This window comes from Periophthalmus magnuspinnatus, chromosome 16, assembly GCF_009829125.3.
Source record: "Periophthalmus magnuspinnatus isolate fPerMag1 chromosome 16, fPerMag1.2.pri, whole genome shotgun sequence".
Taxonomy (NCBI): Eukaryota; Metazoa; Chordata; class Actinopteri; order Gobiiformes; family Gobiidae; genus Periophthalmus; species Periophthalmus magnuspinnatus.
The window spans coordinates 26,425,914-26,568,165 of NC_047141.1; the positions used below are offsets into that span (position 1 = coordinate 26,425,914).

Sequence of the window (142,252 nt, forward strand, 5' to 3'; positions counted from 1 at the left end):
CACTATTCTTGCAATAAAATCAAGCTAAATGAAAATAGATGCTTTTATTTTAGTCTATTTTTTGGCTAAAAAGTTACATAATGTATCTTTAAATATTTTTATACTTCAAAAGTGTTTTGAAAAATCAGTATTGTTATTGCCACCACCATGGACAAAACAAAATAAGCAGTAGTGGCAAAACAATAATTAAATGATAAAACTGTAAAAAAAAAAAAAAAACAATATTGGAATTCCCCTTTATTCACAATGAATTTTATCATCACAGGCAACTATGAATAAAAAAATTATGCAAAATCTAGCATGAGTGTATTTGAGAGTATTATTTTTGCATAAATATGTCAAATGACCTTCTACTTGTGAACTGTCATCACTGAAGTGTGAAAGAGGGATTCCCACTCTTATAGAGTTATCAAGTTAGATCTAAAGATGACACACTGAACTTACCAATAGTAAAGTTCATGTTTGGGGCATCTCCAAGTGAACGGCCTCTGCACTCCGCCCACGTCCGTGACTCATTCGCCCAATGCATGGGCACAAATTTCACAATTACACCCGGGATTATAGGCATCCAGGCGTTTCAATTCATATGTAAAATCAGCTATACTCATGGATTCCAGTAAGTTTGATTATGCAAACAATTGCTTTTTCTTAGGAAAATTCAGGTGACCTTTAAAATATAATATCAGTTTAAAGCTGCTGATTCAGATCTGTATGAAACAAAAATTGTATAATACTGACCCTGATATTTGAGCATTAGTGTTTCCTGCACCTCACATTCAGATATGATTTGTTGTGTTTCTATTGTCTATCCTTTGAAAAGACCAGATTTTGTGCATTATTCAAAATTTTGTCCTGTTGTTGTCTGATAATTACTCTTACTTAAGCAGTAGTTTCCCCAAATTCTTTTTAGTATTTCTTGCAGCACTACTTGGTACTTCTAGGTACAAAGGTTGAGGTTACAGTATTATTACTTGAGTACAATTTTTGTCTCCTCTACCCAACTCTGAACAAAAGTACTACAATGTTTTATATCGTGGTTATATTGCTCAAATTTGTTGGACAAAATGTAGAGAAAAGTATTGACAAAAGTAGAAAATACACTCAATACAACTAATTACATTATATTCCTTATGTCCTTAAAGGTGTGGTGTGTAACAACTTATCTCCATGGAAACGTCCAACTGCATGGCATCAAACTTATCAGAGTTTATAGGTCAGATTTGTGAAGTGGCAAGCTCATTCACAATAAGATTTTTTTTTTTTTTTTTATCTGTTTTAGCAATTCAAACTTAGTACTTAAATAAATACAATGTTTAATACCATACTGGGGAACATTCCAGGAACACCTCCATGTGCAAAAGCAGCTGGCAGACCCAGATCAGTGTGTTTTTTTTTTATCCATAGGCAAAAACAGTGATAGTATATCAATAATGTAATGTAACCATAAATCTATCTTTTCATATAGCGCTGCGAGCTAAGCACATGGGAATCTTCCTGGAGGGTAAAATATTAGTAGTAAAATTCGAACTTGCTCTCGGGGTGATCTTCGTGAGCATGCCGGGTCCTGCCCACAGCCCCACACCTGCTCCTCAGACTGAGCACAGAGGTGGTCATGTGCAAATATATGAACTGTAGACTCTATCAGACTCTTCATCTGATAAAAACACAACACTAAAAGCATTGTAGCCTTTCACTTTTGACCCCTGACCTTAGTTGAAGGTCAGGGGGTTTAGTTCTATATAGGACACTAAGTGTTTTTCAGATTCTATAAAGATGTATGTCATATTCCCAGATAGACCCAACAAATTTTCACTAATAATCAAAAAGGTTCATTCACAAAAGTTATTTTTTGTAGTGATTAGATCCTAGAACTTACAACAAAGATTTGCTTTTTAACAGTATCCATTATAGCAACTCTTTTATTTGCCAATAAAAACACATTTATTCCCTTCACAAATGGCGATGGTAAATAATTCTGTAGCCATAGCTGCCCTGGGGTAGACTGACGGAGTAGAGGCTGCCAGTCTGTGCTATCGAATATGCTATTCTCCAACAATAACAAACTCACAAACCATATTTATAGACAAGGTGGTTGAAGTGTCTTGACCATGCGCACAACAACTTATCTGACCTGGGATTGAACCACTGACCTTTGAGTTGGGGGCAAACACTCTAATCAGCTAAGCCATCCATATGACATACAAGTTTTCTACAGTGTCTGAGAGCTGCATACAAGCACTAAACAGGAATAGGACAAAGTGACATCTATAAGAAATCACATTATAAGTGCACATTCTATAATTGTATAATCAAGTTGAAGTGCCTTTGTGGGATGCCAGATAAGGAGCTGCTCCACAGATTTGCTCAGAGTTTCAAAGCCGCTGTGTAAAGGTGGAGAGGATAACATCTGGTCCTGGAGAGCCGTGGTACACTCGTCCGCCCTGTGTTTGGGCAGTGGGCTGATAAGACGCAGGGGGCTCGTCTTACTGCACTTGGGCTGTCCCGCGGGGATTCCCCTCAGTGTGTGTGTGCCCACAAAGAGGAAGAATGCCACTATTGAGAGCCCTGCCATGGCGCTCCGCTCCCCCCTCCCTCACCCCGTGCCCCCTCCTCACCCGCACTCTGACGTACAGTTACAGCAGATTTGGTGACACAGAGATAAAAGCCGTCCTGTGTTTCTGGGCTTCTTTACTTTCCTGTTTCTCTAGTGTCACAGAGCTGAGTGCTGTTGCCTTGGCTGTCCACATAGAGAGCTCATTCAAAGTGACACAATCACTTTTCACTTCCACTTTGAGATAAGCCACAGATCAGTGTGTCTTAGTGCAGTATGCCCACAACATAATGTAAGTACTGCAGTGTCCACTTCAGCTGTGACGGGCAGCAACGGCCCTACGTCCTGTTAAGTACTCCCTAACCCAAAACATGCACAGTAAGTAAAATCCTCCAGCTAATGTAGTTTTGACCAAGCCTCACTCAGGATCTGGAGATAGGACCCCCAGGCACAGCTCTGTGGTGCCCATTGCTCCTGACAGGCTGTGCAAAGTGCAGAACATGGACAAGTGTTAGTTTACTTACTTTTTGGTCCAATTCAGTCCTGAGCAGTGGACTCAATCCTGTATGAGGAAACACATACACTTATCAGAAAATATATTTGTATGTTCAAAGCATAGTAACTGAGAGGTTAACACTCTCACCTCACAGCAAGAAGGTTCCAGGTTATATTCAAATGGCTCTTTACTATTTGCATATTCAGCCTGTGTCCTGAAGGTTGTTTTTTTTTTTTTTCCAGGTGCCCTAGTTTCCCAAAACATGCACAATTATGTAAACTCCTCCAGCTAGTTAGTCCTGACCCGAGCCCGGCCTAGCTCAAGATCTAGAGATGGGTCCCAGGTGTTCTGCTGTTGCTCTCTGCTCTTGACAGCTTACCTTAGCAGAATTAAAGAATGGATTAAACACTGATGTTAAATGTGTTTATTTTCATGTATTTGTGTATTTAATGTCACGAGCTCATGTCATGCACAATATTCCTTGTGGAACAATAAAGTATCCCTTAATCTTAACTGTCAAAAAGTCACATTTATAACTACGTGGCACAAATACTACAACAAGGGAGTCATTTAGCAGTTTTATGAATGGTTTGATGATTGAATACTGTGTCTAAATCAATCCACTGTAATAAAGTGATAAAAACAAATAAGGGTGTGATTGGCCTTATGTGTGTATACGTGTGTGTGTACGTGTATGTGTGTGTGGTCTGAGTCACCTGACCAGCCCGGGCGCACGTAGTGGAGTGCCCACATGCACAGTTCTATTAAAAGAACAGGCTCATAATCTCTAATCACTTCCATGTCTGTCTGAATGAAAGAGTGCTTAATCTGGATTACACGTCATAGCGCGGGGCAGTCGGTATTTGGTACATTGACCAGTCCAGGACTTGTGCAGATGACACACAAAACACAAACTATAATATTAAATTAAAACATTTAAAAAAGTTGGTACTTCTCTAAATTTTTAAAGTTACAATATGTAACTTTCTGGAGGTGGCACGTTAGCTGCATGATTCCATAGAATACTTCAGAACATTCTCCATGGAAATAGATGAGTTTTATGTCATACTGACAAACATCATAGACAACGGAACAACATTTTACAACATTTTATTAAGCATGCACAAGGAGGTCCTCTTCTAGGTAAGAGTCAGGTTTGTGGAGATGCAAGCCCACTCACAATAAGATTGCATGTTTTCATATTTTGTTCAGTTCAATAAACATAACCAAAATGAAAAAACATGCTTTTATTTTAGTATATTTTTTGTCTGAAAGATTACATACTGTAGCTTTAATGACTGTGACATTTTATCTTCAAAAATAAATGCTCTGATTATATTTTCATTAACTTTTCTCCCCAAGTGACCCTGATGCTACAAGGGGCAAAACAGCATGCCCTGTGCAGGAGCATGTGATCTATGCCTATAGGATATTTTTCCCTTAAAACAAAATCGATTTGTAAAATTATAATTTACAAAGTGATTAAGTAAAAGGAAAGTCTTCACTAAAATCAGGTCATCTTGTTCAGATGACCTTACTTTCCCCGTATCAGAGAAACACATTTAATCATCTAACATCATCTCATCTAACATTATCAAGTATGTAACTATTGGACAATATGTTAACTGTGGATGGAAATACTTGAAAAGGACAAAGCACAGACTTATAAACAAACAACAGGAATCCAACATTCAGACCCAATTGTAATATCATAATGAAGATGAGTACTACTGTGAATGTGGCTTTAAAACTAGGGATGGGCCAATGTGTGTATTTCTCTTTGTTTTGTTTTTTTAGCAGTTCCAATATTTGTCTTGCTTTTGTTGCTGATAATTACCAATGTCACAATCATTATTTTAAAATCTATAAATGCTTCAAAATGCCCACAAATTCAAATTAAGTTAAATTTGCAAATACACTTTCTGAAAACTAAATGCAAATATCTGGCACATGATATAAACTTGTTGTACTTCTTATTAGTGAATAAACAGCCAGGCAGGACTGTGGATAGATTGAGGAAGCATATCGGATAGAAACCCCCATACTTCAGACTTCAATATTGGCTCCAGTATTACCCATCCCTACTTAACTTAATGAGAGGTATTAAAAAAAACACATTTCTTTCTGCTCCTTTTCAGTCCCACTTCTAATTCAAAGTATCACTATTTGTTTTTATACTTTAAAAGAACTAAAGAGATTGGAAAAAGACCATGCAGTGCCCAGGAAGTAAACAAGTCCACTTTGTAATGTGCGTTCAGCAGGAGCAGACACTGGGCCTACGCTTGGTTCACTATACACCTGCTTGTATTACGTCTGGCTGCTGAGAGGGATTTCCCCAGCTCTGCTCTGATCACTGCGCCTGTCACACGCCTCAGCAGCAGTAGCCTACATCTTTGGAGAGCCCGAGAACACAACACAAGCGCCCCCTCCCCGTCTTGTTTGTTTCTCAGATTACGCAAAAAACTCACAAGAAAAACACATTCTCCAACACCTTCGCCTCTGCACACTCTTTCTGCTCGTCAATACGTGTCCAGAAATCCCTAACATTAACGTGAACCCAACGCGACTCAAGCTGTGTGGACAGGAAGGCTGCGCGTAAAACTACACCCATGCTGAACACCCATGGGTGCTGCTTTTGTGGCTGAGGTTCTTTTCATACTGTATCCTGAATGAAACCGGGGACACACTTTACAGCTAAAAATACCTGTCTAAGACTATATTTGGCTTGGCTGGTGCACAATCCCCGGTACAATGAATGGGTTCTCTACTATCTAACTCTGCCTCCGTCGCCCAGATGCTAAATTTAGTAACAAAGCTTGCGTCAATCACGAGCCTCAGTGCGTCAAGGCTGGCCCCGCCCCCTTGAGCACATCATTGGACAGAATTAGGACGCTGGCCGAGGTTTACGCGCCTCGTGATTGGCTGTGTTAAATTATTGCTCTACGGAGCCTTTTGGACACGTTTTATTTCTTAGTTTACTGTGTTCGCCGTGACCGCAAATTGTTCTCCTCACTTCCATTTTTATAAAAGCAGCACATTAACTAACTGTGATGCAGCCATATATTGAAAATGTAAGTGGTTTAGCTTCATGTCGTTGTAAAATAAAGTTTTTGCAATGTTTTAGCTGGAAATCAGAATGCCTGAATGGTAAAGGACTATAGTCCTGCTCATAAGAAATAAATAAGCCTTTTTTAAAAATATTGATCTTGTTGCGTGGCAAACATAAGCATAAACTACAGATTAGCCCTACTCCTAAGAGACAAAAATAAAACGTTTGTTTTTCAAACCTTTACATGAACTGCCAAGTACAAAAGCGCCCACACACAATATCTCACTGCATGTGTCCTGAAAACATCAAACCGACCAGCTCTCTCCCTCTCTCGATCTCTCTAGTTCTCTCTCCCTGTCTCTCTCTGTCTCCCTGTCTCTCTCTCTTTCTGTTTCTCCCCCCCTCTCTCTTTCTGTCTCTTTCTCCTTCTCTCTCCGTCTCTCTCTCCCCCTCTCTCTCTCGTCCTCTCTCTCTCCCTCCCTCTCTCTCCCTCTCTCTAGTTCTCTCTCCCTCTCTCTCTGGCAGGCAGAGTGGAGCGGGGCTTATGTGTCTGTACTGTACAACAGAGAGAGAGAGAGAGCTGTGCGGAGTGACGTCGTCTCTCCCATGGCGTCACATTGACGTAGCGCATACCAATCGTCTGTGAGGAGGCAGATCCCACATAAATGCAGTATTTGACTTTCTCCCCTTAGACGAGCACATAAACAAAGTCGCGTTACAAGTCCACACTTTACAAAGCACTGGCATCACTGACAGGAGCGCACGGAGCAGATACAGACTGCTGCTTACACTGCGAAGGCTTTTCATTTCTACATTTGATTTCATTTTTTCCAACTTTCTGTACTTGATGAAGACACTTTTTGACGCCGGCGCCTATACATTGCCGACAGCAATTTTATCATTTTTACAACAATTACTACTCATTTTGGTAATTTCTGGATGGGAATAGGATACTTCACGCAAGGTTATTGCCACATGTAAAGACGGAACCGCTACAGCAAAGCAGTGAGTACATTTTGAATGAATGACTCGTGTTTGGCACATGTTTGAAAGCGGCGTTTACGTGTCAGAACATTGTATTAAGTATAGACTTAAACCGCGTGTATTTACTCTCTGAAGCCTGGACTGTCAAAGTTTGCGCTCTAACCTGTTGCTTCGCGCACAGCTGCTTCTTGCAGCAGCACGAGGGTCCATTTAATCTGTGAGAGGAAGGTATCGTATCCTTTCCGGTTGTCATGGAAATGAGATGCCTCTCACTCAGAAAGAATGGAGACAGGTCTAGTAATCTTATAGATGGATCGTTTCATTCCCTGTTTATCGTGCGCGCCTGTTTCGTCCTCATACATGTTTGCACGTTTCATGAGTATCAAGACTTAACTCGCCAAAAAAAACACCTGCAGTTATCATCAGTGTTAGCTCTAATGATGAGGTGGTGCTGCCCAAACAGTCTTAATTCAGTGTCCGCCTGGAGCACTGATGAAAGATCCGTATTGTGTGTGAAGACACTGCTCCCCTCCCATTGATCACACACACAACACACTCGTCCATTCATCTTTAGCAGCCTCCAAACATTTACCGACAACATCGTGTCCTGCCCAAGAGGATGTGCTTAACTTTTATTTGGCGTTTCTTCTAGAGGCTACTCTTCCTTTTACGCACGGACGCAGGCGTGCACCACAAACTCGGGTGACACCGTGACTCTCAGTGATTTACGTCTCGGACACATATCTTTTTTTTTTCTCTCTTTTTATGTGCTCTGTGTGTTTGCTGGTGTCTCGGCTTATTGCTGCGAGAGGCTTCACCGGGGGCTACCGGCGCTGCCATCCGCGTGCTTTGCAGCGCTTATGAGCTTCTCCTGGTTACCGGTGCGCAGCGGCAGAACACCGCCGACTACTCGCCCTCGATAGACAAAACAGGAGAAAGAAAAGGCGAAGAGTGTCTTACTTTGTCCGAACTTTCTCTTATTGCTAACAAAAGTGCTGTTTATTAACACTTTTAAAAGAGCACGTGGAGGTTTTCCATCTGAACTGCTTTAACAACAGTTGAATTGCAGACACGTTTTGGGTTTACAATATTTTAAAACCAATGTAATTAACACTTTAACACTGACACATAGAGTTTGTTGTATCTCAGTTTTAAAGCGGTCTCATGTGTCGTCCTCACACCTGCTGCTTAGTGTTAAAATGCAATAGACACATCAGATAGTAGGGAATTGATATGCAGAAAGTTGAAGAAAAGTCTGGTCTTAAAGGTGGTCATGAGACAGTGAGACGCAGGTGTACAGCCAAAGCACAGGCGCTTTTATATTTCAGAAAGAAAAGAGTTTGTCGCAGAAAGGGGGCGCTCTGGGCTTTCATATCTCGCTCCAAACGCGCGTGTGGCTTCAGTGTGAGGGAGCTGAAGACGCGCGGACCACAGGACCCGCAGCTCCGCTTTGGGCCAAAGTCTTTTATGACTTTTATGGCTCTTTCGCGCCCCTGGATGAATCCCGGGCAGAGGACCACCGCGCTCATCCGAGGGACACACCACGAAGGACGGGCACTAAACCGCACCACTGTTTTCAAGCGCGCACTTTCTGTAGGTCTGTAAGAAAAACGCAATCGTGATATAACAATAATACTGAAACAGAGAGCGTTAAAGCGAAACTTTTCTTCAAGGAATAACGCCTGAAATGACTGTACTTGTTGTGATCGTATCCTTTTTATTCATTATTTGCACCACGTAGAAAACTATTAAGTGTAATATTTTATTTTACGAGTAAATGTGACAAAAACCTTTAAAGATAAAGTTTAATTTAGTCTTTGTGCTATCTTAATTTCCCAACAAGTTTGGGGCTTTCACGTGCCTTTAGACCTGAGAATGTAAAAATTAAAAAAAGAAAGAATGCAGAGTTATAATTATGTTCTGATTTGTCCTTAAATTTAATCGGCAATGCACGTGAGGATCCTGAGAAATAGCCCTGATATATTTTGGGGAAAAATGTGCTGGTGATGTAACACTATTCATTGATCTGCAAACGAAATATAATAAAGCATTAAGTCACGCTTGTCTGTGAGTGTCAGTCGGGCTTTTGCTTGGGGAACGTGTCTGTTTGTGCCACAGCTCTGACTCTGACTCTGCTCCAGACACAGGTTCGGAAGAGCGCGCCTCATCTTCCCAGCTCCACGAGCCCCTGTCCGGCCGCAGCCACGCGTCCTCTCCACCCGGGACCAGCACCATTCAGCGCGAGGCTCTTTCACCAGGTACCCACTTTGCTCCTTTACATTTTCCTCAGTTTTTTCTTTTCTTTCAGCTTAATAACAGTAACCTATAACTTAAGCCTAATTTTGGCAATTTATGTAACAAAAATTATTGTAGAAAACCATATACAGGAGGCTATTATTTCAGTTGCCAGTCTTTCCTAAATCAAAATCCAATCGTTTCGGGAGGTGCGCGTGAGAGCGTGTGAGTGACTGGAGATGGCGTTTCAATCGTTACAAACTGTCAGAAATAAGAGAGCGGGCACACCTCATTTCAGAAGCTGCGGGCGAGAGAAATGGATCCTCCAAATGAATCAACAAAGTTCGGGCTGCGGTTTTAGTTTTGTAGATTTTTTCCAAGATTAAAATTCCTTAACATGGGTGCGCATGTTGCATATTAGAGGCTGAGAGATGCTTTGATCCACTGCTTTTGAGTGTCATCTGTGTGAGAGACGCTCAATCCACCTGTGCCATAATTCATTGCAGCGCCTTATTTCCCTCCCTCCTGTGTTTCTGTTCTCATCTGTGCATCTTCATGTTTTTATTTGTTAGATCTATGGCATTCTGACAATGAACAAGCGCACTCAGATATTGGAACAGCTGCAGTATGTCCAGTTGAAATGTACACCTCGAGGTTAGACACTTTTTCGTCTTTATCGCTTCTTGGGTTGTCTGTCCTCTGCTTCCCCCCTCACACTGTGCTTTGATGCATTTATAAGTGTAATCACAGCAATCAGATGGTGGTGTTGGATAAGTTTGTATGGATGCTTAGCTCAAGAAAAAGTAGTGTTTCCGTCCTTACAAAGCAGACAAAATACTTGCGTGTCTGAGACTCAACTGTTGACAAAATGCAGCTTTAACTTTCAAAATGTTGGCATCAGCTTATAAATGTGTCTTCAATTCAAATAGTTGTGTCTGGAAACATGGCTTAACTGCTTAAAGGCATAATCAAAATTTGACAAGGAGGTGAAAAAAATGGATTAACTAAAACAATACAAAGAGCTGTCACTTGTGCTGGTGGTTGGACAGGTTTTAGCCAGGATTATTAGCAGTATACATGCAGGTCTGTTTATACGTCGAACATAGGCTGTGGCGATGTGTGTGTGCACGAAAAAGACTTCCTCACACACACATCTCAACGTCCCACAAACAGACTGTGGACACTCCCCTGTAAGTCACACAACAGACAAGATGCGTCTCACAGTAAATATTTGTGCATAATCATTACTGAATGACTAAAGAATAACTACATTTTGCCTGTTTATAATTTCAATTGCAATTCAAATTTGTTTCTTGTAAAGTCAAGATTCAGCTTAAGTGCACGTTTTAAAACGGTCCAATTGTTTGAGCATCTGGGAGAGGAGTTATTTCGCTCAGTGTATTACAAATCCTAGTTTGTTAGACGAGTATCTTCAGAATGAAAATTACTTTACGTGAATGGGAGTGGAAACTTTATTTGATTTGACAAACTGAAACCTTTTCTACATTTGTGAGAATACAAATTTTTTTACTTTTTACTCATGCAAGAATCTCTTCGCGTTTGACAGCATGTTCGTAGAGGTCTTAACAGCAGGATCAGCATTTGTTTACATTATAAAACCCATTATTTGCAGATGATGTGACTACGCGTTGTGGTTTGCTATTGTTACACTCCCTCCTGCAATTTCTTTTTTCACTTTGACTCCGGTTGCTGTTGTGATTTTGGGCTCTATAAAAACGCATTGAATTGAAACTTAGAATCACTCATCCGTATAGCTTACCTTTATTCTAAAAAGGCTTGGCCCTCTGTCACCAGCGTCACCAGCCACTCTGCCTTTGCTTCTTATACAATACATTTGTGTCACTTCTCTAATGCACGAGTGTTAGGTGTCGCCCGTAAAGTTGCCGTGACGCCTCTGTGTTTCCATGTGGGCTGGAGAGGTGGTCACTCAAAGGCATGACTCATATCCTTAATGTAATTCTGCCTTGAAATTGCCAAACACTTGTGTAAATTAATATGATCTGACCATCTATTTCATGTTTTATAAATGGTATGTGTGTATATATAATGTGTGTTTTTTGTTGCCAGTTAATTAACTTATTGAGTCATTGTGGCAGCCCCTCAGCTTTGTCCTTTAGCTATAAATTAATTGAGCAACATTGGCTCAAATTAATGCTCTGTTCTTCTATAACGCATTGCTCAGGGTGTTTTCAGACAGACAGACAGTGCTTAAGTCATTCTTCTCAAATAATGGGACAGAACAGCAGCACAAAACAGTAAATTCAGAAATCATCGGACTCTAAATTGGCGGAAAGAATAAATTGTTGGTCATAAAAACATGTTGGAATCCAAAGCGTGATTCATTTGGCATTTGCAAAAGCTGGTCTAAATATTTTGAAATATTTTAGCAATTTTTCTGATGTTATTTAAATGTTTAGTATTTTAAACAAAAGCAATGAACACTTAAAAAAACAACTAAACAAAAGTGAAAGCAAAAAAACAACAACCAAAACTATGTCACTGTGCCAACTCTGCCCTCTCACCACCACTCAACCTATTTTTCTGATCTTGAAAGTTATTTGCATAGCCGCTTCTTTATGGCTTGATTGTTGTTACGGTGATAATAGAGACATCACTTCTCCCGGAGGTCTGATAGGTCCCGTATTTGAGCAGACAGGCGTGACGTAGGGTGCAGCGGGTGCACGTATGCTGGGCGTCATGTGGGCGCAGTTCTGTGTTGACAGTTCCCTGCTCCAGAGCAACGAGCAAACAGCGCTAGCACCGGTACCATGACACTGTGACTGATTAGACTTCCATATGCCCCCTGCTATATGGGGCAGGTGGAGTGGCACTATACTACTAGTACTATTACGTAAGAAGCTTGATAAGAAACTGTAAGATTTAGTACAGTTACTTCAGAGAGAAGAATGAGGCTGAATTCAATCAAGGGAAAATCTCAAGACATACCAGCTGGCGTCTGCAGCAGTTAAAGTAAATATCTGTCTCTCTCTATCTGAGTGTGTGCATCCAACACCACCATAGGTCTCCATTATTATTTCATGTTATCTCATCGTTTTTGCCATCTGACTAACCACCGTGCCGCCCCTCACAGCAGTCTCAGCATTTGAGAGCTTGCAGCCAACTTCGCACTGCTTTTCCTCCAGGCCCTTCTGTTAAGATCATGTTGCGTGTGCCACTGAAGTAACTGTCAAGTAACCCGAGTTGTGTGTATCCTAAACTGAAGCAACAAGTGCAAGAGGTGTGAGAACTGGAAACTGAAAAATGAGGAATGGAAAGAATTGGTCAAAGTTTTATTATTAGTGGAAAAAAACATAGACTTTTGTAGTAATAATCCAAACCTTTAACACCTCGCTGAAAACTGCCTGTTCCAATGTGGCTGTTCAGGATGTCCCGCTGTGCCCCTGCATGTACTCCGCAGTCCCTCCCATGTGGGCTTCTCCTTAGACAGATTTTTCTCTTTGCATCTCTGACGACTTGCACCAACAAAGAAGACACTGAATCTCCAGCTGCTGTAACTTCACACAGGCGTTAATGTATGGCAGAGACCATTTTACTTTGACAACCCACAATGACTCCAGAGTTACCAGTTTATCAAGGACATGAATTAATTGAACCTGTAGTTTATGATGAGCACATATGATCCTGTAATTTTATGTCATATAACAAACACAAAACAAAACAAAAATCTTTATTGGTGCATCAGAAACATCTTTTACTAAAATGCAATGCTCATGAGTACTAATCTTTTGCAGAAGTTATTTATATTTGATGATTGGATGATGAGTGCTGATCTCTTGTGTGTTTCTTGGCAGACATGCCCTGTGTGCAGGCTCAGTACGGGCCAGCCCCTCCAGGCTCCGCCTACTCCGGCCAGTCCTTCGGTTACCAGGGCGACAGCTATGGCTCTGACCTCATGACCCCGGACTACACCAAGCTGGACCTGGGAGGAGGTGAGATCTCAGCAGCTGCTACTACATCCCTGCCCAGCTTCAATGTCTTTGTAGAAGGCAGTTACGAGCTGCCAAAATCGTCCTGCCTATACCAGATGCCCTCCCATCGTCCTACGATCAAGAAGGAAGAGGAGAGTTACCCCACGGCACCCCCTCTGGAGGCCATGTCCTCCTCTAACATGTACTTTAAACCGTCCCCGCCCTCCACGCCTACCACTCCCTCCATGCCCCCGCAGCCTGGCTCATCCTTCCTGTGGGAGGAGCACTCTCTGGCCCCTCCCACTCACCCACACTCCCTGGGCTCCAGTCTGGAGAGCAGCGCTCTCAAGTCCTCACGTTTTTCACACTTCTACCAGCACTCGCCGCCCCACAGTGGCAGCAGCGTGGGGGGCTATGAGGCTTTGGGTGGGGGCCTGGTTCGGACCTCCTCTTCCTCCTCCTCCTCTTCATCATCTGTGTCACACCCTCATGGCCCGGCCTTAGAGCAGCCCATGTACCAGCTCCACCGCGGCGCAGGGGCCAGCAGCCTGGCCTTTCGCTCCCTGGCTCTGGGGCCATGTGGTCCCCTTCTGGGAGACAGTCTGCCGTCGCCGCCCCCTAGAGGCCCTCAGGGGGAGGGCACCTGTGCAGTGTGTGGGGACAACGCTGCCTGTCAGCACTATGGGGTCCGCACCTGTGAGGGCTGCAAAGGCTTCTTCAAGGTAACACCCTCCACCATAACTCCACCATAACATGACAAACCACAGCTGAAGTGTCACTAGTATCTCTGTGCCCCCATCTTTATACAGGTGAAGTGAAAGGAAACATTTCAAATTGAATATTTAGATCAAGTCAGAGATATTAAGATATCTCACAATTGTGCAGGTACATGAGTTCTGCAGGCTTACTGATTGCAACATAAATAATGAGAAAAACCTGAACTCTGAAAGTCTCAGGACCAACATTAAAAATGATAAGCTCATATTTAGTGAGGCTGCAGTAATTCTCAGGCAGCTTTTAATAATGGCATTTGAGGCACACTTGTTAAGCTTTCTATTGGCTTTATGAGACAAGAGAGAGGAATTAAAAGACAAAGCAAGACGAAGGCTGCTAACACCGAGGTAATTGAATAATGCCTCTGGTTGGTGGAAATGAATTGTCCTTCTTTTCAATTAGTTTGACAATTTGTTTTTATTTAGTAATTAATGGCAGCAGAGCCTGTAGAGCAGCAGGCCGCGGGCGCTGCTCACTGCAGCTGCTTGTCAAACCTGGGTCTGTCTCTTTAAACACAAACTGACTCTACATGGGAATATTATGCACATTATTCATTCAGACACATACAGCCCTTCTCTGCTGCAGACAAACTAAATGTGTGTTTGTTTTTTTTACACAACTGCAAGGTTTTGAATCCTGTCATTATTTCATTATTGCCATGTTTTATTGTCTCCTAAAAGTATTTCCTGATTATCTTTAATTATATGTGAATAGTTAGCAGACATTCAATTGGTGGGAGCAGGGCTGTAAATGATTGTCATTTCATTAGTGTAATTTAAAAACACATTTTAATTCATTCATTTGGCTCTCAAACCAAGACTACCTGTTTCTATTTTATTTATTTTTACAGTTTACCCATTTACCCATATGCTATGCAAATTAGCAACAATATTCACTATTCATCTGGAAAATTATGACATTTATAGCTTATTACAATGCAACATTCTGTAAAATTATGTGTTTCTTAAACCGGGAGTACAATATTAAGAGCATCTCAACTTTCTCAGTTTGTTAAATATGAGTGAGTGCATACAGACAGGTTAAGGACCATTCAGTGAGCAGATAAATGAGTTTAGGTGTAAAAGAACTCAAGACCAGGCCTTTATAACAGTTATGTTTGGGCATCATCACTTCCGCCCAAAACTCCCTGAAAGGTTTCCTTAAGTTCTATTAGTTTGTTCTGCCTGGCCATGGTGAGTGGAAGAATAAGTCCAGATATTTGGATAATCCTATTGAGATAATTTGATGTGTGCTTGAGTCCACCTGCACAAAGACTGCCCCTGCCCATTGATCAGTATCACACACTTATCTGGCCGCAGTATTAGCGCTAAGTGACCGCGTCTGCGGGGAGACGGCGGCCGTGGCCCATGAAAGGATGTCACGAGAGCCGCGCTCAGACACGGAGGAGACACGGAGGAGACACGAAGGAGACACGGCGGAGACATGCGCACCGCTCATGAGAGCCTCATTTAGCACAACCCAAACTCATCCTCTCAGACAGAGTTTTCTTAGAATCAGTTATCTTCTTCTCCTTTCTCAAATCCTGGGTCAAGGGAAAAGGCTCCTTTCCTCTTTAGTTCTCCTCTCACCGCTGATCAGAAAAGTCCACTTCTTCATAACTGTCTAAACTGGAATCTTGAGTGTTTTGCCCAAGTCTTGTGGCTGCTATTTGTTGTCATGTAGGCTATCTAGAGGTTATTTCTCTTCAGCCACGTTAATGACCGTAACTTATCCCTGCTCGCACGGGTCACTGACCATTGAACGCGATCTGCGATGCCATGGCAACGGCTCTCATCCGACGCTGGCGCCCATTACGCGCCAGTTCCGCGCTCGCGCCAGAGCGTATGCAATAATTGGTGTGTTATTGGTCTCCCGGGGGCCCGGACATGTGTGGCGCGAGGGTTTCCTAATTGGATTTATTTGTTTGGATGTGTTTTAGTCGCGTTAAAGAAACGCATTGTTTCTTTAATTTACGGTACGTCCCGGCGGTGTCTGGGTGCTCCTGAACTGACAGAATCACCTCTACATTACAACCTTTATTTACACTTTACACTTGAGCCATTAGTGCAAATGGGGTAGGCCTAATTGTGTTGTGGCTGATGTTTCTCAATCCAATCGTTATGTTGTAATAGTTTGGGTCCCGAGGCAATAGCTGGAACAGGCTTTTGATCCCTCTGTCAGATGATGTTAAAGATTGGCGTCGGGCCCCACGAGGCCCATGTCTTTAACCCCAAGTCTGAGCTCTGTTTATTTAAAGCGGAATCACTGATCACAGGCAACAAGAGACTCGCTGCCTCTGCGCACTTATGAAGTTGTCATGTTCAAAAGCTTCTGTAACAGAGAACAATAGCTCAGCCAAATTTGATTTAGTGGCCTGCTCGGGCCTGCGCGTGGAGGAGTGCACGGCCACGCGCCCTCCTCAGTTTGTAAAGATGGTCCCACGTGGGTCGTTTCTGATTTCATTTTAATAAGGTCAGTAATAATCGCGCGCCAACCGAGGAGAAAACTGTTCCCGTCGGCCCCTTTGAGAGGCGTGATGCACGAGGCCCCAGAGAGTCCACGAGCTGACCCGCGAGCTTCACAAACAATCTGATCACCCTGCTCTTACGGCCACCGTGTCTCGCGGGACTCCGTCTCTGCATGCCACGCACAATCCCTATTGTCAGTGACGGCGCTAATAAAATTGTCCCTGCTTCAGGGAAGGCTTGTTGAAAATTAATTTTATCTAATTACACTGATATCACGGCCGCCTTTCAGCGCGTAATTAAAATCTGACCTGCGAGCCTCTGCTCTCATTCTTTGATGGGAAGAGAGAAACACAGAAATTGAATTAAACAAATCAAATATGAGGTCGTTGATTGTGTTTGGGTCTGATTATCTGCATGTTTCCTCTCTGCAGCGCACCGTGCAGAAAAATGCCAAGTATGTGTGCCTGGCCAGTAAAAACTGTCCTGTGGACAAGAGAAGACGCAACCGCTGTCAGTACTGCCGCTTCCAGAAGTGTCTGAGCGTCGGCATGGTCAAAGAAGGTAAGAAACCCACCTCACAGAACAAAATCACTCTTTAATCCAACTGTACTACCTGTTGCATTATCAAAAACCACACGCACACGCAAACTTGCACGTGCATGTGAATGAAGATGACAATCATGACAGAGTGATTGGTTTGCATAAAGATGTCCTCATTATAGCTCCTGCACCATTCTCACCTTGCATGTTTCTTATTTGTTTACATTTCATGGAATACCCACATTTAGGCTATATTTGTGTAAAGATATTTCAAACATGTATTGTAGCATTACTGCCATCTGCTGGTCATATCCACTTGAAAAGTATTTCATAGAGTGACTGTCAATCTGCTGGTGTGCAATAGAATAGTTTCCTCTGGTAAATAATTAACTTATTGAGTACATGCATGTCTGTTGACAGTGGTACGAACAGACAGCCTAAAGGGGCGCAGAGGGCGCCTGCCTTCCAAACCAAAGAGCCCTTTGCAGACAGAGGCATCCCCTCCCTCTCCTCCTCTGAGCCTCCTGTCTGCTCTGCTCAGGGCATACTCCCACTGCACGCCCCGCGACCTGGACTACAGCCAGGTACAGTGCCTCACCCCCTCATCTATGATCACTGTATATGTTCTATGAGAGTCTCACCTGCTCATGTTGTGTGCTCCACAGTTCAGTGCTGCAGACCCTCCTTCCTCTTCGTCAGATGCAGAGCACATCCATCTCTTCTACCGGTTGCTCACTCTGTCTATGGAGACCACGCGGTGCTGGGCAGAGCGGGTGCCCGGCTTCTCCGAGCTCCATAGAGACGACCAGAACCTGCTGATCGACTCAGCCTTCCTTGAGCTGTTTGTGTTGCGACTGGCTCACAGGTCAGTGTCAAGTGTGTGTAGAACATACATGTGCCATATATTTCAGCTGTTGTCCTGAATTATGTAAACGGCCATTACCATGACTGGTGTAGACGGCACTGTCCAGGCTGAGCGATGTTGTGTTGGTGTACTCAGTAGGAGGAGGGAGCTGAGTAATCGCCATATGAACCAAATTATGAATGGAGTCTGTAGCTATGACAGCAGTTACACCCCCAGAGTTCCGCTCAGCTCGTCTGATATCTGACGCACAGAACGCTGTGTGCGTCCGCTCAGCTAAAACTGGGCTCAAACTGAGCTCATGTTGAGAACTGTGAATTGACAGGATCTATTCCTCTAAACGCCGGTCAGCTGAGCCACTGAAAAGGGCCAGTGAATTACATATTCAATTCAGCTGACTGGAATAAAACTGAAGTCCATTTAGTCCAGTGAGGAGAATGCAGTCTTGTCCACACTAGTGTCCCTGCTCAGGCCTGGGCGGCCTGGAGGTTGCCCTGGGTTACCAGTGTGCAGTTGTAAAGCATGTGGCTACATAAATTTATGGGGAAGAGAGGAGTTGAGCTACAAGCTCATCTCTTTGTCTGTCTTTGTTGTGCAGGACAGAAAACCAACACAGCAAAGCACACTTACTCACACTGAACACACACCATGATGCCAAACACTTTGTGTCTTGTGCAGTGCGGCTCCAGGTGCAGGGTGGGCAGAGGGCGGCGATGGCATGAGTAAACTGCAGACTCACTTTATCGCACACGCACATGCCAGGACTCCCACGGCACGCAGCCTTACGCACATACACACACAGCCTTACGCACAAACACACACAGCAGTATGCATAAACCCACAAACAGAGGCCTGTGTCTCTCATGCCCTGTGCCGTGAGAGCAGAGGATGCGCTCCACACTCCCCTCTCATTGTGGCTGTGGTCCTTCTTTGACCCGGGGGTGAACTGAGCTGGCAGCCCCCTGTGTGAGTGTGACACAGTTGTATGTACATGCATGTGTGCCCAGAGTATATTTGCTAAACTCTTCGGTGTAAGCGCCGCATTATCAAACCGTTTCTGTGGTTTCGGGTTGATCGCCGTGGTGACAGTGTCGTCAGGGGTGAGAAGAATGTGTGGCTAACATCCAGAGTCTGTGGCAGTGTCTCTGAAGAGGGCTCATGTGCTACTATCCAAAATACTATCTCCAAACCCAACTACGCCTGCATTTGTGATTAACTAATGTTGATATTTTTGTACTTAGTTTACAGCTGTTTAAAATATAGTGCTACACTATATACTTATAGTGTGCTTTTTCTGGGTATTCAGTATCAAACTAACATGTATAGATTTTTTTTTTCTTCAATTTTGCCCATAGTAAACGCCCATATTCTAAAACAGCTCAATAATAGAAACAGGCCTATTGACTTTCTGTTCATAGTGGTATTTCACCATAGCAAATGGCAGATTTTCGCATACTTGCTTTTTTCCTGTTGCAAAATTGTGACATTTGTAAATCTAAATGTATGACCCAGAAAAGTATTTTTATTAAATCACCTGTAGTAAGTACTGGGCAAGGGGCGGAGATTTTTGGAACACTGAAGCTTCAAATGCAGGACAATGTAGGATTACTAAAACATACATGGATCAATTGTAAATAGAACTCTAAGCTAATATGAAAATGCAAAATATAAAATGAAGTCACACCATTATAAAATTTTTTGTTTTAAAGCGCCTAAAAACTCCTTTAATATTAGAATTTTTATGTGGTGTTACCTTTCTTCTAATAGCACTGTACTTAGATGCTCCCGTTGCATGTTAATCCAAGCTGTAGTAATGATGGCAGGAGGTGTGTGCAAAAGTCTGGGTTATGTCTGTAACGCATTGGACCCTTGGATAATTAGACACAAGTGGTGTTTAGTTTGTTCCTCGTAGCTGTTAAACTAATGTTTGCACAAGCGGTAATTTAAGGCTTCCTCTTTAACTATTTTTTCCATTTCTGTTGCATGCTTGTTCCCCCTCTGTCTTAAGACCTTCCAGATCTCTTCATTGTGCTGTACTTATCAATTGGCATAGCTGGGATTACTGCATGCATCCCGGGTTTTAATATGAAAAAGTCCTGTCTCTGTGGGTTGCTAATAAAGAACAGTTCTGGTCTCTTTCTTTATGGTTAAGAAGTGGGAGTCTTGTGTGTGCCGTGAGTAACTGATGTTTAAATACATCTGAGAAGCGTTTTCATTTCCTCGTTAAAGCTCCACTGTTTCCACTGCTCACCACAGCATGGCCATATTAAAGCTGCAGCTATTTACCTTTATCTGTAAACTATACAAACCCAGCCCTGTACCTCACCCTTCACCCCACCACAACGAAAGGAAAGGCAGGAATGTTTTAAAATCCTATAATTTGGAAAACTCAGGCTTAATCAGCTGCATGCCTCTGTTTGATGTGTGTCTCATTTGTGTGCACTTTTCTCATTGTTATTTTAATTGTTTCCCGGCCTGGTATCTACAGCTATATTTACAATACACCCGGGGAAAGTGAAGCGTTTTATAGATAAAGACATCTCGCTGTGCAGTCCCCTCATCCCATCTTCAAATCTTATGGAAGATAAGATTTGTCAGTGGGATCATGTAGGGACCAATGATATTCCTTCCCTTTTTATGACTGTACATTTTGCATTAAAATTGTTATGGTTTGACGTGTATCTTTAACTGTTTTTATAATGTCTTGCTCTGTCAATGCACTGATTCGTTACTGGTAGTGGATACTGACTCTGATACTTAAAATTTGCTTCAGTCGATATCCTCGTTCAACATATAATCTGATGACTCTTTACTGGTCGTAGTTGGCCCAGAAAGTCTCATGATATTTTAACTTTTATTTATAAGTTGTTGTTACTGAAAGATACTTAAAGCTACAGTATCGCAATTCGTATCAGGACTGAAAAAGATGGATTGGTGCATCCCTAATGTCTTTCATACTGTTTTAATGGAAAGTTCAGTATGAGTGTGTGATAACTCATGCTCCCCCTCTGTGTTTCCAGGGCGATGCTGTCAGAAGATAAGCTTGTCTTCTGTAGCGGGCTGGTGCTGCATAGGTTCCAGTGCCTTCGGGGTTTTGGGGAGTGGCTGGACTCGATCCGGGACTTTTCCTCTCGGCTCCAGAGTCTGAACCTGGACACCTCTGCCTTCGCCTGTTTGGCTGCCCTCGTACTGCTCACAGGTAACTCATCAAGAGGGGACACTGTCTAGGGCCACAAGATTAATCACAAACAAATAAAAATTGCTATTTGAATGGACACAATTAGCAAAGGCTGCTTTTTTTTAAGTACCATACATTTCTCCACAAACAACAAAATATCCTTTATTGTTCTGCATATAAGCTGCTAACCCTGCATTGTTCAGCCGTCGTGCTAACATTAAACCAGCAGTGACCAGCAGCAGCAGTCAGACATATCTAAAGAGGCATATCCTGATGATACAAAGCAGTGCACAGGCTTTCCTTCTCTACACTATTGATTGAATGTGACAGCGTTCAGATGACGTCACAGAGACACACATGTCCACTGTGTCCTGAGACACATCCGACTGAACCTGACACCCGGCAGCACCTGCTGCACCTGCCACACACCTGGCGCTCTAATCGGAGCAGTGTGAAGGTGTGAGGATGAACATAGGAACAGCACAGGAGACTAAAGTGAGTTGTCTCTGTAGAGCATTATGTATGCATTAGAAATAGCCAATTACAAATGTAGCCTAAGGTGACACTGAACAGCTGTACTCCCCTCCCCCCTCCCCTCCTCCACCTCCTCCCCCTGCCTGAGCCCCTCTGCCCCAGCGCGTCTCTCTAGGGGAGCACTTAACTCTGTGCCTGATCGACCAGCCCACTGTGGAGGTGCTCTGCCACCTCGGCACAACTCACAGCCGCTGCCACAACCGAGCGGCCGCTGCACCGGCCCATCGACCGCTGCAGAGTGGCCCCAACAGAAAGGAGAGATCGATCCCCCCCAGGAGCTCTGTGCTCGCACGGCCACAGAAAAGACAGAACCAACGCAGAGAGTGTGAGAAGTCTGAAAGGCAGACTGAAAGGCAGGCGGGAGCCACTGGAAAACACAGAACAAACAAAAGAGTCACATAAACAAACAATAAATAAGCTTCAGATAATGGACCCTCAAAGAGAGCGCGGTCTAGTGCAGCTCTATGGAGCTGTGTCTGCACTTCACACGTGGACGTGAGGGAGCGGACAACCTCTGCAAGACTAGACACACATTAGGCCTTTAAGGGAGCATTGTGTTAGTGCGTACATATATGTATGTTTACATAACAGTAATCAGATCATTGTTAAGTACTTTTGCCTGTCATTGTCTTTGATTGCTGGGCAGTATTTGTTCAACATACATGCTACATGTGGTGGTGGTTTCTACAGGGCACAATCAAGTTAAACTTATCATTGATCTGAGGCAGGTTAAAGCCTGTTAAAAACATTAGCCATACAAACTCATTAGAGGAAATCCAATACAAACAGCAAAGCTAATGTTCCTATAGCTGTTATTCTTACATGTCCTCTCTCTGTCCACAGAGCAGGTCCCAGGCCTGAAGGAGCCGAAGCGCGTGGAGGAGCTGCACACTAAAGTCATGTGCTGTCTGAGTGAACATCTGGGTTGTGGTCCGTCGTTGTCGGCGTCAAAGTCCTCGAGTCCCCTGAGCCGCGTGCTCAGTCTGAGGGCAGAGCTGCGCTCACAGCGAACGCAAGGCCTGCAGCGCATCTTCTACCTGAAACTGGAGGATCTGGTCCCACCCCCACCTTTGATTGACAGGTTTCTGGACACCCTGCCTTATTGACTTTTTGGGTAACGACGGCTTAAAGTCACATGCTTTATGGGCCTTTTCACCCCACACGGAGCACGTGCACCAAACGACTGACTCAGAGCAGAGAGAAGTCATGGACCGTGGACTCAGCATCCACTTTGTCACAAATGGACCACCACATGTATGAAACTGCACACGCTTTAATGCATTGTATCATTGTGTGTGTACGCGGGGAACAAAGGTGCTCCAGACCAGAGGAAAGGACTCTTCAGCTGGGCGGCAGCTTATTCGACAAAAGACTCAAGTCAATGGTTTATGAGTACTGTCAGTTTTACCCCCGCTCACTCGACATGGGACCTGCAAAGTAGATACAAGAAACATGCTTTACAAAATATCTCTGTCTAAAAGAAGGTGCTTTTGCTGAAATGAACTGAAATGTGAAAAAGCATGTGAAAGAAACATCACAACACAGGACACAAACATCTAGAAATGTGGTTTATAAAAGTGCAATTCCTTAAGTGCTCTGTCACAACCAGAGGAGCCATTTTATTTCAAACTCTAAATTATTTTAATAAGACCTGTCCTATTCTGTTGATAGGTAGAATAAAAAGAGCTACGTGCACTAACAACGACTTCAGACGTCAGCCAGACTTGAACCTGCTCTAGTACATTTTCAATGTTGTTCTGAAAGAATAGCATGTGTAGACGTATGGAGGAATAAATATTGCTTTCGAATTGGCCTTTGCAGCACTTAACACCCCAAAGAAGGGCTAGAGGTGCAGACACACACCCTCTGTTTTGAGAAGAGGGTGCTCGATAGATTTAAGGCCAGGGGTCAAACATTCCAGTCTTTTTCTATGTGTTTCAGTTGTGGAGGTTGAGAGCAGGTCAAATGCATGGTGTGCTAAAGCTAACATGAGCGCTCTCAGACTACAGCTCCCACACTCACGGCAGCAGTTTGAAACGAGACAAAGCAAATGACATAGATATAAATATATATAAATATATATATACACACAAAACTAATATTTTGAAGTGTTTTTAGCTTTTTCAAATATTGTGGTACAAGTTGTGCATTGTTTTTTGAAGAAGATATACAAAAATATAAAAAAAAAAAAGTTGTTGGTTTTTTCATTGTCCCTCCTTGGTTTGAGTTGTTTGATTTACTTCTTCCTCTTTGGTTCACTGGATTTTCTGTTCAGCACTTTGAAATTATAAACTAGTTCTGATTATTATGATTCACTGTGTCATGTGTTTTGATTTTTTAAATTTCACAAAACATGATTATTTAGAAGATGGAGAACTCCAGTCCTGTTTTTGGCCTATTTTTTGGCATTCGTATTTTAACTTGGGCATATGACTGAAGCCTTAAAGGTGCACTGCCTAACTTTCCTGGTGCTTTGCCTGGAATGTTCCACAGTAGGACATTAAACTAACTTTTTGCTTATTTTTATTACATTAGCTGGATTATCTCTTCATATATCTAACTTTTAACCTAGCCATGCAACCTGCCACCTACTTGTTTTCATGGAGGTGTGAAAGCTTAATGGCATAATGTAGAACACGCTGGGCAAACAAACATCTCCATGGAGACACACAGGTGATGGACCCTCCATGAGAAAGTTACTGAGTGCACATTTAATGACTATATATGCTTTATCATCATCATACCCTGTGAACACTACACACATCATACAATATAATAATTTGTAAATGTTTTATTCAACTGAGGCAGGCAGGACTTCACTATTTAGGAGAGATCTGGAGATGCAAATAACAAAAAATATCGTCATCTCTTTGTGTACCCTCGATTGTATACATACCACAGTTTGGGAACCACAGTGCATCTGCAAGTAGCGATGAAGGGTACATCTTTAGGACTCTGCCATAAATGATGCTGAATTCCTGAATGGAACTTTACTAGAACTTAACTCTTTTGGGGAATAATGACTCCACATACTTTCTTTCCCATCACAATAACAAAGCATCTACATTTAGAAAGGTTTGCGTTGTCTATTGACAGGTGAAGGGCCCTGCCATGCTCCCAGGGGCCCACAGCATCTCGTAGATTGTTGAGGGGGATTAGGGGAGTGATAGGGGGAGAGGGGGTAGAGGGAGATAGAGCTCTGTGTTAGCATGAGGTCCGGATCAGCCCCGAGCCTAGTTAAACACCATTGATCGCTACAGTGACATTTCACAGGCCCTGCTGTCTATACTGTCACTACCATCACTCACTGCTGCAGCACATCACACTCTCTCTCTTCTCTCTCTCACTTCTCTCTCTCTTCCCCTCTCTCCATCTGCCTGTCTTTCTTTCCCTCTCTCTGTATCCCTCACTCTCTATCTCAATTCTTTCTTTCTATCCCCTCTCTCTTCTGTCCCCTTCTCATTTCTTCTCTCTCAGTAGTTCTCTTTCTTTCACTCTCTTTCTCCCTCTCTTTCCCTCTCTTTCTCTCTCTCTCTCTCTCTTACACACACGCATTCTTGTCTCTCAGTAGTTCTCTTTCTTTCACTCACTTTCTCCCTCTCTTTCACTCTCTTTCTCTCTCTCTCTCTTACACACATGCATTCTTCTCTCTCAGTAGTTCTTTCTTTCTCTCTCTGTCTCTCTCTCTCTCTCTCTCTCACACACACACACACACACACACATGCATTCTTCTCTCTCAGTAGTTTTCTTTCTTTCTCTCTCTCTCGCACACACACACACTGTTCCCCTCTCCCTCCCTCTCTCTCTCTCCTCTCTCTCCCTCCCTCTTTTCCTCCTCTCTCTCTTCTCTCACTCTCTCTGTTTCCCTCTGCTTTTCCCTCTCTCTATTCTCTTTCTTCTCTCACTCCCTCTCCCTTTCTTTCTTTGTTTCTTCCTCCCCTCTGTCTCTTTTGTGTCCTTCTCTCCCTAGTTCCTTCTCTCTCTTTCTCCTTTCATTCAGTCCCCCTCTCTCTCACTCCCCCACTCGCCCTCTGTCTCCCCTTTCTCTCTTCTGTTTTCCTCTCTTTCTCTCGCTCATACTACCCCCTCTTCTCCCTCCCTCCCTCTTTCTCTCTCTCTCCTTCACTACTTCACTCACACATCAGGTGACAGGTGACTGATAGTAGCTGTGGTGGCTAATACGTGCAGGATTGTGCTCGGAGAGACTTCTGTGTGTACATGACACATTGTCATGATGTCAGTTTCCCTGTCCTCCCGTGCTCTCTCCCCCTCCCCTACCTGTGTGTCTGGAGCTGGGTGGAGTGCCTGACTCCTCCCGTGCACACCTGGGGTGCATCAGCCTAATCACCACCACCTGCTGCTGAGTACAAGAAGGCTTGGCAGTCTACACTCGGTGCCAGACCGTCCGCGTGTAAAACGTGAATGTTTCTAGCTAAGCTTTGTTATTTGGTACTTTCCGGCAAATGCTCATTTGGATTTATGCACCCTCCAGATTCCTGCCTCCACTCGCCCAGCTCCTGCCGTCACGTTCCAGTCCCGGTATCGTCTCCTGCTCGTCTCGTCTCCGGCTCGTCTCGTCTCCTGCTCGTCTCGTCTCCTGCTCGTCTCGTCTCCTGCTCGTCTCGTCTCCTGTCCGGTCCTGGTCTCTGGTTTGTCACCCGCTCCCCGCTCTGGTCTTCGTCTGCTCCGCCCGCCCTGGTACCGCACCTGCTTCTATCCCCGTCCTGGTCCTGTCCTGCCCGCCTCTACCTGCACCGCGCCCGCCTGACCCGTCTCCCGCTCCCCGGTTCCTGTACCTGCTCTTGTGACCTGTTTAAAGACTGCATTTTCACCGCTGTAAATAAACACTGTTAAAACTGCTCTGGTCTGCATCCTTTGGTCCTATCCGCACCGTTACGACAGAACGGTCTGGCCACTATGGACCAAGCAGGCTCAGATCCGGACCAGATGCGCCGCCTCACGCACTCTCACCCCGAGGCGGTGCTGGGTCAGCACGAACAATCCATTCGAACTCTATTGGAGCTAAATCAGACATTGTCCCAGCAGGTGGCACAGCTTAACCACCAGGTGGCCGCGCTCCTCGTCACCCCGCCTGCTGCAGCTGGAGCGCCACCATGCCTCCCGGAGCCGAGAGGCACGGATCCGGAGCCGTATGCTGGACAACCTCACCTCTGTCGCGGATTCCTGTTCCAGTGCGAGTTCATGTTCCAGCAATGCCCTTCTCGTTTCAGCTCGGGGGCCACCAAGATCCGATATATATGTGGATTACTCCGGGGCAGAGCTCTCCAGTGGGCAGAGGCGCGCCTAATGAAGACGTCTGTGGATAGCCTGGATTTTAATGAATTTGTGTCCACGTTTAAGCTGGTGTTTGACCACCCGCACTACCAGGACAATGCTGCCTCCCGGTTATTGACTCTCAGCCAGGGCTCCAGGACGGTAGCGGATTATTCCATTGAATTCTGGACACATGCGGCGGAGCTGGACTGGACGGACAGCGCGCTGCGGGCTGTGTTTGTGCGGGGCCTGAACGAGACTTTGAAAGATGAATTGGTTTCCCGGGACGAACCCCCCGACCTGCGGACCCTCATCTCCCTCACTCACCGTATAGACAACCGCCTACGGGCTCGTCGCCGAGAGAGACGCCGGTCACCGGTCCCGCCGGAGCCACGCGCTGCCCCGCCCCCGCCGGATGAGCCCATGCAACTCGACAGGACCCTTGTGTCGACCGAGGAGCGTCAACGGAGGCGTCGTCTGGCCGGGGCTTGCCTCTACTGCGGTGAGCGCGGACATTATGTGGTCACTTGCCCAGTTCGGCCAAAAGGGGGGGCCCACCAGTAGCACTGGGAGTACTGGTGGGCGAGCAACACATCCTGGACTCTTCTAATAGACTGCGGCTCAGCGCCACCCTGTGCGTTCGCACAGAGACCTTATGCGTTTCCGCCCTTATCGACTCCGGGGCTGAGAGGGACTTTATTGATGCCCAAGTCGCGGAGCAGCTCGGGGTCTACCTGGAGCCCCTCGAACGCCCCTTAAATGCCCAGGGGCTCAATGGACGTTTTCTGGGGCACATCACTCACATCACAGAACCTGTCACCGTGATTCTGTCCGGCAACCACCAAGAGAACCGTCAGTTTCATGTCCTGTCCTCCTCCGCTTCTCCTCTGGTCCTTGGTTACCCCTGGCTACGCGCCCACAACCCTGTTTTCGATTGGGCCAGGGGCGGAGTTTCGGGCTGGAGTCCCGATTGCCACGCCAAGTGCCTTCGGTCCGCCCTCCCTCCGGCCGGGAGGTCCGTTCCTGTCGCTGATCCGTCCCCAGACACCCCCAATCTGTCCTCGGTGCCTGCTGAATATCACGACCTGGGGGAGGTTTTTAGCAAGAGCAAGGCCCTCTCTTTACCGCCCCACCGTCCATATGACTGCGCCATTGACCTCCTGCCGGGTGCCCCACTACCATCTAGCAGGCTATATAACCTGTCTAAACCTGAACGCGAGTCAATGGAGGACTATATCCGTGGGTCCCTGGCTGCCGGAATCATCCGCCCGTCCACTTCACCCGTGGGAGCGGGGTTCTTCTTTGTGGCTAAGAAGGACAAATCCCTGCGGCCTTGCATTGATTACCGGGGTCTGAACAATATAACCGTAAAGAATAAATACCCGCTTCCCTTACTGGACTCGGCATTTACGCCCCTCCACGGTGCGACCATCTTCTCAAAGTTGGATTTGCGGAATGCGTACCACCTGGTGCGCATCAGGGAGGGAGACGAATGGAAGACGGCCTTCAAGACACCCCTGGGACATTTCGAATACTTGGTTATGCCCTTCGGTCTCACCAACGCCCCTGCCGTATTCCAAGCCCTCATCAACGATGTGCTCCGTGATTTCCTTAACCGATTCGTCTTTGTTTACTTGGATGACATCTTGATTTTCTCGCGGTCCCCCCAGGAGCATCATCAGCACGTTCGCCAGGTTCTCCAGCGCCTCCTCGAGAATAAACTGTTCGTGAAAGCTGAGAAATGCGAGTTTCACGCAGAGGAGGTCAGCTTTTTGGGCTTCATTGTGGGGCGGGGCCAAGTAAGAGCTGACCCTGAAAAGATCCAGGCTGTCACTGAGTGGCCCGTTCCTACCAGCCGGAGACAGCTCCAGAGATTTATCGGCTTTGCCAATTTTTATAGACGTTTCATCCGGGATTTTAGTAGGGTTATCTCGCCCTTAACTAAACTCACCTCTCCTGCTTTGCCGTTTGCCTGGTCTCCTGAGGCGCAGACAGCCTTCGAGAAGCTTAAGAGACTATTTACCTCCGCTCCCATCCTGCACCAGCCCGACCCTTCACGGCAATTCATCGTGGAGGTCGACGCCTCCGACTCGGGAGTGGGGGCCGTGCTTTCGCAGAGGTTCGACCCCCACAACCGCCTCTGTCCCTGCGCCTTCTTTTCCCGGCGACTGTCCTCGGCCGAGGTCAATTATGATGTGGGGGATCGGGAGCTCCTTGCCGTAAAGCTGGCCTTGGAGGAGTGGCGCCACTGGCTCGAAGGGGCGGAGCAACCATTCATCGTCTGGACCGACCATAAAAACTTGGAGTACATCCAGTCCGCCAGGCGCCTCAATCCCCGTCAAGCTCGTTGGTCCCTCTTCTTCAGCCGCTTCAACTTTCTCCTCACCTACCGCCCCGGATCTCGGAACGTCAAACCGGATGCCCTCTCCCGCCAGTTCGCCCTGGAGGATAGCCCGGTCACCGCAGAAACAATTATCCCCTCCTCGTGTGTGGTGGCCGCGGTCCATTGGGATATCGAGGACACCGTCCGAGAGGCCCAGACCAACGACCCCGACCCAGGTAACGGCCCTCCAGATAAACTGTTTGTTCCCGATTCTGTCCGGTCTCAGGTGCTCCAGTGGGTCCATGCCTCCCGTTTCGCCTGCCATCCTGGTGCCGGTCGCTCTCTCTCCCTCCTCAGGAGACGCTTCTGGTGGCCCACGATGGACACAGACACCCGGGCTTATGTCGCCGCCTGCCAGGTATGTGCTCGGGCCAAGGCCTCCCACTCACCCCCTTCTGGTCTCTTGCATCCTCTCCCAGTTCCTCGTCGCCCTTGGTCCCACATCGCCTTGGACTTCGTGACGGGCCTTCCCCCTTCCCAGGGGAACACGGTGGTTCTCACCATTGTGGACCGCTTCTCCAAGGCCGCCCATTTCGTTGCCCTGCCTAAGCTCCCCACAGCCAAAGAAACTGCCGACCAGCTGACCAGTCATGTCTTCCGACTCCACGGCATCCCGGTGGACATCGTGTCCGACAGAGGGACCCAATTCACCTCTCAGGTATGGCGGTCTTTCTGCGACAGTTTGGGGGCCACGGTTAGCCTCACGTCCGGGTTCCATCCACAATCTAATGGGCAGACGGAGCGGGCCAACCAAGACCTGGAGTCGGCCCTACGGTGCACAGCCTCCGCCAACCCCGCGACCTGGAGTACTCACCTACCCTGGATAGAGTACGCTCACAACTCCCTCGTGAGTTCCGCCACTGGTATGTCCCCCTTCGAGGCATCGCTGGGATATCAACCCCCTCTCTTTCCCACGGAGGAGAGGGACCTCGCCGTCCCGTCTGTTCAGCGCCATCTCCAGCGCTGTCGCCGGATCTGGAAGAAGGCCAGGGCGGCCCTTCTTCGGGCTGGAGCGCGCACTAAGGCGACGGCCGATCGCCACCGTGTCCCGGCGCCCGTATACCAACCTGGCCAGATGGTTTGGCTCTCCGCCAAGACGGTCCCGCTGAAGACGGACTCCCGTAAGCTGTCCCCCCGATTCCTGGGACCGTTTAAGATCATGAGGATCATAAATCCATCGGCGGTGCGCCTCCAGCTACCCCCGTCTCTCCGGATTCATCCGACCTTTCACGTCTCCCAGGTTAAACCAGTCCGGACCAGCGACCTGTGCCCTCCGGCCGATCCCCCACCGCCCGCCCGAGTCATTGACGGCCACCCGGCGTTCACCGTCCGCCGCCTGATTGACGTTCGTCGCCGTGGTAGGGGCCTCCAGTACCTCGTCGATTGGGAGGGTTACGGTCCGGAGGAGCGATCCTGGGTGCCCAGGGCACGCATTCTGGACCCCGACATGGTGAGAGACTTTCACCGCGCTCATCCTGACAAGCCTGGGGGTCCACCAGGAGGTGGACCTTAGGGGGGGGGTACTGTCATGATGTCAGTTTCCCTGTCCTCCCGTGCTCTCTCCCCCTCCCCTACCTGTGTGTCTGGAGCTGGGTGGAGTGCCTGACTCCTCCCGTGCACACCTGGGGTGCATCAGCCTAATCACCACCACCTGCTGCTGAGTACAAGAAGGCTTGGCAGTCTACACTCGGTGCCAGACCGTCCGCGTGTAAAACGTGAATGTTTCTAGCTAAGCTTTGTTATTTGGTACTTTCCGGCAAATGCTCATTTGGATTTATGCACCCTCCAGATTCCTGCCTCCACTCGCCCAGCTCCTGCCGTCACGTTCCAGTCCCGGTATCGTCTCCTGCTCGTCTCGTCTCCGGCTCGTCTCGTCTCCTGCTCGTCTCGTCTCCTGCTCGTCTCGTCTCCTGCTCGTCTCGTCTCCTGTCCGGTCCTGGTCTCTGGTTTGTCACCCGCTCCCCGCTCTGGTCTTCGTCTGCTCCGCCCGCCCTGGTACCGCACCTGCTTCTATCCCCGTCCTGGTCCTGTCCTGCCCGCCTCTACCTGCACCGCGCCCGCCTGACCCGTCTCCCGCTCCCCGGTTCCTGTACCTGCTCTTGTGACCTGTTTAAAGACTGCATTTTCACCGCTGTAAATAAACACTGTTAAAACTGCTCTGGTCTGCATCCTTTGGTCCTATCCGCACCGTTACGACACACATATATGACATATCGAACATTATCAGCAAAGAATGACCTGTGTATCTAATCTATTAAGGGAAAAGTTACATTGCGAGGACTCAGTATCAAAAAAAGACCAAGTGACATATTGATAAAAATCAAATACATATTAGTATTAGAGTATATAAAAATTCTATATAAACAATACATTAAACTAATATTCTATAGACAAAAAAGTTCCATGAAATTGCAAACTGTTATTAAATCATTCAAATGCTTTGAAAGGTTGGTGATCAGTTACTTTAATCTGAAATGCTTTTTTTTTTCAGTTTACTATATATGTTAACACATGAACAGTTGAATGTTTTGCCATCTTTGTCTGTGAATATTGTGTTTTTAGGACATGTTTATAGAACAAAAGGTCAAACTATTTTTGCCTCTTCTGTATAGTGCCAGTCACCCCCTCCTTTTTGATGCTCAGCCCTTGATTGTTGTGAGCAGGTTTATGAGTGTTTTGAGTGTAAAACTCAAGCTCCGACAGAAAACACACACATAGTGAGCTGTCAGTCCATTGGCCAATCGATCAGCGCTGACAGATCGCAGATACCCCCAGAGTCTTAATTAGCCGTCCCATTAGGACAGCCACACAGGCCAATGCTGCACTGAACACTGCTCTGCTGTGGTTTGTAATTTATTCTAATGTAATCATTTTACACCTTTCATTTGAAAATGCAGGTAAAACTACCATATACAGAGCTGCTTTTAATAAACAGATATAAAAGTAAAACCATGTTATTATGTTTTACACTCAATGTTGTCAGGTCTTCTCCTATTGTCTATTTCTAGAAGGCCTCTACATTTTAAATATGAGATCAAATGACACATGCTTATCAGTTTCACCCGCTTAAAACAACCGCTGGCTTGCTCACCTACTGACAGACTTCCTGGATTAGTCTCAAATGAATGGCCTCTCAATACTGTGATACACATACACACGTGCACTCACACGCACACACAAACACCTGCCCCAGCACAGTGGCCTAGACAACATCATGTTTATTATCAGACTTTCGCTGTCAGCTTTCTTCTGCCCACTCAGTCTGTGGCTCTGGGAGTCCCCTAGACTAGTGGACACACACGCCCACACACACACAGCATGCACTGCACTGGGGGAATGCCCCATTCTCTGGGACTGTGCCCCTCATGGAGACTGAGGTGAGTGGGTGGGGGTTGGCCTAAATGTCAAAGGTAAAAGGTGCCACAGAGAGGAAGTGGAAACAGCTCAGACTGATAAAGGAGGGGGAAGCCCTAAGGCTTTCTGACATTATATTGTCGAAACAATTAAAAAAATATTTTCATATTTGAATTGCAGTTGCCTTTGTTTTTGTTCCCAAGTATGTATAATAAGAGTTGAGGCTTCTAGACTTTTTTTTTTTTTTTTTTTAACAACATTTTAAGATAGATGCATTAAATTAAGCATTTAGTTTAGTAATTATAGAGCACATAATTTGGAGTAGACAAGGAGATACTGGACCTTGGACTAGACATGGCATGAGGACTTGCATTGTGGTTTAGGAATACTGTACCACACAAAATGATAAAATACTGCAATATAATAAATCCAATGTGTATGGACTGTGTAGTAAAAGTAAATGTCTGCTGAGTCAAAAATACAGTTTGTTTTCCCTGTGTTTTATTCCAGTCGTTTCTATTGGTGTAAATCTTGCAGGACAGTGGACACTTTAAACAGGAACTAAATGTGGCCACGGGAAGTCGGAAAGTATTCACGGGTGCACAAGTTTGTATACAAACATCAGACATCGAAGCATTTAGCAGCGCATTGTTCCTGTTTTAACGTCAGTATTGGATGATTTGGAAAGTCGATGCCTTAGTGAATGTTTTAATTTATCGGTAAGTGGCATCAAGAGTCTTTTTTATACAGAAGTACATATTTAAACAATCTTAGCATGTTTTTTCATATTGTTTCAGTGTTGCGGGATATTTGGGTTAAAGTTCTTTTAATCTAATAAAAATATGTTATATAAATGTTAATATACACTATGACTGTCACTTAAACATAATTGTAGAAATGTATCGAAACAATTACATAAACCTGACGTGTCCTGAGTAATATGACTGTGTGATGTGGAAATGTGACTGTGTGTGATGTGTTGGTGCAGATGTACTGAGCTGGGCCCTGATGGCTGCAGAAAACGACAAACTCACACTGAGGCGTCTGGAGGTGCCAATCCATAAGTTCATTAAAGTGGCAATACCCACGGACTTGGAAAGACTGCAAAAACATCATAGTAACATCTTAAAGGTTCACTGTCATGAAGAAATACACACATTCTTCGTATTATATATATTTTACATGGTTTATTTTTTCTCCACAGTATCAGCAGTTGCAGCAATGGGACAAGCTTCACGACGAGCACATAAATTCAATTCGAACAGTGCAGGTACAATGCGAAATTAGAACTGTTGTCTAAGCAAAATAAGAAAATATTATATCTTTTGAAAGGAGAAAAGTCCTCCAAATGCTGCATGTAACAGGAAGATGAAAGCCATCGATAGAGATGTGTTCATCCTGTGGCGTTTCAAAAATCCTTATCATGCCATAGCATGTTTAATATCCAAATCTTCCATCTGAATTCTCCAGTCCTAACCATAAACCTAGCTCTGGACTGACTACTCTTAACAGGTGCCCAACAACACTGAGGGTCTTTTTTTTTCTCATTAGAATTATACTGTCACATGAATAATCCCAATTATCAGTTAACCAAATAATCTCTGTTCTGTGTTCAGAAGAGGTTTCTCCTACATGAAATCCTGTTTGAATATTTAAAAATATTTCCAAAAAGCTGATTTTCATCCCCATGCTCCATTCACATAGTGGTGTGTATAAGAGGCCTTTGGGATGTGTTGTGTCCTGGAAGCCCTGGTGTCTCTGAAGGTGAAATATTTCCAAACAGGACACATCCATCCTCTCACCATTCCTCTCATGCCCGTGAGACCAGGCCAGAGTGCTTTTCTGTGTCTTCACAGTGTTAATCTAAATATGGGCGTAGTTATCCTGACCCTCTGTAGATGTGATAAGGTCTGTAGTGGATAAAGGTAGAATATTCCTGTATTGAAAATTCATAATATCACAATTTTTGTTTTTGAGATAGTACACAACATTAGAATATAGAGTAAATTAAATAATAAATCATATCAAAAAGGCTAAAAGATCTTACTGATAAGAAGTAAAAAAAAAACAAACAACAACTTGTAGTGTCATCTTCCAAACAAGGTTGTAATTGGATATATCTGCACTTTTTTGTAAATTTAGTGGTCTATTCATGTTTTATGTAATACTTGAAACTCAACTTATTTTGTGTAAAACATCTTCTGAAATGCACCTGATTCGTTCTTTTCTAATAAACACTAGTGCACTACAGTAATAACAAGATTTTAGTACTATAGACTTGTGCACTGGTCTTGTCTGTAATTATAGATTCATTTAACCCACTATCTCTACATCAACATCCAAGCAGACAAGCTAAAATCATATTCTGAGCCAATATTAATTTTTCTGCTCTGTCTTATACATTTGGTTGGGGTTGATTTGCAGTTTGACAGGTGCTAGACCCAAGTGACCAATCGTTAACTGTATATTTTTCAGTTTTATGCATTTAGTTTGAGAGTGAGGCGATGCAGAGATGTTTATTCATATAATGTGATTAGGAGAAATAGATATTGGCAGGCATCTGACCCCATGGGTTGTGGGGTGGCCTGGGGGGCTGGTGGCTGCGCTGTAATCCTCCTGTCACCCCCAGGGCACAGCAGGACCTGGGGTTTGTGCTCCCCAGAATAATACCACCCCCCACCTCCTTTCCAACCATCAGCACACGTATACTAGAGTCAGACCAAGTTGAATTGCTATTTGATAGAAAATCACACACTAGGCACCTGCTTATCTCCATGAAGATGATATTTCTTTGTTTTGAATGTTCCATTAAACTTGCCTATCTCTGTGGAGATTACAGCACAAGGTCAAGTTAGAAGTTAGATCTGCATGTCTTTATTTTATTTTTCCAGGTGTTTTTGAGAAATAAAAACACTATAACTGATTGTGCTATAATGCTCATAATGCTAGATAGATTTGTTCAGTGCTGTACCGTAGAACATTCCTGGCCAAAAGTTTGAAATTTGTGTGATTCAATAGTGCACTGTGAACTGTATCTTGATTTTTTATAAACTAATATCTAATCACAAACGTTTTAGAAAAAAAAGTAATTCAGTATTTTTTTTTTCCAAACCAATAGTATCGTCATGGAGACATGCAGGTAGTGGACCCCAAACCAGAAAAGCTACTCAGTGTCCCTTTAAGTATTAATATATGGCATAGCTATTTTTATACTTTGTTCAAATTTTTTTATCCATTCAAATGTGTTTTTTGTTCATAATACACTAACATTTTTATTTGCAACCTGATTAATTTCTGAGTAATAATTGTACTGTAAAAGTAGGTTGTTGTTTTATTTACCCTGCAGCAGTTGAGAGCAAATGTGAGAGAGATGGAGAAGTTGTGTGGTCGTGTGCGCGTGGAAGATGCCGCCTCTCTGGAGAAACTGGTGCGCCCGATCAGAGACAGAGCCTCCACCGCGGTCCAGGACTTTTTACTCCTGCACCCGGCCCCTGACCCCCGGGTGACCCATGCACCTGCCGCTTATGCACCTGCCACTCACGCACTTGCCACCCACACGTCTTGCAGCCCTCATGACGAAGACGAAGAAGAGGAGACACTATGTGAAAAGCAAATTCAGCTCCCTACCATACCTCCAGATGAGATTGCAGCAGAATCCTGGGAAAACCTAGAAGAGGTAGACACAGATTCTTATGCAATTAATTTACAATACACAAATTATGCAATATTACCACTCATAAATAATTGACATTGGCATAGATCAGGCATAGCATTATGACCAATGAGAGGTGAAGTGAATAAGCTGTTTCTCTTGGCAGTGTTTAACTGGTGAAATGGAGTGTGTTTGCGAGTGACACATATCCATAGACTTGGTTTAGCCCAAGATTGGTTTGATTCAGTTTTATATCTGGGCCTAGAGTTAGATTCAGTAGAACTTGTTAGAGCATCTATAAACTTACTAAATAAAAACACTGTAATAGATTAGATAATATTGTTCTAGAAATGTTATTTCTAATAAAGAGAAACTGCAGTATGTTGCCTATGGGCTGCACATTAGGGGCAGATGACATGTTAGACATACTGTATATAGTAGGCTCTTTGTATTCATTCTAGGTCATGTTGTCTCATATCTGCAGCAAGCTAAAGTATAATGAAAATAAGTGCCTTACAACACTAGTAGAAAAAAATGTTATTCAGGTATTAGATAGTGGACTTAAAGCACTTTTTAGTGCATATTAAGATAGTAGTTAAATGGGCCATATTACTATATTTTCTGATCTATGTTATAATGTTGTTTCCTCATCACAAACATATCTGAAGTTGTGTTTTGTTCCCTTCACACAAGTTCAGTACTCAAACTCTGCACATTTAGGCTGAGTTCTTCTAACAGAAAACACTCTGTTTCACTTTGTGATGTCATGTGGTAATACAGGAAGTGCTCCACTGAGTTTCTAAACTATATACATCTTTAATAAAATCATCTGGATGATTTAAGCCCTGGAGTTGCCCATCTATAGTGAACAAAAGGTAAAAGGTAGCTGTTTACTTGCAAACTTACTTACTACATGATATCACAAGGTGGAACAGAGCATTTTAAACTTTGGAGATGTAGACAGACTAACAATAAAGGGTTACTCAAACATGTGTCAATGAAACAAAACACAACTCCAGGTATGTTTTGGATGAGGTAACAACATTCTAACATGGCTTTAAGCTCACAAGAGTCACTTTTGCGTAATATAGGACCTTTAAGATCATGTCCAATAACATCCATATAAACATTAAGTACTTTATAAACATCAACCCTGAACTAATTGACTAGTTAGTATGCCTGTTACTAGTTAAGCATTAATATAGTGTCTGTGTGTTACAAAATAATGTTCCTGTTACAATATATCTATCTCCTGCACAGGATCTGAGAGAGCTGGGTGGTTTGGTGACAGAGTTCTCCATTCTTGTCCATGTAAGTATCCACTATCATAAATCTCACTGTGTACTTAGCGGCTGCTCCTGTGTTCACATGTTACCCCTCCATAGATTTCCCTATGTACATGAGAACAAAACAAGGTAAGCTACTTCACAGTGTAACTAGGAAGTGACTGACTCTTGTTTGTGTTGCCCGGTGAGGTCCTCGGAGAAGACTTGGGAGGGATCAGCTAGAGTCTATATGGGGCTCTAGAGGGTACTACTCACTTAGCCACAAGCAGAGAATGAAAGAAGGAGGAGAGAGGATTTGAGAAAGCATAGTCCATTGGGAAGAACCAGGAACAAGGGATACATATGAACAGGTGGAGAACAGACGCCTCAGATTATCAGTCTATCCTCAGGGATGGATAGAAAGAGAGAGGGAGGGAGTGATGTGTAAAAGATAGATGAACACAGAAAGAGGAGGGCAAAGTAGAGACAGGAGTGTTACTGGGGTAAACGAACCAAAAAGGGGCAAGATAGTGCTGGATGGGGGTAAAGAAAGTGCATAGACATGTTCTGGTGACTTCTAGAATATGCCCTTGAGGGAGTATTTCATGTTCAGAGGAAATACAAGTCTGCATTGTGTGTCTATAGTGTTGTTACGATATTGAAAGTCACACTTGATTTACTAAGAAAAATGATGTGATACTCATTTCACATTAGAACGCAATTTCAAGCACTAAATAAATAAATAAATACTAGTTGTTTAATATTACCATTTAGCCTTATACTAGTTCTGATATAGATCAAGACCGTATTAAAACTATTCAGGAAAGGTCAAACTTTGTCCTATAAGTCCTATAAAAAAATCTACTCAAGTTTTTTAAAGGAATGACTATAAGCACGAATTCAGTTTGTTTAGGATATTTCTTAAACAGTTCCTTAATCACTCATTCAACATTTGTCGATTTATCTGCACCAGTTATAATAAATAATTAAATAAAAACAGTAAAACTAAATGGGAGCAAATATGGGAGAAGGATAGTGATGAGTAAATATGCTTTGGTTGTTGTTTGGTCAGAGCCTGGCCTCACAGAGAGAGACAGCTGCCACTCTGAATATTTCATGAGAAGGACACAATGCTCCGGTCCACACACTCACAGCCAAGTGTAATCTGTGCCGTGATACGAGTGTTACTATGTCAGAGTTTACTGTCTGAATTTTGGAGAAAACAATTGAAAAAGGAGAGATTATAGATTTCATTATTGATTAATTCACCTTCATTTAAGTTCATATAGAATAGCTTTCCATACAAGACGCTATGTGTACAGCCTTATTATATTCAACGTTCAGATAAATGTGTTCAAAATGCTTTCTTTAATCTTTTATGATTCATGTTTTGTAGTGTAGTTACTTTTACAATGTTATTTAATAGGTTGTATTTGTAATATTAATTTATTTCTGACATGTTGTTGATAAACCATGGAGGGAACATCACAGTTAATCACAATGTTAAATGGAAACTGACATCTGGACAATGCCATTTATTGAATCTTAATCAGATTGTTGTGATCCAGTCATTTCAGATCATCAGTGATCAGTGTGGTGTTTTTTAATCAACAAGTCTTCAGTAAAGGCAAATAGTTTGAAGTAAATTTCAGTCTTCAAGTTTTATTCTGTTTTTTTTTTTTTTTCAAATGCCACTGGAGTGAAAAGGTTTTGTTCCTTGTTGAAGTGAGGTAAATTTTATTGAACCTATTGTAACGTTCTGGTGTAAGGAAACACGCCGGATTTCTTTTAGTTGTTTATTTCCTGAACCAAGGGCTAATGTAGGCTGTAACCCAGGCCACAACAAGAGCAAAACAACAGCAGTCTCAGCCCACTAAAGCCAGTCACCAAAACAGACCAGAACTGACGAATAAAACCTTCACATCAACTTGTCAGCATAGCAACCAGGTGTCACATACAAAAGCAGTTACATTAAAAACAACACATAAACAGTTACAAGGACAACAAAAGGTGTCAACTCTGAACTAAACACAAAATATCAGATAATTGCACTATGAAATGATTTAAGGCCTAATTATTTGTTTTTACTAATCAGACCATAGAATCAAGAATTGTGGTGTATTGCCCAGCCCGACATCTTTAATCAAAATGAATCAATTATACCTTGTTGCAGTCCACCTGTACCCTGTGCTTCCTGTGCTCTCCAGTGAGGCCTTAGACTTACCTCTGTGTTCACACTTGTGTCTTACTCATGTGGTGTGGGTGTGATGTCTCTAATGTGTGTGCGTGTGCCTAACCCTTGTGTCACAGTCCCAGCAGGAGAAGATTGACAACATCGAGGACAACGTCAACATGGCCGCCTCCAACGTGGAGGAGGGGACACGTAGTCTGGGGAAGGTATGTGTACTCTGCTAAAAATTTGTATCTCGCTGTGGTTAAAATGACTTCAATTCAGAATAACAATATGAATTTCAGTAGATTTAAAGGTGCACTATGTCACCTTTCTGTTGGAGGGTACGCCCACTGCTTGTTATTGCGTAGTCTGGAATGTTCCACAGTATGCCCTTATATATGTACAATCATTTATTTCACTGTGGGTGTTTGTATTACCCAAAAATATGTACATACAAAACATGTATTCTTCTTACTGTTGAAGGGGGTCACCTCTCCACAGATCTGACCTGGTGGCGTCACCCGCTTGACATCATGAAGATAGCTAACTTTAATGCCATACTGCATTGCTTTTGTGCCAGGGAAAGCAATGACATCTCCATAGAGACAAGTAGGTGGTGGACTCTCCTCCAGAAAAGTTGCATAGTGTATCTTTATTTGCGTATGGCTGCATTCATGCTTGTCCTGGTCTGGTCTTGGTTTGATACTGATTTTGATGTGGTGTAAATGCAGCCTGGGTGATGTAGATTTATGTTTCATAGCACTTCCAAACAGGTCCTAGATAATTTAGTTTGAAATAAGAAAATAAAATCTACTCATGCAGTGATTCGTGCATGTGAATGAAGACCAAATAAAATGTAATCAACAAATGTGATTTATCAAAAAAAAAAATCAGGATTCATATATTTTTTTTCATATTGCCCAGACCTGTTTTAATATAAATTCCTGTTTGTGTGTGTGCGTATGTGCGTGTGTGTTTAAAGTGTTTGGGAGATAAGGAGATCGATGGCACTTTGCCTCCCAGCCATTCCACAGCGTTTGTCCCTATTGATCTGTTCGAATACGGAGGAAAGCTGCAATTAAGGAAATGGAAAGAGGAGAGGGCTTGAGAGGAGCAGAGGAGTGATAGAGTGATAGAGAGGTGAGCAGAGGCGCGGTGACACCAGACAAGGGTCCCCGTGTGCACAGCATTAAGGGGGCTTTTGAGTGACTGGTTAATAGTTTTTCAGCGGATCCTATTGTCAATTCAAAACGCACGGTGCTGTTGTGAACAAACGCCCAAGTGCTAAGTCATTCTGTCGACTCTGCGGCCTTCACACATATTACACACTCAGACTCATGAACTTTTGATCTGTAAGAACAAAATGAATCAGCTGGCTTTCTCATATTACACCACACTGAGCTGGTGTTTGTGGAAACTTATTGTTGCTTTGATTTAAATATTTCATAAAATACACATGTTTAAGAAATCAGGTCTTACTAATAATACATTTGTCTTATCCGGGTGCTTTTCCAGATGTTCCAAGTGGCTTTACAATGTCAAGTCACACCTGGCGCGGGGTAGACTTAAGTGTGGCCGTAAATTAACATTTATTCAGCGCAAATTCTGATAGCGATCATAATTAGGTGCACTATGTAACAGTTTTCTGGTTGGAAGTTTGCAACCTGTTTGTTCCCATGTTATTGCTGTGCCTAGAATGTTCCACAATATGTCACATCCACAACTTGTATATCTCCATAGAGCCTGTAATTGACTAAAAATAAGATAGATCAGTTTAATGCCAGACTGTGGAACATTCCAGGTCAAGCAATAAGTCTCCATGGAGACAAGTAGCCTGTGTGGATGATGTGGGTCAGCTCCACCCCATTTATCTAATCTAGTGACTTTTATAACCGTCACTAAACATTGATAATAAGCCTAAACTTCCTCTACAGATTAACTTTAGACTGGACATTAAAGGGCCCATATTATGCTATTTTCTATTCTATGTTATAATGTTGTTTTCCTCGTCAAAAATGTACCTAGAGTTGTGTTTTATTTCATTCACACATGTTTAACACGCAAATCCTGCATATTTAGGATGATTTTTTTTTTTCTCAAATAGAACACACTCCACTTCCACCTTGTGATATCATGTGTTAATACAGGAAGTGCTCTAATGTGTCTTTAAACTCCACACACCTTCACTAGAATCACTTGGATGATTTCACCCCTGGAATTGCCAATCTCTACTAAACAAAAGGTAAAATGCAGCTGTTAATGTGAAAAATACCATTTCATGACATCACAAAGTGGAACAGAGCATTTTGAGCTTTGGAGATGTGGACAGACTAAGAATAATAATAAACTTGTTACTCAAACATGTATAAATGAAACAAACATGACTCCGGGTATGTTTTTGAGGCCTTAACAACATTCTAACGTAGCTCACAAGAGTCAGCTTTTCATAATATTGGACCTTTAAATCATCATTATCACCCAAATAATTATGATTTGATATTTTTTCCCCATAATTGAACAGCATTGAAGCAGAACAAAACATTTAAAACAGAAATACATTGTTAATTTAGATAAAACTTAAAAATAAAAAAACACCAAATACTGTAAAATAGAAATGTATTTGTTTATCGTGTTATTATGAATATTCTTGAATATTGACTGTGCTTGGCTTGTGATGTTGTAGTTGTTTTTGGTGGTAGTAGGGGGTGTGGACAGATAGCGCAGATCTGAGTCGTGTCAGATGTTTTAACATGTGAAAGCTTGTAATCTGTCATCAGGTCAAACTGAATTAAACGCACAACACCACCACCCCTTTCACTGCCCATGCCCCAGTCCTTTCAACTGTGTGCAGATGAAATTAAAATTCAACTGCCACGGGGCGGGGACCAGTGATGGATGCTTTTGAACTGCATTAAATTAATAGTAAGCGTTAATCAAGTTTTGCGTGCGTGTGTGCGTAAGGCTGGTTCAAATGTCTTAATTGCCATCGGCGCAGCCCACCTTTCACTTTGAAGATAACAGCGGTAATAACACAGGGGCTACTGATTCTGATTCCCCCAAATTAAGATAATCGTGTTACTTTGATGAACTATAGGCGTTGTGGTTTACGTTTAAATATGCAAGCGTTTGTGTACTTTTCCCCTCCCTTCTTTGCTGTAATCTTGAAAGGAAAGATACATCCTAACTGAATCAAAAGTCTTAAAAAGGTGCGTAAATTAAACTGCAGTCCTATCTCTCCTCTATGTGTCTCTCCAGGCTGTGGGTTATAAGTTAGCAGTCTTGCCCATCGCTGGAGCTCTTCTCGGGGGAGTGATAGCGGGTCCACTTGGCCTCCTGGCTGGGTTCAAGGCTGCAGGGGTGGCGGCTGCGGTCGGAGGAGGGGCGCTTGGGTTCGCTGGTGGGAACATGGTCCAAAAGCATCGCAAAGCTGGTTTAGATCTGCAGATGAAACAGCTGACGGCTCCACCATCAAAACCAGAAGAAGAATTACCGAAGGATAAATGACAATGAATTAAACTCTAACTCACGCAAGAAGCCAAGGATTTGCCTTTTAAATGATAAACTAACTGCCTTATTTAAGTGTATTTGTTACGTGTAACTGCCAATGTGAAAACTGACGATGTGGTTAAGTTAGCTTCTTTTAGGCTTACTTTTGTACGTTGGCTATGAATGTTTTTCAAAAAACTACTGACAACCTGTATGAATCCCTCCTGTTAATGTAGGCCTATACGGTTAGACTTTAAAGGGTGTACTGCGTAACATTTCTGCTGTAGGGTATGCCACCTGCTCGTCTCCATGGAGATGTTATTGCTTTGTTTGAAATAGTCCAAAGTATGACATTGAACATATATATCTGGCATTTAGTTGATTATGGGTGTCTTTTGCTCAAATCCACCTTGAAAAATATGCATTCTTATAGTGAGTGGGCTCGCTTCTCCACAGATCTGACCTCTGGCATGAGTGGGTTCGCCTGCTTGTTACTGGCAAAGCAATAACATAATTCAATGGAGACAAGCAGGTAGCATAAAAGTGATATAATGCACCTTTTATAGTCCTGCTGCAGTTGTACTAATATTGGATGGCCAGAAATGTTTTGTCATTAGTTAAATATTAAAAGGCCCATATTACTATATTTTCTGATCTGTTATTTATGCTGTTTTCTCGTCACAAACATTCCCAGACCACACAGACCCTGCATATTTAAACTGAGTTCTTCTCTCAAACAGAAAACACTCTGTCCCACCTTGTGATGTTATGTGGTAATACAGGAAGTGCTCCACCCTGTTTTTAAACTCCATGCACCTTCACTAGAATTATGTGGATGATTTCAGCCTTGGACTTGCCAATCTCTGCTGAACTTGAAAACTTCTGCTTCATGATGTCACAAGGTGGAACAGCATTTTGAGCTTTGGGGATGCAGACAGACTAATAATGCAGGGTTACTCAAACATGTGTGAATGAAACAAAACACGACTCCGGGTATGTTTTTGAGGAGGTAACAACCTTCTAATATGGCTTAAAGCTCACAAGTGTAAGCTTTAAGCCTACTGCATAATGTAGGAACTTTAAGTATTAAATGTGCTTTACAAAAACTATACTTCTATACAAACTGCAACAATGTGCCACTGAATGCAACATTTTTTCATGATAAAAATGCACTTGTTTTTGCCAAATAAAATGTTTTCATGTAAACTAAAGCATTAAATGATGTGTCCAGACAACAAACATACTGTAAAATGTTTTTAATTTAGTTTTCCATTTTCCTCTTCCCCTTTGAGATGAATGAATTAGAAATGGCATCACTCACTCTCCACCCTTCTGTTGCTCACTGGTTTTTGCTGATATGTCACTATACAAGCATCCGACCAATTCTGCAATCTGCTGCAATCCTCTGTTATTCACACATCGAAATTATGTACCAAAAATTCAGATTGTAGAAAAACATCTAAAGAAAAATATAATTACTTTTGTAAATTTGGTGAAACGTTATGGTTATGCTTTCCTCCTTAATGACAACAGCAAGTCAACAGTGAATCAACAGCCATTTCATCTAATACACAGCTAAAAACAGTTTAAGGTGTATATAACTTTTCAGGTCTGCCCTCTGCTTGTCTCCATGGAGATATTGCTTTGCCTAGAATGTTTAGCAGTATGGCATTCAACATTTTTATTGCACACAACAACCAGACAAGTTGCCGATCATATCAGTGAAAAGGTGACATCACTCTCAGTCAGAATGCGTTTTTTGCAGTTGAATAAATTAAATGTGTAATGCCATATTGTGAAACATTTCCAGGCAAAGCAGTAACATCTTCATGGAAACAAGCAGAAAACAGAAAAGTTACATAGGGCACCTTTAATGTTATTCACCTAAACCCAGTTTAATGGCAAAATGAAGGAAAGTGTGCCTGTAAAAAGTATTGAACCTGACTGAGTGTCCGTTTGAACTCACCTAAGCTTTACACGTGTCTGGAGAGGTCAGTATTTACAAAGTGACATATAGAAAATAAATATTTGGGATGAATGTTTCCCACTCATACAACGAGTGAACATAGATCAAAGGTAATCTGGTTTACAATAAGAGTACAAAAAATGTACCCGTAATTTAAACAATTCTATTTAACTACTTTTTGTAATCACCAGGCCTGTCAACGATATTTACTTCATCGGTTTGTATTTCAAAAAATTAAGAATGAATATGTTGGCCTCAATGTTTTTCTAATGTGAAACTTAACATTTTGCAGAATATTGTCAACATTTAAACTGGAGAGGGTTGATAAAAATGACTGACCAGCTGATGATACCAACTTCAGAGTGTTATTTCTTAGGGGATTAACCAGCTTTAGGGTTATTACGTCAGTGGTATAAGTCGGTTTTCATTATCATTATCTTTTATCATATTTCCTGTAAGATATTGCAGTTCAAATCTACTGTGACAGGCCTTGAAATGACTGATGCAAAAGTGAGTCTGCTTAAGACACTATGTGGGCGCTACCAAAGAGACTTATAGCCAAATACTGGCTTACATCAAATACAATATGTACATTTGTAAATGAGTAACAAAAGATTCACTCAAAATGATTCATTAGGAGTACTTTTTACAGGCACACTTAAAGGAGCACTGTGGAACTCTTCTGGTGGAGAGTACATCACCTGTGCTAGGCTTTGTCCTCAATACTCCACAGTACGGCATTAAGTCTATTCTAATCCACTTTCATGAAGGTTACCCACCAACTTACAGGCCAGATCTGTGGAGAAGCGACCCTGCCTAAAGTTAGAATGCATGTTATTCGAGGTATTTTTAGCAATAAAAACACCTGCAATTGAATAAAAGCTAAAGGTTTTATGCCATACTGTGGAACATTTTTGGCAAAGTGGAGACAAGCAGGAGACTAATCATCTACCAGAAATATTACATACTGCGCCTTTAAGTCTAGTACCAGACAAAGCAAGAGCCCGGCCTCCTCTGCATTATAAAATATCTACTTCAGAACTATGTGCACACACAAGGTGGTCAAGGAGCTTCCATAGGTGGTCATGTCATTGCTTGTGCCTTGTATAAAAATGCACTTGGCCACATAGAGACGCAGTCAACAGGCGTGGGGGACTATTTGGCGTCTCCAATAGCAACAGTACTCAGGGGTTGAACCGTAAAAGTGGAGTGACACATTTCAATCTACAAAACCAGTCATGAAAAAGCCTGCAATAAAATAAAAGAAATTAATTTAGACCAAAACAGAAACCCTATGCTGCACAAATGTATTTACAAGCTCCAAAAATGAAAATAAAAACTGTTGCTGCTTTTCTAATGCCCCAAACCCACCCCATTTCTTCATATCCCCTTTTCCGTTTCTTCCCAAATAAAAATAGTACATCAAAGTTATGAAAATAGAGGTCACTCCAATGCGTCTGTGTCATGGACTTGCACGGCTTTAGTTCTTCTTGCTTGAATCCTGATTAGGTTTTCCTCTTGTTTTCCTTGATTCTTTGCTAAGGGTTGTTGTGTGTTGCTGTGTGCAGTGGGCTTGTCCCCTCCTGTCCACTGGCACTGGGTCTCTGCCTCTGCAGGACTGTCCCTCACAGCTCATCCTTGGCCCGTGTGAGGATGGTATAACGCTTCTCGCTCGGGGCCAGCTTTTGGAAGGAGCTGTCTGGGGGTTTGCTGGCCACTTCTCCAACTATCTCCTGATAATGAAAATATACACGTTAAAAAATCATTTTGTCTCTTTTGAAGTTGTTAAGACTATAAAGATAAAATGAACTGGCCACTACTCATCAATAATGACATCAGTAATGTAAATGTATGTAAACGGTATTATATAAAACAAAAATAATGATTATAACACATCACATAACTTTGGGTTTCAGAATTGTGAAAAATTAAGATCGTTGCCATAGCAGTTAACAATTTCAAACTACTGGTAAATACCTTTTATATGTTGAAATGTCCTCAAAATGCTGCCTATAATAGGAAACTGAAACCCATGAATTGGTAAAAAATAAAATAAAATAAAAAATGTCTATGTTCTAACAATTATGCCGATTCATATCTATAACTGCCTTATTTTATGCACGCCTTTTATTTAATCATACTTTACATTTTACTATAATACTGTATTATCACCATCATGCTTTCTTTATTTTACACCATAACGCTGAAGCACTTTCTCTTTGTAAATGATGTTCACTGACAATGGCCATAGCACGAATGACACACACAAACTGAAAGTGCACACTACAACTGTAACATGCAGGGTCAGATAAATTTGAGGTGCTGTTTATTGTTCACCATCTTACCTGTCCAGTCGTGCTCTCTGTGGGGTCAGGTCCATGGTGAAACTCTCGGTGCAGTTTTCCAGAATGTAGATCCAGGACAAATTGCCTCAGTTTTCCGGGAACGCTACAGGATTAGAACACAAATTCCAACACGTTATTTGCAAAACCAGATCTGCTTATGTTTGAAAACTGGTCTGACTCCACTAATGACAAATATTATTGTTAGCAGAGTCACTGTGCAGCCTCTGGGCTAATACAGCTATACAGGCTTATGGAGATCGCTCAATTAATTTATGGCAGGTCATACTTGGCAGCAACCCACAAACAAGAAAACAAACCTAAAATTCACCTAAATCTCATTTTTAGTGATAGAGATGTTTCAGTTTTGAAATGAGTTGTCAAGAAACAACAAATACTCTATTCTCCATCAGACCAACAGCAGCTTCACTTCTCCTTATTCACCCAAAGAAACTAGGCAAGAGTTGAGATTTGATGTTACTTCACATGTATAGATTTTTACCACTTATACCGTATTTTCCGGACTACAAGTCACACTTTTTTCATAGTTTGAGCGGGGGTGCGACTTATACATGAAATTATTCAAATATATAATTTCACATCTTCATTATTGTCACTGACAACCGCGCGTGGGCACTCTAGGCTTGTGCAGCAGTATCTACAACCCCTGTACCATTGAAAATTTCAACATTACGGTAATTTAAAAGACATCTGAGAAAGACTGAACAAAAATGCACTCTAAAAGAAAATCATATTCTGCCGAGTCTGATGACAGCCACGCAGAGGAAGCAGCGCTTAATTTACTTCCGGAGTTGGGGGAGCTGTTCAGAAGCGACACCGAGGATGAAGAATTCAATGGATTTAGTGATTTGGAGTGAGATCTAGAGTAAACTTGTTAGCTTGTTTTTCATGCTTTAATTACCTGATTAACCGTTAATATCTTATGTTACATACCAGACATATATTCAGTTCTGTTTATGCTTCATGTAGCTGAATAAATATAAATGCGTTATGTTAGCGTGCTGTACTGATATTCACCCTTTTGTTTTCTATTTTATTGTTATTATTATAACTTGCCTTTAAAGATAAAATATCCGTTCTTGGTCTTGGATTTTGTAAAATAAATTTCCGCAAAAAATGCGACTTATAGTCCAGTGCGACTCGTATATGTTTTTTTCTTCATTATTATGCATTTTTTGGCTGGAGCGACTTATACTCCGGAAAATATGGTAATTAGAATAGATCAGACAACAGAGGCCAAAATCACAGAGTCTCAGCTTCACAAAGAGCCCTGCCATTTGTTAATACACCATGTAATGCACCACAAAACCCTAAGTATGCATGATAAATATTGGCGCCTAAAAATTATAGTTAATTCTATAATTTATTGAAGTCGATATAGTAATTATCAGGGCAGGCCTAGTCATACTGTTGTCATATCACCAAACCGTAGCTGGTCCCTGGTTGCAACGTGTGTCACATACATTTAAAACATACACTAATGTAATCACTGTGTGCGCCACAAGCTGCACTGATGTGATGTAATTAGGTTGTGGTCAGTCCTCGGGCCAGGCTGTGATTGGGGGCCAGGGATCGCCACGGTGACGGTGGAGGGGGGCAGAATAAATAAGATTAAATTAGATTAGACTGGATTAGTTTAGCACTTATTGCACGTGCCAAATCATGTCACATTAGCTCCGGTGTCCTGGCCCATTGGTACAGGACAGATTTTAGGAGGTTTGACATTTCTTTGGTGTTCACTTCACAGTGCAGAACAGTGGCCATGTATTTAATATTTCCTAATTACAAAAGATTCAATAATACGAATATTCATACTGGTTGAATTGCATCACTGGAAAATTTGAAAAATGACAAAGGATGAAAGTGACAAACTAACTTATCCCACAAAGCTTTTAAGCCACAACAACCAAAACATATTCTTGACCAGTGTTTTCTGTCTGTATATTGTCTTTTTCATGTGTAATGTGGAAAACAGAACTAGTTCACTTTGAAAGATTTGCCACACTCTAAAGTTATTACTCACATTACTTAACACATCCTTGCATTTTAATTATTCGCCAGAGTTATAGAGAGTTATAAGTAAGACCAAAGTTGAGTCATTGTAAAGTTTAAAACTACTAGCAGGCCAACAGTGCACTTCCTAGTTTGCAAACCAAACAAATGCTTTATAATTAGATGCAGACATTGCACAGCAGTCTCATTTTGACCCTAAGAGCGTTTTTTACAATGTATCTGTACTGGTGCAAAAATATATGCAAAAATCGAGTATAACTAAAAATGAAAATTATGTATTATTTCTATTTGAAAATCATAAAAAGATACTTACGAAATGTCTTTAAACTCAGGGAAGACATACATATGTCTAAAGGAGTCGATGGCGATGACTGGACAATCAGCCGGAGTTTTCTGAATGTGGAGAAGAGGATGACGGAACTTATCACAGTCCGCGTGTAAAAAGTTTATAGTCCCTGAGGAGAGGAGCAAAACAATTAAAGAAATGCATTTTATTGTTCTATATGAACTGGCACAGGCCAATAATCTCTATGGGCTATACACTGTTTTTTAAATGCACAGCGGAACCTTATCCCACAATTTTTTAATGCACAGCGGAACCTTATTCTTTGATGCAAGGCATGTGATCACACAACCTTCCCATAGATTAAAGTACTTTCAACCAACACCAACTACAGCTTTGTGACTAAATACAGTCATCACATTTTGAAATGATAGTGGAAAAGTAAATTCAATTCTTATTTATGCTGACAGAGAAGACATTGAACTTTGTGCCAGTTTTTTTATTACATGTTGATAGGCAGAGTAATTGCAGAGATATTAACCATAAAATATCAAAGTCAAATTTGACCATCTTTGCTGCGCTGCACCTCAGTTTTAGACTATGAGAAGTTTAGAGTGTGATAATGTATACGGTAGTATAAGAAGAAGAATGCAGAGTAAAAACAATTCAGTCATATTAGTGTTAATTTTATGATGATTATTTGTTTGTATTGTGATTTTAATGTCTTTCTTATTCTGTAAAGCACTTTGAATTACTTTGTGTATGTGTTTAAAAAAAATGTATTTAAAAAGATTTATTTTGAGACACTTACCTTTCTCACTAATAAGCTGTCTTGCTACTTCATGCTGGAACTTTTCTAAACTTTCAGTGTCTTCTTTGACGTGGAAGAGGATGAGGAATGGGAGGCCTTCTTCTGTTAGCTCCTGGTCAATGCATAAAAACAGGTTTAGACCCCAGTGTTTGAGCCAGATGGTGCCTCCTCCATCACTGCATACTATATGTACTGTACACACATCTATATTTCATCATATTACTACAAACAGCAATAAATTATGATCACACTGGCATTCGGCCATGTGTAGAAAGTAGGACACACCTAGAGCAGCTTGAATTATAATTGATATGATTTTATTTAAAGCAATTATTTATCTACTGACAAATGTAAACCTGTCATGAAACTATTATAAATATGTAATGCCATACAGTTTTTTTAATGCAAAGAGAAACTAATGAAACAAACTATTATTTGTCAGAGATTGGGTCCACTAATTTTCCTTATTATTTATTAATCCTGTGTCTTAAAACTGACCACCCTACCTTTGTGCTTGAATAATGACACTCATTTTTAAGCTATTATGAAAAATGGCACTATAATTCAATAAGATTCAAGCTGTTGAATTTTATGTCAGTTTTTGTTTCATGTTGATTGAACCAGATATTAGCCATAAACCAGAACAAAACATCAGTTACGATGTAACTTTTTGGTGAGGGAGTTTTCACGTTCTTGTCTGGAGAAGTAGCATATCCTCCACCAGAAAAGTTAAATTGTTTACCTTTAAACTGAAACCTCTACCATAAAACTCCATTCCCTTAGCACAACAATGGACAGTTAAAAAGTTAAGACATCACTTCTTCTTTCTCACTGATGGGAGCAGTAATAGTCCAGTACACACCTCTCCATTTTCAAAGGTGATCTCTCGGACCAGAGGCACACACTTGTCCTGGACCCAGGCGTATGCAAGGTCAAAGTTCGTGAGAGAGCCCAGGTACACCATGTCAGGGGCTGTCTCTCCGGTGGGCCTGTAGATGATGTTGTCCCCACTGAAGCGCTCGTGCTGAGACACAGGGCTGGAGAAAAGACAGGGAGATGTTTTAACTTTAGTTTTCATGAACATATCTAAAAAAAAAACCCAAAAAACTTACAGTTCAACGTTAAGCATTTGACCTACTACTCGGATAAATTCCTAATCATCAAAGGCTTTAACTAAGAATGGAAATATAAATTGGTGGATTGGTATGATGCTGACATTAAAAACTATCCAATATTTAGCATTTAGATTTTTTCTAGGCTGTTCAGTTCTCTGTGTGTCTTAACATACTCATCAAAAATATTTCAAATCATATCTCAAATAAATACCACTTATAATTATTTTTATGAAGTGAAATGTTAATTTGTGAACTTAACAAAAACTTGATATGTGGTCCTCTTAGATTTTACAGCATTTATATTGACAATATCGATTAGGGGATATCAGCAAGACAAATATCAGATATCACATTGGCTGAAAAACGTACATATCCAACCATCTATAGCATAAACAGTTTAAAGATATGCTATTAATGAATTGTACATGATGTACAGACATAGCGGCGCTGTTCAAGGTCTTGTTGTGACAGTTGTGCTCACCCAAACCCAGCCAGGAATGTGCAGTCATCTCGCAGGATGTTGGCCACTTTTTCATATGTGCGATAGTTGTCCGAATCCTTCTTTTCAAAATATCCTATAATGGTCCTCTTGCTCCTCTATTAGAAAAAAATACAATAGATTAAAACATAAACATGAACATATTTGTGTTACTCCCAAGTACTTCTACTTTTGAATGCTGAACTCACATCCACATTAGTGAGCTCTTCAGGGGTCAGGGCCTCTTTGATTGGGTCAACCTGCTGCGTTCTGATGAAGTCTGCGATGGCGGTCACAGATCTCTGCCCCCTGTACTCCCTTTTCATCATCATCCCATTTCGGAACAGTTTCAGGGTGGGGTATTTGGTGATGCGGTACCGCTGGGCTATGTCAGCTAAAAGAGGGAGAATACCAGTGTTTTACTTTACTTATTTTTTACATATGTCTGAACATTTATGGATATGTTCAGCCATTTTTTTCTACATTTTCCTTAAATTTCTAATGGAAATAGAAGAATAATGAAGCTAGCCATTTTAAACACTACCAGGTGCAATATCACTTGAGAGAAAACAGAAAGATGAACAGTTAATTTCACATATTTCAAAACAGTTTGTAGAGGAAAGAACTACAGGGTCAGAGGCAAGATATTTAGATGATTTAATAAAACATGAAATTAGACAAATTGAAGGTAGAGTAATGTGGCTTTTGTTATTAAATTCTATGTTTACTGTTGTCTTTTTATTTCCTTTAATTTGTAACTTTTTTTGATTGATTGTGACCAAAGCTAGACAATATGGCAAAAAATGCTTTTATTGATAGAGGAATAGATGGATGGTATGGCTGTACACCTCAACAAAAACCCAAGCTGATCATTTTCAATTTGAAACTATACAATCTTGATTACATAAAAAAAAATTCAGATTCATTTCACAGCCTTATTAGTAACATACTATATTCTAATTGCAAATCTCAAACTATACACCATCTTAAGAAGTATACATTACCCACCCCTAACTCCAAATGCACAGGAGGAGCAGAGCCAGGTTTATTTAAGCAAAGACAGAGGAATCAATTGATGAAGAGGTGGGCTGGCGACGCAGAGTAAAACACATGGGGATGGGTGAGGAAGAGGAGCAGTGACACAAATGCTGGTTAAACCCAGGACTGAAGACAGAGGCTTCAGTCGGCTCCAGGCTCTGATCTCCTACATTAAAGGCACCCCCCACCAAGAGTAAATATTGTGTACGCACAGTGCACTGGCGCGTTTGTGCCACTGTGGCAGGTGTCAATCTCTCCACAGGGAGTCTCTGAGCCCCCGGTCTTCACAGGAAGCAGCAGTTTTGTCATTAGTCTTCAAACACTTTGCAGGTCATCAATAATTCCCTTTAATTTGCTTTATCTCAAAAGGCGAAGGCAGCCGGTTTATGCGTCTGCGCTTTGGTGTGCTGGTCATCTATGTGTACATACGTGCTCCAATAGGTCCCAGTGTGCAGGGACGATACATTGCCTTTGGGCCATATAGAGCGAGGGGAGTTTGTTTGAAAGTCAAGATAACAAAATTGTGTTAACTAGGGGTGATTGATATGGTGAAAAATCATATGATTTTATTGGAGCCTATGCCACAGTTTATATTTTACCACAAGTCTTAAAATTAGTAGCATTAGCATAAGATAAAATAACTGTTATTTATCTGTGTATGTGGAAATTCCAAAGTTGCAATAACAGACTGTATATGGAATAGAAAAGGCACTCATAATCAAGATAAATAGCTAACTAACCTCTCACTCACTTAGAGCACGCTAGAGGCTGACCAATGAAAGAAATAATTGGTGAAAAGTTTTAGCAGAGAGCTGCATTAAACGGAAAAGCATTGAACCACAGTAAAATGCTCCAGATGAGCAGAGCAAGGTCACATAACTATTTTATGCCATTAGCTTTTTAACTATCTTTATTTTTATGCCTTTTCCAGATGAACAGAACTGAATTGTGTCTGTAATTATATTGCACATGATATACAAATTTTAACTTTATAAAATACATTTAATGTTTACATACATCACAAAACTAAACAGTTATACTCACAGTGCTGGTCACAATCAACACGTGCAAACACCACTTGTTTAGTGTCAGGAAACTCCTCCCGCACAATGTTTGATGCCTCCTCAAATATCGGATGAAGCATTTGACTAAACCTGCACCTGTAAAAAACAGTAAATCAAATTTGTAATGACAAAACTTTCTCAATAAGTGTTTTTATGCAAATTAGAGATGGACCAATATACACTACCAACATAACAAAACAATATAATACTAGATCTAGTAAAGTACAGTTACAGTAATAATTGAATTGAAAATCCTCACATTCAACCAAATCATTAAACTAACACAATAAAAATGGGCCTAATGGCTCTTAGTCGCACTTACCAGTCTGCATAAAAATTCACTAATGCCACCCCGGCATTATCTGCAACAAAACACGGAGTCAGTACATACACAACAGCGAGATGCATTTACCCTCTGGCAGTAATCATTTAGTTAATTAAAATAAATGTAAGAAACAAATATTCATAGCATACTTTTAAGAAGACGAAAATCAGGATGTTTATTAACTGTAACCAACCTATTTTAAATAGGAGGTGCATTCAAAAGTGGTTTGGCAGCAATTTAGTAACCACTTTTAGCTGTATCAGGCAACTGCTTATCTGTTTTATCTTTACATCTATACTGTGATGAAGGACATTTCGAAACAAGGAAAAACTGAACTATGCAGATGAGTTATGAGGCAAACTGTTCAGAAACAGCAGTAGAAAATAAAAAGGATCTTACTTAGGACATCATCAATATTGCCCGAGTCCAAACTGGTAATTTCTGCCTGACCAGGAGTAGAGAGGCCCATTACCTATGAATCATGAAAACATCAAGAAAACAGATTACACAAATCAAGGAAAGTGACAAGGGCAGAAGAGAGATTGTTTGGTCTAAGTATATTAGAATCCTACTAAAATATACATTCATTTTAAGTGTCTTAAGCACAGTTTAAAAAGAAATAATTGGTGTACAGACAAACCCCCAGTCACTATCGGGATGGTGGGAAAAGATGCCATAAACTGCTACACGGGGGACCCTCTTGAGGTCATCTCTGTAAACCAAACTTTATTGTAGGTGGGTTTTAGTGTTTATTCAAACAGATATTGCTCCTCCCAAACTGGTTTGTCCAAATGATATTTGCGATATTTGACGTAGGTTGGTTTGGATGGTTTGCCTTAAGTGTTTCCTACACAATTTATGTTTCATTTGTTTATTTTGCCTATTACATGGATGGGACAGGGCCCCATGAAGACAGCTCAGCTCATGAAAATCTTAAAAAACTAAAGTGATACAGTTGTGTTATTATAATAAAAAAAGAAACTACAACAACAAACTAAAGTATAAAAGCCTCATCTGAGCAAGTAGGTACAATATTATGAATCAACATCCTCCCAAAGCAGGATGTTTGTACATGCACAGACTACAGCAGACGCTTAAAGAGAGACTTTTAGCTGTTTGACAGCAAATCTCATCACAGAGTATGGAATTGCTGAACCAACTATAACTCTCCACCTCAAAAAAATATGTATGGTATTTAAACTATGACAAACACTTTCCACTAAATAATGATTATGCTGCAGTGACGGTGTGTCGACCTGGTTAGACTTCAGAAAGTTATGAAAAATGCAGGCTTTTTCAGGACAATGAAATTAAAAGTGTTTTTTTTAAACTCCAAAACTGAGATCAACCAAAGCAGCTACGCTTTGCTGCTGTGTCGAGTTCCGGGTTTTTAGCCAATCAGAATGAGCCACAACAGAGGAATTCACCAACCATCGAGCATCATCCAGAAGCAAAGAAAAATTACCAAATTTATCACTAAGTTTGTCTAAATAGCATTTACTACAGCAGATTCTAAAAGAAAATTACAGTATATCATTCAATAGATTAACACTTATGCCCAACCACGACAGCTTTTACATGTATAAGTAATGTTGTAATTAAGTGCACAAGAAATACCTGTTATTCAACACTTTTTGTCAAATCTACAAGGTTTGGTCAACAACGGGAAGCATTATAGAAGATTTGCCATCACTTTAGTGCACGGTTATTCAATGGTCCCCCTGTAAGTTGACATTGCAGCTAGACGTCCCAAAACGATGAAAATGCGTTGCTAAATCATACTGTGATGATCCGGTTTCAAGATCTGTTGCTAGATTCCAGTTGTTTCTGTGATTTTAACGACACATCGCTCACCATAACATATTTTAAGAACAGTCATACCTGAATATTCAAATCGATTAGCTTGTAGCCGGGGTAAAGCTAGCCTGCTCTAAACAAATCAAAGACAATTTTCTAAGCATTAAACATACCAGCAATATCACCGGAATGAAGCGGACGTCTAGAGAGAGAGATTTTGATTGCAGTTTCATTGTACGCGATGAAATTTGGTGATGTTGAGGAGTTTTTGCCTCTCTAGTGTCGTCGCCGCTCTTCTCTCTGCTGCAGGAAACCGTCGGCGAGCAATTCTCACGGTGACCACGGAAGTCACAGCGGCACTTCCTTAAATTCGCGCTGTATTTTGGGTAATGTAGTTTATAAACAGCGTAAATAGCTGTTGAAATTTGTCATACAAACTACAAATATGGCTGGTATTAACACATCTCACTAAAACTCACGGGAGATGTAGTATTTTTGTTTGGTCGCTAAACGGGACTCTTGAAGAAAACTGTAACTTAAGAAGTTTAAAGAAAGGGTAAGTAAAACATCAACAACACAATGGACATTGCAAACTTCATAGAAATGAGAGCAACTTGACGTTTTAGTCTGTTTTCAAAACTTTCGCATGCGATTACATGTAAAAAGATGGAGTTGCATCACTTTTTTCCTCTTTTTGCACTGATTCACTTCCAACTCATGTAGTCTGTGTTTTTGTTTTAAGATAAAGCAAAAGACGAGTCAATGTATTAGTAAAGAAAAGGTGCTTTATTTTGTTGCTCCTATTATGTTGATGGCCTATTATGAAGGAGCTAGAAAATACTATCTAAACTTTTAAACTAATAACTATACTAACTAACTACTATCTTAAAGACTGGCTTGCATGTATGTCATCCATTGTCTGTATAATAGAAGAAGTGTCACTGTTAAGCTGGCACTTATTCGTGTGAACAGGTGGAGATGGACGCAGTGTGAGAGTGATCCTCTTCTCTGTCCCATCAGGAACCAGGATCAGACAGGTAGGGGAGCTGGATCTAAAATAACATGCACAAATGATGCGCTGAACTGGGGAACATCTGCTGAAGCGACACCCTGAATGCAGCTATGGTAAGAATCTGGCACTCACACAAACACACACAACTTTGCATTTGTGATTGAACTATGAAGCAAAGTTTTCTGAAGTTATTGGACAAAGCTGTTATTTACATTGATAACATTCATGGCTTTATTGGAGTCTCGGGATTTTAATACCTTTGAGACTAACACAATTCTAAATGTGTGAGCTTTAGACACCTAATTGTTAAGGAGATTAGGGAGAATGTTGAATTGAATCCCAGCATTAATATTTGATGGGCTAAAGCTGTCTATAGGGGTTCACAGTGTGCAGGCAATTCACAGATGGAGTCAGAGGAAGATTTTCTCTCTGCTCCTTCTGTCTCAATATTAGAAGAGTCTGATAGAGTTTTAGTTGAAAATAAACCACCTATCTACACAGTCACACATGTATCACTTTTGTAATCGAGATCTAATTATTTTCTATCCACAATATAGCTTTATAAAATCACATCTATACTAACTGCCTTGATTTCTTACATACTAAAATACTACTACTAATAATGCATTAGTCTTATATAGTGGCACTCAAAGTTGCTTTGCAATTTTTTAAGTTATTCATTCATACTTGGTGGAGGTAAGCTATTGTAGCCACACTTACCGTTGGGTAGACTGATAAAACCGAGGCTGCCAACCTGTGTCATCAGACACTCAAACATGCCATGTTATAAATTGGCAAGGTGGTTGAAGTGCCTTACCCAAGAATACAATGACAGGATGAACGGTGCAAATGGTTACACACACTAACCAGCCTCTGCTATGCCTAAAATTTAGTTTGACTTTTAGTTGCTCATTTATTGAGAGGTGTTAACGATGAAACATAAATAAGACCTTAATAGATGTGTGCCTTAATTGTAACCACGCTGTTGATGCTTTTATTCAAATATCACCAACTTCACTGCATTCCATTCCTTAAGATATTTTTACATTTTACTCTATTAATCTCATATCGCTTTATTTGTCATGTCTTCACCTGCTCTGCCCTCACCTCCCTTCTCATTTAGCTTCTTCTTCTTCCATTTTCCATTGGTCCCATTGATTTTTTGTTTGTTTTTCTCGCTGATTATGTCCCTGTACTCTGATTCGCCACTGGGCACATTGCTCTCTGCACTTTAATTGGACATTTAATTAGATCACAGTTTTAGTCCAATTAGACGTAGAGGGGAGGGAGGTTGGGAGGAAGAAAAACTCCCCAAGCTGATCTGCTTTTCTGTCTCTCCTCTCTCTCTCTCTCTCTCTCTCTCTCTCTCTCCTTCCTTGCTCTTTTCTCCCCTTGTTCTCTCCTCTCTCTTCCCCTCTCTCCTTTCTTTTCTCTCTCTCATCTCTGTCCCATTCCTTTCTCCCATCTTCTCTTTTCTCTCTCTCTTTGCTCTCTGTCCTCTTTCCCCTTTTGCCTCTCTCTCCCCTCTTCTCTCTACCATCTTCTCTTTCCTCTTTCCCTCTCTCTTTCCTCTCACCAATGTCTCTCCTCTCTCTTTCCTCTCTTCTCTCACACCTCTCTTGTATCTCTGTCCTGCTTCTCTACCCTCTCCTGTTCCTCTCTGTCTCTCTCCCCCTTTCAATCTCTGTCTCTCTCCCCCTTTCAATCTCTGTTTCTCTCTCCCCCTTTCAATCTCTGTTTCTCTCTCCCCCTTTCAATCTCTGTTTCTCTCTCTCATTCTCTCTCTCTCTGTCTCTCTCTCTCTCTCTCTGTCTGTGTCTCCCTAAACCTCAACCCCTCTCAGGCCTTCTCCTTTTCCTAGCTTGTGCTGTCTGCGTTGCCGTCTTATTGCTCTCCCCCTGAGGCTGGCTCATTAGTGATATAATGGGATGACACAAACCGCTTCTCTATCTCCATCTCTGTTATCGGGCAATGTCTGGTTTCTTGGTTTCTCAGTCTTCCTGGGTTTATATACTTTTATTCTTCCTTCGTCCTGGGGTGTCCAAACTTTTTTTCATTGTACTTAAAAATGATATGAACATTTTATAAAGTTGAGGGATAGTTATAAGTCAAATAAGGTGAATGCAGCCAGTGAGTCATTGAAATGGGTGTGTTTAGACTTAGACAAAGGGAAACTACTTAGTCACAGATAGTACCTCAGTAGTACAATAAAAACTATATTTAAAAATCCTTGTGAAAAGCAATTAGAATAGTGACAAACTTATATGGTCAAAATATGTAGAAACAATTCTGCAAGGTTTTACAATAGTTTTTTTTTTTGCCCCACACCTTAATGCCAACTTAGATGTCTGTCTCACACCATCTGTTAAAAGCCTTTTTGGTAATGGTTAATGGTATTTTTTTAAACTTGCTATTTTAAAGTGGTTAGTCATATTTAGCCCCTGGGCTCTAGTTTGGACACTCCAGTTATATGAAGAAAATGGTCAAGGTGCCTTCAATTTCTATAATTAATCTAAATGGCCCGAGCATCTGCCAGTCACAAGTAGATCGACCACTAACATTAACTCCGTGCTGGGCAGAACCTATCGACTCAGCGGAGTGCACCGGTATGATATCACCACACCTAATGGGACTAAGATAAGCCTCATTACCAGCAGCGCTCACTTACATGCCACTCAAACACTAAGCTATTCTCCACCAATTTTAGTTCCCTGTGGCTACACCCGCTTCCCACTTTGTGTCATCTTGGCACAGAGCGCACACCACAAACATAAACAGCCCTGAGTCCCGGTGGGTCAGAATGCGTGTGTAAATGTAAACACACACAGATGTATGTGGTTATGCACACGCTAAGCACCAGGTGACAGTCCTCAGAGAGCCGCAGTCAGTCTCTGTGTCCCTGAAGCAGGCACATAGCAGCCCCTCTCTATCGCCCCCAGGAGGTAGATAGCAGCCTCAGTCTGCCCTCTCTGAACAGACCCTCAGCTCTCTGCTCCACTGATGTGACTGTGATCCCTGTGTAGCACCAGATACCAGTCTCCAAGTGGCTGTGAACGACGGGAAATGAGCCGCGTTTTAGCCACAGGCCTGACCCCTGCAGCTGCTGATTGACAGCTGTGGTCCCGCCTAATTGCATTACTTTCCCAGGTGATTGGCTGAGGCCCTGGGGGCTCATTTGTCACGATGCATTGTGGTAATGATGTAAATGAGCCCATCTTGGTGTCACTCAGCCTTTTGGCCACACACTGATTGGCCCTGCTGCGCCCCAGGCCTCAGCCCCCAGCCGAGGGAGCGCCACCATTGGTCCGTGGGGAACCAAGAAGTCTCCAAGAAATAGGGCTTTACAGATCACACATCCCTACGGATGGATATTCTTTTCATCACTTGTTTTATAGCTGCCATTCAAAAAACTGAAACTAATAATTTTAAACCTATCCAATTCTCTGTTTCTACTATAATTTATTGTATATGCCTACATACATTCACCATGTACTTCACATTTATCCGTGGACTTAGCCTCATCACAACTTGCCTAGTTTCAGTGCAAGCTGTTGGTCTTTACGTCTCCTGGTTCTCCTGTCGAGTTGCTAAAAGGTTTTATGGAAGGGTCTTTGTTAAAGTAACTGTGCTTATATGAGACAGAATATGAAAAAAATACCAAATAATGTCAGCATCAGCATGGATCAATACTTATACAGATGCACAATCACTTGGTCTGGACCTCAGCCCGTGATCAATAGTTTACTCTGAGTTATTGTCTTCATATTAACAAGTGAAGTGCTCCCTGAGGAACACGTATGAATGGCTAAATGAGAGCACTCCAAACCTCTCGCGGGGCCCGGCATTGTTTTTTACTCCCTCCTTTGTTTGTTTTCAGACACTGCTTCTCAAAAGGCTTTTTAGCCAAATTTGGATGCGCTGTAGGTGTTTCCAAAACACTCAGGTCCTCGTGCAACTCTAATTGCTTTCTCTTGTTGATGTGAATGTCCCTTACATCAATTGAGGTATCGACATGAGTCCCTCATCTCAGCATTCGGCCAAAATACACATTTTGTGCATCTAAAATTATTCAGAAATCAATTCATTTTTTATTGCAGCAGCTGGGGAGCTTGATATTGAAAGGGAAACAGAATAAAGGAAAAGTTCACCAAAATCTCAACTGAGTTTAGCCCAGACTTCTGTAAGACACAAGGATCCTCATTTTATGGCATCTGTTTAGTTGTGCATGTGTTAGATATTATTATGTAGACGGTGTGTTACTAACTGAGTAATGAGTGTAAATTAGAGATGTTTGTGGCTGATTTTGGTAAAGCCCCTGTAAAAACTCTCTCTCACGGAACATCACTTCCCATGACGTGGCCCATATGCCCAGCACACACTACTCACCTATAACCACCTATAACCACCTATACCCACCGCCTCCTAGCACCTTCTGTGTGTGCGCAGACCTACTGAGTGTAAATGAACAAACTAACCTGTGTTCAATCTCCACCACTTCTTGGCAGAGCGTGAGAAAGCAGTAAGGATGATCTGTAATTGCAATTCTGCACGCAGTGTCTCCAGGAGCACTGTTTATGAGTTCAGAGGAGAATGAGGGACACATGCCTATTTGAATGTATGGTTCGTAGTGTTTTTGTTTAATATTACAACTGTGAATGATAGGGGTGGTCAGTTACTAAAAATGTAATTGAGATCAAGATTCAATCGTTATAATCAGCCATGTTTCAGTTTGGGTCTTTTTAAATGAGAGGTCTACATCCAATTTTGTCAGTAAAAAAACATGTGGTTTGGAGCAGAGTTCCGTACTATTATTTTTGTTCAGTGGCAATGATTAAAAGTTTGTGTTGTTCAGAAAATGTATAACTGAAAGCCATTTTGCTTGTTTTTATTAAGACCAAATAAAAATAAATAGAAAATTGCAGTTGACCAGTAAGAGAAAAAAATAATGTTATTATTTAGTTTTGTCAAATCGCCCAGTACTAACATTACAACTGTGTCTGAGTTAATAAAAATGTCTCAGAGATATTTGAGATTGGGCTATGACTTTGTGCCTCTAGCATTTGTGTGTTTAGGGGCAATAATTGATTTCTGTGTTTTGCCCCGCAGGGCTTGTCCCACATCCTTTAACACACACATACACACAGCCAGCTCTCTGCAGTATTAATGAGACATGAATAAGACATGAAGAGGGACCCCCTTCGTACATGCTCACACAGGGCCTCCCCTCCCCAGCTGCTTCCTGTCTGCAGCTTACCCAGAGTTCACTGGGCTCTGGTTAAGTGGGGCCAGGAAGAGATTTAACACCTCAGCAGCAGGGGCACACACTCCCAACTGTCAGGATACTTCTGTTCTATTATCCTATATTATTTTAAGTTGTACGAATTTTACATAATTTTAAATGCTTTAGGAAAATGTGGTGTAATAAATGTGCATACTAGCATAATTAAACACAGCTAAATAACACATACCAGCTGTTGTTGTGATTCAATTAAAGGCCACGTTCACACTTTATACACATTACTACGTGCATGTGGGATTTCCAGTTTTATAGGGACATTACATTGACTTGCATTCATTTCCTGGAGACTGATCCTAACCATAACCATAATCACTACTTGTCTAACCTTAACCTAAACATTAACTGTAACTAAATCAACCCTATAGGGCTGGGCATGTAATCAAATTTTAATGAGACTCAGATTTCAAATTGTAAATGAGCAACTTTGGTCCACATCAAATCCTCTCTCTGTAAAAGCATGTGGTTTGGAGCAGAGTTTAGAGTTTAGGGGAACAGATTTGACTTTTGTGTAAAAATGGCCTTGGTTGAAAGTGTGTGTTGTTGTCAAGGAAGCTGATACTGAAAGATAATTCTATTTGTTTTTAATAAGGCAAAATTAAGGAAAAAATAAATAAGAAATCAAGATCAATCTTATGAGAAAAAAAAGTAATTATTTTTGTCAAATTGCTCAGCCCAGCAATTAACTTACATTTTAACTTAAAACCTCACCGTCAAATCTAATATTGAAGGATTTACCTCATGAGGACCTGATTTTTGGCCCCCACAATATGATGAAAACCTTGCCTGACCAGCCAGTCTTTAAGTATTGCCAAAGCATGTGGTTTTGGCCTGCCAGGCAAATGAAAGCCCACCAATTAATGTAAATCCATAACTAAACCAGGATAGGGCCTAAAATGAGGACTAAACCGGCATAGGGCCAGTGTAAATTAGCTTCACCTGCGTTGTGTGTGATCCTTTGTGTTTTAGGCCGCCTGCAGCCTGGGAAACTCTTTGGGGTCTCAGGTTCACGCTGCTGCCGTCAACGGAGACAAGAACTCACTGCTCAAACTCGTCACAGGTACGACACTGGACAAGCAGACCTTTTTGACTTGTTTAGTATATTAATGCATTGTCAGGTTATAGCAGGGCAACCAGATCTGATCCCTGTGGCAGTATGAATGACAGGTAAATTTAACCAATCATAGTGAGGAGTGAACTCTCGGAAGTAGATAGCACCATATGCCACCTCATGGGCACCTCATGTTTATGTGGTTGTATGTTTTTTGGACTATTGTTGTATTATAGGCTTATGAATGAGTGGCATTTACTATCAGGTTCAGGATCCGTACTCATAGGTGTAGTTGCCAGTGGTCAGATACCTTTAGATATCTTTAGAAAATGATAATATAAATGTATATCACTCAGCCCTAGTTTTGTTTATGGAGTAGATAGGACATGACTTTATTGAGCTGTAGTTAAGTCTTCATATTTCCTTTGCCTGTCTGCTCATGTGCTTAGCTGAGCCCTCTCTACGGGACCATGAGGACCAGTTTGGCCGGACCCCTCTGATGTACTGTGTGCTGGCCGACCGCCTGGACTGTGCCGAGATCCTCCTGAAGACTGGAGCCTCTGTGAACAAGGCCGACCACAGCCACCGCACAGCTCTGCACCTCGCTGCACAAAAGGTATCAAACCATTAAAAATACACTTTACATTAAATACACCTCATTCATTCATTATACTAGGGGACAGTAGAATAATCAAATCACAACCTCTGCAGTTATTTAAGCAATAGAATGTCTGCTGCAAACTAAATATTCTATGAAAAACAGCATGTTATCCCTGTATTTTATACCTCTATAAACATGTTCTAATGAAATGTATTATTATTGTTATTAAATGTGACTGTGTATTGGTTTATCAGTTCATATTCCATGAAAGCTTCTCTCAAATGTTGTAGCTCTTGGACTTGACTAGTGGCCAAATTAAACTTCAATTAGATTTTTCTCACAACTGTGCAGCTCTACTGTGGGATATCATATTTAGACATATTAGCCCATAAAGCATGGAATTGTTAAATTTTTAGATCTGCATATTAATGATGCAGATGCAAAAAAGGTCCAATGAAAAATCTCACAAGAAGATTACAAAGTTGTATTTTATAAGGTCCTGACCAAGAGTGACAAATGACCATGCGATATCACTATAACATTGTCATATCATGTAACTAGTATTGCAGTCCTTAAACAGAGCGATTGTTCAGTTTAGGAGGTAGTAGAGATAATAAGCTGTAGTCAGTGACAGATCTTGTGTGTGTGTGTGTGTGTGTGAATGGGAGTGATGGGGAGCGCTGTCTCTCTGACATCTGATCAATAAGTGGCTGAGACAGGCAGAGAGGCCAGGGATTACTGATCTAATTGGACTGGGAATAGGGAGGACAGGACGCACTCACACTCAGAGTCTGGATGCATGCTCACACTCCAGATAGATCTATCAGACTGCAGTCACAGCACCGCAAATACACAAAACAGACAGTGTGCAGCTCAGATATGTGTGTGTGTGTGTGTGTGTGTGTGTGTGTGCAGACAGGCCCCAATGTCTGGCATGGGCTGATTCATAAAGGCTGCGGTCACTCTACTGGTTTGGCCCTGGATTGATCCTGGTTTAGTCCTGGTTTAGTCCTGGTTTGGAGCAGGTTTAAAATGACTACCGTATTTAGTTTTCATACTAGTTTTAGTTACGATTAGTTAGTGAACACATCCTCATGGTTCAGTAAAGCCTGTCCCAGCAGCTCACTGTTAGAGCCCAAGTCCAAGTCTGACGAGGCTGATGATGAGGATGATGAAGAACAGGGGACATCAGGACCACAGCTGTTTACTGTTTAACCGCTCGTCACAAACACTAAAGAGACATGCCACCGAGGGAACGTAGATGGATGACCTGTGGATTGGAGCGGACAGCGCTGAAGCTCCGCGAGTGAGGGAGTGTTTTTTGTCAAAGCTCCTGCCTCTATGTTAATATTGATAAAACTGGTTATTGTGAACTCCTTATTCATGGGTTTCAGAATTATGAAAACTAGGACTGTTACCATGGTGATCAACAATTAAAAACAAAATATTGTATCGTTTGAATGCGAAAAAGTCTGAAATCCATAAATGCTTTGAGGTAAGCATGGACAAAAATAATCTCAGTAATTAGTTTGATTCTATATGATAATCAAATCTTATTTCTGAAATGTGCTAAAACGCGTCTGTAATGTTTTGGTTGAGGTTTAAGTTTTGTAAAAGGAAAAAAAAGTGAAGGGACTATAAAACTAAACATTTCACCACTTTGGTTTGATTACATTGCAAGTTTCTGTTAGTTTAGAGGTTTTCTTGTTAATATTTTTATCAACTCTTTGCAGGTTTTGGACTTGATATATTACCAGTGTTTCACATTATTAAATGAGACTCTGGTGGCCTCCTATAGTTTTTGTCCCAGTCTAAAAGCAAACAAATAAGATGGCAAAACAAATTAAAAGTATGCCACCATAGTCTCAGTTGTATAGTTGTATTATCATAAATGATATACTCAACATTCTAATTTCACATAACAAAGATTTCCCCATAAACTGACATGTACATGTTTGTTTATATTTAAGGGGAATGTGCGCTTCCTGAAGCTGCTGTTGTCCAGACGCGCAAACTGGCTCCAGAAAGATTTGGAGGAGATGACCCCACTGCACTTGGCCACGCGGCACCCCTCTCCCAAAGCTCTGGCTCTGTTACTCAAATACATCGGACCAGGGGAAGTGGACACACAGGACAAGAACAAGGTACTGCATGGAACTCCAAAATACTATTCTAGGATAATTAATCTATTCAAAGATTTTCCTAATTAGAAACAAGACGGTCTCATTGTCTGACTTGTTTTCTGAAAAAAAAATACACTGATTGAAAGTTGGAGTACATTGAAAGCGTCACAGAAAAGCAATACTTTAACAGTCTGTGGCTTTGTCCTATTGAGCTGATAACCCTCTCATATGTCTGCAGGGCTGTTGATGTGTATCTGACATCAGTAGTTACTTTGTTATAATCTAATATCCATCAAGTCAGATGACTGTGGTTTCTAGTGTCTGGGTCTCATCTCAACTGGGGCAGCACAATATATCACCGAAATATCAATATCACACTATTGGCTGATGTAATAATTGCAAAAAAAAAAAAAAAAAAAAAAAAAAAAAAAAAAAAATATATATATATATATATATATATATATATATATATATATATATATATATATATATATATATATATATATATATATATATATATATATATATATATATATATATATATATATATATATATATATATATATATATATATATATATATATATATATATATATATGGATGTATGATCCAGAAAAATACATTTTGCTATTTTTATAAAAGTGAAAAGTAAATTTGTGATTTTGAATTCAAGTTAAGATTATTTTTTGGGCTTTACTGTGGATTTTAAAAGCTAAATATTGGTATTGGCAAATATTGATTATCAGCCACAGCAGCAGGTGAAATATCAGATATGGGCCCATCCCTAACCATTAATTTCCATATTTTAACTTTGAACTCAACTTATTGTGCCAAAAAGTATGTTAAAATATTGCAATAATATCGGCATTGCGATACAAAACATAGTTATCGAATATCGGATCTTTTTTTTTTATCATGCAGCCCTAATCTTAACAACAGCTTTGTAAGACAGTATTTGTGCATATTTAGAAAACAATAACTCATGTGTCTCCTCGTTTCTTTTCACTCACAGCAAACAGCTCTGCACTGGTCTGCATTTTACAACCGTCCTGAACACGTCCGGCTCCTGATCAAACATGACTCCAACATTGGCATTCCAGACAGTGAAGGAAAGATCCCCCTTCACTGGGCAGCACACAGCCAAGAGCCCAGTGCCACACAAACTGTCCGCTGTATTCTGGTAAATAAGCATAAAGAAAGTATTGGGATTTTTTTTACTTTATATTTTTGCTGTAATTGTAGCATTGATTTTTGGAACTTCAGGTGTAACTCAGCCAAGGTAACCGTTTTTTCTTACGAGATAATTTTCCACATGTGTGCACATTCTTGTGGCAATTGTATCTCATGAGATCTTGTGGTACATGATCTTGCCCCATCTCTAGAAAGTATTAAGTAAGTTAGTTGTAAGTCTTTGTCAATCGACTTCTCTTGGCATTTATTTTTCTATTTTTTCTCCATGTAGGAAGCCGCTCCCACTGAGTCTCTGTTAAACTGGCAAGACTTTGAGGGCCGGACCCCGCTGCACTTTGCCGTTGCCGATGGTAACGAGACCGTTGTCGAGGTGTTGACGTCGTATGAAGGCTGCAATGTGACGGCCTATGATAACCTCTTCAGAACACCACTGCACTGGGCTGCACTACTCGGTGCGTGAAAACACAGACTTCCTGTATGTGACCTTTTGACTGATGAACAGTTTATGAATTTAATTAATTTACTCCTGGATTCATTTCAGTCTAGACTTAATCATAATAATATGATCTGTTGTGTATTTTGTTTACAAACATTTGGTTTGAAGGACATGCTAAGATTGTGCATCTGCTTCTGGAGAGAAACACATCAGGTACAATCCCATCAGACAGTCAGGGAGCCACGCCTCTTCACTATGGAGCACAGAGCAACAATGCTGTAAGAGAGACTTTCCCATAACACACATATTTTCACACTAAAACATTAACAGACATACTCTGAACTCTAATGCAGGAGACGGTTGGCGTGTTTTTGTCTCACCCCACTGTTAAAGATGAGCCGGACTTGGAGGGCCGGACCGCCTTCATGTGGGCCGCAGGGAAGGGCAGTAATGATGTCATCAGCACCATGCTGGCCCTCACCCCTCACCTCGATATCAACATGGCCGATAAGTACGGAGGAACAGGTGAACACCCGAAATCTGTAAAGGAAAACTACTCAGGAAAACTACTCATGCTTTCATTGGGACTGTATTCAACATAATATGTCATATGCATTTCCCTGAAATTATGTCACATTTTCAACCCTGCGGTTGAGGTAGAGTCTGATGAGAGGTAGAGGAAATAGTTGTGAGCTGTTTAAATAGACTTATTCAATTCTAGTACAGTCCCTGAAGAAACACATGTGTTATTGCCCTCTCACCCCAGGGAGTGCTGGATGTATAATCTCATTGGCATAGCCACTCTGCTCGGTGGGGCAAGTCATTGTTTATGCATGCATAACATGCGATGCTATACTTATGCTAATGAGAGGGTGTGAGGGGCAGTGAAGCTAATGCACAGATCACTTCCATGCACTTAACTCCAGTCTGGCCTGTCTGGGATGAGTGGGATGGGGGGTCGTCTCAGAGAGGCTCATGTGTATACTGCTTGTTAAATTGCCCCGTCTGTTTAACCCTCCATTGACCAGGCATTAGCCTCCAAGTAAAGAGAAGATAAGAGAGTGAATGAGCAAAGAATGAGCATCCTGGGGGAGTCCTGTTCCAGTTCAAGTGCTCTTATTAGTGTGTGAGTGTAATTGTTTGTATGTGCAACCCAGCGCTGCATGCTGCCTCGTTATCAGGCCATGTGAGCACCGTGAGGCTGCTGCTGGAGAGGGGCGCCATGGTCGACTCTCTGGATGTGATGAAGCACACGCCGCTCTTTCGGGCCTGTGAGATGGGACACAAGGACGTCATACTCACTCTCATTAAAGGTGACTTTTGGCGAGTGGGCATTTATTATAATCTTTATGCACTTGTTTGTTGTATCAACTGTTTAGCTAATATTAACTGAGGATATACATTTATTACTGGGTTTTTTCCTCACCTCCCCAGGCTCAGGACGTGTAGACCTGGTGGATGTGGATGGTCACACAGCTCTGCACTGGGCAGCTCTGGGCGGAAATGCTGAAATCTGCCAAATATTAATGGAGAATGGAATTAGTCCAAATGTACAGGTAAAACCCCCACAGCATACAGTTTTTTAATCAGCATTTTTATTCTACACTTCTAATATCATTGCTATTAAGTTATGAAGAAAATCTGAACTTGACTCTTTTGTTGTAAGGATCACGCAGGTCGAACACCGCTGCAATGTGCCGCTTATGGAGGCTACATCACCTGCATGGCTGTACTAATGGAGAATAATGCAGATCCGAACATACAAGATAAAGAGGTTTAAATAGCCACAGTATACTCAAACATTTGTATTTGTGACTAGGGAGATTAATCAAATCATTGGTTTGGAATGATTATGGTAAGAATTTCTGAAGCACATAACAAATTTGTAAAAAAAAATATGCAAGATTTAATGCCATACTGTGGAACATTCCAAACAAAGCAGCAACATCTCCATGGAGACAAGAAAATGACAGATCCAGAAATCGTTCCCCTCATTAGAAAAGTTATATAGGGCCTTTTATGTGTTTTTTATGTCAGGATAATATAAATATTTGCATTGAAAAGTAAGGATTTAATACTATTTTAAATTTTGGTATAATTTGAAATAGTAAAAATAGTAATAATAGTGACATCCCTATATGTATAACATGTGACAATTTTTTTGTATTTTGAATAAATGCTTGTATTTTTGACACAGGGTCGAACTGCACTCCACTGGTCCTGTAACAATGGCTACTTAGACGCGGTGAAGCTGCTACTTGGCTACAGTGCGTTTCCCAATCACATGGAGCACACAGAGGAGAGGTGAGAGACAGGTCCTTTTTGGGGGGAGAGGGGGACAGTAAAGTGGGGGGCACATGTGAATACAAATGTACTGTTTGTTCAGGTACACCCCACTGGATTACGCTCTTCTGGGGGGGCACAGTGAGGTCACACAGTTTATGCTAGAGCACGGCGCCCTGTCCATCGCGGCCATCCAGGACATCGCCGCGGCAACCATCCAGGCGGTCTATAAAGGCTACACCGTCCGAAAGGCCTTTAGGGAGCGCAAGCAACTCCTGATGAGGCATGAGCAACTGCGCAAGGATGCAGCCAAGTGAGGGCACTTTACTCTTGTGTTGGATGGGTTTATCATAACTCAAATGAGTTCAAATGAGTTTAAAGTTTATGATTAGGGATGTCAAGATTATTCCATTGATTTTTATTCATTAGAACGAAAAAACAAAAAATATACAAATTAAATATAACTATAATAGTAAAGGTAATTTCAAGTTAATATATAGTCCAAAACTTAATTTTATAATTCTGAAAGTTTGGGTTCAAAAAGCAGGTCACATACTAGAGGAATGTTGACCTAAAAGACCAGGGTAATTAAAGAAAGTGATGTATTTCACTGTTATTTGGTCATGGTATTAATAATTGTAAATAATCGTTAAATGGTTATGTTTACACTAACACTCTTTTTTTTTTACCTCTACTAGCATGTCCTGAAAAACATGTGATTCAACACTGTTTATCATTTTGATAAAATTGTTTTAATTGTTCAATCCTTTGCAGCACTAAGGTGAATTTGTGTCTTTCGCCCCAGTGTTAATGACCTCAACGTCTTCATATTAAGTCATTGCTCCTTCTCTGTCAACCAGGTTTCTTTACGTTTTATATTTACTTGCGTGTGCGTGTGTCGTCAGTATCAGTCAATGTCGTCCTTTCTTTACCTATTAGAGCCGCATTCTCAACATATCAATCTTTCTCTGTGTCATCCATGTCCACACACATACGTCTAGATCTGCCTTTTCTATAGTTCCTTGTTATTTTGTCACAATCAGTTATCAGTTTTGCTTCATTACTATGTATGGAGCTCAACAGTCCTGCCTACTTTGGAGCCTGCCAAAGTAAATTTCCCATTCATTTTTCCCTTAGACTTTTTGAAAATTAAACAAGTTAAAAGGCTTTTTATTTATCAAGTAACTATTGTCCATAATGTGGTTATTTTCTGTCCAAAACACTGTTAAAAATTCAGCAAAATGTTTTAATAACTTGGTGGGTTATAAAGTTTTAGAAACAGATTTTATCTAAAATTATAGGCACTGTTGTCATTAGTTCCCAAATAGCTGATTAGCCCCAAGTAAGCTTTCAGACATATAATATACTTATTTAAACTTATGACTAAAAATAATGGGACATTTACATCGAGAGCAGGCGGTCACTGTTCAATTCCATTAACAAAACTTTAAAGGAGACACTATGCAACATGTAATTATATTTTTTCCCCTTATGAGTCATGCAGTGTTCCAGCTCAGAATATGTGTTAAATGTCTCTCCCCACTCTTCAACCCCTTTCATGCTATCCTGTCCTGTCTGTGGGTCAAACAAAGTAAATTGAACTGTATATGAAATTATACATTTTATCTTAGAAAGCGAGAGGAGGAACAGCGTAAGAGAGATGCTGTGCAGAGGGTTGTGTCGACTGCCAGTGAGAAGAGACTCCCCCCGCTGGTCAGGGCAGAATCTGAGAAAACTGAAAAATCATCTTTGGTTCACATCATTGAAGACTTGTCCCTGAACGATTTTGCGGAGGAAACAACGAAATCTCCCAGTGACAAAAGTGAACATGCCAAAAACAGAGAGGAAAGGCTTAAAGGTACATTGCAAAATACTTTAGTTTATTGCAGAAGTAATAGCATGATAACTGGGATAATGCATTTTGTTGCCCTGATTCCATCTGATGCTGGTAATTTACAACTTCATATTAGGTTGAGGTTAAAGTTGCACTATGTAACTTTTCTAGAGGAGAGTCCACAGTTATCGCTTTCTTTGGAATGTTCCATAATGGCATTAACCTTGTCTCTCCATGGAGACAAGCAGGTGATGCCATCAGGTCCAGTAACAAATCAGATCTGAGGAGAGGCGAGCCCATTCACAGTAATAATACAGATTATTAAAGTATTTTTCAGTAACAAACATAACCATAATTAAATAAAGGCTAGATATCGATAGACCCTATGTTTTATGCAATACTTAAAATACCAGAAAAAATCCACAGAGACAAGAACAATTATGCAGTTTACATTTAAGCTTAGGGTAAGGATTAATCATGTAATTCTAAAGTTTAAGTAATTAATATACATGCTTTTTTGTTACCATGCAATTTTCTTCCCGTTATTATTTCACCGTAATAGCTTATTTTAAGGTGTCACCAAAGATACCATGTTACAATAGTATGAAATGTCTGATAATGATTTCATATAGTCTCAAATATGATGTGTTAATTTTCTCCTCTTGCCAGGTCAGAAAAGAAGAATATCCAGAAAAAGTCCAGTTTTTCAAGCTCAAAGCAACAATGAAGCCTGTACTACCAGTATTGTGGACAGTATGCAACAATATTTTTTCAAACCAAGACCTCCTTCTGTGCCTAAAACGAAAGAAAGAGTGTCACCTATGCACAGAAATGCTATTACTATGGGCCAAGTGGATGCCGTAAGCAAAGAACAAAAAATTTCCATCAATGAAACCTCGCAGAACTGTAGGACTGTTTCTCATTCTACCTCAACGCAAAAGCTGAAAAACCAAATCAGAAGGGACCAATCATCAGACAGAGATCCGTCTCACCAAAGAAATGTTTCAGGACGAGGCTTTAAAGCTTCAGACAAAAATGCACTAAAAAAGTCCAGTGTTCAGGCCTCTGCACAAAACAGGAAGTACGATCGAGAACAACGGAGGAGAAGACACAAAGCTGCATGCACCATTCAACAGGCCTGGAGGAGGTAAGTTTACATTATTTATTATTATTATTATTTAAAATACAATGAGTAATACATTACAGACATATTATACAACTAAGAAGATTTCATAATCGTGGATAAATTGAAGCTCTTAACGCAGTATGTAACTTTTCTAGTATAGGGCCACCATATGCTTGTCTCCATGGAGATGTTAGAGCTTTGCCTGGAATTTTCGACAGTAAGGCATTAAACTTATCTATCTCTATGGACTTAAAGTAGGTGACACCACCAGGCACCAGTTCTCCTTCAACTCCACCACCAGTGTTCATTTATTTATTTATTTATTTTCAGCTATGATAAATGACATACCCCTCACATGCAAAATCGCATTCTTTACCTTTTTTATACAGTGAAGAAAATAATATAATTACATAAGGTTAATATTGTGTTTCATAGAATGCTGTTACATCACTATAGCTACATAATGAAGCAAGGGATTAACTATTAAAGGGCCTATATTACGCCATTTCTGATCCTGTTTTATAGTATTGTTTGTTACCAAAACATATGCGGTTTTGTGTTTTGTTTCATTCACACATGTTTAACACACACAGACCCTGCATATTTAGGCTATGTTTTTCTCTCAAACAGAAAAACAAAAACACTCTGTTCCACCTTGTGATGTTATGAGGTAATACAGGAAGTACTCCACTGTGCTTTAAACTCCATACACCTTTACTTGAATCATTTGGATAATTTAGAGCCTGGAATTACCTATCTCTGCTAAACTCAAAGTTGAAGGTAGCTGTTAACCTCAACACTATCGCTTCATGACATCACAAGGTGGAACAGAGCATTTTGAGCTTTGGAGATGTAGGCAGACTAATAATGCAGGGTTATTCAAACACGTGTGAATGAAACAAAACATAACTCCAGGTATGTTTTTGATGTAACATAACAGCATTCTAACATAGCTAAACACTCACAAGAGCCCATTTTGCGTAATATAAGACCTTTAACACGGCACCAAATACCCAAGAACATATACATTATACATTTTTAGGTTTTATAATTGGATGCTCAGTAGCTCCTTGAGAAACAATGGTAGTGCCATCTGCTCCCCACATGTCCTCTCCCACCGCACTCATTCCAGTGGAGAGCATGGGAGATGGGAGACACGGAGGCACTGTACAGACAAACTATAATTTAGGGCTTTGATATCAGTTTAACAAGAGGCTAAAAGTTCAGTATTGCCGTTCTAATAGCTCCCAGCAAATATCTGTGTTTCTATATGCTTGTGTGCACAGCGGGGTACTTTCTGCTTTTATTCAGCTAACACAATTATATTCCTTTATATATGCGCAGGCTATTAACTATGCTAAATAAATAGTTACACTTTGTTTATGCATAGTGAGAAGATGAAGGGGTGCTAGCTATGTGAGGGCTTTGAAGATTGCCAGATCTGAACTTTTTTCTGTTCACAGGTTTTGTGCGAAAAGGCATTCTGAGGTCGAAGCGTGTGAGCGAGCAGTACCAGTGTCTCACCACACCCATAAGACGACAAGAGCAGCACTTTGTAAATCTGCCGGGAGTAAGAGCTCTGTGCTACAAAGCATCTATGGTAAAAATCTACTTCACTATGTACTTTTTCAGTATGTTACGGTATGTTTGATCATTTATATTGGCATCATGACTGTATTTTCTGCCCTAGTCATATTTTCCATTTAGGACACCAGAAAGTAGGCAAAAATGTACTATGCTCAAGTAGAGGTACAAAGTAGAGGTTCAAGTGCTCAAATAAGAGTAAAAAGTATTGATTGTTTTACTGTTTATTTATTTTACCGTAAATAGTAAAAGTTATTATAGCAGGAGTAACTGTTAACATAACATCTGATTTACAATTTGAAGTTAGTTGTTGTAATAAAGTAATCAATAGTTGGAAGGGAAAAAAAATTATGCTCAACAGCTGGTATTTTCAAATGTTAGACCACAAAAATGTCAAAAACTATATCTTATTATATTTGAAGAAGAGGCGCAAGAAACATAGATGTTCAGATCATTTAATATTGTCACATGAAGCTTTTGTCACTTGTAGAAAAAATGTCCTAACTGGGAAGAATAATGCAAATATTTATTACACAAATAAGAGTAAAAGTATGATATGTATTTGACTAAATGTAATTGAGTACCTAACATGCTCCACAAACATTACACTCTTCAATCCCCATTACAAAACCTGTTAATTGACCGTATGCATTTTACTAGAACCTCATCTCAATTAAATATCATGGGTCTATACAATATTGTGACTCATATAAGGTATATAAGTACACCGGGCACTGATGTATGCAAGAAGTGCGTAAATGTGCCCCTCCCAAATACCAGGCCAGTATCGTACGGTCCCCTCCAGAACCTCTGGTAGGTTTCACTCCACAGACAGCCCTGACCTTCATCACACATCAGCAGGTGATGATGGGACGGCTGCGTAGAAACCTCGCTGTGACCACAACCTACAAGTATGCATGTCATTTAGTCCAGCCCTCTGACGCGCCTCACTCCTCCCCCTTTTTGCCCCCTTCCTCCTCCCCTCCCCTCTTTCTCTCCCTCTGACAGTCCTGGCACTGTGAAAAGTTCAAAGCTGTCAGGAAGAATGTCAAAGCCGGAGCTATCAGCTAAATACACAGAGCCACACGTAACCTCACCCGATCCTGGACTAATTTTCTCACTTCCCGTCCTAATTTACAAGATGTAGACTGATATTTGACATGCAGCTTTGTACAGGGTCATCCTTTATTGTCATCATAGATATTTTTAAATTCATAAAACTTAAAGGTGCACTATGTAACTTTTCCGTTGGAGGATCAGCCACCTGCTTGTCTCCATGGAGATGTTAAAGAATTGTGTCTGCTATATAGCTATATTCTTGACACCCGTGGATCATTATGTTATAATTTGCACATTTTAAATCTCAATATTCATCTAAAATTACTTACAGTGATAAAAGAAACAAGTTCACTGACTTCCACATTACAAAGGGAGCTGATTTTTCCATAAACATTATCACAAGAGTCATGTAGTTCTCGGCCCCTCCTTTGGATAGCTGCAGATCACACTAATGAGTAGCAGATTTTTTGTTCATTTGTACACCAAAATGACTATGTGAGTGCCGAATCCTACATGTATCATCAGTTAAGAAAATAAAATTGAAGAACGAAGTAAGTACAGAGCAGTGGGCATGTACCACTGGCAGTGAAAACTGGAATTGATCGGCAATATGGCATCTTAAACATAAGTGATTAAAGATTGTTCAAATATGCTTGAATCACTCCAAAAATAACTTTGAGGTAAATGAGAAGGGGAACCAACTTTAACATGGTTAAAAACTTGGAAAAGTAAATTTTGCTTAATAGTTCTGCTTTAAGGCTTTACCTGGAATGTTCTACAGCCTGAAGAGTACGTGAAGATACGACAGTGGCAGTTAATTTGTCATGAATAATGAGCTATTACAAAGGTGAACATAAATAATGAAATTTCTTATCAAGATTTAAAATTATTTTCTTTTATTTAAGGCAACTCCATGACACGAAGGGGGCGATCTATTCGGAGGTCCCAGTCCCAGGTGCCTGTGGACTTACCATTACGCACTGCAAGCCAGAGTAAGTACTTTTACAATACATATTCATTTGAATGAAATCCTGGAATTTAACTTTTTATGCACTGTATAAATTAAAGGTGCACTATGTAACTTTTCTGGTCACGAGGTCTTTTACGTACTTGTGTCATGAAGATGTTGCTTTGCTAGAAATGTTCCACAGCATGGCATTACACTTATATCTATAAAATATATATTCAGTTACAGGTGTTTTTATTGCCAAAAAATACCTTGAAAAGCTTACGTTCCTAATGTTAGTGGGATCACCTCTCTACAGATCTGAGCTGTAATGTGGCCTGGTGGTGTCACCTGCTTGGCTCTTTGGAGATGGTTAAGTTTAATGCCATATTATGGAATAGTTTGGGAAAAGCAGATCTCCATAGAGGCAAGCCAATGTCGAACCCTCCACCTGAAAAGTTACACATTGCCCCTTTAATCATTCGCATTGTTAATCTTTGCAGTGAGTGGTATAGACTGCGTGCATCTGACTGATGTGTTGAACCAAGCCAAGCACTACTCGTACCACCTCCGACCACAGAGCGCCGACCAGAGACAGAGGAGAATACTGAAGCAACACTGAACACACACACGCACACACAGAGCTCCTGGGCTTTCATGTTTTCTCAGCTGTCTGGTGGCCTTACCTCTATAGAATTACTCCACACATTGTCCGTTCAATGCGCCCGGTTTGCTAAAATTAAGCCTTGTGACATCAGAGCCATGACCTCACAGGGTGGGGTTAAGTCCGTAGAAATCGTGTGTGTAAAAGATAACCTTTCATCCGTCATTGTAAAGCGCACACACACACACATTTGTCTGGCCGCGTCTTGCCCGTTCTCCGTCGCATTGGCTCACATACCGAGATAACCTTTTCTCCTGTTGTGTAGACTGAAGCGCTCTATCAACAACCAGTCATAGAGATCGCCCACCTGCAACCACCAGCGTACATTCATTTTACACTGCCCACTCTCCCAAGTACTTTTATACTAAGCTATGCTGCATATTTTTAATGTATTCTATATATATATTTTAAATAATATGTAAAATGATTGCTTTTCGCAGCTTTTGTTTGGTTTTACCGTTTTCATCATTTTAATAAGGAACGCGTGAGAAAGAAAGTTATTCGTTTTTCACAGCACCTCCAAACCTCTCAATCAAATGTGCTATATAAATAAAGTGAATTTTGATTAAAACTTCACTGGCAACAAGTTTCTTATTGTAATAAAAATAAGACAACAATGCCGTACTTTTTACTTTTAATAAGAAGTAATTCACAGTAAAATACAGAAATGTTGGCAGAGACAGGGTGATGCTTTTAACAGGAATACAAAATGGACTAGGTTAACGTCTGTTTACGCCTTTATAAAAATATATCAACAGAAAGTCCACGCTCTCTTTTGTAACACAGAATGTAACACGGAGAGGGGGAGGGGTGGTCTAAGTGTTAATACATGTCCCGCATTCCCACACTGCCCCGATGGACTGAGGAGCTGTGTGCCATGGTAATGCTGTAACAGTAGAGCAGGTCGGTCATCCACTGCTCCCTGGTGCCACCTCTGGAGTATCTCTGAAAATAAAAAGGAATTAATGGTATTTTTATGTTCTTATATACTGTATGGGACACGTAAGTCAGAAATTTAGGCTAGAATTTTAACAGAATGCAAGTGTTTTTACCTGGTTTAAGGTTAATATCATTGTGTTCACTTTACTTTCTCAGAGAAAATAAACCAGGTAAAATATTTGTTTTACTGTATTATTACCATCCATTAATCAGTTGAAATGGCCAAGCCTTGGGGTGACAGTTTCCTGTATTTAAATTTCTTTAAAAGCAGTGAATCTCCCGTAAACATGGGTTTTAACTTCCTGTTATATGTGATATATGTGTTATATGTGTCTCTTCCGCATTCAAAAGATATAATTTGTTTTAAATTGTTAATTACTACGGCAACAGTCCTAATTTGTCATCATTCTGCAACCCATGGATAGAGTTTTCACTCCATCTCAAATTGTAACATCAAACTGTAGAACAATCACTTCTTTCTCTTATGAAATTTTGAAGACCATTAAATAAAAACATGAGTTTTAAAATATAAAATTAAATGGCAGTTATGGTATTTAATTTTAAATTGCTATGGAAACAGTGGTCATTTTCCATCTATCTGAAACCCATAGATTGAAGCATAGTCAAATTATAAGTTCATGCTCCTAGTCTCACCGTGAATTGTTGTATTATATCTTGGAGCAGGGCTGTGTTTGCCAGCAGTTGGTTGTGCAGGGGGGAGTGCTGCAGGAGCATAGACAGGACCTGGCCCAGGTGAGGCAGCTCCTCTTCAGTCAGATCTCCAACGCGAAACAACTGCAGCACCATCCTCAGCAGACGGGGGACGCCACTGAGAGCGGATACACAAGCCCCCCATATGGCTTCCCTGCAAATATACAAGCGCTTAGGTCTAATACTGCTCTTTTATACAGAATCACAACTAGGTCTGAAGAATATTTTGTCATTTGCAATAGTAGGTAGGGGTTGGCAATTAATCAAGATGTCTATGATGATGATATGCTATGGTCTTGTCAGTAAAAACATGTGGTTTGGAGCAGAGTTCACACTTTGGAATTTTTTTGTGTTACATGGCACTAATTAAAACGTGATCTAATTTATGTTTATGAAATCAATACTGAAAGCCATTTTAATTTTAGTTTTAGAAAAGGAAAATAATTTAATTGAATTGAAAACTGAGACTGATCAATAAGGATTTAATTTTTTTTTTTTACCATTTCTTCCAGCCTTACTAGTAAGCATTGTTGTCTCATTTTCATTATTCACTAATTAATATTACCGGTAATTTATTTAATAAGATCAGAGCTGATAGCTGTAAATTAACATATCTATAACTAATTAGAGATACCAAATAACAAGTTAGCAATGTATTGTGCTATTTATCTATTGCAGCTTGTGTATGTGTAAGTGTTTACTGGGATCAACATTCAGGCTTTAAGATTCTTGAGTCAGTGGCCAAGAATCTTAAAGCCTGGTCTTTATTTATTAATGATGCCAACATTTTCTGCATCAATATATCACACTTAAAACTGTGTTATTGAGACTGTCCCTATATTATGCTTTTTATTATGAGATTAGATTTCTTTTATTATTAACACAGACCTTTTCTGGTTGGTCTCTGGAGTTTCTTGTTGCAGAGTGGTGAGAAGGGCGAGTAGACTGAGACAGCACAGAGACAGCAGGCGTAACACAGGTTCACTGGGCACTAGTGAACGGTCCCTCAGCCTGGTCACCGCTTTGAGCATAGCTGCCGCGGTGCTGTCAGGAATCACTCCCAATTTTGCCTGAAAACACATGCAAAATATGTCAACAAGCAGGTTCAAATTACTGAGTTGTTTCCTAATGTTTGATGGAGATGCTACATTTTTTAGCTTTACTGACTCTAGTAAATTAAGTGTTTTAGGCTTCAATTATATTTATCTAATGACATTGTGAGTAGGAATGTCAAAAGTATTGAAAATCAGATAATAATGATTCTGTGTTTCTACAGATCTAAACTATGCAGTGAGCAGCTTTTATGCAGAATAAGACCAGATATTTTGTTGTTTGTGGAGAAAATTATGGTACTTAAAAAATTGCGATTTGTTAATTGTGTCCATTCAAATTGTGATTTTGATTGCGATAAATCTTGCAGCCCTAATAATCAATAGCAAAATACAAACAGACACTCAAGATTTAAATGACTGCTTTGTAAATTGTGCTTACCAAGTATCTTAACATGCCGTTCTGCACAACGTCAAAACACTGGGATTTTGAGCCCATATTTTCGAGACAAAGGCAGACTTCCTGTGAAGAGAACAATCATAAAATTAACAGATTTAAAACAGTCAGCCCCAGATTTCATCTTTCTAAATTCTATCATCATTAAACGTTTCACTATAACTTTAAGTTTTTATCAGAGTCAAGAATGTGATGATGTCATATTCCCAGTTGGGGGCAAGAGACAGTTTTTCCCTATAGATTACACTGTATTTTGTCATGAAATATTCAAATGGAAAACGCTTTAAAAGGTCATACATTTTAACCTGATAATTTCTATTAATGACTAGAACCTAGGATTTGCTGTATTAAAACAAAAATCTGCATTTAACAATATTTATTTTAACTTGACCTATAGAATGTCGAGATGTCATCTGAAACCCAGCAGTGTGGTGTGGCAGAAGTTTGTGTGAGCTGGTTTGAAACTGGCCCACCTGTTGGCATTCTGCCCATCATTAAAAACAATCTTGTCTCATTAGACCAAGCAGACTTGACATAGTGCGTCTTTTATTGCCACCCACACTCTCCGCCCTGTGGCCCCTCCCCCCTCCTTTTCACCTCTCGTGATTGACTGCGACAGGGAGATGAGAGACGGGATCTGAGGCCTTAATTGAGGAGTTGAATTAGTGATTATAAGCCTTTCCAACCTGCTCAGACGCCCATACACACATGCCCCGGGGCAAAGTTGCGTTAGCGGTAATTTCAGTGCAGAAATGTCACACTCCCATCATGCCACGGGCTCTCATTAGCATTTGTGCATATCCGTTGTGCCCGATAACCACGCATCTCCAACCTGTGCACCGTGATAAAGGTCCCCTCACTGCCGGAGCTCCTCGATAAAACGTCCCCCCTCTGATTTTATATGAGCAATACAAAGAGACCAGAGGGGCACTAAAAGACCACAGGTGTGTCCAGAATATCAACATTATTCAAGTTTTTTAAAAATAAACCCTTTTTTTTTCTTACAACCAACTTCATTTGATCAGTTTAGAGATGTGCCAATAATAATTTAAATTGAATCATGATTGATCATAATTTCATCAAAATTATTGACTTAGTCTTGTTTTAATTGACATCTGCAGCCAATCTGAGTAAAAACGTGTGTGTTTGGAGAAGGCTTCACATTTTGAAAGAAAAAAAAATGTGTTGTGCTGGAGTGTAACGCATACATTTTTGTTTAAATTGGGTTCATTTAAAAGATACATTTTTCTGTCTTAATAAAGACTTTTTCATAAAAATGTAGCTTCATTAACATAAGATGGATTTAAATAAAAGGAGCAGAAAGAAGTATAAACTTGTAATATCTGTCCCCCCTCACACAAAAATCATTAACAGTTCCAACGCACTGAATCTGTAACATGTTGCTGCAGTCAGTGCTGGGAAGTAACTGGAATACATGTAGTCCTACTGAAAATGTATTCTGGTATTCAGAATACAGTTTAATTTCCTAAAATCAAAGGAATACATTGTACTACTTGATCACACAATTTAGGCTTCAAACTCCACAGTTTTAGTGGGAAAAATAGAAAACACAGCTCTTGTGGTGAGGCATGTGTAATTTTAACTTCTCTAATTTGTGATAGGAAATGCTTAACCACAGTGTAACAAACAAAGCTGTTTAACATCGGGCTGCATTTAAATTATAGTGTCAAAATGCAACATAGGACTATAAGGTATTCAGTCTGTATTCAGAATACAGTACTCTGATTGGACCATGTATACATTACAAAATACATTTTAATGCAGGTATTCAGGATTCTGTACCTGAATACATTAGTAAGTATAGTAGCAAGTATTCTTCCCTTCAATGGCTACACTAGTAACAACATTATCAGCAATAATTTTAAATAGGATTTTTTTTTTTAATATAATCAATGTCATGGGGAAAAAACTAATATTTTTTGCCATATCGCTCAATCCTAGGTTTTGTCAATGCGTGTATAGACAGTGTAAATGTTTGTATAATGAGTGAACCCACATCTACAATGTCCCAGTGGTGTTTGAAGTGTTCGGCGGGCGTGGGATGGAGGCTCAGAGGTGACAGCGCACTGAGGGGCAGAGCACACTCCTCCGTGGCGTCCTGCAGCATGGAGAGTTTTTCAGATGAGAAACCAGCCAGTGACGAGAACAGGAAGCTGAGATAGTCCACATCCTGTAACGCTGCCTCCTGGCTCCCAATGGTCCACCCACTCACTGACGATCTATGTGAAGATATAATATAATATAATATAATATAATATAATAATACAATATAATCACAAATTAAGCAGAATAAGAAGATTCAGTGTGGTTCTCAAAAAGTTCAAATACTACGCCAGAAAATATTTGACCTTAATCACACTTGTCCTGGTTTGGGCCCAGTTTGAGTCCTAATGTAGATTTAGTTTGGGTCTGGTCTGGTCCTGGTTTAGCCCTGGTTTAGTTCAGGGTTTAGTCCCAATTAAGTAATAGTTTTAATGTGGTAATTGTGCAAATGTGAATGCTTACATATGACCAAATTTGAACCAGGTCTATTACAGAACTAAATTAGGTCTTATTGGTCTTGAAATTCCATTTTGTATACTAAGGAATAGACTTGATACCGGATATGGATTTTGATACCACAATGATAATAATAAAAAACAAACACTTTGTCAGACAATAGCTTTTCTTTATGTTACCTTGTGGTCTTATACTAGTTCTTCTTAGGACAAACTGTCCTTTTTTTTTTTTTTAGCATTGATTATGTTCAATTGAGTATCTACTTTCCATACTAGTTGTACTATCAATTAATATGTGATTTTTAATACTTCTGACAACCTTACTAGCTGTTAATAAATAAGACTAAACCGTGACTAAAGAAGATCCCACGTATGTACCATAAAGCAGGGCAAAACATAAATACATTTGACTTGTTGAAAAACGAAGTTGCATCCGTATAGGAGCCTGTACTATCGTTTGAGAAACATTGCCAATTTGAAACAACAGTATTTATTTAGTAAAAAGAACAACTTCATGTGGTTGGAGTCCATTGGATATTTTTCCTTGCCTGTGACATTGATTGATTTTCATACCCATAATTATCTGTTTAGTCAAATCTACATTTTTGTGAAGCCCCGTGAGGACAATGAGGACACTGCTGCAGTAATTTTGGGCAACACAAAAATACATTTAAACTGAATAGAATGAATTTTCTCTCATCACAAGGACAGAGGATACGATAGTAACACAAGGAAATGTTTTTCTGTTTCCAGGCCCGAGAGGCACATTCAGGATGATCCGTTTTCTTAATGCTTGATGACGGTGCTACATTCTTGACCGCATAACAGCCCATTGTATTACATCGATTACACACAAATAAAAGTCAACACATGCTAAAATTATATAACACTGCCCCACTGACACTAGGGAATCAAACAGAAAAAAGATTATTAAGCGTTGGAAACATTATATGTAAATAAACTTTAATTCACCATGCTACTACTGCAACTAAATCATAAAACTGTAACCTTTTCAAAGTGTTCCTCATAAATTTAAGCATTAATTGTGATTGTGAGTTTATATTTTATAGTAAGGAACATTAAGCTTTGGATAGACAAAATTTCAGGTTTCAAAGTAAATAAATTATATATTCCAATACTACCACCTTCTGGTAGTTTGCTATAAAAGGTCTTTCTTCAAGTTTAGAGGAAACATCACATACTGTTTGTGGGTTGATTTTCAATATACAGGTGCAAAATGAAAAATATTTATACATTTAAATAATATTTAATATTTTATGTATTTATTTGAATTGGTTCCTCTACTAGTTCATCCTCAATATTAAAATTGTTATACATCTTAATTATGAATTACACATTTCTATTTCATTAATTAAAGACCGTTGCCAAAGCAATTTAAAACAAAATGGGCCGCTTAAAACAGACTGACCTCAGATGTACAATTCGTATGAGTGAGGCTCCCATTGAGGCAGAGATCCGTCCATCGTTGCAGCAGCCGCTCAGATTGGCCAGAAGAGACTGAGGCATCTTTGGCAAGAAATACAACAGCTGGACCATCTGATGTTGTAACTCAGAGGGTAAAAACACGATAACACCTTCATTAGGATCTATAGGACAAAATACACATAACAGACAGGTTAGAAGGGTGCTGATTATTTTAGAAGGGATACCATTTTTTCATTTAATCAGCAAGTGAGTGTGTGATCCAGACTGAAAATACAGTGCAGTGGGTGGGGATAGGGAACCAGTGAAAAGACTCAGAGTTCTGAGAATTTTAACTTTGAATGCAGAACAATGCAGGATTACTCAAACATGCATGAATCCATCAAAATACAACTCTTCATTACATTTATGGTAAGGGAACATCGTTAAAACAAGGTTAAAACCTGAGAAAGTTAATTTTGCATAATAAGCCCCATTTAAAAGGTAAAAAACACTAATTTTTGTATACTTCTTCTAGTTTTGATTTAATATCCGTGCTGTCTGGTTTATAAAATCTCATGTCCAAGCCCATGGCACATGTAAGTTTGTGTTTAGTCCCTAATATAATTGTTTATAGATTTCTGGAATGGTAAAATAACTAATGAAATAATTTGACAGATTAGAAATTACTATCCTATATCTTACATACAGCATCTGTCCTGGTCTGAGCCCAGTTTAGTCCAGATGTAGACTTGGTTTAGTCCTTGTCTAGTCCATGTTTAGTTCTGGGTCTAGTTCCAGTTTAGTCCTAATTTTGGTGTGGCTTACGTGCAAGTGTGAATACACCCTGAAACTGTTAAGTTTCACAAATTATAACCTCAATGAAAAAAAAAAAAAAGTTGCGATGAGAAGAAAGAAGCGGGAACGTCTGGCCCAGGCCGAGCTTGTGTGGTGTTCTGTCTCTGACGCAGATTCTGATGTCAGAGGCCCACAGACAAAAGGAGTCTTGTGATGGAGCGATTCTGTGCAACGCAGCTATCACAGACCCCCCCATCTCTGCCCCTCTGCCCCTCCTCCTCTGGGCTCACGCTCAGACACAGTATCAGCTCAATATCTGACCAATATTACAGCGTATGGAAACAAGTTTGAAGCAATGCCTAACTGTGTGTACTTCTTAACTGCTTGCACTGAAAAATAGATATCTGGCGCCCCCTTCTGTGCAGACATGTTTTATCTACTGTCAAATGTTACTTCAAATAAAACTTAAATAAGAAGTTTATTTTTTATTTTAGTTCATTTCAAAATTGCCGTTCTTTTAAGGAAGCTTGTACACTCTTTTGTATAGATGCATTTTTATATCATTCCCATCATTTTTTTCATATTTAGTGAAGGTTTTAAAATAACCTTTCTGCCTCTTCTTGCACTTACACCACTGTATTTAGCACTAACTATAGTTTAGAGAGTACTCAAATGGTTGGATTCTTACTTTCAGTTTTTCTGAATGGCCACCTACTGAATAAAGCTGACTCTTACACTGACTATAAAGGTGGGAGAGAAAAAATGTGTAGCTGTTAAAAAGAAAAGTAATGAAAGAGTTGTTTACAAAATGTTTAAAGGGAGCCTACTACTGCCATTACTACAATAATTTGTTGAAACTCGCCGTACCATAGAGTTCGGGGGCATATTTCAGCAAACTGTTGAGCATATCTTTGTTTCCCCTGGATGCCGCGGCCTGGATGGACCGAATCAAAAGGGCTGATAACGTGGGATTACGATGGCCCAGCTGGGACAACTGTACGGGAAGAGATGCCAACCAATGGGACAGCACCTTGCTCCTTTAGAAATAAACACACACAAAGAAAACCAAATGTATTAGTTTGAGGAAAAATTTCATAAACGCTGTAAAAAAATTATTCAGTCCTAGCAGGTCTGATGATGGGGAGCAGATGTGTGTGTAGGTCGACAAACCTCAATATAGAAGCTGAGGGCTGATCAAAGGGAAAAAAATAACATTATTATTATTAGTTTTATTTCAGAAACGATTGTTGTTTTGGTCCACAGCAAAATAACAGATGGATTGTTTAGCCATTAATACTTTAGTGTTCTATTTTCACAAGTCAGTGTTATCCCACATTTATAATTAAAATAGCAATAAAATGTAAAAACTGTTAGAAATTATTTGAAATGTTAATGTCCTTATTTAAATAGTTTTGAGTAGAATTGTGGGTAATTATGTGTCATTTTGTAACAAGCTTTTATCATGAACTAAAATGTTTTGACAATGAACAGTTACTCATAATCTGCCCAAATAATGACATATAAATAACAAACATTTAAAAGAACATCCCATTATGTAATATTAGAAGACGCTGCATTGAATGTCTCCAAAAATTAGAAAATCAATATCCTAATCTTTCAAACAAGGCTACATCACAAGGTAACATCATATTTTTGCACTTTTTTGTTTTATGTTAATATAAAACATTTTGAGTCACAACACAAAATATACATTTTCCACATTTACCTGGCAATGTGTGAATGGACCTGTTCTTGCTGGTAGAGTCTGCTGTAAAAAGACAGCAGCAGAGATCTAGTCTGAATAGTGAGGTGCTTCTGTTGATAGTACGAATAAATTGCAGCCAACAAGTCCTCTGTCACAGCTGTAAAACACAGGAACAGTAGTCAAGTCAAGTCAAATTTATTTATAAAGCACATATAAAAACAACCACAGCTGCCCAAAGTGCTGTACAGTAGTCACTTAAAAAAATGTCTTATTCCTGTGTCCACTCACAGAAAAGAGAAATGCAACCTCTAAAATGGGAAAAATGGCCCTCATGAATAAATGTATCTTCTCTGGTGGGTTGTCCAAAACCCGTTTGTCTAGAGAGGTTATTGCTTTCCTTGGAATACTCCACAGAATTGTGTAAAACTTACCCATTGAGCATTTATGTAATTAACTGTAATTTAAGAGCTCAAATTTTCATTCCAGGCAAATCAATTACATCTGCAAGGAGTCAGATGTGTTATAATAATTTATTTCAAAATATCTAAATCCCATAATTTCATCTGTTACAATACACTGTCCTCAGTGTTTTATATGAAACTCCATCTTATTTTGTTAATGTAATATTATGGGTGTGTTTTCTGTGCAAAGGCTCAATCAACACTTACCTCTGCTCTTTTGAGTGAGTACCATCTTCCAGACTGTGTCCAGCAGCATGTTGAGCTGCTTAGAGCTCAGTTTAACACCACTGCTCAGAGTATCCTGAACAAATATCCTTAAAGGTGTGAGCCAGCTCGAGTCGGACTCTGTGGTGGGCTCCTGTTTTTGGCTGAGGGAGACCATAACCTGACACAGGGTAATGTTTAGTGCCAGAGGGTCCACTGTCGTCACGGGCAACAGAGTCACTTGCTTATTCCTACAAAAACAATTGACAAATATGTTTACGGGCCTGTATCTGGATTTTATTTCTTGTGCTTTAGATACAGTATATTGTAAAAGCAGACATTTATGAAAAAAGTTATATTGTCTATTCACTAAAATGCAATTTCTTGGATGAGAACCACAAGGAAGCAACAGTCAGATACAGACAATTTTATCTAATCAGTTAAGTTGTTCTACGAGAACCATTTGGAAACATCTGCCCATGACTATCACAAAAAGGTGTTGCTCTGTCATGGATCAACATAATGAGGGGAACAATCAAGAGAAAGAGAACAAGCAGTTTATGTTCAAAGTGTACTATTCATTTAAAGTTTGGTATAGGGCCTTGAGTATAAACTTTGATTTACATACCGTTTCATTTCATTCTTCTTTTTATGCTTGGGTGTGTCCAGGTTACCATAGGGGAAATTTTTGAGAAAATGCTGCTTAAAGTCACCCAAATATTCCTTTCGAAACCATGTGTCCTAAAGGAAAAAATAAGTTAATACAAGTTTAAATTATTTAGTTTTAGAAGTGGTGTATAATACATTGAAACTGTTGCTTTGATGCAAAAATGTTTAAATCAAACATATCATAAACTTCCAAACAAGGGCCTAAGGTGAGCTTATTTGCACTTTTTTAATGTTTGAGTTGTTCTCGTTTCGGTGTAGACTCTGCACACCTGACTGGGCGACAGTAGGAGGAGAAACACTTGGTTTCGGTCCTGAGGAAGGTCGAAAGACCGAAACGTTGTAAGAATAAAACTTAATCCAGAATGAGACGGTGTGCGCGAGTTTCCTTAACCTTATAGGCTTAATGTTTGAGTTGTTAAAACTCTTAAAAAAATACATATGATTTTTCCACCAAAATTGACTGCCACAAAAGATTTGCACAAACACCACATTCACACTGTGTAAACAGACTCTACCCAGAACTAAATCTGGATCAGACCAGGGCTAGACCTGGACTAAAAACAGGACCAAAAAGTCTATATCAGAATTAAACTGGGCTCGAACCAGGACCAATCAAGTACAAGTGTGAACACACCTAGGGTATTAGCACGTTTTATATACAAGTCTTACCAACACTTCTTGGTGCTCTGGGTGAGGGGCTAACTTCCGCAGAAGTTGCAGAATGGATAAAACCTGGAACATTACTGACATGGCATCAGGTGTGAGCAGGTGAGCAACATCACTGCTGTTCCACAAGTTATTATTATTGACACTGGCCTCAACCCAAACTTCGAGAAGAAGAGGAACCAGTGTAGATGCAAAGTTTTGAACTGCCTCTTTTGAGTCCAAACTCTCGCCTATTTCAGTTGTAGAATCACTCTGTGGCCTATGGAAGAAGAGATTTCAATATATGTATACATTCCAGTGTTCAATAACATTTAGGTGGGCCTGTCTTAACAAATTTTGAAGTGGAACCTTTCATTTTTTCTGTACTATAACAACTGGATTGTAGAAAGTAAAATAGTTTACCATCATTGACTCACTATACACACAATGCAACTAGAGTATTACATAAATGCATTGTGTCATTTATTTATTGCTGTTCACATTTTATAATAAAAAGAGTTCATTTTGATTATTTTACTTTAGTGTCTGTAGCATAAAGCAGTTTCAGTATTATAAATAATTGTGATTTGGAACAATTTATCGCACTTCAAAATGTGTAACTGTGACAAGCCTGGTGGCATCCATAACAACTTAACAGTGTCATACCTGAGTTTAAAAGTTGAAAACTGAGTTGGTTTGGCTCCAGAATGTTCAAACAGGTTCACAGTGACTTTGCTGTAAATGAGCTCCTCCCATGTTAGATTTAGAGATGTGATATGGCCCTTCTTACTGCTATCAACTCCTCCTTCATTTTGGGATATATCGGCCTTTTCTACTGGTCTTTCATCAACAACTGCCTGCAGGAATTGACCAAGCCTAAAGACAATGAAATGATGAGACTTAAAACATAGTAATACATTAAAAACATACTAATGTTGTAGAGGTGAGCTATATATTGTCTAAAATATAACACTGAAGTAGTCTTATTGTGCAATATCTAACTTTTTTAGTCCACCTGCTTTTCTGTTATTGCTTTGCCAAGAATGTTCCATGCTATAGCACTGAACTTATCTTTGTCTGTGGATAGATGGGTATTGGTACTAGACCCTGTCAGGTCTAAGCTCCGGAGAAGTGACCCTGTAAGAATGCATGTGTTTCAAGGTATTTTTGAGCAATAAAAAGTAATAATTATTTGATTAATGCCATGCATTACTGTAGAACATTCCAGGCAAAGCAATACAATTTTCTTGGAGACAAGCAGGGGAGAGCACATTTCCGCTAGATTGCAAAAATGGCACTTGATTATTGTACCGAGATAATCCCAAATCTGACCTTTTGTCCATATCAGTCCCTCCTACATTGTTGACTGTTGAGATGTTTTTGTATTCTTACCTCAGAAGCACATTTAGTCGCCACTGTTGGCTTGTTACAGCCCGACCAGGATTCACTGAAAGTGCCCATGTACGTGTTTTTGAGTCCTGGGCCTTTTTTGCTCTGCCACTGGTTTGTCTGTGAGAAATTAACTCCAGAAAATTGGTGAGTAGCACCGCAGGTCTTGAGGCAAGTAGGGCGGGGAAGTGTTCAAGAAGCACATCCAGGACTTTCATAGCATCTTCCTGAATGCTGACCTCAATGTGTGTCATAGCACAAGACAGGTGAGCACTGAGCAAGGGGAAAAATGGGGCCACTCGATCTGCCGGCACTGACTGAGCAATGAACCTGCAAAGAGATTCATGCAATTAAGCTTACAACAAATAGGGCTGAAAGATTTGTGAAAAATATCTAAATTGTGATTTTTCAGACAAGCACTGCGATTGCAATTAGATTTGTGATTTATGCTTTAATTTTGTTCAACGTTCACAGTTTAAATGTTTCCAGAAGAATTGACAAAAATGAAATATGAACTGATAAATCACATTTCAGAATATGTTGGTACAACTCTAAACTACAGGGTTAGTAGCAGTTTTATGTAGAATAAAAGTAGCAGCCTTTGCCAATTGCATCCATTTAAACATCAAATATTTATCTTGCAGCTTTAACAACTGTACAATAAATAATGTCAGTGTCTTTTTTTTTACCTGAGGATACGTGTGGCTGCCGTACGAACATTCGCATCTTTATCTGTGAAAACTGCAGCGACTTCAGAGAGCAGTCGAGAGAGATGCGAATCCAGCAATTGCGGATTTAATGAAAGTAGCTCCCTCAGACCAAGCAAGGCACTGTGTTTTACGTTTGCATTGTAATGGTGTAGCTGGGACAGAAGATCCTAAAGAAAAGAGACATTAATGTAATATCTTTCAATAGGTTGGGTAATCGTTCTAAAATTTGTTGATGGCATAATTTCGAAGGAGGACAGTGATTTAATGTCCAATATTCCTGTGTGCTATCATATTTTTGCATAAGTAAACAAAAAAACAAGATAAAATTACACTTTTTTTGCTTTGTGGGGCAAGGACTAGACAGATCTAATAATTTGGTGGATATTAGTCATACACCAGGTTAAAAAAAAAAAGCTTTTTGAATTCTTGACAGCAAATTATGCAGCTCCCCTATAGTCTTTACAATGTTACAACATCACTTGAAGTAAATATATTACTTTCATATTTGCAAAGGAAATAAGATAACTTACATTTATGCCTAGATGCCTGTGAGTAGTAGGTCCACTTGTATCTCTTTTCAGTTGATCAGGGAGATGGATTCCTTTTGAACGGAAACTGGTGTTTGTGGCATTGTCAGCTCTGGGCTTTTTCTTTCCAACCTTCAGCTTCACCTTCTGGAAATCATCCTGCCTCTTTTTCTTCTTGGCTTTCATCCTCTAATGTTATGTTAAGCTCTGTCAATAATGTAAAGATTTCATAAACATACAAATATAAACTACAGCATGCAAAATGCTGATCACGTTTTTAATCAGTTTAGTTTTTTTAAATGGTTTAAAAAGGCACAATATAATGGGAAATATATTGAGAGGGGAGAGCATGGCCTGAAACATCTATCATTCTCCCCAAAGGTATGAGTGACAGTAATTAGGTAACGGCTACATTTATTTCGGAAACGATTTCACTGTATTTGCGCCTATGATGATCGCTGATGATTCAAAGTTATATTAATGAAAGTTAGAGGCGCCAGGGTTGGTGCACGACTGGTATGTTATGAGCGTTAGCCACATGCTAACATTAACATAATAGCCCACCAAACACGCTGGTTTAACTTACTAGCACAGGGGGATTATGTAGATGATCCAGGCAGCATTAAACGCTCATGCAAAGATATATAAATGTACCCAGGAAGTATAATAATAAAACAAAAGCTAGCTCGTGTAGTACACCGAAACGAAGTAACATCGGGGTCCTGTGGTGATCATGGACACGGCACAGGCAGCACAGCCATCTATGAGCAGAGTAAAGGGAAAGTAGAAAGGCAAATAAAGAAAGTCAAGAGTTTGAAGAAAAGGTTACCATTAGTAGAGAACAAACATGAAATAACACCAATGTAAAAAAACAACAAAATGCATAAACATTGTGGTGTTACATTTTTTTCTATTCTGGCAAAGCTATGGGCACCTATAAGAGTCATCAGGGGTCCTTCCTTGTGTTGTTTCGTTTCTCCGCAGTGGTCGACGCCGCAGTTCTTGTGAGGACTCGCATCTATTATAATAATAATTTGAGATTGAGTTTCTATTTCATTTCTGGTGTCTGGTGCCTATTTACATAAATAACAGGTATTGTGTTTTAGCATTTTGATTGCATCTGTCACATTGCTCGCGTTCTTTGTGTCTTTCCGTCGCTTCAAGAAGCTAAAGAATGTAGCCTAGCTGCGCTAGATAACGCAATTCACACCGGGGGCCTTTTAGCTTTTTTTTTTTTTTTTTTTTTTATATCTTACGGTTGATTCGGAATAGAAATGATGCAGGCAATATGTAAACTACCATAACTTAGTCGCATACTCAAAGGGAGTGCGCTTTGAGCATAGACTTCAGGGATGCACCAGGCTTATGAAGCAGCTCAAAACGGCATTTCGCTAAACGACAATTTTAGAAGTGTTTATTCTTCAGTAATGAACTGCACTTTTATTACTAATACTTGTGTATGCTGTTTGGTGTGGGTTATCTAAAGTGATGGACCCAATGAGTGCACAAGCCTACGCTCCCCAGGCTGCCAAAAGGAAGTTCCCATTCGGGCAGCCACAAAACCAAGGGAAGAGGGGCAAAGCCCCAAATGTAAGTATAACCATTCAAGAGCTTCTACCGACTTCAAGAGTTTTAATCCAACTGTTCTGAACCTGTGGTAACATTAAAAAACAATAAATAACTGAAACGTTTGTTAAATAACAAACTTTTGTAAGTTACCAGTGAACACTTGATCTATCAATCTCCCCTATGCAGGCTGATTGCTGCTGTGAATAATGTCCTGCGATGATGCACAGGCAGGAGTCTGTTTCGTGTCTTTTAAGAAGACAATAACAATGCATTTGGTTTTATGTTGCGTGTTTTTGAACACTAAAAGGCGTTTTACAGTGCATTATTTATTCACTCCACACTCAGTGATGGTAAGCTACTACTGTAGCCACAGTCAGTTACCCTGGGGTAGACTGACGGAAGTGCTATCTGGCACAAACCACTTTCATACTAGGCAAGTTGGAAGAAGTCTTACCAGGACACAAGCTTCCACTAGACTAGAACCAGAACCAGAGCCACTGTGTCACCTGATCTTCTCTGCGGTCTCCCATCCAATTACTAAACAGGCCCTAGCCTTGCTTAGCTTTTAAGATCTGACAAGATCGTCATAGCCAAGCAGGCATGGCCACAAATGGATGGGCATCATCTTCTGCCTCATGAACCAATCCAGCACAGCTCCAACTGAATCCACTTTCCGGTTTCTCACTGGTGACTGGGTTCTCCAGTAAACCAGCGAGAAAGGAGAACAAGCTGGACAAGTTGGTTAAGCGGCATACTGCATCCTTTTACGTTTGCACTCACTTGCTCTTTGGTGCAAAATGCACTGCCACCAGTCCTACACAGCATGCTTGGAGATTTGCAAGGATTTAGTATTGTTGCAGATTGTTCCTTCCCATGCTCCCACTGCTTTAGTTTGTTGTACAGTTAAACAGGAACACGTCTGAGCAGAGTGTTTGCATAATTTAGGAGGACCGCTATATTCAAGTCAATACGGGCTAATTCATGTCCTGTACTCGCATATCTGCGTCCCTGGAATTGTAAATGTAAAAAAGGACAGAATATAATTAATACAAGGACCAAAAACTTTAAGTACACATTAGCTCACTGCATGGAGTAAGGATTACTGGTATTTCATGTTGACAGTTGAGGCACCTATACCCTTTGAGACCACTGGCTTAAAGGATTCCCGTGACGACTACAGACCCTCCCCAGCATAAATGTTTGTTTTATTATTTTATGCAGTGACTTGTTACAACCTTTTGTAATTATGTATGCATCCTAAATTTACTGCACTACAAACTCCAAAGAAAGCTTCACTTGGCATTTAATCTGAGTGCCATGCTGTCACTAATGCCTGTGTCTTTTTTATTTGGGTATATCCTACCCTCACAGAGACAGCCGCTGCAGCATTCTGATGAGATCGGTAAGTTTGTTCACTAAATGCCACTGCTAACTCAAGAGGTAAATGAGAGTCATCTCTCTTGCCTCTGGCAGTGGCAACTCTGTTTTGAGACCTGGGACTTAAATAGTTTTGCTCTTATCAATATTTTTAATGGTGTACTTGTTTTTAAAAGGCTTTATTGTAGCAGTTATTAACAAGTATTCCAACTGCAACGTTTTCTGTCGATTTCACATTTATGGTGGCTGGTGCAAATGCTGCGGCATATAACAAACCAATTAAAACTGCTTTTTGCAGTTTTTCCCCTTACAAAAAAAACAGGCTTTTGGTCTGTTTTGAAACACTTGGTGAAACACACAATAGTAAACCAAGCTGGGCTTCCTGTTTGATGCAGGTGGCCAAAGAGCAGCTTTCCTCCTGGAAGTCAACTACATTCTTTCTGAATCTGCATAAAATGGCATTTTACCAGTGCAGTTCATTTGGTGTTAAACACCAAAACCATGTGGATCTCACAAAGTTTAAAGTCTAGATGTGAAACCATGTTTTATTTTGTTCTAATTGCATTCTTATCTTGACCTTTTAAAGTTTATACAAAAGGAAGCACCATTCATAGCATGCCGTCGCTTGGCAAACGGTTGAAAGAACTCACTGGTGTCTCTGTAATTGGTAAGTGAGCAGACTTCTGTGTGTGTAAAAAATATATATGACAGTCATATGATCTTGTCGTAAATACTCACAGGTCTTCAGTATGTGTGGGAGTATCGCAGTCCCAGCAAGTCCCTTCCACCACATTACCACTGCAAATTGTGCAATGTAATTCAAGTGCAGACTCATATGTTTGAGCATATCAAAGGATGGAAGCACTCCTTTAGATATATAGTAAGTACAGCAATATTCCTAATGATGTGGAAATAATGATATTGATATGACAATGTTTGTTTTTGTGTCGTAGAAAAAGGTACACCCTGACAAGGTTCCTTTTGAAGAGGAGGCTGTCCATAAAGACCAAACTCTAAAACAGACTATTAAAGACAATGCAGTGGAGATTGAGAACACAGAGGGCAGGGGACAGCTCAAGGTGAGAACATAATGCATTGCACACATGTACATCACATTCCAAGAACATTTGCCAATAAACTATCCATTACATGAACTTTCTTCTAGGTTATCCTGAAGGAACCTTCTGATGTACCAGCATTCAAGGGTTTTTGTAAGTACCTGAAAGATTCTCAACATGGATTTGTGAATGGCTTGGATTATTTTATAATACCAGTGGGATGCACAGCATTGTGATTTGGTCAGAACTTAAAGGTGATGTGCCAAAATAAACATGTCGATTATTATTATTATTGTATGTTAGCCAAATTTAGCAGAAACTGACCATTTGAGGCGTGCATTGTGCATTTTGTGGATGGGGGGTAAAAATGACATTTTTACATTGTCCCCCAATCAGAGGTATTCACCTTTTTCTCAATTTGCTTTCAGCCATGAATTGATCATGCGTAGAACTCAAGCAATCTGCTCACAATATGTGCTGAACCCACTCTGTATTGAGTGGACACCAGTAGCCCAATTGGTAGTGTTTGTCCACTGATTCGAAAGCTGGCAGTTTGAATCCTGTTCTCGACATAATCATTGGTTAAACGGTTAGATCCAATGACCCACAAGTCGGCGGTGCAATTCCAGCGCCCACAGATGAATGTCATTGTGTCCTTTGGCATTGAACACACCTCGACCCCCAGAATTTGCACATTGGTGTGTGAATAGGGGAGTGGTTTCTTGATGTAAAGCCTTGTGAGTGCCTTGAAGGTGGAAAAGCGCTATCAAAATGTGACCATTTAAACAGAGTGTAAAGCATTTTTACACTTTTCTATTTATTTGAAGAGGGCCTGTTCTTATTCCAGATTCAGCCAATCCTGGGACTGCTTCAACACCAGCCAAAACTACATCATTTGGTAACTAGTTGGTTCTATTGTATAAAATGAACACAATAACAAAATATTAATTGAATAATCCATGCACTTTTTCCCAGGTCCAAAACTGCCAAGAGGTGGCTATAGAATGGAAGGCTTTGGAGGGTACCCGTCATTACAGGCTCCTCCTCTTGATTACACTATGGACCACTTTCATGATATGGGTCATGACCAAATGGGAGACGAATATGGAGCTGGTGATTTTGATGGTTACGAACCCTCCAGTGACTATACTGATGAGTACAGAGATAGACATATGGACAGGCCCCTAACAAGACCCTCACAGAGACCACTACCGAGGCCAATGAACCCTACTTTGCCACCACCTCGAAGACCTGCCAATTCAAATGGCGGGGATCTCTCTGGAACATTACTCAGTTACCTGGTAAGTTCAGTTTATTGTAACACCCTGGTGGTACAAAAAAAAACAAGTCTGGTCATTTGTGCATATGTTGATACTGAAAGGATTTAAAAAAATTGGGACCACATGGTTCATATGTTGAAAATTGTATTCTGTTATAAATCTGTGCTTCTATTAATCATTGTGGAATTAGTTTGAAATTGTATTTAATTTTTTGTAGGATACCTTCAAAATCGAGAATGAGGGTGATGCCCAGCTGGTGTTAAAAGTGACCCAAAAGTTAACAGATGTGCTGATGGAATACAGACTCAGACGTGTCGAGGTATTGCCTTTGTTCACTTGCAGATAAAGAATAACATGGCAAAATCAAAAATATTGTCAAGTGTATGGTCTTTGTATTTCACAGGGTCCTACTGTGCCTTCAGTGTTTCCACCCTCAGCACCCACAATACCAAGCCGCAGTGAACAATATACTGGATATCAAAGTATGCTATATCAATGTGTTGCAGTTTTTTTTTTTGGGTTGAACTTGTGTACAATGAAAAATCATTTTTTGCAGGTTTGTCCAGGTATAGTGATGCTCCATCCCGGTACTACAACTGACAATCTACAGATGAACATTGTCTCTCAAAGATAAATTCTTGTTTTTAGGTGTCCTTTTTTTTTGTAGATGTTCAAGTTTCAAACTATCCCCGTGATAAAATGTTATGCATATTTTGACTCATCTTTGAGCAGTGTTTTATTAAAGAGAGAAAAGGTTGAACATGTGTGCTTATTTTCTAAAAAAAAAAGCATTTTGTTTTATTTAAAAAAAAAAAATCATAGACTCAACATGGATTACAAAGAGACTTAAAATATTGTTGACTTAATTGGTAACATTAACATGGGTTCATCTTGCAAACACCAACAGAACTTTTAAAGCTGAAACAAAATGAGTTTAATTTGACAATATATTCTGCATCTGCTGCACACTAATGGGAGTAAGTAGTATTTTGCTTCCAAGGAATTCCCTTCCATGATGCATTAAAGCCAAGGCAGCATTGGTTTGAGACTGAAACTGAACCACAGCCTCTCCAATACATGTACCATCACTGTCATACAACAATGTGATGTCTTCTTCCTTCAGCTTGTTTTCAGTGAAGAGCCCTTTGATTTGACTCCTCCGCACATCCGCAGGCATGTTTCTTAAATACAGACATCTTCGTTCGTTTATGTCAACTTCGTGGCTTTGTGCATCTTTATTGTCCACTTTCCCATACTGATGTGGTTTCCTAGACCGTGGGTTTTGCTTGGGTTTTTGGGACCTCATCATTTTTGTCATCTCTTCTTTGGTTATTGGCGAGACCTCAATCACATTGGAGCCCACATGACACCCACTGAGGTTTACAGCATAGTCATAATCTTCTTGTTTGTCAAACTTTACAAAAACTTTGTCTGTCCGTTGCCCTTCAGAATCCAGCAAATGGAGAACATTTGAGTGTGCAATATCTGGACATCCAAAAAGTTCTTTTATTTCAGTTTTGACAATATTCAGTGGCAGATGACTGACCATGATAATATAGTCCATATTATCAGATGGGTCTGTGGTTTGACAGTTTTTCATTTTTTTTGATGTTTTTTGTATTGAGTCTATATTGTGTTTGTATTGTTTCTTTCTTGGCCACTCTGAAACTTTTGAATAGTTTACAGTATCCTTTAAAGGACCCTGCTCTACTGTTAAAACCTCACAACCACCATCTTTATGTTCTCGTAGCGCACTGAGCCACATCTTCTCTGTTGCTGTCCGTACCTCCACACATGCAGAGCCCAAAGAATTCTGGTTAAAATTTAGGGCTTCTGTAGCATCTTGGAAACTCTCAAACTTCACCATACAACCACGGTTTACTCCCAGCTTTACATTCAATAAAACATCCTTGACACTCAGTCCTTGGAAAAAAACACATATGTCTTGTTTAGTGGTGCTGCAGGGTAGTCCAAACACCCTGATAAAACCAGGGTTAGGTGGATCGGAAAGAGGCAGTTCTGCTGGGGAGTCACATGGGGCAGTTTTTGCCTCAGGTGGTGCAAGTCCTTGAAGTAAAGTGCAAACGCCAAGAAGAATTGCATTTGAGTCAAGAGTATTCATGTTTACAGTTTTTTCAGCCCCTGTATCAAGCTGTGTTGTATCAGAAGGTGAAGCATAGGCTGACCTTGGATCAACTGGTTTAACTTGTACAGGTAATATTCCATTACTTGAGAAATTACGAGCCTTCTTATTTTCCCGATGTTTAAACTTTCTCTTGAGAAATATGTCTAATTTGTGCTCAACCTCCATCATACTACTAATCTGCAAGTCCACCTTTGAGTCCTTAAGGAATTGTCCACTTTGTTGCACTGCAAGCATGCCATCTTCCTCGGTGTTAAAAGCAATAAAAGCCTCACCAAGCGCCCCTCCGAAAATAAACACTCCACCTTCTGGTATATGGATCGCTCCGAAAAAGCTTCGGATATCTTCAGCATTTGCCTTTGTATCCAAACCTCGTAGTTGCAGAATTGTGTTCATTTTACTGATCTGCAAAAGATAAAATGCATGATAAATTACTAGTGCTGGGCAATAGGAAAAGAAATACATGTTTTCTTTCTTTCTTTCTCTGTTTTGTTTTTAACATGATGACAGCAGACTTTTAAATCATTGTCATTTTACAGAAAAGTCCAATTTCTTCTGAATTCCACATTACATGCATTGATGTATCAGCTTTTCCCGGAGTCGAACTGAAAACAAGAGTCCAGAAGACTTAAGCAGATTCTCAATTCAGTCTCTTTATTTTTGGCTCAAGCAGATACAGGCATAATTCAAGTTGATTTCCCTCACTGTCTCCTATTTTATCATGCCCAGGTGGGCTCTTATGTGCAAGTGTCACACGTCCCATCCTCTTAATAATTAACCTGGTATGTATAGACATGAACATGTTATCTGGTCTTCTGAGTTTAAACATACATATGGCGGTTCAAAGTACGTATAGCATAACATTCCACGTTGGAGTCCACAAGAGGCAAACAAGTCAAAGTATAATTGTCACATACATTCATGTTACATGAAGAATCATTCTCACTGATGGATAGGGGATTTCTACTTTAAAACCCCCTATGATTTAATTTGCGCTTTTTAGACATGACTAAAATCTCGATCTGAATTCGCACTCTGATGCATTATCATTAGATCAAATATAATGCTGATATAATGACTTACATCTGGTCACACTCTCGAGCTCGACCCAAATGAGGATGTGGCTGAAGTAGGATGCTAGCAGAAAAAGGCCCGGACTGTGAAAAAGCTCAAATGTTAACAAAGGCTGCTCAAGACTATGGAAATAAGGTATTCTCTAAACCAATATTTAAAACTTACCACGTGTGTTAAACCATAGGATAATCAACATAGACCGCCCAAGTGTTGAAGGAAGCGTCTGTAAAAACATTGATGAGCCTCTCCTCTCCGCCCGCGGCAGTGTGCGCCTCTTCCCGCCAGAGGTTCCTCTTTACTCCACTGTCTCACGCGGGCACTTTAGCGCCATCTGGAGGACTGGGGAATAACAAGCATCAGTCCTACGTCTGTACAAAAGGAGGTACAGTCTCGTTGTTTCTCTAAGCAAGAGTCTAACCTATGTGAGTCCAATATAAGAAAAAAATACTTTATTCTAGATCAGTAATTATACATAAAGAGAGAATGAATAGACTCTAGCCTAATGTAGATAGCCTACTCTAGCAAACTAAATACCCTTGCATTGACCTAAACTATAGTAATCAGTGTTTCCCATAAATGGAGTCTATTGACTCCCCCCATTGTGAAAGTCATGTCTACCATAAGATGACATACATTGGCATTACAAAATCACACTTTCTTGCCTATTATATTTTTTATTAATATTCAAAGATAACTCACAAAAGGATTTGAAGATTAAATCTGCACCTCTAAAACTGGAGTTAGATGGATAGTAACATAAATTGGTGTCAGTTTTTGTCCCTGTTGGAGTTTGTCTGTGGCCTGTGTGAGGAGAGTGGATAAAACTTTAAGGGATGGGGTTAGTCAGCCAACTCAGCAGCAAACGGTTCCATTACTTTTAGACGTTAACAACAAAACTGATGTTACTAGATTTTTTATGATTAACATTTTTACAGCTATTTAATATAATATTAAAGGGTTTCTATATACTTTTCTGGTGTGGATCCACCACCTGCTTTTCTCATGGAGATATTGTATTGCCTGGATTGTAAAAACCAAAGTTAAATCTGTCAAATGGACAAAACACTGTAGGAGTAAAGGCGTTTTGCTGCTCATCTAAGTCACTTTTTCAGTTCTGGTCAGATTGCTGGTGGACACTGCCTTATATCTATCTGAAGGGAGGAGCTAACTACACTGAAACTGGAAACAGCTGTTGTTTACAGTTTCAGCCTTAATGGCCTCCATTCAACCTTTAAGGGCCCTACTACCTTTTGTCCAGTTGACAGATTTAACTTTGGCTTTTACTATGTATCAGACCTGGACGACTGAGAGATTACACAGACGTATTGCTTGGATTATTCCCCAGCATGGCATTAAACTCTCTACTCTCTAAAACATAAAATTGTCTAGTATTTATCTTCTTATAACACAGTGATATCTGTATTTATATTGTTCTTTTTTCTGGTAAGAGAAATATCAGAATCAGAGAGGTGCTGTTGGTGCCTGTTTTGCCATCTGCAGACTCTGACTTGGGGCCAATCCATCAACTAGAGGTAAGGTTTTGACTGAAATATGAAAACTGTTAATTAATAGTTATGTATTGTTACAGTTATAATGCTATTTACTTGTATAGTCCATTCTGCCTGAATATGAGACCACTGAAGAGGGGGTATTTAAGGCCTCATCAAACTGGAGATCAGCGCAGAGGAGGAGGTGCAACAGTGGCTAGAAGCTTTTGAAGACACTTCCAAAATTGCATATACACTTTTTTATTGCATTTTATTTTTCCTTTTTACTTTTTTAATATATCAAAATAGGATCATGGGACCAAAGAACATGAAAGCACTTTTAAGGGATTTTGAGTAATAATGCGTGGAAAAGCTCATGTGTAAAAGGGAAAGATACTATAGTTGAACTGGAAGGAATGTGGTCTTTCCTAATAAAAATATTTAAAAAAAATAATAATAACAACATAACAAAAATGCCCCCTGCATTTTTCTTCTAATATGTCAAACCAGGCTCTGACCATTTTTCAGATGCGATTAATTTGTCCCAATTATGTACAATTTTGGCCATATTTGCAAAGACTTTATTTATATACGAAAGCACTGTATGATGAAGAACTTGTAATACATTTTATACTTGCATTTATATAGGTAAACTACAGTAGAAGTTTAATTGACGTGTTTAAATTATTCAACTCTGAGCATGTATGTGTTACACCGCCTCACCAGTAGGAGCAGCAATGCGCCGCGCCGCGTCTGCCTGAAAACAACAAGAGGAAGAAGGTCCGTTGTTTACCATGGCGACGGGGACGCTACCATCTGTTCTATCCTCGTTTTGTTTCGTTTTTATGTTTATTCACCTTCACGACTTTAAAGTTTACGGTCAGCAGTACATCATACCGTTTAAAGAGCCTATAAACTGCGGCACGGAGGAGTTTTATGATATTTCCAGTCTGTCGTGTTCAAGCTGTGGGTCCAACCAACGCCGCAGTAGCACAGGTTTGTGGATGCTACACTCATGAAGTTAAAAATGTTCAAATAAATATAAGACAAAAACTGTAGCTATCACAGATGAACAGAGGTCAGTATTTTACCATGTGTTGTGTGCATTTAGCAGAACTAAGCCCAGACCCGAGTTAGAATAGGGATTAGTATCACAACCAGAGTGAAGATCAAATTATTATAGTAATGCTACAAATCAATACTTGTGTCTATTGGAAAACCAGGTGCATTGTTCCAAGTGCTAATTTTAAAGACTTTGGGGGCAATTCAACGCCTTACAAAATGTTATTAGCCAGAGTACAGCACAGTTAATCATCTACATTTTATACAGCATGATCCTGTCTGAAAATCTGCCCTGTTTCAGGTCTGTTAAAGATGTCTGTCTGCAGTTTAAGTCACTGGGAGGAGAGTTACTTTGTACTTTCCTGTTCGCAGATGATTTTAAGCAATTTTTCACCTGTAACTGTTGAAAAAGATTGAAGAGCAAATTGTACAGATGAAAAAAAAAAGACATTTTGTTAAATTGCCTGTTTTCAGATAATTCTATAGTTTAATTTAATCAAATAGCAACACTTTATAAATAATTAAATTTATAAATATTAATCAACACATTGATTAACAACACGCATTCGGCTTTCATCATATGGATGTATTTATGAAAGCATTTTGCAAATAAGTTGAAAAGATTGAAATCTAATAAAATTAAAATGATTAAAATTTTGTGATTGGAAAGATTGCAAATATTTTTGCAATAGGCCTATAATTTTCCCTCTAGAAATTAGATGTATTGTTATGTGTGTGTTAAATAGCAAAAGACAAAGTTTAAATCTGTCAACTGGACAAAACGTTGTAGGAGTGAATACGTTTCACTGTTCATCCAAGCTGCTTCTTCGGTTCTGGTCAGATTGCTGGTATACACTGCCTTATATCTATCTGAATGGAAGGGCTAACCACACTGAGCTGAAACTACCCTATGCAGCCCTATTCTGGTTGAATAGGGTAATTTTGTCCAGTTGACAGATTTAAACTTTGTCTTTTGCTATGGATCAGACCTGGACGACCGAAGGACAGAAAAAAAGTATGAGTTAAATGTAAAGCTAAATAATGACAATTTTCATAGGTCTTTCTTGCATCTGCAAAGTTGGATATTTTGCCCTTACTACAGAAAAATCATCTGTTTGTGAAAAGTGTCCTACAGATAAACCAGTAAGTGTACCTTTTATGTACTTTATAATATGACAGTGAACAATAAAATCATTTGAGTTAATCAGTGTGTTTTCTTTTGATGCAGGCTGTAACGAAGGATGGGTTTGGCTGTATTCGCTGTCCGGGTAGTATAAGTGATGAGGGGTTTTGCACATGCCCAATGGGCAGCGTCCTTAGTAAGTGCATAATAAATAGTGTAATACATTTGTTTCATAATAACTGAACTTCACATTTCTTTATTTTTAAGTTGAGAGAGATCTTAAGGGGAACGTTTTAGAGGAAGCCCAGTGTGAGGTGTGTAATGGCAGCAAACCAGCCTCTTCAGTCCCGAACATCAATGGAGACAGGTATGAATTATACTGTAGTTCAACAACAGTCCAGTTTTATCCATAAAGTAGAAAGAAATGTTGATCTTTGTTTGGCATTAAGAATAATACTTTTATAGTATTAAACCTTTTTAGGTTATTGTCCAAAAATATATTCAGCTTAGTTCACTTATGTAAAGATTTTATGCCAGTGTTTGTTTCCTTTGAGTAAGTCCTGTGATCATACCCATTGGGTTCTTAGCTGGCTCTACCTCAATGTCCTTAACTGCATTAACCTACAATGTTTCATGAATCTTTTTAGGTGCGAGAGATGTCATGCCTCTTTCATCAGTAGCTCTTGTGCATGTGGATCTCCTGGTATTCTAGTGAGTGTGGCGACTACAACTATTACTATAACAGCATCTACTACTACAGCAAATATTACTACAACAACAACAACTACGACCACTACTACCACTACTACCACTACTACCACTACTACTACTACTACTACTACTACTACTACTACTACTACTACTACTACTACTACTACTACTACTACCACCACTATTACTACTACTACTATGCTCAAATAATTTTTTTTCCAGTCTGGGGGATTATGCTTTTCACCTGGAAGTCTGCCAACCAATGTAAATCCAAGTGTGAACTTTGCTCAGCTGGTGAGTTTTCCTTTCATGTTTAATTGTAAATAGTTACACTGATTAATACTGAATGTTGTGTTTTTCATTGAGTTGATGTAAACTATATCCTCTTGTGTCTCTTGCAGAAGATTAATGTGCACTCAGCATGGTTTGTCAGAAATCTCTACTCTTCTGCAGCCGCATGCCTGGTAAAGTGGATATATATAATTCTCATTCCTTTTCTCAAACTCATATAAGTATTTTTTTCTTAAATCATTAGTTATTTAGTTATTATATGTACCATATATATGTTTCTTATTCACATTTGTTTGTTTGTTGTTGCAGGTTTTCTCTAACCTGACTGCATGCCAGGCTCTTGGGAACATGTGTGTGTTAAACATGCACTCTTTCAGTGGTGTGAGCACTGACGCCTGTGGACTCTTCAACACCATCTTCAGATCGAGAGCAGCGCTGAGCTCAATCCATGACATCTCATACTGGTAAATATACCTGATTTATAGATGATGTGCTGGTTGATATTTACAGAAAAGGAAGGCTCACCTTTTAATAGTTTCTAAATTAAATATTTTCTTTTCATCATCTTATTTTGTACATTTTTGTTTTGGGTTTCAAGCAATGTTGGCAGTCCTCTGTCAGCATAGTAATTTAGTAATTCAAATCAAACTATTATATATTTTGAATGCTCCTTTCAAATCAGGAAGGAATTATTTGCTTGAAATGCCCATGAATAATTTAGCAAATCTTCATAACCCAATTTATGATTGTGGAAATAATCTTTAAAAATGCTGTCTATAGGCCATCTTTTTATAGCTGCATAAGTTTCTAATGTAGTATTTAGAATTTGAGTTTTACTTTTGACTAGAACATAATTTATCTTTAGGAGAGTCAACTTGCCCTGGCTTTATTATGGAGAAGAGCCAGGACTAGCGATTAGGGTCCTTCAGACGAATCCAGTGCCAATTGGATTCAGTTTCAGAGGAAAAAATGAGGTAATATAAAGACTGAAGCCAAAGAATGATCTTAAACTGGTAGCATGTAATTCAGATAAGATAGTTTCTTATGACCCTTTATCTATTTGTAGTTTACTGCCATTAATCTGGTTGCTGCTGTTTATGACGTGAGAGGAGAGTTTCTTGGATGGGAAAAGATCGGTCCAGGTAATCTACAGGTAACATGCTTTTATTGTAACCTATTTTGGTAACATTTTATTTCAACATTACAAACACAAATTTATCTGTGGACTTTTCCATCATTCAGCTTTGTCCAGACACTGCTGTCAGGCAGGCAGCAGCCTATAATTTTGGGACATCGTACCAAGAAAGTGTGAGTATTTCTTCTTTATTAAAATATGTAGTTTACAACATTATTTGGTGCAACAGTGGCTCAAGTGACAGAGAGGTCTTCTTATAATCAGAGGGACCCACCTACAGTGCATTCACCTTGCCTATGAATGTGCTGACTGGTTCGAAGCTGTTGACAGATTGGCACCTACCGAAATAGCTAATCACCTTCGAGTGACTTATCACCTATCATAGTGCTTTTGCGTAGCTTCTAAAGAATATTCCGCAGATTCTGGCAGAGCTTAACAGGATTGTTGATTTAACCCTAACCCTAACCCTGGGACAACAGATGGAAATTAGCCTTTGGCTGTAATCTGGCGTATTTACATTCATGTTGAATCATGTCTGTTCATCAGTATGCATTTTCCCAGTCAAATAAATAAATAAATAAAATTAATAAAATTAATAAAACCAACAGAAAGTTTGAAAATAAAATGGTGAAGTCATTGGTTTATAACAGACCAAAAGATTCACAGGAAACAAGCAAATGGGTAATCCGATTATAATAAACTATGTGTCTGCAGTGTACCCTCTCTCTCAAAGATTTGTTGGTCTCTCATCCGGAGCCGTTGTTCTATGATGTCTTCATGGATCTTGGAGGTGATGAGAACAAAAAGCTTCTTCCATTACCCACACTGGTCAACAACCAACAGTACAATGGAAGGTTCTTCAACCAAGGTACTTTTTGTTCTTTGTCATACTGTACTTTACTATGGTATTATCACAACTTTAATTAGACTCAATTTGCTTCAAACAGAAAGCATGAAAAACTGGTACCTGACCCGGCGCTTGTTTCTCGTGGATACTTTAAGCGGTCGAGAGAAAACCTTGACTTCAAATCCTAAAGTGATTCGCGTGATTAAAACTCTGACAATAAAGTGAGTTTGAATACAACATAGTGATATATGTAGTGTTTATGTGAGTAGTTTAATGTGTTTTTATGAATTAGATTTCAGCTTGTTCCGCGGACACAGGAGGGGCAGGTTTTTCCCCCTCTGATTACTGTCACCTACAACGATGTCCCCGTCTCAGATATCAACATACAGAAAGTGACTGTAAGTTTCAGATTACTCACATCACTAACATTTAAAGTTACACTATGTAACTCTCCTGGAACAGACTGCCACCTGCTTGTTTCCATGGAGATGTTTTTTTGTTGTTGTTTTTTTTGCTTTGCCTTATTCCACAGTATGGCATTAAACTTATCTCATCTATCTCATCTATCTCATCTATGGAGACAAGCAGGAGACACCACCAGTCCACGTTACAGGTTAATGCTATCCTGTGGAACATTCTAGGCCAAAATACTATTCCATAATAGCAGACACTCAGCAGAGAGTTACATAGTGCGCCTTTAAAATCGGAGTGGATGATAATGACAAAAATTTAACCTTGTTTCCAGACCTCTTTTTCTGTGGAGTATGAAATGGATCAGGCTGAGTCAAACTTAAAAATGAATGTAAGTGAATAGTGGTAAATATAATAGATCAGATTTTGCCTTTAATGATTGACATTCTTTTGCACAGACGGCGCTCGGAGTTTTGGGAGGTGTGGCAGTTTTGTATTCACTGTTAAAAACTGTAGGCTGGAAGAGGAGGATTGCTTCACCACTTATTGATGCAGGGGTATTTTATTCTATTTCAAAATTAAGTTCTCTTTTAAGAAAAAACTGTTTTTAAAATGTTTCCTCTCTTTCTGTAGATTATATTCAAGTTTTTGTTATTCTACGCGGGAGATCTGGCAAATGTTTTCTTTGCCGTCACTGTTGGAACAGCACTTTACTGGCTCATATTTTACAAGGTGAAATGCCAATGTACACTCTCGATATCTGGGCGCAGCTGGTACCCTCACTGGGGGTTTCAGAGTGCTGCATGTTATTTTAATTTCTTCTGCGGATGGAGCAAACAGACATGTGACACTGAAAAAAGTTGGGTTAATCCCATCTTCTCATTGCAAAATAATTCTAAAACTGAACTGAAGAGAGCACAAACCATGCATCTGTGCAACCCACCCAAAACAAGCTAAATACATCTAAATTCTCCAGCTAAGGTAGTCCTGACAAAGCCTCACTCAGGAGGTAAGGATGGGCCCCCGCTGCACTGGTCCTGACAGCTTGCCGCTGTGGCACTGAAGGATGGGTAAAATGCAGAGGACAAATTTCTGTACAGGAACAATAAAATATACCTATACCATAAAAAATTAATAAACGTGATTGCACAATTCTGTTTGTTCTGGCCACAGATGCAGTGTAAGGGGTTTCTAGACTAAGATCTTGTGTCTGGCTAGTCACTCCAGTTTGAAATTTTAAAATGTGTCTTATTCTGTTTTTCCTCCTTTTTAATTTATGTGTGTTTTTACTGCATACTCTTTCTACTACGGCTTTCTTATTTTTCCACTCTTTTCAGACTTTAAAGGCAAGTCTTTTTCTGTCCCAGCCTTTATTGCAATCATTGTTTTTTTCACAAGACAAATGATTAGAGTTTTTATTCAAGTGTTTATTTACTTTCTTTAGGCCCAGCAGTTTGTTTCTGTGTTATTACCACTTCCAGCTCAAGAAGAACAGTTTGTCACATACATCGGTTGTGCTTTTGCGCTAAAGGTGAGATGAGAATAATGATTTAGATGCACTGGTTGCTACAACATTCAACACAAACAATGATGAATGTTTTGAATCCAGGGAATCCAGCTTCTTCACAAACTGACCCTTCAGTTATCTGTGGATATGTTCTTAATCGACTGGGAGAGGCCACGCAACAAAACTGGCACCAGAACTACCCAAGGTCCTATGGGCTTTCTTTCATTGTATTGTATTTCTTTACTTTTAAAATACTTGGTACAACTTTATAATAACTATATCGTAATTAGCCTAACTCCTAACCCCTTAATTAAGTAGTTACTAAGCTTGAATCATTCTTAATAAACTTGCATAATGAACAAACTGTTTATTAAGTCAAAGTACTAATTAAAGTGTAGTTTTAAATTGTTACCAAATATTGTTACATTTACTCTTGTTCAGCTGGTGGTGAAGTGAAGCGTGACCCTGCCCCCGTGAGCATCTGGAGGACTTATTTTGTGGCAAATGAATGGAACGAAATTCAGACTATTCGAAAGATTTGCCCCACATTTCAAGTCATGGCTGTTCTTTTCTTTCTTGAGGTAAGTAATAAAATGCAATTTTAAAGGTGCTCTATGTAACTTTTCAGGTGGAGAACAAAGACATTTAAGATGTCATTGCTTTGCCTAGAAAGTTCCCAAGTATAGAGTATATAGCATATTAAACTTGTCTATCTACATGGAGACAAGCAGGTGATGACACTAGGCCAAGTTACATGTCAGATCTTGGAAGAAGCAAACTGCTATTTTTCACCATGGCAATAACATTTACATCTCCCACCAGAAAAGTTTCATAGCGCATCTTTTAGCGGGAGAAAATGGATGGATCTTGAAGTTATTTTTGAATAGTAATATACTCACCCATTCCTGTTTCTTTAGGTAGTAGGTTTTTCAAACTTGGCTCTGAGGGACCCATCACCTTTGTTAGAGCGCCCCCTGCAGGCATATACGCCATCCTACAGCCTGATTCTACGCTATGGGGTTTCTACAGCACTGTGGCTTTGCATTGGACTGCTTCAAGTGATCTTTTTCACTCTCTTCTATGAGTGCTTTGTTGAGGACAAAATCAGGCAGTTTGTGGATCTCTGCTCCATCAGTAATGTTAGTAGAGTAATTTCTAAAACTACCAAACATATTTTTGTTTTAGTGATATGAGAAATTTTGATATTTTTACAACTTGTCCTTATAGATATCTGTGCTGCTTTTATCCCACCGATGTTTTGGTTATTACATTCATGGACGCTCGGTTCACGGCCACGCAGATACAAACATGGAAGAAATGAACAACAATCTAAAACGTGAAGGGGTACATACTAGAGTTTATCTTTGTTATGACGGTAACTTTAGAAATATATGAAAAATATCTCTCTTTTTTCCATTTTGTAAGGAATCCTTGTGCGGTCAAAGGGGTCTTCTTCCCAACACGGACACTCAGACGTTTCAGATCTCTCTCGCAATCCCATTAAGGAATCAATATGACCGAATACGAGAGCCTCTCAACAGGGTGTGTGTCTAAATCATCATCTCTGTTCTTAAAATTGTATAATTTTTTTGCATATATTTATTATTTTTATTTTCAATTTTACAGAGATATAGACCAGCCCGCATGCTAGACACATCCTCTGGAAACCACTTTGAGCAGTGCACCAGAGCCTACAACACAATGAACCACTTCCTCGGAGCTGTTATTGACCATGTTAGTAAATCATATATCAAATTCTCTGGAGTTCAATGTACAACAGAAATAATCATTTCATTAGTTTAAGAATTAACTATTAAAATGTGAAATATTCTTTGAAATAAATGTCTTTTTGTTTACCATAGGCCCACCCAGCTTTGGACTACATTGTGAGAGACAAGTTAATGCTCGAACGTATAATTGGGATGGAGTTTCTTGACCCAAATGACAAAAGTATCTTCTACAATGGTAAGACCAAAAATATGACTCAGACTTTGTTCATATTGCACAGTGTTTTTCCAGTGTTTTTCAAGTGAGCTATGGTGGCATTGAAAACCTTTAAATAAATCTCTCTTGAATATATTATAGAGTAAAAATATTTAACCCTTCACCAGTAAAGGTACATAATGGACCTTTAGTCACCTGCTTGTCTCCATGGAGATGTTATTGCATTGCCTGGAATGTTCCTCAGTATGGTTTTAAATGTATCTTTCTTCACGGAAACAAGTAAGTGATGCACCAACATGAAGAGGTGACCCCCATTCACAGTAAGAATACATGTTTTTCAAGGTAAATGAAACTGAGTGCAAGGCAGGTACGTTTAATGCCATACTGTGGAACATTCCTGTGTTCAAGGACAAGTAAAGCAATGACATTTCCATGAAGACAAGCAAGTAGTAGCAGTTTTAAATATATATTCATCTTATGCTACAACACCCACTTTTACTAAGGACTACTAATGACTCACACTTCTTATAATCGTATTTCTGGTTAACTGGGACTTCCATTAAATTTCACTAGGAAGAACATAAGTCTTGTTGATTAAATATTATATAAAGCAGGTTGAGAATGCTTAACTTATCTGCTACCTTATGCAAAATCACTCAACTAAAAACAGACAAAGCTATTGGCCTGAATAAGGTGAATAGGACAGTTTAAGATGCAAATACCCTCACCTCTTATACCAATTTACTCTTCATCTTGCTGTTACTTTAAAACAGGCCAAGGCGACGGCCAAAATTGTCTCCAGAAAAAAATACACTATACTTGGTTATTGATTTATCATTTTTTCTTTTTAGATGAGGCCCATTCTTTCAGTGATTTGCTTTTTTATGGAAATGAAGCCACGCTGCTGATCTTTGATACTTTATTCTTTTGTGTGGTTGACCTTGGTTCTCAGAGCTTTGTTCTTGCTGCTGTTCTCACATACTTGCAGCAGATGGTAAGAAGTACAAATTTAACACTTAATTATATGTGTAAAGCCTGCATTTGAAGATCTATTGTTTTCGCAGATCTTCAGAGTGATTCGTAATGCTCTTGGAAGAAAGAATCTAGCAAATAAGACACTAGTGGATGAGCGTTTTCTTATATAGAGCGTTATTATAGTTACATTGTAATATTGAATTTTATTGTTTTTTACGACATTGTACATATATTTCTCAAGGTGTTTTTATTTTTTTTACTATTAAACATTTGCTTACATGATGTGTCTAGTTTTGTTCTTTCTTATATAATTGTGTTGAGCTAGAACTTGGTCAGTGAAGAAATTGTCTTAATACCTAACATCTAATACAGGGGTGTCCAAACTTTTCTCATTAAGGGCCACAAATAAAAACACAAGACAAAGGGGGCCAAAGAGGGCCAACTGAGGGTCATAGACTGGTTGCGAATACAGTGAATACTTCAAATCTGTGTTATTATTACAAGTTAGACTGAACCACTAGACCTTTATTCACGCTTACATCCTCAGTGGGACACATTTAATATTTGATATGTTCTTGTTAAAGTATATTTTCAGAAATGTACAGTAAAAAGTAATGTCTAAGGTAATATGGACCAATTCACCTGGAGGCTTGAAATTAAGTGTGCATGCATTCAAACTGAAAACAATCACAAGGTAAAGAAGTGTTCAATAAATTGTAAATATTGATTTCAAATGCTATAATAGCTGTGTAAAAACGTAAGCATATATTTTTTGCACAGTTTAAAAAAATATAAAATGTTTTTCTTGCTTTGGGTGGTTATACACGATATATTTTCATGCACTGCACAGATAAAAGCTAATATTAAGCGTTGCATGTTTGGGAGGGCGTGGAAACGTGGTGGCGGATTTACGCAGCGCTCGTTTGTCCAATGGGCGCAGAGAAAGACTCGCCCCTGAATGACTCCGACCTCAAAATCTGCACTGAAGACATGAACTTTTATAACTTCATGTTCGTCACGTGCAGGTGAGTTGTAAGTCCTTCATATTAACCGTCTTATATGTGCATTTTTGTGTAATATAACTTGTTTTGCGTGTTGATTTGAGAGGAAACGCCCATGAGAGGATAGCATAGTAGTAGGTGGGATAACACTACTAGCTTTAGCCTAAATTCGTCTCCTTGACTGTCAGTATTTTGGGAATGTCACTTAAAAATCTTAATACAGGCATAACAAAGCTTTCATCCCAATTATTGCAGGTCTTTTAATCAGTGTACAGGCTGGCACAGTTGGCTAATTGCCTTGAGGCGAGTCACAGAGAGGTTACCTTGCCACTAGCTGCTAAAGAGCCATGCTAAATGTCAACAAACATGGCAACTTTCTGCACACAGGCAAAGATGGCTCATATTTGCATCATTGCGGTGTCTTGTCAAAGCTTTTCACGGTATGATTTGAAGTCAGTGCATATATTATAGGTTTTATTTGTGTTAAAGAGAGCAGATTGTATGCCAAATCTCTACTAGCCCAATTGGCTCACCCACTCTGCTGACACTTATGGCATTTGCAGGTGATCCCACTGATTATGTAATAATTTGATTCAGCTCATTAGGTCATGGACTGACGGACCATTACTCAAATATAGGACTGAAACTCTAGTCTGAACTATTTTAGGCTGCCCTGTGAGCCACACTTTATGAAGCAGGACACGAGAGCAGTGGCCAAGAGACTGCTATACTTAGTTATTGGGAGTGGAAGAAGCTCTAAAAATTTAGCTGTTTAGACCTTAAAAATTTGTATCAAAAAATCTTTATATAACATGGAAATAAGTGTAAACTTGAACCTTTGGGTTAAAACTTGTGAGACATTTTATCTTTAAAAGGTCAAGTACAGGGCTTAAATGCCATTGTTCTTCACTTTAAACTACTCTGCTCTCTGGCTCTGATGCATGCCTGTTAAAAGACTTTTTTAATTGATTGACTCAGTTTAATTGATAAAGTGTTTGCGATTGCTCTGTCCTGTTTTCAAAAAGGTAAGGCAAGTTTATTGGTATAGCACAATGCGTACACAAGGTAATTCAAAGTGCTTTACGTAATAAGAAAGACATTAAAATCACACAAATCAAAACATAAATAAACGCAAATAATCATCATAAAATTACCATTAAAACAGAAGAGTGCAGAATAAAAACCTTTCAGTCATATACACAGCGAAACAGCCGTTTTGTGCCTGGATTTAAACATTGTCAATGTAGAGGCCTGTCTCACATCTTCAGGAAGACTATTCCAGGTTTTAGCTGCATAAAATTAAACGCTGATTCCCCATGTTTAGTCCTGACTCTGGGCACCAGCAGGAGGTCGGTCCCTGAAGTCCTCAGAGTAATGACTTGTAGTTCAGGCATATGAAGTGGATACCTCTTCAGATGACATTAGTGTTTTATTTTCATTCACAGTTTTAGTGAGAACAGAAGTTACTCCTTAATCTCATTTCACTTTGGAACAATGGCTGATTTTATTACAAAGCCAAAGCCTGTTCTCAGCAGCAGTTAATGTGGGGGCATATACACAGTTTCCACTGTCTTAGCATCAGTAGCTTTCCACACGGTTTGTTTGCTCACTGTTTGCCTAATGGCCCCTGACTCCAGTGTGACCTTAGGAGCACGCAGCAGGAGGACAGCTGTATGTTTGTCTTTGTCCATTGACTGTACGTTCTGTCCACAGGGCACCGTGAGCCATGGTTGTGACGTCTCAGGTGCTGAGGGGTTTGCCCCGAGCCAAGGTACTGGCCCCCTGTCTGTTATCATCCCAACACCAGCTGCCCCACTATGGGCCCTCTTCTCGCAAATCACCATGGAGACGTGCTTTGGGCTCCAGGAGTTACCAGACGAGCTCTATGCAGCGCAGCTACATTCTGACCCCTCCTCAGGTCAACTCCATTCTGAAAGCCAATGAGTACAGCTTCAAGGTGTGTGTTGACGTGAAAACTGCAGGTTAAAAGACACCTTTAATATATTATTATGTTTGTTTTAATCCAATGTATTTTTATATTTTTAGATTCCCGAGTTTGATGGGAAGAATGTGTCGGCAGTGACAGGTTTTGAGAGTAACCAGCTCCCAGCGAATGCTCCAATAGAAGACCGGCGCAGTGCAGCCACATGTCTGCAGACACGAGGAATGTTACTGGGAGTGTTCGATGGTCACGCTGGCTGTGCATGTGCTCAGGTAAAGACTCGTTCATCTCATTCTTGTGTTAACAGTGACAGGTTTACTCTGTGTTGTGTGTAATATTTGTCTTAGACTTTTGTTTTCCTTTAAGCTCTGAGTGAACGGTTATTTGATTACTTTCCTGTGTCTCTGCTTTGGTTTAATCTGTTGTGTGACATAATTTTTATTATAATTTATACTGTTTTCTTCTAGGCTCTGAGTGAGCGCTTGTTCTATTACATTGCTGTGTCTTTGCTGTCCCATGACACCCTGTGTGAGCTGGAGGCAGCGGTGGATGCCGGCCGCGCCCTGAGTCCCATCCTGCAGTGGCACAAACACCCAAACGACTACTTCAGCCGGGAGGCACAAACGCTGTACTTCAACAGCCTCAGGACGTACTGGCAGGAGCTCATAGACCTAACGAGGTAAGCCAAGTCATCCACTTTTTATTATGGTCTTATTACAGGTATAGAACTTCTCTTGTGGGTATTCCACTTGGAGGATGCCCAATCTCGTCAGGGTTGGATATGGTTAGTACTTGGATGGGAGATTGCTGGGGATATAATTTTGTTAGGCAAGACCCTTCACCTGTCTTGCCTAGTATGAATATGGTTTGTTAGGGAGTGATTGTAGGTGGTTGAAGGGGCCGACGGTGCAAATTGTGAGTTTCCCCCAGGGCACTTGTTGCTACAGTTGTAGCTTACCAACAGAGAGAGTAAATGAATAATGCACTGTAAACTGCTTTGGATGTCTTGAAAATTGAATGCATTATTATTATTTATGTGTATTTCTTAGAGACATATTTGTTCCGGTTCTGGTTGATTAATCGCAAACTCCAAATGGGTATCGCAATGAAAGTGAAAGTGTGTGATATTAAGGTTTTATCAAAAAAAGTCATGTGGCTGGTTCCATCTATAACATGACTCATACACTGTTTCTGATTTTCTGTTTTAGTCCAGGGGAGGTCCCAGACACACGGGAGGCTCTGTTAAATGCCTTCAAGAGACTGGACAATGACATGTCGTTGGAGGCTCAGGTACGCGTGCTCTGCTCGCTGTTGTACAAACAAAATGACACCTCACACGCGCACCACATTTCTCAGAAGATTTTCACAGCTTCAGAACTGTTCACCAGCATCAGGAGGTTACACAGGGTTTAGCCTAAAGGGTGCTTCAGGTTTATAGAACACCTTCTTCCTGCTGTGTCTTGAGTCATATATAAACTTTACGACTAGCTCTGGTTTCATCACCTTTGCAGAGAATTCACTGACTTATGGGGGCGGCAGTGGGTGTAATGGAAATTGTTGTTGTGTTTTTAAGCAAGACACAACCCACAGTGCTTAGAATGTTAGCTTAGCCTTGTTTTGAAAGGCTGATTTTGGAAAAGCTGCGCACACAGCTGGAGACACTTTTGGACACATATCAGTTTGCATATGTAAGAAAACGTAGCATGAGTGATGCCATTGCAACACTGATGCATCTCATTTTGAAACATCTTGAACACCCCTCTACATATGCTAGGCTTCTCTTTATTGATTTTAGTTCTGCATTTAATTCAATACAGCCCCACATCCTCCTCAGCAAGCTGGTACAGGCAAAAGTAAACCCATTTCTAATAAGATGGTACTATTCCTTTCTATCAGATAGGCCACAACAGGTTAAGTTTAACTCAGCTCTGTCTAACACAACCATGTGCAGCACTGGGGCACCTCAGGGCGCCGTCAGTTCTCCATTTTTGTTTACATTCTATACCAATGATTGTGTTAGTTCTGAATCATGCCAGTATATCTTGAAATTTTCCGATGATACTGTCCTACTCAGCCTGTTGACAAAGACATCTGATGTAAAGTTTCATGGTGTTGCTGTAGAGAAGCTTGTGGCCTGGTGTGACTCACACAAACTGCAGATTAATACAAATAAAACTGTAGAAATGGTGATTGACCCCTGAGCAGCTGGTGACCATGGCCCAGTGATCATTCATGGCCATAACATAGAGCAGGTGAGCTCCTTTAAGTATCTGGGAGTCCATATTGACAGAGATCTGAGCTGGAACACACAGGTGACCACTGTCTGCAGCAGAATACACCAGGGCCTCCATTTTCTGCGCAGGCTGATTATTTGGTGTCAGTAGTAATATTATGCTCATTTTCTACAGAGCTACCATTGAGTCGGTGCTAAGATATGGAATCACCAGCTGGTTTGGAAACTTGCTGGTCAAATCAAAAACCCAAATTTTAAATCTGGTGAGGACAGCAGGGAAAAGTATGGGCTGTGCTGTCCCTCTGAGCCCTCAAGAACTTTACAAACAGGCCATGAGGAGACAGACCAGGAGCATTCTTTCAGACCCGACACATGTGTTGTACCCTGAATATGAACTATTGAGTTCAGGGAGGAGGTACAGGGTACCACTGTGTAGATATAATAGATATAAACATTCATTTGTACCTGTTTCGGTGGAACTGTTAAATGAGAAATGATGTAGAAATGAGTGATGGTGTGTTGAGAGAGATGTACTGCACCCTGGGTATGGTTTTGTTTGTTTTTTGTGGTGTGAGCAGCCCATTGGTCCAAGAAAAATTTCTCCTAAGGGAGACAAATAAAGAAATCTTGAATCTTGAGAATGAAGGGAATGTGTGAGTGTTGGTAATGGTCAGAAAGCCCGATGGCACAGATTGGTAGCCTTTCTTCTGTCAGTCTACCCCAGGACAGTTATACACTGACTATGGAGTGAATGAATAGTGCACTGTGAAAAGTTTGGGTGTCTTGAAAGGTGATTTATAAATCCAATGCATCATCCTGAGTGTTCTATGTGCTACAGGTGGGAGACCCCAACGCCTTCCTGCACTACTGGGTCCTGAGAGTGGCCTTTTCTGGAGCTACAGCCTGTGTGGCTCACATTGATGGGCCAGATCTGTACGTACACCATCAGATTTATTAATTATAACCCAGGAAACTAACATACAATTTGTTGAGAATATCTGCATCCTCTCATGCAGATTTAGCCAATTTAGAAGCTATTAACCACACAGAACAGAGAGCATTGTAATTTTTACCAATACATAACTTTTCATCACAGATTGGTTTGACAATTCACATGATTGATATGACTTTATTAGTGTTGGTAGACATCAGGTATCGACCTTTCGATACCTGATGTGCTCTGCCAAAAATATCGGCGGAGTTTGTCAGCCATTGGTTTCTGTTAGAGAAATTCCATTTTTGTGTTGTACTGAGGGCACTCACTGCCAGCTCAGTACAACACAGAAATGAATCTCTCTCTAACAGTTTCTGTGGATTCTGTACAGTCAGGATTGGCGTCAGCCATGGAAAAAAAGAAACAAAAACAAAACCTCCATCTCTACATTTTATTGAGAATATCTTTGTCTCTTCTTTCGCACAGTTATATAGCCAACTCCGGTGACACTCGGGCTGTGCTGGGGGTGCAGGAGGAGGATGGTACTTTTAGTGCTCACACTCTTTCCAATGACCACAATGCTCAAAACGAGAGTGAAGTGGCTCGGATCAGGGGCGAGCATCCTCCATCAGAAAAAAAGACTGTAATTAGACAGGTACTACACTTTTTCAACCTCAACCAAAACTTTGGCACATTAAAGTTCCTTCCTCATTGCCAAAAAATGACCTGATTATCATTATTGTGAGAATTCTCTGAAAAGATTAGGATATCTATTTTTGATAGTATCTCCCATCCTTACATTTTGCTCTAAGTTGCCTTTCTTGTCCTCAGGATCGCCTGCTGGGCCTTCTCATGCCTTTCCGTGCATTTGGTGACGTAAAGTTCAAATGGAGCATTGAGCTGCAGAAGCGTGTGTTGGAGTCTGGGCCTGACCAGCTTCATGAAAACGAGCACACAAAGTTTATTCCCCCGAACTACCACACGCCCCCTTACCTCACTGCGGAGCCAGAGATCACCTACCACCGACTGAGGCCACAGGACCGCTTTCTGGTCAGTAGCGTTTTTATATATTGCAACCATTAGACTAGAAAATATGTTAAATGACGGTTTAAAAGTGGGACTGAACACCTAAACTTCTCCCACAATCACATTGCAAATAGAGCTGCTAAAGTGGGCAGTACCTGGAGGACTAAAGAAAGGAGTGACGGGAGGGGAGAGGAGGGGCAGGGCCTGGACATATACTCAGATTTATTTTTATCAGAAATCTGCAACAATGCATAGTTTGCAATAAAATAGTCAAAAAGGACTAGAAACAGTAGGCAGTGTTATTAAAACACCATGTACAAAATAAATTGTCCCTGTGTTTTGGGTGGAATTTTCCGTGTTGATGACATAGGGAGCCATATTCGATTTAGAACTTGGCTACTCTGTGTGTTTGTACTTTGAATCCTTTTTTTTCCATGAACTGCCACTTAACTGGTGTAAAACTATGATAAATATTCACCACAGGTACTATCCCACTAAACCAAATAATAATTAGAAAAACATGAAAACCTTAAAAAAAATTATCATTACAACTCGTCTATTTATTTCATTTATTTCTGCAGGTAATTGGCTCAGATGGACTTTGGGAGACTCTTCACAGACAGGAGGTGGTCCGCATCGTGGGGGAGTATCTAACGGGAGTGCACCAGCGTCAGCCTCTCAAGGTGGGGGGCTACAAGGTCACACTGGGACAGATGCAGGGGCTTCTGGAGGAGAGGAAGGCGCGCATGTCCTCTGCTTTTGAAGACCAGAACTCTGCAACACACCTGATGCGCCATGCGGTCGGCAACAACGAATTTGGAACAGTGGACCACGAGAGGTTGTCCAAAATGTTGTCTTTACCTGAAGAGCTAGCTCGTATGTATAGAGACGATATTACCATTATAATAAGTCAGTTTAATCCTCATGTAATCGGAGCTGAATGACAAGAAGAGCAGTCCTCAGTAATGGCTATGAACTGTCGGCCTATGAGCACTTTTTGCAAATAGTCCTGGGACATGTCTGCAAGAGTTAAAATGACTAAAGTTGCACTATAACTTTGGTGGAGAGATTTAACTTATATTATGAATTTATTCAATTAATGCTTGTAGGCAATTTTAATGGCATATTGTGGAAGAATCTAGGTGAAGCAATAACATCTCCATGGAGTCAAGCAGGTGGCAGAACCTCCTTCAGAAATGTTGCATAGTGCTTTTTAAATTCAGAACTTTTATTATAATTTAAGTTTTAATTGAATTTTAATAGTTTGTAATCATGCTACTGTTGGACTTGGATTATTTGAGTAATTTTTTAAACTTTCCTCGCTAAATTACCAATTTTCTGAGAAATTCCTGAAGTTTTATAATCCTAATCGTAAATACAACTAGATTCATTTTAACTCATGTAGACATTGATTCTTGTTAGTAAATCTGTTCTTTAAAAAAAAATACAGTTTGAGTATAACACGATATAACATTATTTATAAAAGGGTTTGTACAATGCTGTTTTTGTGGTAACTAGTTTCATCTTGTTTTTTTTGCAAAAATATTTTATGCATATTTTTCTGTTACTATCTCATTTGTGCCAAAATGGCCATGCTTTTGTTTGATGAATGACTTTAGCATATTCCAAAGAGGCTGCACTCTAAACACTTTTGATGCTACTTCTGCAACACTACATTCATGCTTGTATTTTAAAATGTATTTTAAGTCCCATTTTTAGCACATGCATACCTCCAAATGTGGTTTATTTTATCTTGCAGGTCATTTGAATTTTATGCTTTTCACATATATAAGGGAATGTATCTGTTTCAGTAAATGTTGGGTTAAATGTATGAAGATGAAAAGTTGGTTTCCAAAAAGTGCCAAAAGAAATGTAACATATGTTTTTGATAGTCCAGTTTTTTATTGTTTTATCTTTTGAAATGAAAAGGAAGTGTTTTTTTTTTTTTTGTTTTTTTTTTTTTTTTTGTGCAACTAAAATTTTTATGCTTTATACAGTTATCAAAAGTTGCATTTATTGTTACCTATATTTAACTGGCTATAACTTTGTCTCCATGTTATTGCAATGCCTGGATCGTTCAGCAGTATGACATTAAACTGTGACTTGCTATTTTTACTTCTGAAATGCACTGAAAAGCATGCGTTCTTTTTGAGAGCACGGTCGCCTCTCCACAGATGTAACCTGAAACTGAATACATGCAGGATAGGTTTAATGCCATACTGTGGAATATTCTAGGCTAATCAATAACATCTCCATGGACACAAACCCTCAACCAGAGAAGTTACATTGTGCACCTTTAAACCATATAACATTTTTGAAGTTTGTTGATGCTGTTACCTTCCACTAAAATACTTGCAGTACATAATGCTGTCATGTACTTATTTATTAAACACTATGTAACTTTTATTCATGTTATGTAAGTTTCTGTATACATTGCTTCATGGGTATGTTTTTGCAGGGGCCCAATAAATAATAACTGCACATTTAGTGGTTTTGGTGGAGTTTGTTCACCCTCTGACCTCTGCCCTACTGACCTGTTACTGTCAGGGTTCCACTAGATGGTGCTAGAGTACATGCTATTAACGACACATTGTACAGAACGGAGATAATAATTTTTCTCAATACAAATCTTTTTTTTAATCCAATTTTGGAATTTAAATTTTATATGATTACTTATTTTATTAACCTAAACACCAAATCACTTATTTTGTATTTATTTATAGGGTGTATTTGCAGGGTATATGCTTTAATATCTATCTACAAGCCTATGCAAATTGTATTGACTATAAAGGGGTTTTTTTGTTTTGTTTTTTATGTATTTATTTAATTTTAAATTTAATCTGTATGGGTATTTTGCATTAGTGCTTATGTATGATATTTGACAAAAAAAAAATCTGACACCATTATCTGATTTATGGAGTTATCAGATTCTTTCTGATTATTCACCCCCGTGCAGGTTAGACAAGAAAAAATATGCAAAAATGCCAATCTAAAATGGATAAGACAAAAATGATTGGACGATTTTAAAATTCATACAGGTCTGCTTTGTCTTAACATTTCACCAGGTGTTTTTGATTATCAGATTTATTGTGTAGATGTAACACACAACAAAAATCATAATCATATAAAATAAATATATATCCATTGTTTAAAGCTAGTTTTTTAACTTGTGTCCATGCATTAGTCCCTCCCATCTCCCCCTCTCTTCGACTGTAGTGTTGTGGAAAGTGTTGCTGGGATACAGCTCTGAGGCTGCACAGATACATAAACATACAGGGGCTTCGTGTGGAGTTTGTCGTTAAAAGTCTGCAGCTTCTTTGCCTCCTGTTCACTCTCCTGCCTTTTGGAGAGTAGAAACAGTTCGACATATACACACGACCCATACATACTCAAAACACTGTCCCAAACACAAAAGAGTTAGAGAGGAGAGTATGGAGAAAAATAAAAATCTCAGACATTTGTTTCTCTGTCATGGTGCATTTTCAGGAGCGATAAAAAAGCAAATAGATGGTAAACATTGAAGAACTATGGGGAAACAACTGTATGACGCTACCCCATATAGTTGTTTCTGTGTCATGTTGCAATATCACAGCAGAAGAAAGGACTATAAAGTAGAAGTAACGGCTCAAATTAAAACGATTAACCTAATAATACCCAAATATGTTACATTTGTATTGCACTTTACATTGTAGTCATTAATCATTCACTCTTGAAGTAATGAAAACAAGGCTGCCAGTTGGATACAAGGCAGACAGCTATAACGAGTATTGTTAAAATGGGTCATGGGTCTAGTCACTAATAGAAATGATCAGGTTCAACATTTGTGAATTTCCCTTTTAGCTGTTTCCTGACAGTGTAATCAATAATCAATAGGGAAAGTGGTTTGCCCTCAATATTGTACATCATCATTGTTTGTTTTTTTTTCCTTGTAGTGGAGTCATTACAAACTTCTGTTGCCAAAACATGCCAGTAGTGGGTATTTTGTCACTACTAGACAGGCTTATTTTGAAGTAAATTTTCTTTTTATCAAGTAAGCATCATGTTAGCCTACTTCAGAATGATTCAGTAGAAGTAGCCTAAGTGCAGTGTAGAAAAAGTACTTTAGAGCTGCGTTCTTACTTGCACATAGACCACACAAATACTAGGATTAAACTGGGACTAAACCTGAAACTGAACCTGGGCCGGACCAGAACTATACTAAGTCTAAGTCTAAATAAAGATCAAACCAATTTTACACAAGGCTCAAGCCAGGACCAAATGATTGAAGTATAAACACACCCTTAGAACCTGTAAATGTAGTATCTGTAGTGAAAGTAGGCTGCTACTGTTTTGCCCAAATGTGGCACATGCTGCAGAGGCCAGAACATGTGGCCTCCATATTGTATCCTCATGTTTTCGGCCTCTTCTCAGTGGGGGTGTTTGGTACCTCTTTTGTGAAACATAAATGGCACAATTCCCCATCACGCCTTCCCCCCTTTTTTTGACAAAATCTGCAGCTTTGTCTCCAACTGCCAGGGATGAGTCAGAACATCACTTCAGGGCTGGACCTTTTACACTCATCAGTGATAGACACAGACACAAGGCCGAAAGTGACACAGTTTGTACCACTTTTACATTGTTAAATCAAAGCACTTTACATAGACTCATTTCACTAAAAGATGTAACGTAATTGCATGTGATTACACAAAAAATCTCACCATCTATAGGCCTAATCTAGGTCTAATGGGCTACACAAGTGTGAAGTGTGGCTCTGTCATTCAGGCCCCTAATGGGTGCCTCATTAGTGCACCTATTAGAGTAGCTCATTAGACCTAGCCTACAGACAGAAGTTGTAAATAATAGGTGTGTTACTTTCAGTGTAGCTAGCTCTTCCCTTCAGATAGATATAAGGCAGTGTCCACCAGCGATCTGACCAGAACTGAAGAGACAGCTTTGATGAACAGTGAAACGTCTTATATAAACTTATTTCATAACTCACCAGGCTTCACAAATGGATTATTATTCATCAAAAGAGAGTAGAAAGAGAGTACATTCAGAGTACATTTTCAGGAGAGATGAAAAAAAGAACAAATAGAAGGCAAAGATGAACATTTGCTTTGTTAAATGAAGTTTTAAAAACCCAGGAAAATGCCTTTCTTGCACGTAAACTGTCCCTGCATTTTGGATGGAATTTTCTGTGTTGATGATGATGACATAAAGGTATTTTGTTTTAGAACCGAGAACACACTGCTACTTCCTATTTCTTCCACAAATATTTAGAAAGGCTGTCATTACACATAGGCACAAGTATGTGGCACCAGTGACAGAGCGTTGGTGGTAGATCATTAGCCTAAAAACTAGGTAGTTAGCTGTTCAATCTTGTCTCCAACCAGCCCTTAGGTGTATATTGTAGCCACGCTTCTGTAAGTCTGTCCCAGAGCTACTGTGACTACTGAAGTAAGCTAGTTTTAGTATTGTAGTGCATAAAACTGTGTACGTGCTTTTATTTTTAAGTGAGTTGATGGTTTTTTCTAATCCAAACACATTTCATTGCCTTGTTGACTTGTGTATTAACTTGTATATGTATGACAAATCTAATCAAAATGTGAATCTGAGTAATGTCTTTTTGTGACAACCCTCAAAACACAAAAAAGCCACCATTTCAGGATTTCAGGCTTTTTTACAAACTGACAACAAAGTCTGAGGCTGGGACAGTGAGGGCACATTGAATACTGCACACAAGAAGATAAAATGTGATAATTATATCACCAAACACCTGCTGTGCCATGCATCCGCCATGACACGAACACGCTCTCCCACTCAGCTACAACCAAAACAAGTGATCCCAGACGCCATGTTTATTGGGACAGTGAACAGTGATTTCTCATTACAAAATTATGTAATACTTGTTCACAGCCGACTGACAAACACATAACATGACACATAACATGACAAGACAATCAGTTTGCTATGGTTACAGCTGAACTACCAAACTTTTTCTGTTTAGAAATTTAGTTTTTCCACCTCAGAAAGTGTATTGTAGAAGCAGAATTGTGTTACAAAAATCAGACTGCTACATTCTGTCATAATTATAAAACATTTGAACTGTTGCCAAATGGTTTGTGAGAGCGGGGATAGATTTAAAAACGTACTTCCTTTTTTCACGATTTGAAGATCAAGTACCTCAGCTTTAAGTTAGCGAAATGTTTACAATCGTTATGTTTCTTCATCACAAACATACCTGGAGTCGTTTTTTTGTTTCATTCACAAATGTTTAAACATGTTTAACAAAAGCTAAAACATGAGGATGAAACACAAATAAATTAAACCAATAATGGGTAAACATAAATGATTCAAACTTGGACAGGAATCAAATCTAAAACTCCTCTTTGAATATAAAATAAAGTTACTACACGGGTATCTCCATGGTGAAATTGTCATGATTAAATATAATATAAAATGTAAATAAACCAGAGGAAAAAACAAACAAATGTACAAATATGTTTCAGACCCTTTGGCTTAAAAAGGTCTGATTTACAATAATAATAGTACTATAGTTTCTCTGTTCTACATCATGGCGTTCCTCTCCTCTTCAGCATTCAACCTTTCCTTCTTCTTTTTGTTACTGCGTCGGACCACATACACAAACACAATAACTGCAAAATAAAGGCAAAAAAGTTAAGTCAGAAGAGAAATTAGCATAAATTGCTGTCAGCTACACAAGATATTTCCATGTTTCATTTTAAATATTGTGTCTAGACTTGTAACACCAACACACTAAAGGGGCACTATGTACTGCAACTTTTTAGATGGAGAGTTCAACTCCTGCTTGTCTCCATGGAGATGTTATTACTTTGCGTTGGATGTTCCAGAGTATGGCATTAAACTGTATGTATATCCATGGTGACAAGTAGGTGATGCAGGGACCAAGCTACAGGTCCGATCTCTGGAAAAGCGAGTCTGTGCACAATACTGTAATGCAGACATCTGTAATAAATGTAAGATAGACTGATTTAATGTACTGTGGAACACTGCAGACAAACATGGACACAAGCAGTAGGTAGACCACCCAACAGACGGATTACCAGTACATAATTTACATTTACTATATTACTATATTAGTTGTTTAGTTTCTTTTTCCCCCTTTATTACAGAGGATTTGAAAAAAACTGTCAAACATTTATAAATAGTGTCTTGAGGTTTATACTCCATAACACGGCATTGATATGAGTTCATGTGAAAGAAGAAGTATTACTAAAAAAAAGAGTTTTGCTTTGTGTTGATTTAGTTAATAAACTCACTGCAGAAGCCTATGATGCCAACAAGGATCCCAACAGTGGCTCCCATTCCCATCATAAAACTGTGTTTCCCAGGTTCAACATAGCAGTAGCCCAGCTCTGTGCAGTTACACACTTGCACTGGAAAGAGACATGGAAAAGTTAGTAGGTTTGTCACCATAAATGTAACATTTAAGAGTGATATATAACGCTGCAAACATGTCACAATAATTATGCCAGAATAATTTTCACGATAATTCAGAGATACAGAATTTGGTGCTCATCGGGTTAGAAATAAATGATAAAATTGAAAATAATTTTAAGACACTGTAAATAACTAACAACTAAAAATCTTTAACTTTATCATAGCGTTTTTGTATCATCGATGTCAATTATTAGAGCCTCTACAGTTTACATGTTGTCATATTAGTTGGAAAATTGATGGTTAATGAAAGGTTCCACACTGGTTCAAATAAAGATTAAAAAAAAACTATACATATTTTATATAGTGAACAATAAGTCAACATAGAAATTGTTGTAACAGTCCTAAATCCCGCATTAAAAGTAAATGATTATACACATTTACATTTTTATCTATATACTCTGACCCCCTCACCTTCAAAGGCCTGGTTGACGCCGACTCCTGCATTGTCTTTAATGTTAATGGACAAGGTGAAGGTTTTATCCTCATTTGGACTTTTCTTCAAACTCAGCTGAGCCGATGAGCCTATATCACACACAAAAAATATGACAAAAACGTATCAGATAATATGAATACCTTTCTTGGATGTCATAAACATACCTTTGAGAGTAAAGCTAACTGCAAGCACTGCTCTGTCTGAAGCTGTTACTCAAATTGGACTTTAATCTGAGGTTTGTTTTATCATAATCTGACCAGAGAGAACTGATTTAGCTTGAGCTGATTTGGGCATTTGTGACTGTAAACAATTTCCTCTCAAATTACATTTAAGTCACCAGCTACCTCGCATTAACTGCTTTCAGACAGAAAAATGGATCTGGCTGTGTTTCCTATTGTGTGTATTGTGTCACTATGGTAACTGAGTAACCGTCCATGTAAGGTATCAATTGTGCTTTTTAATAGGTTTTTAAACAATGCCTACCGTCAACAGGTTTGAGATCCCAATTGGGCGACTTCTTGCCATGAGAAAAGGCAAAAGTGAATGGTTCAGAGAAGGGAGGGGCATCTGCGTCCTGGGCCTTGATGAGAACAGGAGTAGGTTTGTTGTAGCAAATGAAAGTCTTAGATTCTGTGAGTGTGGGGTGGTGATCATTGACATCCAGCAACCGCACAGACAGCTCGCGATCTGTGGACTTCTCAGGGTTATCTGTGAGAAAAGCATGGTGGACTTAGAAAATAGAAATAGAAACGTTTACACTTTCTATGGGTCTTGAGCATAGGCTGTATATAAGAAGTGGACTGAGGGAGAGTGACGTTACCATAGTGTTTTGCTCCTGGCTTTGACAAGATTTAAAAATTTGGAGAGTACTTGAAACACATCATTAGCATTCAATTTCAGATGTAAAAATATCCCCATATGAACTGGATCACAAAATTAATCATTCATCTGTATTAGGCAAGGATTAGTAATATTATTCGTATTCGTAATATTCTATTATCTTATATAGATTACAATTAAACTGTCAATAAAACAAGACAAGATGAATATTCTGAATTTAATATGACATAATTTATCTCCCATACTGTGTCCCTTCATTACCCCCTGTGCCCATTATACTGACTGATTAACGTTCTGTTTCACCACCACTACCTTCTCAAATGTATTTTCTTTACATAACACTAGGAATGGGATGAGACACAATTTTTACAAGATCGGATGAGACACGAGATTGGGTCTAGGAGAAAGAGACAAATCAGATTTTGACATAATTTCTTTTAAGCTACAATTTATCAAAAGGTGTAACTCGCTACCACTGAACCCTTTTTTGTACAAACACAATGAAAACACATGAGAAAAAAAAGATAAGTGCACTCTATATTGTGGTAATTTTATCCCATCCAGTGGTATGAGATCTTGTGCCATCCCTACATAGCACTCTCTAAATGAGATTGTGATATAATTGTGTAATTGTAGAGAGAACATGACATGTACTCACCCTTCTCAAAGGCAGTGACAGTGACTGAGAAGGTCTCCAGTGTTTCTCGATCCAGTTTTTCTTTGGCTTTTATTTCTCCAGTGGCACTGTCCACCTCCAGCCAGCCCTGGGAATCTCCATCCAACTTAAAACTGCACAAGACCAAAATTACTTCAAAAACAGATGTAGTGGAATTGCATGAAGGCCTATGTCAACTTTTAAAGGGAACACAATCTGCTTTACAATCTACAAAATCTACTTTTATTTATATGCTATAATGATGGTCCTTCATCATTAATTTACTCAAAGTTGTATTTTGGTCAATCCATGCATATTTGAGTAATCTTGTATTGTTCTGTGCTAGGACTGAGTGCTCAGAAAACTTCCATTTTCATCTACCTCCATTCCTGGTCACACCGATTATGAGTCTTTATTTGTGTTTTATTAAGACTATTAAAAGTGTAGTCATTATAAAGTATTACTAAAATATAATTTATTGAAACACAAAAACACCCAATTTTAATGATTTGTCTGAAATATAGTACTTGAACTAGTCTGTACCTAATGTCTTTTCCCTCTGGGTCCTTGGCTTCCACTTTGAGCAGCACGGTTCCCTTGGCAACGTCTTCTGGGACAGTCACATCCAGGATGTCCAGGCTGAACTCAGGGTCTTCGTCCACATCAGTGACAGAGAGCTGCAAAGTGGCTGAGGACTCACTGCCGTACTCCAGACCCTTCATCAGAGGCTCCGGGTTACGAGCGTCGATCTTCAGGTTGTAGGAGGACGCGGTCTCAAAATCCAGAGGCTGAAAAAGGAGAAACAAGAAATTGATGTTTTCAAATTTCCTATTAACTTTATTTATGAAGTTAATAATCGTGGCTCTGATTCTGGTAGTATGATTTTGCACATGGCGGCTAATCTCATTATACACAAATCAACCTATTTTATATAATATTTTTCTTTTCTCTAGTTCTCTTTAGTACTGCATTGAAATGAATGGGATTCCAGCTTAAGTGCCACCAGAAACAGTTATGCGGGTCAGTAGCAGTCAAAAGTAAAAATGGGCAGGGCAAAATTGGAGGATTATGTTCTTACATTTATAACATGTTTATGTTTGTAAGGTACAGAAATAAGATTATAATAGTAATAATAATAACATTTTAAGATTTTGCTTTTTATTGTAACATAACAGTGTACTGAGCTTGTTTCAATCATGTGAACTCATCCCACTCATCTAAGTGTGCGAAATGTTAGTCCCATATGAACCATCTCGCAATTTGAGGACTTCAAGGACCGGCCTCCTGCTGGTGCCCAGAGTCAGGACTAAACATGGGGAATCAGTGTTTAAGTTTTATGCAGCTAAAACTTGGAACAGTCTTCCTGAAGACGTGAGACAGGCCTCTACTTTAAGAATGTTTAAATTAAGGCTCAAAACAGTTCTGTTTAGCTGTGCATATGACTGAAAGGTTTTTATTCTGCACTTTTCTGTTTTAATGATAATGTTATGAAGATAATTTTTATCTTTTCATTTGTGTGGTTTTAATGTCCTTCTTATTCTGTAATGCACTTTGAATTACTTTGTGTTTGAATTGTGCTATACAAATAAACTTGCCTTGCCTTGCCTAAGTGGCTTCTTCAGTTCTGACAGGATACTGGTATCTCACTGCCATCTGTCTGAATGGAGGAGCTAACTACACTGAAACTGAAACACACCCTAGTTGTTTACAGTAAGGGGTATGTGCTATTAGTTAATCTATTGAACTATCCTAAAGTGTGAACTCTCACCTGACTCATATTTTGACATCTTAGGGTAGTTCAGTGGTGTATGGACAAATGAGGGATTACAGAGAACACATACATCGTAAAAAAAACATACATCGTACCTTCACAATGACCAGTTGGCCGACTCCATTTTCCTCTGTCTCAACAGCAAAAAATCCATCGTCGTTTCCTTCAGAAATGTGGAATTCGATTTGAGAACTTCCGCTCTCTGCCTCATCCGCGTCCGTTGCCTTTAGGGTCAGCAAGGTGTGTCCAACGGGAGTGTCCTCTGCCAAAGTGTGGCTGCCATACTGCACAGTGGAATAAGAAAAGTGTGTTAATTTAGAAGGCTGAGTTAATATAGCCCATGTATAGTCATAACCTATAGTTTGGAAGTGAGATTGGGCGATGGTGGGTGGGGTAAAGGAATTATTTTAACTGTCTATCTAAAACATTTTTGGCTATGTGCAAAGTATAAGGAACAAACTCTACATAAAGTTTGATTTGATAGTTTGAAATTAAGATGGAGGACACTTAAGAATGTAGTAGTATAGTTTTAAATTTTGATTTATAATCTCTGTAATTATATATGTAATCACTGGATCTATTCACAGGAAACAAAAACCTGGCACAAAGTTTAGCTCTTCTCAGTCTGAAATGATGGTGATGATGATGATGATTATTATTATTTGTAAAGTAACAGGCCTTATGCCCTTTCCTTTTTTGTGTATCTGTCCTATGTTTAGTGTGTGTAACTGAATCTGTCCCCTGTCCCCATTGAACGCTGGCTGTGTGAAGCCTCACTGTGGATTGGAGGTCTGTTTTTCTGCCTGGTCCTGTGTCTCACCTGCAGCCCCCTCCCTTTTTTAAGGGGATTTAACACATCTGCTTAAGGCTGCTGGCCTTTGTGGCCAAGCTGCCATTTTGTCTCATTTAGTTTGTTGGTCACTTGCTTATCTGTGTATAACTTTGTGTGTTTGAGACACTAGTTTGTTAGTTCAGTTATGTTTTGGTGTCTCTTGTGGTTTTGTCACTCATTTCTGTTTGTAGGTTTATGTGACTCTTATTTATTTTGGGACACTCATGGTTTGGTATTGTGTTATGTGTCTCTTATTTCCCTTAGAACACTTTTACTGCTTTACTTTTTACAATCCTGTTTATTAAATTACACATTTATTTTTACCATATTATCATCTTGTTTATTCTTACTTCCCTAACCCTGGCAGAGCTGGGTTGTATGATTATGATTATGATTATGATTATGATTATTATTGCTATTAAATTAAACAAGTGGCAATGTCTCTGAATTATACATCAGTGTACACAATAGAACAATAGAGCACAGTTTTTGTTTTTTGTTGGGTTTTTTTCTCACTAAAAACAATATTTGTGGATTTTCGTTTTGGTTATTTCTTTCTAAAATAGTGCCACACCCAAAGACTACTAGTGACCCAACCTTCCATCTGAGATTTTGATTTTGATTTTTGAATACCAGAACAATAATTCAGCATATTAACAAAAATAATATTGCATTTAATCACTCACATCTTGTTTCTCAAACAGCGGCAGCTCATTGTTGACGTCAATGACCTTGACGACGACCTTACACTGTGTGCTGAACACTAGAACATAAACAAGTTTAGTCATGTTTATGGGAGAGGTTAAAAATCTAAAATGTTCAAGTGGCATTACTTAATTTAAAATGGAGGCAAACAAAAAATAAATGTGTCTTAAATTTTAAAGATGCACTAAGTAATTTTTCTGGTGGGGCATCCGCAACCTGCCTTTTGCCATTAAGATGTTTGATGATTGTTTTGTTTAGGACGTTCAACAGTATGCTATTACATTTATCTATCTCCATGGAGACGAGCATGTGACACCAGGCCAAGTAATATGCCAGATCTGTGGAGAGGCGATCACACTCACAGTAAGAATGAATGTTTTCCATATATTTTTGAGCAATAAAAACTCCTGTAAGTTAATCAATGCAAGAATCAAACAGCAGAATGTCATGTGGCACATTTCAGAAAATAATATCTCCATGGAGACAAGCAGGTAGTGGACCCCCCACCAGAAAAATTACATAGTCCTTTTTCTGAGACAAAGATGACAAAAAGGTTTGTTTTAATCAATAACTCTAAAATTATTGAAAATATCTGTTTACATTTTGGCAGAGGATAGAAGCCAGATTCACAGCCCCATTATGACACACTATAGTAGCAGGCAGTGTATTGCGTGTGGTACCTGGGTCGCTGACTTGCACAGACAGCTGGTAGATTTTGGCGTCCTGTCTCTTCAGTATTTTCAGGGAGCGTATTTCTCCAGAGGTGGGGTCGATGGAGAAGGCGCTGGTTGACGGAGTTTGGGACACGAGGGAGTACGTGAGCTGAGCATTCAGGGTCCCCTCCTCATCCCTGTCATAAGCCAACAACTGCCCGATCAGACTACCTGCAACACAACAGGGTAATTTAGTCATTTAGACAGAGATCCATGTGTTTTATTGGTAGTTTCTTATGCTGCATAAGTGGCAAATAGGTGTTCTTCAGTAGTCCAAAAGTACAGTTACCATTTCAACATTTAATTATTTTATACTAGCCTAGCCAATATGTATCAATTCAATGCTAGCAACAAAGCAGATAGCAGTAGACTCAAGAATGACATGCAAAGTAAAATATTCCCAAACATTTTCACGCCAAGTGACACCCCAAAAAGATGTGGAAATAATAGGTTAGTCACAATACTAACATTTATTTTGTAATTCTCTGGTTAAGGTTAGCCTTTTTGGCATCTTATGTAAATTTGTCCTCTACATTTGACTTATTCTTCAATGTCACGAGGGTAACCTATCAGGAGCAGAGTGGACCTATCTCCAGACCTTAAGCTAGGGTTGGTCTGGACTATCTTAGCTGAAGAATTTTACCTATTGCAAATGTTTTGGGTTGATGGGTTTACCAGAAGGAAACCCACCTAGACACAGGGAGAAACATGAAACATGCACAGAAAGGTCTGGGTGGCCTGGGAATCAAACCTGGAACCAGCTAACCACTCTGCCACTGTGTCACCCAAGGAAAAGGCTTGTCACTTGATACAGATTTCAATATCACAACTTACCAGTGGGTTCATCCTCCTGCACTTCAAAAATGTTCTCCTCGTTTTCACACTGAGGCTGATTGTCGTTCACATCTTCAACAATAACAGGGATCTCCATGGGTGGGTCCAGCTGGTTTCCATACTGATCTTCAGCAATAACTACTAAGATGTACTAAAAGATAAAATAAATATTGTCAAATAAGAGTTTAGTTTACAAATGTTATGTGTCTGCTTTATATTTTACCATGTCCTTCTCCTCCCGGTCCAGCTCCTCTGTCAGCTCAATGTCTCCATCCTCAGAGATCCTGAATGGGAATTTCAACTGCCGTTCTTTCTGCCACAGTTTGTACAGTGCGTTTGGATCATTAGATTGAACCTGAAATGAAAGATGAAATGGAGAAAAATTTTCAACTAATTGTGAAGTTGAAAATGTATGCATGCAAACATTTAAAAATATTTTTTTACCCCACAAAAAAATATATATATAATTCATTAAACGTAAACAGCCGTTTCAGTAACTGAATGTTCTTTTCACTGATAAAATTCGACATTGCCAGCATTAAAACTCAAAATTGTAGGTGCACTTTCCATGGACACTAGCAGGTGACGCCGCCAACTCAGGTTATATTCCAAATTATTATGCAAATTGTGCTGTTAAAGAATTTTTTTTTTTCCAGTAAAACTCCTGGATGATATTGTGCCTCAGGGCTCTTTGGGTCCGTGAAATCCATCTCAGACACCTGTGCCAATTAGAAGGAATAAAGGAAAAACTAAGAAGGACTTTCCACATTATTAAGCAGGCCACTATTTTCAAGGAATATGGGAAAGAAAAAGGATCTCTCTAGTGCCGAAAAGCATGAAATAGTTGAATACCTTGGACAAGGTATGAAAATCTTAGATATTTCACAAAAACTCGTTGTAATATTAAGAGATTTGTAGCTGATTCAGAGCACACACAGATTTGTGCAGATAAAGGCACAATGAGGAAGGTTTCTGCCAGACAAATACATCAGATTAAGAGAGCAGCTGCGAGAATGCCATTACAAAGCAGCAAACAGGTATTTGAAGCTGCTGGTGCCTCTGAAGTCCCGCGAACATCAAGGTGTAAGATCCTCTGGAGGTTTGCACTTATGCAAAACTTTCTATTTGGCCACCCTTAACCACTGCTCACGAGCAGAAACAGCTCCAGTGGGTCCAGAAATACATGAAGACAGATTTTCAAACAGTCTTGTTCACTGATGAGTGCCGTGCAACCCTGGAAGTTCCAGATGGATGGAGTGGTGGATGGTTCCCAACAAAGCTGCAACATCAGCAAGGAGGTGACTGAGTCATGTTTTGGGCCAGAATCATGTGGAGAGAGCTGGTCGGCCCCTTTAGGGTCCCTTAAGGTGTGAAAATGACCTCTGTAAAGTATGTGGAGTTTCTGACTCGCCACGTTCTTCCATGGTACAAAAAAACTTGCTTTCCGCAGCAAAATCCTTTTTTATGCATGACAATGCGCCGTCTCATGCAGCAAGGAATACCTCTGCATCATTGGCTGCTAAGGGCATAAAAGAAGAGAAACTCATGGTGTGGCCCCCATCCTCCCCTGACCGCACCCCTATTGAGAACCTTTGGAGCATCCTCAAGCAAAGATCTATGAGGACGGGACCTAATTCACATCCAAACAGCAGCTCTGGGAGGCTATTCTGACATCCTGCAAAGAAATTCAAGCAGAAACTCTCCACAAACTCACAAGTTCAATAGATGCAAGAATTGTGAAATCCTGTCAAATAAGGGGTCCTATGTTAAAATGTAACTTGATCTGTTAAGGTCTTGATTGAAATAGCTTTTGATTTCAGTAATATCCTAATGCTTCTAATTGAAAATAAATTACCATTTTCAGTTCTTTACAACAATAACATGGTTTGAAACTCTGTTGTACATAATAATGCAGAACAGTACATTCAAAGTTTTTTATTTTTGAAAAATACTGTTATCTTTGGGAGGATTCGAATTGTACTCTAAGGGTTGATGACTTGAATATAATGATGTGATACTGTGGAAGATCCTGGCAAACGAAATAACATCACTGTGAGGACATGCAGTTGGAGTACACTCCACTGGAAAAATTACAAATCAACTATCTCCAAAAAACAATGTCAATATGACATAATAATAAATAATAAATGACCTTTGCAATGATGTGTGGATAGGTCTCCTTTAAGTGCTCTTTGATGGTAATGGGTCCAGGGTTGATCCAGAGGTTTTGCTTAACAATAACATTGACATAGGTGCTTCCAGTGAGAGCATTCACAGACTCTCCTCCCAAATCCTGAACACGAATGATCAGGGTGTAGTCAGGGTCCTCCACTGGGTCAATGTTTCGCTTCCTGATCTCTGCAGTGATAAGATCATTTGTGTTATTTGTGTTACAATATACAAAAATTAACTCATTTTATTTTTATTAGTCCACAAAATACTATTTAACATTTAAGAAATGTACTGAAACAAGCGGGCATTTACATTATAATTTTAGCAGGTTGATTTTGTTCATTGTTGTGCTTGTTTCAGACCTGTACAGACCTGCTCTTTGCACACAGGTGAAGAAAGGGTTCTCCTCGTATGGGATCGTGTGCACTGGGGCACAGAAGTGGTCAAACTTTGTCCTTAAGGCGTCAAGGCTCTGGTCCTCTCCTCTGCTGTACCTGATGCCCTCCCGCGCTTTCAACAGCTGAGCCCCTGATATAACAAAAGCTTCAGTTACCACACAAACGTATCGTAACAAAGATTACACTTCACAAGATAAATTATTAAAATTACATGAATTTAAATATTTGGGTTTGATTTCCGTGGCGTTGACTTGCCGAGCAGAAAAATGACAGTGTCATGCATTTTCTAAATTATTTCCATTTAAATTTCTGCAAAGTAGATATCGTGTCAAATGCACTGAACCATCTTGTATTCACTGTCAATCACGTCGCATAACAAAGGACTGATGGAAACAAGGCTGCCACTCTGCACCATTGTTCCTCAGACCAACACAAGTGTCTTGAGCAAGTGTCTTGCTCAAAGAAACAACAGCAGTATGCACTGTTTTAAGTGGGGTTCGAATAGAAGTTTATTATAGGTTTATTATCTTATATGTTTTAATTAATGTCTTGTATTACTTGGAATTATAATGTTTTTTTCTAAAATCTGCACAATACTTTCATATTCTTTAATTATGTTCTTTTTGTAAAATATAAAAAAATCCTGAGCATCTTGATAAAAAACACAAGTTGATTCACGTGGAGCTCAGTGAATTTCACGGGGCACATTTTGTCAATCTGTCAACAATCAGCCTTAATCTTGACCTCACGCGCCGTTTAATCAGGCCTTACACTGGCTCTGTGCAGTCGTATTACACAGATATGGAGAGATTACAGACATGGCCTCTGTCATTCAAAAAGGCTGTGGTTCAATGGTGGGCTGCATTCAATCTGTTAATGTATGATTTAGGTGATTTGGTCCTGGTTTGAGCCCAATTTAGTCCTGTCCTAGTCCTGGTTTAGTCCTGGCTTAGTCCTGGTTTAGTTCTGGACTCAATTCCAGTTTAGTAACAGTTTTGATGTGGCATGTGTATTGTATTTGACAATATCACCAAACTATGTTGTACAGAATGTTAGGTTGAAATAGGTTTAAATTAGCTTAAAAAAATGTAATAATATGGTTCTGTTTAGCTGTGCATATGACTGAAAGGTTTTGTTCTGGACTTTTCTCTGTTAATGTAAATATTCTGATGATTATTTATGTTTTTATGTGTTTGTATTATGATTTAACGTCTTTCTTATTCTATAAAGAACTTTGAATTACTTTGTGTAGAAATTGTGCTATACAAAAAACTGACCTTGCCTTATCTATATATTTTAGGAGCATTTGATGGGCCAATGAACTGACTGAACATGACACGTTTTTATCATTTTACATACCCAATAAAATGTTTTAGTGAGAGTTCAATTCCTGGCCTCTCTGTGCACACATCAGTGTCTGTGGTTGTGAGCCGTACCTTCTGGGGTGGTGGAGATCTCCCCTGTGGCTGCATTGATTTGAAACAGGGCTGTGTTGTGTTTGCTGGGGATCTCACGCACTAAGCTGTACTTCAGATGAGCATTGGCAGAAGTAGGGTCGTCCAGATCAGTGGCAAAGACTCTGGTAAAAGGGACGCCTGGAACAGAGGAACAAATCATGTATAACAAAACTGTACAGCGATAGTTTCAACATCGTAACTATTACTACTGCCATTTATTTACTATGAATCCCATTTGATTGACCCAGAGATTACAGACATATTAGTATTGCAATTTATTTTTCAGTTCTGCAAAGGGAATCAAATGCAAAATGTGAGTAAATATTTAGAAAAGTAGATGACTGCAAAAACAGACCAATCCAAAAATATTTATAACATACACTTATCCATCTACTGCTAATTTAACCGGGTTTGCAAGTGTCTCAGTTTGTTTTGTTTTTTTAAGTCAGTGAAGATGCAACCAATACAGAGTAGATATACATACAAAAGAGACTTTGAGAGTGGAGCAGAATCTTGAACTGTGTAAATCTGTTTTTCTTTATATGGAAGATGTTAGATACTAAGCTAATGTTAATTCAAAGAGGTCGTAGCATTATCTACACAGTTAATTAAAGATTATGTGTAACGTGGAGGCAAATAGGTGAGGTGTTTTTGTTTACTTTAGCAGGTTCTGTCATGTCATGTTCTTACCTGCTGGACTGTTTTCGAGGATCACTGCTGTATATTCAGTGGAGTTGAAGGCTGGAGCATGGTTGTTGATGTCCAACACATTTATGGTCACATAAATAGGGCCCTCGACCACACTGCCACCTTCCAAAGCTTCTACCTGAATTTCACCACATAAAATGTTACCAAAGATTATGTGTCCTTATTAAAATAACAAAAAAAGTATTACAATCACAACTAAGCCTGGGTTACTGAGTGTGTTTCCCATTCTCAGTATATGGACAGGCCATGCCTCATGTGAAAGCTCAGAACCTCCTGAATTCACTTACTGAGCTGCAGAGGCTGCACTAGCACTGATTAATGATTTGCTGTAGGTGCTGGGGTTTGGGTAGTGAGGATTCAGATCAGAGAGAGCACTTTAAGGTTTAAACCAACTAGATTTAGAAATAAGACAGAAACAACTTGGCCATCACATCCAAAGTTTTTGCAATTAGGGAATAAATTAATATTACAATTATCAGTCAAGGGTATACTTTATTTGAACATCTCTACCTCGCACTTGGAGACATACGCGTGCCATGTTTATGGAATTTAAAATCAAAATCTCACATACAGTTCCTTCAAATCTAGATTACAGTCTAATGTTTGTATCTGGCTAAGGAAAGATGAACTTGCACCTTACCCCAATAATGTAATGATCGTTTCTAGACCAGTCAAGAGGTTGCTGCAGGAACAGCCACCCGTCCTGTGAGATTTTTATGTCTTCACTGCCTTCTCCACTCAGACGAAAAGCATCGACTCCTGGATGTGTCACCTCGAACTGTGACAGGCAAAGACACACTTATATGGCACCACATAGGAGCAGAGTGTGTCACACATAGTAGCACCTGTCATCAGAGGTATAATACTCCCTACAACAGATGCCTAGTCATACTGGACTTAAATGGACAATACTAACACAATATCCTTTCATACAACTCTTGGACAATAAAAAAAAAAACAATCAGCAAAGACAAGGATGATTGAAACTTTTTAGAACATAGATTATAGATCATATAGATCATAAAGAACTGACTGAGTGAGCTGAGTTTTACTGTTAAATAAGTCTCTCTCAAATAACATTACAGTGAAAAACTTATTAGCATTAACCAGCAGTTTTCTGTTGAAAAATGTGTTGTTTGTGTGCACCGTGTGATCATGGTAAGAGCTAAACATTCTGCCATGGACATTCATGCAGTACTGCCCCAGAGTGAAGTCACTGCAAAGTATGGGACACTCACCTTATGAATAGCATAGGGTACGGGCGTGGCCTCAGGCACATCCAGAACAGTGTTCTCAAATGGGCCCTTTTTGTCCTGGAGCCCCTCCCCCAAAACCTGTCCCACACAGAGAGATCAGTCGGGCAGTCTACAGTGAGGATAAATCATTCCCACATTCGGCTGAGCGACTGACAGCAGCAGTTATTTATTGAACTCAAATACATGAAAGTTACATTCAGAGGATCAAAGTCTACACAACTGACAAGAAATGACCCCATTGTCACCCTCTGCAAGTTCATCAAACCCACTGGTAACAGGGCTGGGCGTATTGATTGAGCACATAAAAAAGACGTGTTAATTTCTTACATTTTCTACGTAAACATACAGATTTTTAATAATGGCAATTTAACATAAAAAACAGGCAAATTTCTTCATCCAAAGTGTGAACTCTACTCTTTGTCATTTCAATTTAAACGTTTAAGCTCTGGACCATTAAATTATCAGTTTCTTTTTTTTTTTTTCAATCACCACACCAACAGTGCAAAAAAAAAAACCAAAAAAAAAAAGACTTGATTTAAACCCATCAGCTACTACTGCTTTGTTTCTGTTTAGAAGATCATTTTGGATCAAATACCAGGTTTCCATGGCTCTATTAGTGCAGACATGAAGTAAGAAGTTTTGCTTTTTGAATTGTTGATAAACACATGTTTCTTTTTTTGTGAAGTATTGTTACAATTCTAATTTTTCTTTTAGGTGTATGTTGATTTCATTAAATGCATTAAGAATAAATTGAAGTCCAAATCAGGGTCAGGAAATGCTCATGCTAACCCAAAATCACTATAATACAGGACAGAGATGAAAGCTTGCTCATTGAAATTTGGATTTCAAGTAGGCCCAATTGGACAGTGGTTGCTAAAATCCAATGGGAAAGCATCATTTGCCTTATAATTATGGGGAATGTTTGTTAAGATTATATCAATGAGTGCTCCTTTATTTAATTTTTTATTTATTTAGTTGTGTGAAATGTAGGCCATTGCATAGCTCTTTCAAAGTTAATTCTCCAGGAAGTAATTTTTCAGTTTAGAAAGTATCATGAATCAATCATTAAGAGCATTCTTTATCATGATCAGACAGAGACAGACAGAGACAGATATCCAAAACATTTAGGCTTTGAGCAGGAGATTAGAAGGTGATCACCTCTACTTATACTTACAACACTGAAGAGGAGGGGCAGTAACAGCAAGGGGACTTTGGGTGTCATTTTTGCCCTGAGGGAAAAGACAAAAGTGACAAATAAGGTGAGACCTTTTAAAGGTTTTGTACAGGAAAAGTCCTGCCATTTAACTTTCATCTTAAGTGATTTACAATCATTTACAATCTTTAAGCCATTTACACACTCACTTTGTCCTTGTCCAGGTGAATGAGAACTTTAAAGTAACCATGCGTGACACCACCTTCCACTAGAAACCGAAAGCAGCAACTTCTAGTCTAGTAGTCTAGTACTACCTAGTCTCACAAAATATATGCTGGTAAATTGTATGTGGTATTATCAAATTTACTATGTTGTACTGCACGTAAGGTTCATCTAGTTTAAAAATGCTTTAGCAACCTTAACAATATCACTTCATAATAATTACACTTTAATTTGTCTTATTAAAACATGGACAGCGATCTAATTCATAATGACAAATTCTTAATTTGTTGACAAATTAGAGAATTATGCTTCTTAGTAACTATTTAATGTAGGAGTCAGGGTTAAGTTACAAATAGTTGCTTGTCCAGTGTATTATATCTTGTGCGTGTATCTAAGTAAAAATTTAGGAGCATTTAATGAGACAACTAATAACTTAACCTGGCAACCTCTTATAAAACTGTATATAAATATTAAAAAGTGTTTTAATTGATCTCATTTAATCCCAGAGTACAACTGTACAAGAGTGAAGGTGACATTGAGTGAAGGCTAATGACCTTTCCAACCTTTCCGACCTTATTCATTCATAAGAACATAACAGGTTCACAAATATAAGACTTCAAATGAATTCTATTTTCATACATAAACCCAATATAAAAGATGGCATTTTAGTTCTCACAACAGTAAGATAAAACATTAATTTAAATAACATTTCTAAATAAGTTCAGACTTCGAAATTACATGTTATCAGATTCGATTTATGTCCACAGTCGCTTATACAAAGAATTGAAAGGAAATAGGACACACTTTGTCCCTTTATGTGTGAACACCTGATAGTAGGCCCAAAGTCAAATCAAGATCACAAGCACTTAGTTTTCAGATAAAGATAAAATAATGCATGGCACTGTTACTTTAAGCAAAGCAACATAAGGTGAATACACAAAACTGACAGTTAAAACTAACACAGAACTTAAAAAGACAGAAGTAAAAAAGTAGAGAGGAGTGGGAGAGCCTTACCTTCCTGAAGAAACCGAGCAAGTCACTCCTCAGAGTCCAGAGTGATCATAGCAGCTCCGTCCGTGTTTGGTCAAACTTTAACCAGGTACTAACCTCCTATGTTTTATTGTATCTAATGATTGTCTAATCACCCTGCCCTTGTACCAGCAGCCAATGGGAACAAGAGGAAGTCAAACAATATGGCAAATTCTACTGTACCAACATCTCAAACTTTAGTTTCATCTTGAGGAAAGTTACTGAAAATACTGGAACCGTCGTGAATACACAGGATAACACTTTATAATAACTAAACCTTAAAGGACGTACATTACACAAAATGACTTCTTGTGAGCTTAAACCATGTTATAATGTTGTTACCTCAAAAACACACCAGGAGTTGTGTTTTGTTTCATTCACACATGTTTGAGTAATCCTTCATTAGTCTGTCTACATCTCCAAAGCTCAAAATGCTCCGTTCCACCTTGTGATGTCACGAAGTCGCAGTTTTCAAGTTAACAGCTACATTTTACCTTTAGTTCAATAGACACAAGAAATTCCAAGGCTGAAATTATCCAAACGATTCTAGTGAAGGTGTATGGAGTTTAAAAACACAGTGTAACACTTCCTGCATTACCACATGACATCAC

At 39.8% G+C, this 142,252-nt stretch overlaps 10 protein-coding genes and 1 long non-coding RNA gene across 15 annotated transcripts; 6 read left to right on the forward strand and 5 right to left on the reverse strand.

Annotated features, from left to right (window-relative positions):
- The first annotated feature begins 6,758 nt into the window (after positions 1-6,758).
- On the forward strand, positions 6,759-23,878 carry nr4a3 (nuclear receptor subfamily 4, group A, member 3). Of its 2 annotated transcripts, XM_033981235.2 has the most exons (9): positions 6,759-7,101; positions 9,222-9,338; positions 9,888-9,969; positions 13,149-13,987; positions 16,939-17,068; positions 17,468-17,631; positions 17,713-17,912; positions 20,930-21,108; positions 22,465-23,878. In XM_033981235.2, the coding sequence occupies exons 3-9, from the start codon at positions 9,906-9,908 to the stop codon at positions 22,725-22,727; spliced, it is 1,839 nt and encodes a 612-aa protein (XP_033837126.1). In that variant the 5' UTR covers positions 6,759-7,101; positions 9,222-9,338; positions 9,888-9,905; the 3' UTR covers positions 22,728-23,878. The 2 variants fall into 2 exon arrangements, with proteins under 2 accessions (XP_033837126.1, XP_055083782.1); XM_055227807.1 differs by lacking the exons at positions 6,759-7,101; positions 9,888-9,969 and adding an exon at positions 8,465-8,677.
- Positions 23,879-33,207: 9,329 nt separating this feature from the next.
- On the forward strand, positions 33,208-44,445 carry stx17 (syntaxin 17). Its single transcript, XM_033980358.2, has 7 exons — positions 33,208-33,351; positions 33,621-33,763; positions 33,837-33,902; positions 35,979-36,308; positions 37,545-37,595; positions 39,860-39,946; positions 42,978-44,445. Exons 2-7 carry the CDS (start codon positions 33,641-33,643, stop codon positions 43,224-43,226), a joined length of 906 nt encoding a protein of 301 aa, XP_033836249.1. The 5' UTR covers positions 33,208-33,351; positions 33,621-33,640; the 3' UTR covers positions 43,227-44,445.
- Positions 44,446-44,449: 4 nt separating this feature from the next.
- On the reverse strand, positions 44,450-56,797 carry erp44 (endoplasmic reticulum protein 44). Its single transcript, XM_055227809.1, has 11 exons — positions 56,635-56,797; positions 55,064-55,136; positions 54,662-54,701; positions 54,320-54,435; positions 52,447-52,631; positions 52,241-52,356; positions 51,507-51,681; positions 50,645-50,756; positions 49,864-50,005; positions 47,520-47,622; positions 44,450-46,907 (listed from the first exon to the last, which is right to left on the reverse strand). The coding sequence occupies exons 1-11, from the start codon at positions 56,692-56,694 to the stop codon at positions 46,800-46,802; spliced, it is 1,230 nt and encodes a 409-aa protein (XP_055083784.1). The 5' UTR covers positions 56,695-56,797; the 3' UTR covers positions 44,450-46,799.
- A 127-nt stretch (positions 56,798-56,924) lies between these two features.
- On the forward strand, positions 56,925-78,105 carry invs (inversin). Of its 3 annotated transcripts, none has more exons than XM_033980354.2 (19): positions 56,925-57,017; positions 57,434-57,586; positions 63,739-63,829; positions 64,270-64,436; positions 66,392-66,565; positions 67,557-67,724; positions 68,007-68,187; positions 68,340-68,449; positions 68,525-68,696; positions 69,329-69,484; positions 69,606-69,727; positions 69,838-69,945; positions 70,369-70,475; positions 70,558-70,767; positions 72,086-72,312; positions 72,958-73,435; positions 74,878-75,014; positions 76,963-77,049; positions 77,507-78,105. In XM_033980354.2, exons 2-19 carry the CDS (start codon positions 57,584-57,586, stop codon positions 77,623-77,625), a joined length of 2,817 nt encoding a protein of 938 aa, XP_033836245.1. In that variant the 5' UTR covers positions 56,925-57,017; positions 57,434-57,583; the 3' UTR covers positions 77,626-78,105. The 3 variants fall into 3 exon arrangements, with proteins under 3 accessions (XP_033836245.1, XP_055083779.1, XP_055083780.1); XM_055227804.1 differs by having other exon boundaries at positions 57,482-57,586; XM_055227805.1 differs by lacking the exons at positions 56,925-57,017; positions 57,434-57,586; positions 63,739-63,829; positions 64,270-64,436 and adding an exon at positions 65,560-65,727 and having other exon boundaries at positions 77,507-78,104.
- A 90-nt stretch (positions 78,106-78,195) lies between these two features.
- Positions 78,196-92,641, reverse strand: tex10 (testis expressed 10). Its single transcript, XM_033980550.2, has 16 exons — positions 92,459-92,641; positions 91,876-92,079; positions 91,325-91,512; positions 90,639-90,965; positions 89,913-90,122; positions 89,271-89,526; positions 88,561-88,673; positions 87,936-88,183; positions 87,289-87,424; positions 86,430-86,599; positions 84,772-84,949; positions 82,841-83,063; positions 80,809-80,889; positions 80,206-80,387; positions 79,261-79,471; positions 78,196-78,612 (listed from the first exon to the last, which is right to left on the reverse strand). Exons 2-16 carry the CDS (start codon positions 92,056-92,058, stop codon positions 78,490-78,492), a joined length of 2,829 nt encoding a protein of 942 aa, XP_033836441.1. The 5' UTR covers positions 92,059-92,079; positions 92,459-92,641; the 3' UTR covers positions 78,196-78,489.
- Positions 92,642-92,833: 192 nt separating this feature from the next.
- On the forward strand, positions 92,834-97,914 carry si:ch211-197h24.6 (uncharacterized). The gene is made up of 12 exons (XM_033980551.2): positions 92,834-92,964; positions 93,359-93,462; positions 94,813-94,843; positions 95,405-95,485; positions 95,559-95,698; positions 95,772-95,897; positions 95,984-96,029; positions 96,724-96,774; positions 96,852-97,177; positions 97,374-97,475; positions 97,560-97,638; positions 97,713-97,914. The coding sequence occupies exons 2-12, from the start codon at positions 93,361-93,363 to the stop codon at positions 97,754-97,756; spliced, it is 1,128 nt and encodes a 375-aa protein (XP_033836442.1). The 5' UTR covers positions 92,834-92,964; positions 93,359-93,360; the 3' UTR covers positions 97,757-97,914.
- Positions 97,915-98,045: 131 nt separating this feature from the next.
- On the reverse strand, positions 98,046-99,699 carry rbm12ba (RNA binding motif protein 12Ba). The gene has a single exon (XM_033981528.2). The coding sequence runs from the start codon at positions 99,693-99,695 to the stop codon at positions 98,091-98,093; it is 1,605 nt and encodes a 534-aa protein (XP_033837419.1). The 5' UTR covers positions 99,696-99,699; the 3' UTR covers positions 98,046-98,090.
- Positions 99,700-102,654: 2,955 nt separating this feature from the next.
- tmem67 (transmembrane protein 67) lies at positions 102,655-112,048 on the forward strand. Its single transcript, XM_033980935.2, has 27 exons — positions 102,655-102,856; positions 103,980-104,065; positions 104,151-104,241; positions 104,313-104,412; positions 104,693-104,756; positions 104,979-105,050; positions 105,158-105,220; positions 105,357-105,511; positions 105,913-106,021; positions 106,114-106,200; positions 106,290-106,355; positions 106,897-107,050; positions 107,130-107,250; positions 107,322-107,427; positions 107,775-107,831; positions 107,899-107,997; positions 108,074-108,172; positions 108,885-108,971; positions 109,050-109,152; positions 109,389-109,528; positions 109,865-110,086; positions 110,175-110,291; positions 110,373-110,489; positions 110,574-110,681; positions 110,810-110,912; positions 111,743-111,885; positions 111,956-112,048. The coding sequence occupies exons 1-27, from the start codon at positions 102,655-102,657 to the stop codon at positions 112,034-112,036; spliced, it is 2,952 nt and encodes a 983-aa protein (XP_033836826.1). The 3' UTR covers positions 112,037-112,048.
- A 750-nt stretch (positions 112,049-112,798) lies between these two features.
- Positions 112,799-121,489, forward strand: pdp1 (pyruvate dehydrogenase phosphatase catalytic subunit 1). Its single transcript, XM_033980908.2, has 9 exons — positions 112,799-112,891; positions 114,581-114,824; positions 114,914-115,081; positions 115,277-115,488; positions 116,018-116,099; positions 117,881-117,975; positions 118,463-118,631; positions 118,808-119,026; positions 119,584-121,489. The coding sequence occupies exons 2-9, from the start codon at positions 114,594-114,596 to the stop codon at positions 119,944-119,946; spliced, it is 1,539 nt and encodes a 512-aa protein (XP_033836799.1). The 5' UTR covers positions 112,799-112,891; positions 114,581-114,593; the 3' UTR covers positions 119,947-121,489.
- A 3,335-nt stretch (positions 121,490-124,824) lies between these two features.
- On the reverse strand, positions 124,825-141,705 carry cdh17 (cadherin 17, LI cadherin (liver-intestine)). 2 transcript variants are annotated; one of them, XM_033980907.2, is made up of 19 exons: positions 141,627-141,705; positions 140,412-140,466; positions 139,220-139,315; positions 138,622-138,759; positions 137,964-138,099; positions 137,253-137,411; positions 135,791-135,946; positions 135,399-135,604; positions 133,470-133,601; positions 133,247-133,397; positions 132,380-132,583; positions 131,681-131,757; positions 130,258-130,446; positions 128,935-129,179; positions 128,395-128,525; positions 127,380-127,604; positions 126,875-126,985; positions 126,283-126,399; positions 124,825-125,637 (listed from the first exon to the last, which is right to left on the reverse strand). In XM_033980907.2, exons 2-19 carry the CDS (start codon positions 140,457-140,459, stop codon positions 125,549-125,551), a joined length of 2,610 nt encoding a protein of 869 aa, XP_033836798.1. In that variant the 5' UTR covers positions 140,460-140,466; positions 141,627-141,705; the 3' UTR covers positions 124,825-125,548. The 2 variants fall into 2 exon arrangements, with proteins under 2 accessions (XP_033836798.1, XP_055084012.1); XM_055228037.1 differs by lacking the exon at positions 141,627-141,705 and adding an exon at positions 140,600-140,654.
- LOC129456950 (uncharacterized) lies at positions 124,825-142,120 on the reverse strand. Its single transcript, XR_008649006.1, has 2 exons — positions 141,997-142,120; positions 124,825-125,222 (listed from the first exon to the last, which is right to left on the reverse strand). It is a non-coding gene; the product is annotated as an uncharacterized LOC129456950 (long non-coding RNA).
- Positions 142,121-142,252: the final 132 nt, after the last annotated feature.

Coding starts and splice junctions, on each gene's coding strand:
- pdp1 (XM_033980908.2), top strand. CDS start 114,594: ATGGTTGTGACGTCTCAGGTGCTGAGGGGTTTGCCCCGAGCCAAGGTA. Junction 116,100..117,880: donor ACATGTCGTTGGAGGCTCAG/GTACGCGTGCTC, acceptor TATGTGCTACAG/GTGGGAGACCCCAACGCCTT. Junction 117,976..118,462: donor CACATTGATGGGCCAGATCT/GTACGTACACCA, acceptor TCTTTCGCACAG/TTATATAGCCAACTCCGGTG.
- stx17 (XM_033980358.2), top strand. CDS start 33,641: ATGGCTGCAGAAAACGACAAACTCACACTGAGGCGTCTGGAGGTGCCA. Junction 36,309..37,544: donor CCTGGGAAAACCTAGAAGAG/GTAGACACAGAT, acceptor TCTCCTGCACAG/GATCTGAGAGAGCTGGGTGG. Junction 37,596..39,859: donor AGTTCTCCATTCTTGTCCAT/GTAAGTATCCAC, acceptor CTTGTGTCACAG/TCCCAGCAGGAGAAGATTGA.
- invs (XM_033980354.2), top strand. Junction 66,566..67,556: donor ACACACAGGACAAGAACAAG/GTACTGCATGGA, acceptor TTTCACTCACAG/CAAACAGCTCTGCACTGGTC. Junction 67,725..68,006: donor AAACTGTCCGCTGTATTCTG/GTAAATAAGCAT, acceptor TTCTCCATGTAG/GAAGCCGCTCCCACTGAGTC.
- tmem67 (XM_033980935.2), top strand. CDS start 102,655: ATGGCGACGGGGACGCTACCATCTGTTCTATCCTCGTTTTGTTTCGTT. Junction 107,251..107,321: donor ATTAAAACTCTGACAATAAA/GTGAGTTTGAAT, acceptor TTTATGAATTAG/ATTTCAGCTTGTTCCGCGGA. Junction 107,428..107,774: donor TCAACATACAGAAAGTGACT/GTAAGTTTCAGA, acceptor CCTTGTTTCCAG/ACCTCTTTTTCTGTGGAGTA.
- rbm12ba (XM_033981528.2), bottom strand. CDS start 99,695: ATGAACACAATTCTGCAACTACGAGGTTTGGATACAAAGGCAAATGCT.
- tex10 (XM_033980550.2), bottom strand. CDS start 92,058: ATGAAAGCCAAGAAGAAAAAGAGGCAGGATGATTTCCAGAAGGTGAAG. Junction 80,890..82,840: donor ACCACTGGGACATTGTAGAT/GTGGGTTCACTC, acceptor TTCTCTTCACAG/GAAGTCTGCCTTTGTCTCGA. Junction 80,388..80,808: donor ACGGCATGTTAAGATACTTG/GTAAGCACAATT, acceptor ATGTGTTTTCAG/GCAAAATTGGGAGTGATTCC.
- erp44 (XM_055227809.1), bottom strand. CDS start 56,694: ATGAAACTGCAATCAAAATCTCTCTCTCTAGACGTCCGCTTCATTCCG. Junction 51,682..52,240: donor ACATTCCTGGCTGGGTTTGG/GTGAGCACAACT, acceptor TCTTTTCTCCAG/CCCTGTGTCTCAGCACGAGC. Junction 47,623..49,863: donor CCTGAGTTTAAAGACATTTC/GTAAGTATCTTT, acceptor CTAATCCTGTAG/CGTTCCCGGAAAACTGAGGC.
- nr4a3 (XM_055227807.1), top strand. CDS start 8,548: ATGACTTTTATGGCTCTTTCGCGCCCCTGGATGAATCCCGGGCAGAGG. Junction 17,632..17,712: donor GCGACCTGGACTACAGCCAG/GTACAGTGCCTC, acceptor TGTGCTCCACAG/TTCAGTGCTGCAGACCCTCC. Junction 21,109..22,464: donor TGCCCTCGTACTGCTCACAG/GTAACTCATCAA, acceptor CTCTGTCCACAG/AGCAGGTCCCAGGCCTGAAG.
- cdh17 (XM_055228037.1), bottom strand. CDS start 140,640: ATGGTTACTTTAAAGTTCTCATTCACCTGGACAAGGACAAA. Junction 135,605..135,790: donor CACCTGTGTGCAAAGAGCAG/GTCTGTACAGGT, acceptor TTATCACTGCAG/AGATCAGGAAGCGAAACATT. Junction 126,400..126,874: donor CGTCAACCAGGCCTTTGAAG/GTGAGGGGGTCA, acceptor GTCTCTTTCCAG/TGCAAGTGTGTAACTGCACA.
- si:ch211-197h24.6 (XM_033980551.2), top strand. CDS start 93,361: ATGGACCCAATGAGTGCACAAGCCTACGCTCCCCAGGCTGCCAAAAGG. Junction 93,463..94,812: donor AGAGGGGCAAAGCCCCAAAT/GTAAGTATAACC, acceptor CTACCCTCACAG/AGACAGCCGCTGCAGCATTC. Junction 96,030..96,723: donor ACCAGCATTCAAGGGTTTTT/GTAAGTACCTGA, acceptor TTCTTATTCCAG/ATTCAGCCAATCCTGGGACT.